General features: G+C 34.6%; 11 protein-coding genes and 2 long non-coding RNA genes across 25 annotated transcripts; 8 read left to right on the top strand and 5 right to left on the bottom strand.

Moving 5' to 3' along the window:
• The first annotated feature begins 1,259 nt into the window (after positions 1-1,259).
• LOC144558027 (uncharacterized) lies at positions 1,260-3,140 on the top strand. The gene is made up of 2 exons (XM_078306728.1): positions 1,260-1,650; positions 2,941-3,140. The coding sequence occupies exons 1-2, from the start codon at positions 1,344-1,346 to the stop codon at positions 2,946-2,948; spliced, it is 315 nt and encodes a 104-aa protein (XP_078162854.1). The 5' UTR covers positions 1,260-1,343; the 3' UTR covers positions 2,949-3,140.
• Positions 3,141-12,225: 9,085 nt separating this feature from the next.
• On the top strand, positions 12,226-19,879 carry LOC144557802 (Leucine-rich repeat protein kinase family protein). 5 transcript variants are annotated; one of them, XM_078306400.1, is made up of 10 exons: positions 12,226-12,603; positions 13,125-13,427; positions 13,852-14,964; positions 15,205-15,338; positions 15,688-15,928; positions 16,332-16,540; positions 17,010-17,059; positions 17,468-17,579; positions 18,256-18,544; positions 19,688-19,879. In XM_078306400.1, exons 2-9 carry the CDS (start codon positions 13,178-13,180, stop codon positions 18,526-18,528), a joined length of 2,382 nt encoding a protein of 793 aa, XP_078162526.1. In that variant the 5' UTR covers positions 12,226-12,603; positions 13,125-13,177; the 3' UTR covers positions 18,529-18,544; positions 19,688-19,879. The 5 variants fall into 5 exon arrangements, 4 of the variants coding, with proteins under 4 accessions (XP_078162526.1, XP_078162527.1, XP_078162524.1 ...); XM_078306401.1 differs by having other exon boundaries at positions 12,419-12,603; positions 13,161-13,427; XM_078306398.1 differs by lacking the exon at positions 12,226-12,603 and having other exon boundaries at positions 12,924-13,427.
• Positions 19,880-22,707: 2,828 nt separating this feature from the next.
• Positions 22,708-25,997, bottom strand: LOC144557781 (ubiquitin-conjugating enzyme E2 2). Its single transcript, XM_078306364.1, has 5 exons — positions 25,690-25,997; positions 25,537-25,562; positions 24,673-24,762; positions 24,225-24,313; positions 22,708-23,102 (listed from the first exon to the last, which is right to left on the bottom strand). Exons 1-5 carry the CDS (start codon positions 25,812-25,814, stop codon positions 22,974-22,976), a joined length of 459 nt encoding a protein of 152 aa, XP_078162490.1. The 5' UTR covers positions 25,815-25,997; the 3' UTR covers positions 22,708-22,973.
• A 4,613-nt stretch (positions 25,998-30,610) lies between these two features.
• On the top strand, positions 30,611-33,886 carry LOC144557803 (uncharacterized). Of its 4 annotated transcripts, none has more exons than XR_013512797.1 (6): positions 30,611-30,863; positions 30,945-31,093; positions 31,476-31,576; positions 31,866-32,280; positions 32,456-32,598; positions 32,935-33,886. It is a non-coding gene; the product is annotated as an uncharacterized LOC144557803 (long non-coding RNA). The 4 variants fall into 4 exon arrangements; XR_013512799.1 differs by having other exon boundaries at positions 31,866-32,013; positions 32,188-32,280; positions 32,456-33,886; XR_013512796.1 differs by having other exon boundaries at positions 32,456-33,886.
• Positions 33,887-37,232: 3,346 nt separating this feature from the next.
• On the top strand, positions 37,233-38,037 carry LOC144557780 (uncharacterized). The gene is made up of 2 exons (XM_078306362.1): positions 37,233-37,718; positions 37,790-38,037. The coding sequence occupies exons 1-2, from the start codon at positions 37,439-37,441 to the stop codon at positions 37,975-37,977; spliced, it is 468 nt and encodes a 155-aa protein (XP_078162488.1). The 5' UTR covers positions 37,233-37,438; the 3' UTR covers positions 37,978-38,037.
• Positions 38,038-39,003: 966 nt separating this feature from the next.
• On the top strand, positions 39,004-46,378 carry EGY1 (Peptidase M50 family protein). 3 transcript variants are annotated; one of them, XM_078306732.1, is made up of 10 exons: positions 39,004-39,394; positions 40,359-40,823; positions 41,321-41,461; positions 41,739-41,840; positions 43,364-43,575; positions 43,941-43,991; positions 44,090-44,159; positions 44,486-44,554; positions 44,804-44,854; positions 46,271-46,378. In XM_078306732.1, exons 1-10 carry the CDS (start codon positions 39,107-39,109, stop codon positions 46,307-46,309), a joined length of 1,488 nt encoding a protein of 495 aa, XP_078162858.1. In that variant the 5' UTR covers positions 39,004-39,106; the 3' UTR covers positions 46,310-46,378. The 3 variants fall into 3 exon arrangements, with proteins under 3 accessions (XP_078162858.1, XP_078162857.1, XP_078162856.1); XM_078306731.1 differs by lacking the exon at positions 46,271-46,378 and adding an exon at positions 45,863-46,249 and having other exon boundaries at positions 39,006-39,394; XM_078306730.1 differs by lacking the exons at positions 43,941-43,991; positions 46,271-46,378 and adding an exon at positions 45,863-46,249 and having other exon boundaries at positions 39,008-39,394.
• Positions 46,379-53,943: 7,565 nt separating this feature from the next.
• LOC144558030 (BTB/POZ and MATH domain-containing protein 4-like) lies at positions 53,944-59,440 on the top strand. 4 transcript variants are annotated; one of them, XM_078306735.1, is made up of 5 exons: positions 53,944-54,411; positions 55,125-55,430; positions 56,538-56,883; positions 58,327-58,600; positions 59,076-59,440. In XM_078306735.1, exons 1-5 carry the CDS (start codon positions 54,284-54,286, stop codon positions 59,258-59,260), a joined length of 1,239 nt encoding a protein of 412 aa, XP_078162861.1. In that variant the 5' UTR covers positions 53,944-54,283; the 3' UTR covers positions 59,261-59,440. The 4 variants fall into 4 exon arrangements, with proteins under 4 accessions (XP_078162861.1, XP_078162862.1, XP_078162860.1 ...); XM_078306736.1 differs by having other exon boundaries at positions 53,990-54,411; positions 58,300-58,600; positions 59,056-59,440; XM_078306734.1 differs by having other exon boundaries at positions 53,995-54,411; positions 58,300-58,600.
• A 320-nt stretch (positions 59,441-59,760) lies between these two features.
• Positions 59,761-63,829, bottom strand: LOC144558029 (uncharacterized). The gene is made up of 3 exons (XM_078306733.1): positions 63,291-63,829; positions 61,819-62,677; positions 59,761-60,167 (listed from the first exon to the last, which is right to left on the bottom strand). Exons 1-3 carry the CDS (start codon positions 63,622-63,624, stop codon positions 60,053-60,055), a joined length of 1,308 nt encoding a protein of 435 aa, XP_078162859.1. The 5' UTR covers positions 63,625-63,829; the 3' UTR covers positions 59,761-60,052.
• A 3,362-nt stretch (positions 63,830-67,191) lies between these two features.
• EMB2775 (ATPase family associated with various cellular activities (AAA)) lies at positions 67,192-74,532 on the bottom strand. The gene is made up of 12 exons (XM_078306274.1): positions 74,337-74,532; positions 74,121-74,231; positions 73,658-73,690; positions 72,917-73,085; positions 71,723-71,904; positions 70,760-70,896; positions 69,850-69,948; positions 69,179-69,248; positions 68,860-68,934; positions 68,302-68,347; positions 67,771-67,841; positions 67,192-67,509 (listed from the first exon to the last, which is right to left on the bottom strand). Exons 1-11 carry the CDS (start codon positions 74,418-74,420, stop codon positions 67,783-67,785), a joined length of 1,065 nt encoding a protein of 354 aa, XP_078162400.1. The 5' UTR covers positions 74,421-74,532; the 3' UTR covers positions 67,192-67,509; positions 67,771-67,782.
• Positions 74,533-75,748: 1,216 nt separating this feature from the next.
• On the bottom strand, positions 75,749-76,834 carry LOC144558530 (uncharacterized). The gene has a single exon (XM_078307372.1). The coding sequence runs from the start codon at positions 76,832-76,834 to the stop codon at positions 75,749-75,751; it is 1,086 nt and encodes a 361-aa protein (XP_078163498.1).
• Positions 76,835-89,711: 12,877 nt separating this feature from the next.
• Positions 89,712-98,804, top strand: LOC144557714 (DNA polymerase I A, chloroplastic-like). The gene is made up of 12 exons (XM_078306273.1): positions 89,712-89,990; positions 90,496-91,232; positions 92,127-92,320; positions 92,675-93,351; positions 93,723-94,155; positions 94,676-94,771; positions 94,868-94,960; positions 95,942-96,136; positions 97,091-97,183; positions 97,447-97,659; positions 98,107-98,196; positions 98,314-98,804. Exons 1-12 carry the CDS (start codon positions 89,842-89,844, stop codon positions 98,473-98,475), a joined length of 3,132 nt encoding a protein of 1,043 aa, XP_078162399.1. The 5' UTR covers positions 89,712-89,841; the 3' UTR covers positions 98,476-98,804.
• A 9,766-nt stretch (positions 98,805-108,570) lies between these two features.
• Positions 108,571-109,063, top strand: LOC144558673 (uncharacterized). Its single transcript, XR_013512962.1, has 2 exons — positions 108,571-108,654; positions 108,692-109,063. It is a non-coding gene; the product is annotated as an uncharacterized LOC144558673 (long non-coding RNA).
• On the bottom strand, positions 108,716-112,045 carry LOC144558672 (glucan endo-1,3-beta-glucosidase 8-like). The gene is made up of 3 exons (XM_078307517.1): positions 111,219-112,045; positions 110,166-110,491; positions 108,716-109,602 (listed from the first exon to the last, which is right to left on the bottom strand). Exons 1-3 carry the CDS (start codon positions 111,554-111,556, stop codon positions 108,821-108,823), a joined length of 1,446 nt encoding a protein of 481 aa, XP_078163643.1. The 5' UTR covers positions 111,557-112,045; the 3' UTR covers positions 108,716-108,820.
• Between the last annotated feature and the right edge of the window lie 9,967 nt (positions 112,046-122,012).

Below are 122,012 nucleotides of genomic sequence, written 5' to 3' on the forward strand. Positions count from 1 at the left end.
TTATGTATGTGGGCCTGATTCTAGGAGTATGCGGGGGGTGGCAGGGGGGCGGCAGCCCCCTGCGAGCGGTGTCTGAGGTTACAGAACACTGCTCTGTTGAGCCCGGAGAATTTTATTTTCAGAGAAGTCAAATGAATGAAAATCCTTTAACCGACGGCCCAGATTAATATAAGTTACCCATCAAGATGTGCACTAAAGCATTTGCATAAAAATATAATAAGAGACAGTTATCACAATTGATGCATAGTGGACCGCCCGGGCTGTGGGTGGTCAGGTCTCCTAGTGGACCGCCCCACCACCTGGCGGTTCCATTATAGATCTGGACCGCCAGCATGTCTGGGTAGATATAAAAAAAAATCAAAAGATTGGTTAGTTTGGTAAATTTTTTTTTATGTTGGGTATTAAAAAAAATGACCGAGAGTTATGACACCACTTATAAATATATCAAATATTTTATTTTTTGGCAAATACCCTAAAAAAAAAAAACTAAAACTTCACAAATGAAAATATTAAGAAAAAATCAGATCTCTAAAAAAAAAAAAAAAAAAAAAAAAAGCAAACCGCCCGTGTTCCTGGCGGTTAGCAGACCGCCCGTGTCCCGGGCGGTTAGGGTTTATTTGAAAAAACTCATATTTTGAGGGTATATTTATAAAAAAACTATTTTTTTGGGTTATTAATAAAAATGGCCGAAAATGTTGTCCTAAAAATTTTCGGACCAAACAATTTATTTCCAAAAAGGTGCTACTGCCATTTAATGAAGGTCAAAAGGACCTGAATAATTTGAAAAAAAAAAAATTGTTAAACCATATGTTAAGAACCCCAAAAAATGATTCCGGGGTCCACATGTCAGTGCATATTTCACGGAGTATCTAAGAATAATCGTCACAGAGATACCGGATTCCAGAGAATTCGCATCTCGAGGAGTCCGAATCCTCCCAGGTACTTGACTCAAGTAAATTGAAAAGGACGGACAAGATTAAGTCAAAACGGTATTTATTGGTGGATGTCGCGGGGCCACTATTATTTGTTTTTCAATTTGCTTGAGTCAGGTACCTAGGGTGATACGAATTTATCCTCGGAAATATCTCAAACTTTGTGTGTTTTTCTGAAATATCTTAACTGTTCAACAGCGTTCTACACGAATCTCAAAACACAAATAATACTGTCCCTACGCTATCTCCGAATAGGCACCGTACACGTCGGTCACGCAAAAGTTGAGATATCTCAGAGGATACGCACTCATTCCAGACTCATTTTAGCTGTTCTCTGCTCCCACCGCGGCGACCTTTTCCAGTTTTAAGTTCTAACGATCTCAACGCCGCCGGTTCAGTCGTCGAGCAGCCATGTGCAAGGGTCAGGACCCACCTCATTTCTCCAAGACTTCTTCGAGAGAGGCCCCGCTGAGGCGCGTCGCGGAGGCGGAGGAGGAGCTAGCTGCGACTAGGGCTAGGCTAGCGGCGTCGGTGGAGGCGCTGCGTCGGGAGCGGGAGCGCGCCTCCGAGCTGTTGCGACGACTGGAGGAGTCGCTTGCCGAGAGAGAACGGCTGAGGAAGGTGGTCGCTGTCATGGATGTGGTGAGAGCTCACCTTATTGAAGCGAGACTGCGAGAAATTAGGGATCTTCTTCAAAGAGTTGCAGCTAGGGATCCAGGTAATGATCATATTGAAAAATGAGCTATAGAAATGTCTAGGTTCAAATTATTAGTTAAGATTTTTTAAATTCTTTTTCAGTGCAAGGGAATTGGGGATACTGTTTTTTCTTAACCTACTACCTCGGATCTTGACAAAATTTCACTGCACCTTTGTTGGAGGGAACCTAAAGTATACTATCCGTTTTTGGAAATAGCACGACACAGTTATCTTTTATCAACTGAAATTTTAGTAGTTATCTATATCTATCAAGTTGAATAACATAAAACTAGAGTTTTGGAAATATGGAAAATGTGGCACATTTTGATGGATGATACAGTTGTAAGTTTTAGATATCATAGCTGACTAGCTGAGGGAGGGCCTAGCATGAGCCCTCTCTAAGGAATTATTGTTTTGTAGCCAAATCTATGTTTCGTTATGTTTAGTGAAACTGGGCCTAGACCTTTTTAACCAAAAAACAAAAAATACAGTTTCAAGTTTAATATTGCAAAATCTTGGAGTAACTATGGGTTTTAAACCGTTATTGAGATAAAATTTTGTTCATTATTATATATATCTTGCAGATGATCATACTTTTATGGAAGAATTTGTACTCGTACCATTTCTAAATTCAACAATCCTGTGACTTTAGTCAGCAGTTTTTTTTCCACCATAGACTTTTAATGTATCTGTAATATTGTTACTCTTATAACCTACCAAAAAAAATATTATTACTTATCTCTACTGGCCTCTATAAAAATAGAAGAGCAAAAGGTGAAACTTACAACTGAAAGTGTAAAATAAACAAGTACTTCTAGCGTACATTATGTTTTAGGACATCCCATTTTGTAAGATCCATCCTAAAAAAATGTCAAAATTAGAATGATACGAGTAATGGTTAATATGTTCTCCTTTTTATAGATAGTTTTGTACAAATTTTGGTTCAATTTGGATATATTTGGTAAGTCATCAGAAAGCTGTCAAAACTAAACTTTTAGAATTTTCATAATGTTTGATAAAATTGTCAAATTAACTGTGAAGTAGGCCAAATTAGATGCACAGACCTGAATAAAACACATGATTGATATTTTCAAAGATATCATATTGATGTATCCAAGAATTATCCAAAAAGAAGAAAAACTTAACTGCTTTGATTTACACAAGGGACTTGTGAACCCTCTCCATTGAATTATAAATCTGTGCTATTTGTAAGTGTGTTAATGAAAAAAAATGAGGTACTAGCTCGGTTATCATAGTTCTGACATTTCAGACGTAATAAAACATTCTGCTAACTCATTGATCTCTATTTCAGTTGTATAATGTGCCGCTTTGGATGAACAAACGCAGGAAAATCAAGGCCCATATTTTCTTCCTTTGTCCTTTTGTATTTTTTATCCTTTTTATTTGGAAAGGAAAGGTTGTTTTAGGCTGAATATTCAATGCTTCACACTTGTAAAATATAACTTCCCCGCATGGGTTTGAAGTTTCAATAAATTTGTGATGCTTAATCAATGTACTTCGATGAATTTAGTTCCCAAAGATTTTTGTTTTGATGTGATCACGAGCATCGATAAATAGCGTTAAACTGGCATGCAAATGGACAATAAACCTGCCCCAATCCCAGTCGTCTTGAGTCAATTCCAGGCACGTTAATTGCATGAAATTGAAACCGTTTATCGTACATTGGGTGTGTATTGGGCCTTAATAGTGAGGTTTGCGGGACGTATTTCAATCAACTGGGCTGCATATTCTGAACATTCAATTCGTAAAACAAAACAAAAGGCTATATATTCTTATCGTGATTTTAAGCCCGTTTCAACCTTGCTCTAGATTAGAAGGGATAATATGCCCCCTGGAGTCACGGACTAAGCATCTTCCCAAATTATAGTGTTGGCCAATTTGTCGTTATGGGAACTGCCTGTTGGTGGCTGAGTTTGATAACTCATTGGCTCTCGACTTGCGCAGTTTTAGTCAGTGTTTTAAAATGCGGCCATGGGCTGCATATGCATATGCTTATGCAGTAGTTTTCTGCATACAAAATCTCATGCAGTTGTTCATGTAATTTTAAATATACAAGTACATATACAGTTCATACGGACTTGTAAAAAGGTTAAAATTTATTTTGCGGTGGAGAAGATTAGAATCTATAACCTTTATAATGTGGTAAAGAGCACAAATTACTAGACTAAACAAGTCTTTAGATATAAATTAGTTCTATTTTATCTATATTTCTAAAACCATATATGTACTTCCGCATACAAATTTACATAAGCAATCGCATACTGAATATGCGGTATGCAGTCTTTTGCACAGATGAATAAAACCACATTTTAAAACACTCGTTTTAGTAGACTCCGAGGCAACTGCACAGGCTAAGCTGAAACTTTTATGCAATGGCGACACGAGTTCCAATCTGCTGTCGCAGAATTTATGACATCGGATGCTATCGAGTTCCCGAGATGTATTTCATTATTTCATGCAGCAACTGTTTTAGAGGGAGAAGAGGTTTACGGCCGATTTTTTTAAAAATACCTATTAAAAAAATTAATTTAATAAAAATAACTAGATCTGAACTGAAATTTTAAAACTATCCAGATCGCGGATTTTTTCTGCGACCCAGAATTTTTATTCCGGGCCGTGGAAAAAATTCACGCCCGAACCTTTTTTTTATTTTTATTTTTTATTCTGAGCGCGGATATTTTCCGCGGCCCGGATTTTAAAATATATATATTTTTTTTAAGAGTTTGGAGAAAAAAAATATTGTTTTTCTGGCCCAACTTTGCACCTTTGGTTAACATATCAAAACACCTTCAAAAATCATGAAATTTACCGACATGCATTCTTGACTTCATAGAATAAGACTGCAAAGTTTCATACAAAATCTCAAAACAGATCGTGAGATATCGGCTCTCAAAAATTGTCCGAACTGCTGAAGGAGTGCTTCTGAGCCCAACTTTGCACCTCTGATTAACATACCAAAACACCTTTAAAAATCATAAAAATTTACCGATATTCATTCTTGACTTCATAGAATAAGACTGAAAAGTTTCATACAAAATATCAAAACAGATCGTGAGATACCGGCTCTCAAAAATTGCCCGAACTGCTGAAGGAGTGCTTCTGAGCCCAACTTTGCACCTCTGATTAACATACCAAAATACCTTCAAAAATCATGAAAATTTACCGACATGCATTTCTGACTTCGTAAAATAAGTCTGTGAAGTTTCATACAAAAGCTCAAAACAGATCGTGAGATATCGGCTCTCAAAAATTGCCCGAACTGCTGAACGAGTGCTTCTGAGCCCAACTTTGCACCTCTGGTTAACATATCAAAAAACCTTCAAAAATCATGAAACTTTACTGACATGTATTCTTGACTTCATAGAATAATACTGTGAAGTTTCATACAAAATCTCAAAACAGATCGTGAGATATCGGCTCTCAAAAATTGTCCGAACTGCTGAACGAGTGCTTCTGAGCCCAAATTTGCACCTCTGGTTAACATATCAAAAAACCTTCAAAAATCATGAAAATTTACCGACATGCATTTTTGACTTCATAGAATAATACTGTGAAGTTTCATACAAAATCTCAAAACAAATCATGAGATATCGGCTCTCAAAAATTGCCCGAACTGCTGAACGAGTGCTTCTGAGCCCAAATTTGCACCTCTGGTTAACATATCAAAACACCTTCAAAAATCATGAAAATTTACCGACATGCATTTTTGACTTCATAGAATAATACTGTGAAGTTTCATACGAAATCTCAAAACAGATCGTGAGATATCGGCTCTCAAAAATTGCCCGAACTGCTGAAGGAGGGCTTATGAGCCCAAATTTGCACCTCTGGTTAACATATCAAAAAACCTTCAAAAATCATGAAAATTTACCGACATGCATTTTTGACTTCATAGAATAATACTGTGAAGTTTTATACAAAATCTCAAAACAGATCGTGAGATATCGGCTCTCAAAAATTGCCCGACCTGCTGCAGGAGTGCTTCTGAGCCCAATTTTGCACCTCTGGTTAACATATCAACACACCTTCAAAAATTATGAAAATATACCGACATGCATTCTTGACTTCATAGAACAAGACTGTGAAGTTTCATAACAAACTTTAATTCATGAATCAATTAACATACCAAAACACCTTCATTAATGGTTAAAGTCATTATTTGCATTATTTGAGATTCGAATCTAAAAAGTTCACGAATCAATTTCGAACAATCTACATATATCTAGTTTGAGTTTGAGTTTCAATAAGATTCAAAACGAATTGGTTTGATTTGTTTCATAATAAACTAATTTCAAATTGAATTAATTACGAACTTTTTTTGAATCAAACTCAAATCAAATCACGAACTACGAACTTTTTGTGCCGCCTTACATGAGAGCAAAGAGAACGGAACGCGAGAGATTTCTTTATTTAGAATGACTGAATGACGATAAAAAGGTAACTAAATTGTAGAGTTTCTATATTTTAGAAGGATAAATATGATACTTCAAATTTGGTGAGCAGTATGTAATATTAATAGTTTAGAAGGATAAATATTAGAGTTTTTTGAATTTTAGAAGGATAAATATATCATATGTAACATTAAACGGAATTTATAATTTTAAAAGTTAGAAGGATTAATGTGAGATATTTTTGTTTTAGAGAGGAAAAATGTAATTTAAATGTTTTATAAATATATGTATGAAATTTATAAAAATTAAAATTTATTGATCATTCATTTCATGTGAAAAGTCATGCCTTGCATTAGGCATCATAGTTTATGGATTATCATACATATTTTATTGATACTATAAAAGTTTGTTATGAAATATTTCTTAGATCAATAGCTTTTTTTCTCGTATATTAAATTAATTCATGATTTTTGAAAGTGTTTTGGTATGTTAATCAGAGGTGCAAAGTTGGGCTCAGAAGCACTCTTTCAGCAATTCGGGCAATTTTTGAGAGCCGATATCTCACGATCTGTTTTGAGATTTTGTATGAAACTTCATAGTCTTATTCTATGAAGTCAAGAATGTATGTCGGTAAATTGTCATGATTTTTGAAGGTTTTTTGATATGTTAACCAGAGGTGCAAAGTTGGGCTCAGAAGCACTCGTTCAGCAGTTCGGGCAATTTTTGAGAGCCGATATCTCACGATCTGTTTTGATATTTTGTATGAAACTTCACAGTCTTATTTTATGAAGTAAAGAATACATGTAGGTAAATTTTCATGATTTTTGAAGGTGTTTTGGTATGTTAATCAGAGGTGCAAATTTGGGCTCAGAAGCACTCCTTCAGCAATTCGGGCAATTTTTGAGAGCGGATATCTCACAATATGTTTTGAGATTTTGTATGAAAATTCACAATCTTGTTTTATGAAGTCAAGAATACATGTCGGTAAATTTTCATTTTTTTTGAAGGTGTTTTGGTATGTTAATCAGAGGTGAAAAGTTGGGCTCAAAAGCACTCCTTCAGCAGTTCGGGCAATTTTTGAGAGCTGATATCTCACGATCTGTTTTGAGATTTTGTATGAAAGTTCACAGTGTTATTCTATGAAGTCAAGAATGCATGTCGGTAAATTGTCATGATTTTTGAAGGTGTTTTGGTATGTTAATCAGAGGTGCAAAGTTGGGCTCAGAAGCACTCCTTCAGCAGTTCGGGCAATTTTTGAGAGCGGATATCTCACAATCTGTTTTGAGATTTTATATGAAACTTCACAGTCTTGTTTTATGAAGTCAGAAATGCATGTCGGTAAATTTTCATGATTTTTGAAGGTGTTTTGGTATGTTAATCAGAGGTGCAAATTTGGGCTCAGAACCACTCCTTCAGCAGTTCGGGCAATTTTTGAGAGCCGATATCTCACGATCTGTTTTGAGCTTTTGTATGAAACTTCACAGTCTTATTTTATAAAGTAAAGAATGCATTTAGGTAAATTTTTATGATTTTTGAAGGTGTTTCGGTATGTTAATCAGAGGTGCAAAGTTGGGCTCAGAAGCACTCCTTCAGCAGTTCGGGCAATTTTTGAGAGCTGATATCTCACAATCTGTTTTGAGATTTTGTATGAAACTTCACAGTCTTGTTTTAATGTATGTCGGTAAATTTTCATGATTTTTTAAGGTGTTTTGGTATGTTAATCAGAGGTGCAAAGTTGGGCTTAGAAGCACTCCTTCAGCAGTTCGGGCAATTTTTGAGAGTCGATATCTCATGATCTGTTTTGAGATTTTGTATGAAACTTCACAGTCTTGTTTTATGAAGTCAAGAATGGATGTAGGTAAATTTTCATGATTTTTGAAGGTGTTTTGGTATGTTAATCAGAGGTGCAAAGTTGGGCTCAGAAGCACTCCTTCAGCAGTTCGGGCAATTTTTGAGAGCCGATATCTCACGATCTGTTTTGAGATTTTGTATGAAAACTTTATAGTCTTATTCTATGAAGTCAAGAATGCATGTCGGTAAATTTTCATAATTTTTGAAGGTGTTTTGTTATGTTAACCAGAGGTGCAAATTTGGGCCAGAAAAACAATATATTTTTTCTCCAAACTCTTAAAAAAAAAAAATTATTTTAAAATCCGGGCCGCGAAAAATATCCGCGCTCAGAATAAAAAATATTTTTTTTTTTTTCGGGGCGCGAATTTGTTCCGCGGCCCGGAATAAAAATTCTGGGTCGCGGAAAAAATCCGCGATCTGGGTAGTTTTAAAATTTCAGTTCAAATCTGATTATTTTTATTAAATTAATTTTTTTAATGGGTATTTTTAAAAAAATCGGGGTTTACGGCCCACTTACAATGGAATTTGTTTTAGAAATCATAAATAAAAAAATAAATTTTATCAAACCAACTTAATTGCTTTGTTTTTTACAAAAATCATAAGAACGGAGATGTCATTTCGATTCCTTTTTTTTTGGGACCGAATTGTCACTTCGGTCTTATCCGTTTTCATAGATTTCGAGAAAAAATATGTTGAAAAATTGTGAAAATACCTGATACCGAATTGTCATTTCAATTCCAAAATAAAAAATTAAAAAATAAATTTGGAATCAAAATGGCTTTCGGTTCTTATAATTGTTGCTGAAAAAGAGAAGTAATCATGTTAGTTTCATAAAAATCTTTTTTTTTTTTAATTATGGCTTATAAAAATAATTCCTTGCAGTGGCCCAGTGATACCGAATGTCATAACCACATGAACAAATGCACCGGTGTAAAACTGTAAACCAAAGGAAGCATTTCGAACTTTCTTGTATGCACATGTAATGTAAGGCACCTCTGCTACGCCTGTAGCTACCATGTGACCTAGATCTGTCTCTTCTGTACTAATATATCTTCTCTTGTTCTCCTCCTTTACCTTCGAAATTGGCTCTTTTTGTCACACTCTCCTGTCCGATTCTATATCCAAAAACAAAATTTTGGTGGAGACCCTACAACTTTTTATTCTTGATCACAAGATCCTCCAACTTCTAAATTATGTCTCAAATGAAATTCTGAAATTTAGATCAGGTCAATACTCGAAGACCAATACAGATACATAATTTCTTTAATTAAATGTAAAGTATAATTTTCTGATTTTCATAAACAACCAGGACAAAATATTATAATAAAAAGTGAAAGATAACAATCTCGTTTGAAATTTGCAAAACTAAAATCTGGTTTTTGCGTTGAATAATTCAGTTATCATTTGAAAAGCCACACATAATTGTTTTTCTTTTCTAGATTTATAGAAACACACATCCAAGTGAGTGAAGTGACATATCTCATGCTTGATGCTGCGCGCTGATGGCTATTTGAGAATAAAGACATGGTTCGGATTGTGCTACGGAATTAATCATCAGAGCAGGGTTGTTTGATGGCTTTATGATCAGAGATGATGAAAAGTGTTGTCAGAAATGGCACTAGATACGTTGCTTGTTGAAAACTTGAGAGATGTTTGAAAGGACATCATAACTGTGCCATGCGGTATTACTAGATTAAGCACACATATAGAATTACACAAAGGTTAATTTCAACCGTATATTTAACATAGATCTCCGAGACAGGATTTGACTCTCGCAACAGACAAATAAAAGAGAAAATAATGTCGGAGGAGTACTTTATAAGAGTCATTATTAAAACAAGAGATTAAAATAGTGCTAAACCAGCAGTGTACATCCTGAGGCAATGTCAGACAATTACCCATCCTTAATTTTCATTAGAAATTGTTGTATATTAGTTATTTGAGATACAATAAAAAGTAATACATTAAATCTGTATAAATAGTTAAAATCAGGTACGAATATCAATTTTTTGGTAAAATAACAATTACTCAAATTCAACTTCAGAGTCAAAGAATTTCCAAGTAATTAAGAAATCAAACATTATGACAAATTAATATCAATATCCAATCTTTGAATCGGACTTAAGCAAGCTAGGTAAAGTTTGAACTCGGCTAATAATTAAATATGATGAGTCGAGCCGAGCTAACTTGTTCGTGCTTTGAGTCATATATAATTCAAAGATAAGTCATTGTTGAAGATATAGCTACGACAAAAAAAGGTGAGACGGATCGCTGAAAGTTTGAAAAAATGTTGTTATGGTGAACACAAAAAAGAGCAATGAAAGAGTTAAAAAAAAAACATTTTCTTCTTATAATAAGATGATTAACAAGTCATGCTAGTACGGGTTAAGTTAATTAGTCAAAACTTAAAATTCGACTCAGGTTGAAATGAGCATCAATTGAACGAACCATTTACGATCATTTTTTCGAACTAGATTTCAGATGAGTTACGAACTAGGATTTTTTTTTTTTTGCAACCGTGTAATCACATAAACAATATTATATATAAATATGGAGGTAAAAAGAACGAGTCTCATAATAAAGTTACCAAAATGATAATATATGATATGAAAAATAAGAACGAGGAACATTAATCTCATTTTGTACCTTTAGATCTACCCCTGAGTTAAAGTAAATCTGCAATTACAACCGATGAAAAGTACATCTAATGATCTAAACGAGCGACAACGATGTATGGGGAAAAAAAAGGTACCGTGATTAAAGACTAAATGTGACCAGATGTATCCTTGCGTTAGAACGGCCATGAAATTAATTATAACAAAAGTAAGCTTTTAATGCTCTATCAAAATCTTTTATAAATCGGACAGTTGATGACACGTCATAGCACTGTAGTGTAGATGCACACTGTAGACGCGCAGAGGATAAGCATCCGTTAAAATTGCTACACAGTAAAATGAATTTAATACAAGGATTATTTTCACGCAGCGTAATTATGGCGCGAAGCCAACGGTCAAATGGGCACGTTAGCAAGTACTGACACTCCAACAACCACTAATCGACGCACCAAGTGGGTGGGAGAGAGAATCACAGTCATTTTCTCATCTTATGTATGTCTCCCTCATGAATTCAGTTTGTCGCCTACGGGCTTCTCTTGAATTCAGTTTGTGGGAACATATATATACAATGTCTACTGCGTTGGTACTTTGTAGGAAGCCTGTGGTTCGCTATAATGATACACTTTCTATATCCGTCCCAGAGGATCTCGATTCCTCTCTCAACCTGGCAACCCCACAGTACGGCCACACTCCACAGCCCACTGTGGACTATGGTCTGTGGCACTACTAGAAGAATGTGTATCCTCTGCATTAACTCAAAAAGGAATCTCTTGAGTTAATGAATCTCAACCGTTTGATTTTAAATGGAGCAAATCCGGCTCTTGCCTATAATATAGGATTCCTTTAATATTAGTGTGGATTTAGTCTGCACGAATCTTAAAACGAATTGAATGGTCAAGATTCATTAACTCAAAAGATTCCCTTTTGAGTTAATGCAGAGGATACGAATTCCTACTAGAAGCAATGTACAATCTTCCAATTTCTTCCACATATAATAATGGAAAACGTTTGACAGAAACATAATATGTTTCAATATTTTGAGATGGGTTCCTGTCCTTTGCAAATTTGCCACTAAATTTTATATTTTTTAGATTTTTTTTTTACTATTTTTTCAGATAGGTAAAAAATTATTGTTATTTTTTATGCTTCAAAATTCTATGAAAACAGTGATTTACAAATTATTAGAAGTTCGTACATTTTAATATAAAGATTCATGTTAAACAGTTTATATCAATTGTTTGAATTTTGAATTGCAAATATAAACGCAAATTAAAATGGTCTCTTTAGTTTGCGATGCACCATATCCCAAAAATAATGTTTATGCACTGCGTTTCTAATTTAGTGTACCTTGATATTTTGATAAATAATGTTATATACTTCTTTTGCCAAAATATTAAGTAATGTACTTTCAAGTAAGTAGAGGTTCCCCAAAAAGATTATTATGAGGTGCAATCTTTATTTTCCCATACTATTGCTCTCTGTATTATTCTATCTTGAAAAATTACTGTGGGATTCCTCTTGAAACCGCTGTGCACCATAATTACTACCGAACAAACACATAAAAACGAGAATTAAAGAAGCAATTACTCCCTGAAGAAATCAACAGAAAATGTCTGCCTGTCTCCTGTCGTCTAACGGCCTTATAATCATCTTGCATTTCATTCAACAACAAATAAAATAAAATAAAAACCTATGCGCTAGCTTATATTTATTTTTAACAAAAGAAGAAAACTGTGCTTGCATTCCCCATCTATTGTCCTTTTTCCACCGGCCCAATTTCCAGCTACACTTTTGGTTTTGGAGAGATTTTTTGGCATTTTCTTCGAACTTTTGTTTTTTTATAATTTTTTTCTTCGAACTTCTGTTAACCCGTGAAAGAGAGAGAGAGGAGAGACGTCCTTCTCCGTCTTTTGTAATCCCATTAAGTGAGCAAACCAGCCTTTTTGGGTTTTGGCTTTTTTCGTTTGTTGCACTGATTAGATTATTTTTATTTTCTAGATTAAAACTGAAGCAATAAAGGATAGCCGTGAAATTTAGCATCTCTCTTGTCTTCCTCTCTTGATCTCTCTGTCTACATTGTCTACTACACCAGTTAAGGTCTGTACTCGTACTTAGATACACCTCACGACCTTCTTCTTCTTCTTCTTCTTCTTTTTTTTTTTGCTTGTATTGGTGCAGCATTATCAAAATTAATCTTTATTAGGCTTTCATTTCTATTATTTGCGGATGACATTAACGTTTTTATGACTGCATTTTCACGAGATATTGTTACATTTCCACTTAACACAATTCTCTTAAAGCAAAAAATACCTTAATTACTCTTGAGCTATTTTAATTTTCCTAGGATTAACTCTAGAATCCCGGGGTAGAAAGGAGCCCAAATTAAACTATTTTGGCCCCTTTTTTTTCTGAAATCTAGCACATTCTCGTAATTTAAAGCAAAATTTAAAACGAGACAAACGCTTACAACTTGAAGCTATCAACTTTTCTATCTTTTATAGAATGTTAAGAGTTGCTGTTCTTCAGAACAATAAAACACCTACATAAGAGGATACAAAAAAATTGAAAATATAAAGGATTGATGTAAGGATTTTCTGTTTTTATGATTTGTACAACAGATGTTGTGACGGATTGCTACAAATTCAATTTCACAGGAGAGAGCAAAAAGGAAATGGCTACTCAAAACTACCACCTTTATTACCAAATAACCTTCATCTCTACATTTCTTCTCTTGATTCCACATACAACTCAACTTCAATCCTCCCAATCATGGTCTCTGCTCAGAATCCAACACCTACTGAACTACCCCTCTGTTCTCAGCCAATGGCACGAGTACACTGACTTTTGCTATGGAGCTTCTGAAAATGGGTCAGCAAGTGTTGTATGCTATCAAGACAGTGTGACGCAACTCCACATAATAGGTATATGTTTTATCTTGTTGTCAGTTGCAACACAAATAAAGAAAAGAAGAAAAGAAAGGAAATGAGAGGAATGATGAAAGTCACTAAGAGATGTTATTGATCAATGTACAGTTAGATTTTTGTAACCTAATAACGTTTTTAACCTTGTTGTAGCTTAATTTGGTGATTTTGCAAATCAATCTTCTTTTTGCCAATTCCAATTTTTAAGTTCGATTTTGGCATATATTGTCAAGTAATTGTATGTTTACTTGTGACATTAACACTTGATTTAAAAAAATCAGCTATTAAATATCGAATTTTGAAGCCAAATGAACTAGGGTTTAAGAAAACCAATTTCAACTTCATAGCAATTATTTATTTGCCAATTTCAAATTTGATAATCATTCAATGATATTTCACCCCAACATTTTTTTTTCAAAAATAGGCAATGAAGGCACACCTCCCCTTCCTAAAACCTTCTCCATGGATTCCTTTTTCACTACTCTGACGAGACTGCCGGACCTTAAGGTTCTAACTCTGACCTCCCTAGGCTTGTGGGGCCCACTGCCAGCAAAGATATCACGGCTCTCAAACCTAGAGATCATTAACATTTCCTCGAATTACTTCTTTGGTGCAATTCCTCAGGAAATCTCCAGATTAAGCAATCTACAAACCATGATTTTGGATTATAACATGTTTAGTGGGCAAGTACCTGATTGGTTGACTAATTTACCTCTTCTTGCTGTTTTAAGTCTAAGAAATAACACATTGGATGGGAACTTACCTGATTCAATTGGTAGTATTACATCTCTTCGGTCCTTAACACTTTCTTTCAACAATCTATCGGGAGATGTGCCAGATCTAACGAGGTTGAAGAACTTACAGATCTTAGATTTTGAGAATAATTTACTTGGTCCAACTTTTCCAAAATTGGGAAGGAGAATAATCACAGTCGTGCTGAAAGGGAATAAATTTTCAGGAGGTTTGCCACCCGAAGTGGGTACTTTTTACCTTCTAGAACATCTTGACATATCTTCTAACAGGTTCGTGGGTCCGTTTGCTCCATCATTGCTATCTTTACCAGCAATCAAGTACCTCAGCATAAGAGGAAATAGGTTTACTGGTACACTTGGGAGAAACATGTCATGCAATGAGGGGTTGGAATTTGTTGATTTGTCAGAAAATCTTTTGAGTGGGAATGTACCAGCATGTTTGGATCCAAATAACCAACACTCGAAGGCTGTTCTTTATTCGGAAAATTGTTTGGGTGGCACACAAAACAGTGCCGGAAAGCAAAACCCGTTGGTGTTTTGTCAGAACCAGGCACTGGCAGTCGGCATTGTAACACCTCGAAAGGAAGAAAACACAGAGAAGAAGAAGAAGACCGGTGTTGCAGTTGGCATAGTGGGTGCTGTTGCTTTGGGTGTGTTGCTTGGGGCCATTTTGGTCTTTTTTGCACTTAGGAGAAAGAACGTGAGAAAGGCGTCAAAGAGAGCTCCAAGACGATTAGTTGAGCATGCTTCTAGTGCTTTTCCTTCAAAGATGCTAACTGATGCAAGTATGGTATTTTCTTTCTACTCTCATATTTGAAATCTGTGCAAATGTTTACATTTAATAATTAGAGTAAGTCCAGAAAATACTGGTAACATGGTTGTGTTGATCATACATATTGCAACTTATCTTACTCTACCAGAAGTTTTCCAGTAAAAACCTAATTTTAATATCATTTTTTTACCTTCGCTCATTTCCATCAATTGCTTTCATCATTTTTTTTGACATTTTTCTCCCTTATTCAAAGGATATATTTCTCAAACTGCAAAGCTTGGAGCACTAGGTATTCCCTCATACAGATCTTTTTCTTTGGTGGATCTTGAAGCCGCTACAAGCAATTTTGAAAAATCTAGTTTATTGGGAGAAGATTCCTATGGCCAGGTTCAAATTTTTCTTCTATTTTAGATGGATACTTTATATGCATTTTTGTTGACATTATTTTAGTTGGCATCATTTAGATAACATAACCTCGGTAAGCCAGAAATGATGAGAAGAAACAGAAATCATTTGACAATTGTAGTTTGGTACTCAAAAATACCTAAAATATCCTATATGTTTGTAGAATTGTAGAGATTTGTTTTGAGTGTCCACAAACTGGGCTATGACCTAGGGTCTTTTGCAATAGCGCATAAAGGACTGTTTGTTGGATGTTTAAAGTCTTACAGCACCAACACCTATTTTATGCAAAGCTCATGTTGCTTATAACAAAATAGTGTTATTCTTTTGACAGATGTACCGAGGAAGGCTTAGCAGTGGTACCTTGGTTACAATAAGGTGTATAAAGGTTAAAAAGGGTCAAACAACACAAAATTTCAACCACCACATAGAGACAATTTCTAAGCTACGGCACCGTCATTTAGTGAGTGCTTTAGGGCACTGCATTGAGTACAATCTAGAAGACTCTACCGTCACGCAATTATTTCTTGTATTTGAATATGTGCCAAATGGAGACTTAAGAAGCAAAATTTCTCGTAAGTTCATTCATCTTTCTTCTTAAAGAAATTTGTGAAAAGCTCTTCAGTTGGGAACAATTACAGAAAGGAAAAACAGTTGATTGTTCTAGAAGCTACAAAAGCTACTGTTTGTTAGTATTTAAGCCCACTAGGAATAAAATACAACCAAACATTTAACCCTGAACATAACCTAGTTTTATGTGTACAGTACCGGCATAGATAAAAAAAGTGATGGCAGAATACTATTTTACCTCGAGACACCCTCCGACAGAAAAAATGACCCCAAAAGAGCCAAGAAAGAAAAGGCAACTGTAAAAAGTGGTCGATGTGGTACTGGCACAATACCGGCCAGTATATATTATCTCATATTGAGTAGCACATTACCAAATTCAGATTTTTTTTCTCAATGACACTTCTGTAGATGGGGTGGATGGTCAAAAGCTTAGCTGGACACAAAGGATTAGTGCAGCAATTGGTGTGGCAAAGGGAATCCAATTTCTGCATGGAGGCATCATACCTGGCTTATTTGCAAATAACTTGAAAATCACAAATGTTCTATTAGATCAGAATCTAGGATCAAAGATACGCAGCTATAATTTGCCTATGTTGTCTGAGAACACAAAAGCTGAGGTAAAGATAAAGAATAAACGATTTCCGGCACATCACTGAATTTTTTTGAAATATATGTACAATTTCCTGTGCACCACTGGAAAATGAGAAATCTCTAACATAGTGCTCTAAATTTTAGTAAATGTCAATAAACTGATTACCAAGAACCATCAAGTACACAAAATGCCGATTTTTCGTTTTCCTCATTTTAGAATTAAAAGTGAGGAAGGAGGGAGAGTTTGTAAAAAATATTGCAGCAAATTATGGGATAAAATTTAGAAGATATTTGAATATGCTGTAGGAGCAGGATTCATATTTCTTGTTCTGCAGGAATGTATGTGATATTGTGATAATATGCAGGAGCACCCATGAAGTAGCCCCTTCCCTCTAGCCAAAAAAGAGGATAAAAAGAAGAGAGAGAGAGAGAGAAAAAAAAATTACTATAAATAAGTGGATTCAACAATTATTTCTCATGAGTATTGTCATGCAGGTTGGAGCTGAAGGGCTGTCCTTTGGGTTATTAAAGGAATTTTCTGATAGGTATATCTTGTTCTGACTGTATTTTTGATTGTCAATTCAAAATATGCCTAACAATCCTTAAGCACAGGTCAGTACTTGATATGGGAGGTTTAAGCCACCAAGATTATACAATGAAATGATAGTTTACATTGCCTTCCATATGGGAGGTTGCAGGTTCAAAATCTCGCTAAAAGATCCCTTGTAAATATTTAAAATTGAGAGGCTTCACCCCCATCTTCATCTCAAAAAAAGAAAGAAAGAAAAGAGAAATTAGTTTACATTTTAATTCCATGACAATTGAAATCATCATGGAATTCAGTTGTCAAGTTGCTGATCTCATATACAAGTTTGAACAAAACTTATAAATATCTACAAAAAATGCATGGACATTTGACAAAAGAATTAAATTACTAATGGAGTTCTTAACAGGGAGATGCATGGGGATAAGATTGACATATATGATTTTGGCGTAATTTTACTTGAGATTGTCAGTGGAAGACCAATTACATCATATTATGAAGTTCAGATAATGAGAAGCCAGGTAAGTTCTCAAGTTGATTTTAAAACTTTGAATGCAGTATCTATCTCTCGGTTCTTACACAATGTATATGTTTCCCCTAAAACAAGGGTAGAAGTACATAGAGGGAAAGGGGTGCTAAGCACCTCATAAATTGAAACTTTTCAGTTTTTTTCTTTAAAATTTTTTATTTTTACAAAAAATATACTATTAGCGCCCCTCATAAAATGAAATTACATAACACTTATTTATCCAATCTCCATCTCAATTTTCTGGTTCCGCCCATGCCCTAAAAGTAAATTAATTTGAGGTGTGTTTACTTTACTGGTGATTAATTTGGGTTGATTTTAGAAATGTGTTGCACATTCGGAAATGCTTGGAGAACACAGATTGTCATGCATATCAAGCACCACTAACCTTGGACCTCTACATCATGTTAGTTATATCAATCATAGCACACATAAAAAAAAGGATACAATTGTGCCATAGCACAAATGAAAGAAAAGCTAACCTCAAATGAGTCTACATTGATGCAGTGTTGCACATGTGGAATTTGTCCAAGGAAACTAGCAAACACAAGTTTTTGGCATAGCATAGTCCACATAAAAAGTAGTGTGTTTTGGGGATGTGCTGATATTTTTTCTTTTCATACTGTTACTGAATACAGATAAAGTAACATTACTGTCTTCTTGTGTCGCAGCTACAATCAGCCATAGCATCAGACGGGGCTGCTTGCAGGAGGGCTATAGCAGATCCAGAGGCATGCAATATCTGCTCTGACGAATCTCTGAGGACAGTGATGGAGATATGTCTGAGGTGCTTATCAAAGGACCTGACTCAAAGGCCTTCAATCGAAGATGTGCTTTGGAATTTGCAATTTGCAGCCCAAGTGCAAGAAGGGTGGCATGCTGATTCGGGTAGCAGTGAAGATTCCCCTCTTTCGCCTTCTCAGCCCTGCAGAGCCACAAATTAGATGATGTCCTTCCAGAGTAAGAACCACTACGGAGAACATAATGTTGAGCATTTATTTATTTTGAAGTACAAGTAACTCCACCCCAACATTTTGGGATAGTGAAAATAACACCGGTAATATCGAGCATGTACTGTTGTTATTTCATATGTCTTCCCTAATTATACCTTACTCAAATTGGACCTGATTGTTCCCAATGCTCGGTAATACCAGGAGTATCGAAGATACGAGGTTGATACCAAACTGACAAGGTATCATGCATCTTAAGTACGAATCGACGAGTTTAAGAAATATTTAAGACAAAATTATTGTAGTCATATAGGGATTAGAGAAGAAATGAGAGCAGGGGTATCTATTTATAGCAGCAGAGATGGGTAATCTCAGTAAATTTTGTCCATAGTTATCTTATGTCCGAATTTGGAAGTAGAATGCATATAAAGTGGTCAGTGCCAAGGGGCGGAGTTGGTGTTAAACTAAGCTTTAGGGCTGAGCTAATAGTGAGATGAGATCGAACCGAGCTTTGTACCCCAGGTGTTATAGAATTAGGGCTGGACCCTGTCAGGACCAAGATTCAACCAAAGAAATTTGGATGTTCAATTCCAAATTTTACGGGGTACTACATAAAAAACTTTCATTTACTCAGGATGTAATCATAAAAAGACTAGGCCTGTTTGGTCAAGTTGTATATCATGTATTTTCCTTTTCTTTGCAAGTTTTCGCTTCTAGAAGGAAGCAATGTGAAAGAAAAAAATTGGTGGGTGAGTCCGGAACTGAATTTTATCAAACAATAGTTTGCAGGCCTAAAACAAATTCATTAAATTATATAATAGGAACAAATGTCTGTACATTCCACAAATGGCAATGTAACAAACTGCTGATTAGCTTTCTCACAAAACCTTGGGTCTTTGTCCATCCAATCCTCATTATCTTTTTTAAATTTTATATAATGAAACTTGTGTGCTGCTTCTAAAAAGTTGTGTGTGTGTGTGTGTGTGTGAAGGTTGGTGGCTAATAGCCAGCCAACAATTTGTATTAATAGAAAAGTTATTTACAGAAAGAAAATAATGTTCGAGTTAATGAACAATGCTCCTTTTATCAGTAATAGTAATAGAAGAGAAAAATTACTATGATTTTTAATAAAAAATTGTTGTTTCATTGGCAGGTAGCAAGAGCGATCAAGGTCTTCTAGCCTATCAATCATCAACTATATATAGGCCGCCTTTACCTCCAGTATATGAGTCTGTGTAAAATTTTGAGACCCGTTCAATCAAATAATGTAAAGCCTTCAATTGCAGACTTGCAGTATCTTTCGATCGTTAATACTTAATAGGAACAGCTAGTTGCTATGTACAAACCGCGTGGTTTCTTCTGTTGAAAAACATGCGTATATTTTCAGTGTAATTAATGCATCATCATCATTCCATTGGTCCCCCTTTTCCCGTAAGGTTTACATGGTATTGTATAGGGGTGTCAGTGATACCCTTTTATCCGTTTTAACCGATCCGTATCGTATTTGATAGGACGGGTATGGATAAGTGTAATGATTTTTTTTGTTATTTTATCCGTTATTCTATAAGATAATTTTTAAAAATAAAATTATATATATATAAATATATATTTGTATGAAGATAATACATGATACAATATTTTCTTGTTTTGAGAAATATTTTATCGAAAACATAAATTGAGATGTCAATGAAATTTTTTTATCCGTATATCCGATCGTATCGTATTCAAAAAAATTAAAGATTTTTTTTTTATTATCATAATTATGGATATGAAAATGCCTTCAATCGACCGGTATCATACACATTGACACCCCCTAGTATTGTATAGCCAAAAGGTCGGGATTTTGGATTATTTCTCGGCATATCCATCACCCTCTTTGACCTAATTTCAGTTGTAATTTTCCCATACTCTGTATGTTCTTTTGCGCCAAGTAAATTAACGATCATCTAAAAATATTTACACTTTATTTGGATGGGTAGAGGAAGGGAGGAAAGGAAGAGAAATTTTTTTTTTTTTAAATTTCTTATTTTAATTAGTTGACATTTTAATTGGACAGTAATGTTAATGGAGGTGCCTTTTTAACCTTTCATGACTTTCAAAAGTATTCAACGAAAATGAGAAGTATCAGAGAGCGATTGCTTAGAACTTTCCGAAACCAGCCCGAAATTGATGTGCACTATAGAATTCGAGCGCACAATTTTGATACGTCGTTTAAGGATTAATTATGGACATATTCAAGTTTTATATGGTTCAAAAATTACCAATGTGTTTTTTGATAACACATAAACATCAATTTGTGCAAATTTTTAAGGGAACGACTAACGATACCCCCATATCAGTCCCCTAAACGTCCCCCGCACTAAAAGACAAACAACTTTCGACAGGAGACCACTAACTGACTCCAACATCTGATATGAGGGCATTTATACTCTGAGTTAATAGTCAAAACGTATAGTATTCATACCTACGAATGTATAGTATTCATACTTATTATCAAAACCATTCGTCATATGTAAACACAAGCTGGAGGAGACCAGTAACGACCAGGGAGACCGCTGACGTCTTGTGACAGCCTGGATTGGGGACCGCAACCGTCTGAAAACGACATTTGTCAAGATTGGGGACCACTACAGCGAATCTATATATTATTCATATCTAACTAAAGAAGTATTCATATCTAAACAAATGAAGTATTCATACTGACGATTACGAAATATTCATACATGTTTGAAATAATTTATCAAATTCAAAATTCAAAGTTAGACCCTTCTTCTTGAACACCTCTTCTAAGAAATATTCATATCTAACTAATGAAGTATTCATACGTGTTTGAAATAATTTATACAATTCAAAGTCAGACCCTTCTTCTTGAACACCTTCTAAGAAATATTCATATCTAATAACATGAATGCATATCTAACAAACGAAGTATTCATATCTAACAAATGAAATATTCAAACATGTTCGAACTAATTTATACAATTCAAAATTCAAAAGTCAGATCCATCTCTCTCACCTCACATCTTCTAAGAAGTATTCATATCTAACATGAAGTATTCATATCTAACAAATGAAGTATTCATATGTTCCACTGTGACAACCTTCGCTAGGCTTGCATGAACCCCCTCCAATGGTGCACCACGCTCTCCCCGCTGAATCTTTACGGTGCACCACTCTCTCCTCGTCGGATCTCGACGGTGCACCACACTCTTCTCGTCGGATCTCGACGATGCACCACGCTCTCCTCACCGGATCTCGACGGTGCACCACGCCAAGAAAGAAAAGAGGCGGAGGCCGTGAAGGACGTGAAGAGGCGGAGGCCGTGAAGAGCGTGAATATGATTTTGCTTTTTTGTTGATCGGAAGAGAGAGGAGTCAAACACAGTTGACTTTGCATATTAATGACAATAGGTTGTTAGGGGGACTAATAGAGGACTAAAATCTTTACTCAATTTTTAATGCGTCCGAAAAAATATATTACGTATAAATGTACATTAGTACATAGTTAATCCCCTTTCTACCTACTTAAAAAATAGGAAAAAAAATTACAAAAAATGTAAAATTTGATCTATTTTCATATGGAGATCATGTTAAACTGTGCATTTGTAAAAGTATTAAAGTTATGAAACTTCTGAAAACCTGGACATTCGTGCTATTTATTTAAAAAACTGGAAAAACTTCGAATAAAGATAACACATGGGACAGGAAGTTGCATGAATCCGTATCCTCTCAGGTTACCTGAGGTACAATAAAAAAAACAGATAATTCTTTTAACTCCGACACGATCTTAAAGCAGACTCCTATATCTAAATAGGCACCAATTCTTTTGGCCTGTCAGGAATTTAAATCAGAGCCGTTCTTTCTCTACTGCACCCTCAGCTACCAGAGGGGATAAGGACCCAAGTTGCATGCCCTATCAAAGTTCATTTCTCTTTTGGTTGGGGGGTGGGGGTTAAAAAGCACCTGTTCGACTTTCAGAACAATTTATGGCCTCCCTTTCCATCTAAAACTGGACAAGAATCATTTACTGATACATTGAATCAGCAATATAAGTTCAAAACTCCCGACTTATCTGAGAGTAGTCTTAAAGATGGATACAATAAATGTAACAAACCCACAGAAAGAGCTCAGGACCCATATAACTAAAATAGAGCCGCAGTCCAATACAGAAGGGTTATGCAACAGTTCCACTCAACATATTTCTCAAATGAGTTTTTACCCTGATCATGTACATTTACATTCATAATAGTTTTCATGCTCCATGTACCTAAAAGTGAAAGATAAGACACAATAGAACAGCAACAGTAATACTCATGGTCATACAAGAAAACGAGATAAGTCTTACAGAGACATATTCTTGCTTAATTAGGGAACAACAAGTACAACCCAGGAATTGGGTGAAGAGTTCCATTTTTTATGGAATTTATCATTTCTGTTTAATTAATCAGCTGTCCAGCTCTGCTCAACAATCTCACGAACTTTGCGGTTGTACTCACGCTTGTTCTCACTAAAGAGCCTAGCAGCCTCTGAGTTGGCTGGTGAGTTAGGGTTTGGATCACAAAGCAGAGACTACAAAAGAAAAAATAAAAGAAAAAATATAATCAAGCAGGTAAGATTTAAAATTTTGGAAGAAATATCAAGTGAACAGCAAGTAATAGGAGCAGCGAATACAAACTATTTTATTGCATTTGCAAATAACACCCAATATTAAATTTGGTTATTTGCAAATATATCCCACTGTTAAAATCAAACTATAACTTATATTGGCTCGCTACCAAAATTCCTAACCCAAAATAAATTCAGTTAAACATGGCATGATTCTGCATACTGGACAGGCCAAGCATGACATGTAAAGGTAATCCGTCCTAGTTCAACCTACATATCTAGCTGGCCCACCCGCAAGGAATTTTGGAATGTATTCAAAATAAACCCTTGTCTAATTTTCAGTTTTAAGAAGCAAATAGGAAATATTGGCACCCAAAGTGCATGTGTTAAGACAAATAATCATTCTTAGGGATAACAGGCACATTAAATTACTTGAGTGAAAAGCAAAATTGAACGACTGCTATAAACAACCCAAAAGTAAATTCACTAACATTTTGACACGATATAACTTTAGAGATGACAAGGTACAAGAGTTTAGGAGGAAAAACAACTCAACCTTATATTCTATAGTATTTTAATCGAGGGCTGTAGTTTTTCAATTCAAAATCCAACTCCAACTTCACAATTCAACATTAAGGGTTTTCTTATTAACAGGAATTTCTACTCACTTGATTCCTTCATATTTTCATTCCAAGTCAACTAATTGCTGATTCTTATTAACAGACTATAATACAGCAGTGAAAATCATCAAAAGGCAGTCCAGATACAAAATCAAGATAACCTAAAGAATAATAGGTCCAAGGAAAGACAACACCAATTAACTTCTATGTGCCATTACCAAATAGCTTCTTTTATCTTCTATTTACAGGAGATTCACATGCTTGGTTGTGTCATTTCCAAAAAAATTGCTTCTTTTATCTTTTATTTACAGGTGATTCTAACATTTCTCAAAAAGGCTTGTTCTCTGCTTTTTCAAAATTGTCATAACAATAGATGCTTATCATTGACAATTAGAAAAAAGAAACGTATATCTGCAACTCAAGATCTTCCCCAAGTTGGATACCAAAAATATAAAAAATGAGTTACCTGAATAGAAGTGAGTATAGCCGCAACATCGTAAATTGGACTCCATTGATTTTGCAATATATCCAAACATATGCTTCCATCAGCATAGACTACAAATTGAAAACAGATAATTTAATACACAAATAAGTCAATTAGTAAAATGTCAAGAATAAAGCTAAACAAGTACTCTCAAAAGCAAGCTTTCAGAATAGAATACCATTGAGGAAAGTCATATAACTGTACAATAAAATAGTCATATAACTCCACTTAAAATATTGTTAAAAGTGCCAATAAAATAGTCAAAGAAGATTCATTCAATTTATCTGGTGTAACTGTACAGAGAATTTTAATTCATATTTAGTTGGGAAATTCACTTCAAATAACATTTTTTTGTGTTTTTCAAATCTAAACTTGCAACTCTTCTCAAAGAATGAAAACTGAAATGAAAATTGGAATTCATGAACTCAACTGTTTGGGTGAAACATGCGTGAGACAAACCTCACAGTCGGTGGCTTGTTGGGATAATCTTCTGTGAACTGCAGTGTTAATTTAAACGTACCTATACAATAAGGAATACAAAATGAAAAAATGTCTCACTAAATGTCAAATTATGGGTTAATATCATGTGTATCCTGCAAATCTCATTTTAACATTCAAACCCCGTGCAAAATTTTAAAAAAATGCATACCCCTCAACATTATAAAGTAGAAATCATCAACAATATAGATAAAACAATATTATCTATAACTATTCCATCCTAAGTAATTTGGAAACATGCTGAAGCTATTGCCCCATCATTATCATTGTTTCTCTCTAGATAAAAAGAGGAAATCGAGCAACTTTTTAAGAAACCAGATAACATGAAGTACATTTGACATGTCAATTTCTCATTAGGGCATTTCTAGGGGCACGCATGATGTTATTTTCCTCTTTAGAGAGATTTAAAAAGTAAATTTACAGTCATGTCGAAAAAGACCATCTTAATTCATCAGATCATTAGGTTTACTTGGACATTGAAGAACATCTCTTTCATTATTATAATAAAACCTACTTGGAATTCCCAAAAGGTTAAGGAAACCAAATCGAGTTCTAATTTAGAAACTAAGCAAGGGCGCTAGAATGGGACAAAACAAAAACTCAAAAGAATCTCTACTGAAAACAAATGATAAACATTTCAAAGCAGTAAAAAGGGATCTAGTTTAGCTCAGCGTTGAAAATCACAGCACCGAGAAAACGCATCCTGATTTACAGATAAACCTAAAATTCAAGATCTAATCAACAAACAGCTGCGCTGTTATCTTGCTACAAGGAAGGACAGAGAAGATCCACTCACCTCCGTCCCAGGGTGTATCATCAGGACTGTAAACAAATTAAAATTTCACATCAGCACAGAAAAATCAAACGTCAACAAAAAGGAACAATAGAAAAATTACAGCAGAAAACGAAAAGCAAAAACCAGAGAAGGGTCGATTAATTATGATCTTACCCGAATATTACAGCGTTCCATAGCATAATGTTGTTATCGTGCGGCGCGCCGCTGATGCCAGCTGGCGGGTCCTGCTGGAGCCGCTTGAAATCGCGCATGAGACGCTTCCTCGCCGGCGTCGACATAATCGCGTTTGCTCAAAGCAGCTTCTGCTTTTCCCGAATTTTCGTCTGAGATCCTCTCTCTCTGGGTTTGCTATTTTGTGCGACCAATCGCAGAGGAGAGAGAAAAAGGGAGAAATGGGGGCAGTGGACAGTGGTACACAGAAAGAGAGAGCAACAGGCACGACTATGTCGACATGCTCTGTTATTCAACATCACAAAATTTTACAATTTCATGTCGGTCCAGGACTCATCGATTTAGAAATTTAGGTTGTTAACTTGTAAAAATCTGATTGTTATTGAATAACACCTATTGTTATTTACGGATCTGATAATCATCTTCCAATTCGCCCGCTAAATATTCTCCACTCGATTTTTCCTACATGAAATACACATAGTTCGTACTTGTCTATTACCGCCATTTTCTTTAATATCCAACATTAAATAAAAACTAGTAGAAAATGCCCACGTTTTTTCAAAAATAATAAATATGCTCAAGCTGTCTAGAAACTCGACGACTCAATTCTTTTTTGAGCCATTAAAAGACTTGACTGTTGAGAAAAAAATTGGGCTGCCAAGTTTCTTGGCAGCTCAGGCATTATTATGCATATATTTTAAATTTAAACAGAAAGTGACACGTGGTATCGTCTCGATGTTGGCGAGAAGGGAGAAGTCGCAAAAAAAGGAAGTGGTGGTGGCACCATCGGCAAAATTAAGATTCGGGAAAAGAGGGAGCGATATTTTGAACATTATTTATTGAAATTGAGTAGTTGTTATATAAAGTATTGAGAAAAAAAAAGTTTGAGTTATGTTTAAATGTTGAAATTGAGTAGTTTAAATGTGTGATTATATTTTTCTAATTGATATATAAATAAAACATAGTGACTAGTGTAAGTTATGTTTTGTGACGATATTGTGAGGATATTTTATGTTTTTTATGTTTTAGTTTTAATAAATATGATTTATTTTTAATTTTTATCAACTCATTGCATGTAACATAGTCTCACTCTAGAAACTATGCCATCTTAATTTAAAAGGTTAGAGAGTGAGACATGAGAAATTAATATATTGCAAAATATTGCAATTGGTTCGACTACAGAGGCTGTAATTGCAGAGGGAGGGGGGAGGAATCTGGGAGATGGAACGCAGCACCATGGGTCGGAGATCTTTTCTGTAGATTTGGCTTCGAATCTAATCCTTGGACAAGCAGTCTAGCACGGACTGCACGGTGCATCTGTGTACTGTAACTATGAATTTCGGTACATGTATGTGTGTCGGTGTGTATATATTATGAAATCGGTCCTGATTTATTTGCGGTCCCCTCAGTATTGGAAGGGTACAAAACAGAACGGACGGCCCAGAAAATTCCAGTCAGATCAAATTTAATTGGTATCTATAAAATAGATAGTGGGTCCGTTTAATCAGGTTAGAAAAACGATCCGGATTTTCTTATTGCAACTTACGCTGTGCGAAGAGAAATATGGTTCATTAAAGAGAAATAATGGGAGAAAAGGAGAAAGATCAGCAGATCGGATTTGTCCGAGTTCGTTATCTTGCTCCAGAAAAATAAAATCAGAGAGCGAAGGGAGAAAAGATGCTACTGTAACGAGAATAATGCTCTATACAAATCTTTCAACTTTGTACATCCCAAATCGGAGTGTAGATCACTGTAGCGAGGGGAATGGCTATTGCCTCCTTTCTTTCTCTTCCTTTCTGTTCCTTTTTTTTTTTTTTTTTTTGAAAAAGTGGGTTTTTTCCACCGATTTCATTAGAAATCAAATTGTCTTACTATAACCAGTTCCAAAAAACTGGAACTAGCACAGCTACAAAAACGAAAACAAACCAGGACACAAACTGAAAGCAGTATCACAAAGCCTCAGTTGAACCAAATCATAACGTACTGGTACACATAACAAACCAGCCAAAAATCAATCACTAAAAGACCAAACAGATACTAAGCATGCAAAACCAAAACTCCAACAGATAATAAGCAAGCTAAACAACCATCAGCTACCATTAGCTCAATCGCCTAATTGGGATCTCTGACCCAAGCATAGGGGTTATATCTTCTATCAAATCCATCTCGATGGTATCCACCTCGATGGTATCCTCCTCTAATGAAACCACCTCGTCCACTAATGGGAATATGTCCTGACAGGGAATGTCATTAGTATTTAATGACAAAATTAAAGATAGAAGTAATAAAGAATCATCATACAATGTTTTACACCAAAAGGTAGCTAAAGATATAATTTTAGAACCCACCACATGCAAAGATGGAATAGAACCATTTTGAAAACAGATTTTATTTCGCTCAATCCATATACACCATAGTACGGCCCCTCTAACAAGCTCTACTAAAGGCTTGTTCTTGAGAGGGATAACTGCATTAATAAACCAAACATCGTCCATTGTAGAACCATTAAAAATAAAGTTATTATGTGCTGAAATCCATTTTCTCCCTGTGTGAATTTTGTGGCATTAGGTTAAAAGAACATTTTCTCCCTAATGGTTATGTTGCCTTGTAAGATTGTTACCTTACACCGTATTATTCATTAAAAAAATATCGACAACGGAGAATTAACCCATTTTCACAGCTTGCTTAGAATTTTTGTTTCTAAGTATCCGTTCAAATGAAAATATAATTAATACTGGTCGAACTACAGTAATATAATTTTGATAACTATTTTAATTTCAACGACAAAAAAAATTCAACATGGAAACAGAATAAAAGTTTGGGATCAACTAACAGTCCCCTATCTGTCCTCCGTACTAAAAGACAAAAAAATAGTTAAAACGTGCTAACAGAATAAAAGTTTGAGATAGAATTAAAAAAAATTATTTGCGACCCACACTTCCATTTAAAAAACTAACATCTTTTTCTTTAACAAACTACATTAAAAAAAAAAATTATAAGTTACATGACATAATAATGGGTACATTAATACATGGCTATTTGGAAAATAATTAAAAAAAAATACAATACGGGGCGCCCGTCCCTAGGGCACTTCACATAGCATATGGGGCACCCGTCCCTGGGGTGCCTCACTTGGCATGTGGGCCGCCTATAGTGGGGGCGCTCCACTGGGAATTTTGGGCCCCCCGAGCTCAGGCGGTCAGGACAGTTAAAAAAAAAATTATACACAGGGACATTATTAAAATTTCTTTTTTTTTAGGGATATTAATAAAAATGGCCGATCAGACAGACTAATTGAATTATTTAGAATGCTGGTACACTCCCATGTAAAACTCTGATTTTATGCAATTATACAAATTATATAATACAATGTAACGAATCATGTAATCATAAAATCACGAGTTTTCAAGTGATGAGAAAATTGCTAACAATTTTGTTTGTCAACTTAACAACATTACAGCTAACTGAAGCAATATCACTATTCGCTTTAAAACAAGACACCAATTTCAAAAAGAAATATGTTGACAATTATCAATGTTCCAATATTTATCAGTCACAGGTGCATATTTTACCGATCGCACACATACTTTTATGCGTCAGGAGTACAAATTTCACGTAAATTTTAACTTATAAGAGTTCCCACTGCAAAGAAAAAAAAATGTACACAACTCATCTTGATAGAAGTCAATCGTGTTGAAGTATTTAAATACAAGCGTTAACTTTGCACAGGTTTTTTTCTACGCGAGTCCACTTAATTCGGATTCAAAACTCCTCATTTTCTTAAGAAAATGAGCACTCTCTTAGGACCTGTTCGGCAGCCCAATAGAAAATAGGAATGGGTGTGGGAATCAAAAATTTTGAACTGGATTTTACTGTTCACCGTGGGAATAAAAACTTAACTCTGAGCAAAAAAAATTTCCCCACGGTGAACAGTTGTTCACCTAACGGGCCCTTATTCTTCCGTCCAAGCCGTTTAAAATCGATCGCACGGCTTCAATTACATCTGATTCATTTTAGTAGATTATATTGATATAAAAGAAAAAAGTGATTGAAGCTGTGTGATCGATTTTGAACAATTTGGATGGAAGAATAAAATGATGCTCCTTTTCTTAAGAAAATTAGCAGATTTGAAATCACCTAATTGGTTACTTTAATTTTTACAAAAGGCTCACATTAATCCACATTGATACATCTAACTCCTATGTGTGTCAAAATTTGTGTTTATAACGGATATGCAAAATAATGTCAGTGATACAAAATATTTTCATTTTTTTTTCAGCTTCGTCAGTCAAAGGAATTTGTCTCCGAAATATTCCAAAATTTAGTTTAATTTTTTAACAAAATTTTGTATGTATCCTTCTTACAAGAAATGAGTTTAGATAACTTCGGAAAACTATTTCTCAAGATATTAGACTATTAAATTAAACTTTATATAATATATATTTGACTTATAGTCCTTTGAATTTCTCTCAAGTCCCCCTCGTTTATTAAAAAAAAAAAATTAGATGGATTTAAATTCAATAAAAATTTGTCGTATTTTATGTCTACAGAAAATAAAAACAAATATAATAACATTTATAGTTAAACTTTCACTTCACAGCAAATGAGCAAAATATCATAATCTCTCCTCTCCTCTATATTATGCACCTTAAATTTAATTGGATGACAGAAAGTCGTGTGGCTGGAATTTATTGATCTAAATTCGGATTGAATCTGAATCCTACAGTCAAATAATATATCTTACTTTGATTAAATACATTATTTATATGCGTAGAAATCTAAATTTAGTTCAAATTAGACCCGCCACATATATAGCCACACATCTTGTCACAAATATTTTTGTTCTGCAAAGTTGAATCTAAATAAAAAATCGCGCAGATTGAATCAATTTTTCGCCGGAGAGGTCGTTAGAGACGCATCTCTCATCCCCTCCCCCGATCGATCCCTTCTTCTAAAAAAAACTAAACCCTAATCGCCTCGCCAAACCATCTCTCTCTCCCAGTCCTAAACGCTCTCCGTCATCTCTCTCTCGCCCTCTCGCCTAAGACCTGCGCCCAACCATCTCTCGCTCTCTCCACATTTCCTTCATCTCTTTCGTAAAAGCACCAACGTTCATGCTCACCGGCCTCCTTCTTTGCCTCCTTCTAAACAATAAGGTCAGATCTTTGCTCATCCGAAGCCTTTTATTTGCAATTTTGTCGCCCGTTTTCTGATTTTTGTTTTTTTTAATTGATTAGGCGGACCCCTCCACAACGGATCAAGTTATGTCCCGTTACAATAAATGCAGCGTTCATGAACAGTTTTGGCCGAGTGTTTATGTAGAATTAGCAAATTAAGGTGATTGAACTTGATGGTGTTGAAAAAAGGATTAAAAAATATCTAGCCGGTAAATTTCTTGACCATACTCAAGATTTAAGTTAGAATGATTTTATTTTTCCTATTATTCAATTGTTTAGTGTTGAATGTGTTCTTTTTAAGGCTATTACGAATAGGTAAACAAAAATGTTGCTTTGCTGCATTTATTGTAGTCCGTAAGTTTGTTTATTTTATTTTGTGCGCAAAAGCTGTTTGATGTAATGTCTATGCGATCAAATAAAAATTACTAAATAAATTAAGGATATCATTATAAAGTAAACCAACAAAGAAATTTTGTAACAAATCATGTAGACTTATACAAGCTTCATTTGTGAGTTTGCATCACCAGCAATATAGCCTGATGTTAATTTTTTTTTTAACTTGAGCCAATTTTTCTGATTACATTGGTTTAGGTTGCATAACCCGTAGTATAGCCTTTCTTGGACAATCCATCTATTAGAATGCTCGAACTGTTATGACAACTCGATTTAATTTAAGAAGGGGAAGCTTGCAGGTAAGCTTGAGATTTAATTTATTTTTGTTGGATTTAAAAGAGGCGAAGGGGATTAGAGCACTGAATTGACTTGTATGGTTCAATTCTTATGTTTGTTCCACGTTGAATTGAGTATAATTACAAGGTTTAGCATAAAAGTAACCGAAACTTTTATGATATGACTTTTAATTTGTCAGAATGGACTGAGCCCTTGCGTACACTTAAATAGAACCATTGTTGGTTATTTAGTTTAGTTTAATAGTATATATTTATCTTTCAGTTTTTACTTAAAAAAATGTATGAAATATAGGTGTTGTAAGATGTACATAACACATATTCTGGGATACACATGGTGCTGGTACCTGATAATCAATTATTGGACTTTACATGCCACTGGTGCCAGCTTATGGAGTTATTAGGATCTTGGTATAAGATAGTTTAATTTGTTCTCATTAGAGGTTTTTTCCCCCTTTTTCTTTTTCTTTTTCTTTTCACTCATTTTGCAAATATCAGAGTTCGTAATATAGTTGGTTTCTTCTTTTTACTCTTGAACCTAAGAGGCGATCTATTTCTATTTTCATAAAAAGAGAAACAGTACAAAGATTTTACCATCCTACTCTTGTTGGACTTAGATTGCCAGCTTTATTGGAGGAGTACCACAATAATTCAGGGAAGAAGCTCTGGGATGCGATGTTTGGGCTATATTTTCACTAATTACAAAATTGGTATGGCTTGGTTAATTTCTGTCCAATTAAGAATTCAAATATGACCATGGCTTGAATTGTCAATGAATAATGCATACAAATATGAGATACATCAAGTAGTCATTTCAACTGATCTAAGACTAAAACAGAAACACTCTTATTGTTAGTTTCTGACTTTAATTTTTATTGGTACTAGGTTTTGCTACATAACAATGAGACTTTATCTTTTGAGATGAACCGGGACCATCACCAGAAGGAGGATGAGAAAGGTCAAGGTGGCATGGGTCGAATTCGACCCGCTAGCGGGTCCACTCACTATGAGGTGTGCACAATTAACAGGTTAGATTTTTCTAATTGGGTAAAATAGTCATTTTCGGAGAAAGACTATCTGGTTATGAAAATGGATGTGGAGGGGACATAGTTTAACCTGATAGTGCGGTTGTTTGAGACTTGTGCATTTTTTTTAATTGATGAGTTGTTTTTGGAGTGTCATTACAACAGGTGGCATAGGTGTTGCCCTGGTGTTAGGTCACCTAAATATAAAAATACTTATTGCCAATGTTTGCATTTGTTTCAATTGCTTAGGCAGAGGGGTGTTCTTGTTCATCAGTGGTAGTGATATGATGCTGGTAAATGAGGTTCTAATATATTTTACTCTTTTTTTTATTATTATAGGTGTTAGAGACATTTTTTTAGATTTTGTTAGAGTTGAGGTGAAATGTGTAGCATGAACATAGTTATCAGAATGCTTTCACGGATTCAATACTAGACAAACATATCTTTTCAATTGCCGGATCAGGGGGGCTACCTTCTTCCTCACTAAGCATGATAAACTACTCCTCTATGGTTTGCAAGATTGTCAAGCAACATTAGCATTTCAAACAGAAATGATTGCTCTTCTCTTAACGGTTGAGGTCACTGAATCCCTTCAAATCTGTGCTCTTAATAATCTAATTGTTGCTCTCAAAATGGATCTCTCTATTTAATATGTTATTGGCAAACTGGGCTAGGAAGAAGCACGAAACCAGAGCAACTTACCAGATTCTTGATGAACAACGGCAAGCACATATCACACAGGAGCTGGATGCCAGCTGGTTTGTGCACTTTGTAGAATCCGAATAGGGTAGAAATCATGTTTCAGGACACTACTCCTTTGTTTTGGCAAGGCTTTCAATTATAGTGTCTGAGTAGAATTTAGAAGTAATATTTGTAATAAGCAAGAATATAAGACTATTGTGTTTTAATTAAATGTTAGCGCCTATGGGCTTTACCCTGAAAAAAAAAGGATTGGAAAGAGGGGGAGGTCAAGTATGGTGTACCAAATAGGGTAGAAATCATGTTATAGTGTCTGAGTAGAAGGTAGAAGTAATATTTGTAATAAGCAAGAATGTAAGACTATTGTGTTTTAATTAAATGTTAGCGCCTGTGGGCTTTACCCTAAAAAAAAGGATTGGAAAGAGGAGGAGGTCAAGTATGGTGTACCAAATAGGGTAGAAATCATGTTATAGTGTCTGAGTAAAAGGTAGAAGTAATATTTGTAACAAACAAGAATGTAAGACTATTATGTTTTAATTAAATGTTAGCGCCTACGGGCTTTACCCTAAAAAAAAGATTGGAAAGAGAAGGAGGTCAACAAACGCACCTAGAATGGTAACAATTTTGTGTTTTTGGGCTGTACAATTACATGTCTGCACTGGATTACTTGATGAAATTTTGTTTTTCTGTTAAACCCAATTGCACCAGAATTGATTTGAAAATCAGTGAAGGAAGAAAAGAAAATATTTTTTTTATTTTCACTTAAATATATATTTTTTAATTATGTGTGAATGTCAAACAAAAATGTCTCTTTATATTCTATTCAATCTTATAATATGTTTCTGTTGCAACGCACGGGCACGATACTAGTTAAATATTAATAATGTACATACAATAATCCATCGCATATAACAAAAGTTTGTGAACCGGCCATTTTTATTAATATCCCTAAAAAAATGAAAATTTTAAAAATAACCCTGTGTACCATTTTTTTTATTCCTGCCCTGACCGCCTGGGCTTCGGGCGGCCCAAAAAACTCTGTGAGGCGCCATACCCACAGGCGGCCCATATGCATAGTGAGGCGCCATCCCCTGGGGCGCCCCATTAGGCATGTGAGGCGCCCCATATGTCAACTGATTTAAGTTCTGCCTCTGCCAATTCAATTCACGATTTGAGAACTCTCCAATTCAATTCGCGATTTGAGAACTCTCCAGGCGAGAAGCCGAGTGAGATATTTTTTTTAATTATAATAATTAGTCATTAATTTTTAAATATAATAATTAGTCATTACTGTAGCTAATTTAATGTGTCTGTTGCAAGTACTGTAGCGTACTGTACATTTACTGTTGCACGTACTGTAGCGTACCGTACATTTACTGTAGCAATTCCTGTACACCTACTGTAGCAAATTGTAATTTTTTTAAACTTTTTTTTAATTATTTTTCAATTAGTCATTTATTATTGTACCCATTATAATGTCATGTAATACTTGTAATTTTTTTTTTTTTAAATGTAGTTTGTTAAAGAAGAGATGTTAGTTGCACTGTATGCCGGCAGCAAGCTAGAAAAGGGTGAAGATGGCGTGCATTACACGAAAGAAGTCGCATTTGGCTTCGAGATTAATGAAAATACCACATTTGAGGAACTGAAGCAGCTAATATACGAAAAGACAGCTGTAAACCCCAACAGGTATGAAATATAATTGGCTACACGGATTGACAACTCACGTGGGGGGGGGGGTAGACCTTACTTTGTTAAGTTTCCAATAACAAATGTCAATTTGTGAAGAGTTGTGTATACTCAATTTGTGGCTTGTGAGGTCCCGGTAATGGACATATATTCGAAGAAGGTTCCCCGAACGAGAGCTGGACCTTCAAGTTCGGTTGGGGCTAGACCTTCAGGTTATGACAATTCGGGTTATGACAACCAGGTGTACCACCAGCACTCCCCTTATGACAACCAGGGGTACCATCAGCACTCCCCTTATGACAACCAAGGGTACCAGCAGCGCTCCCCTTATGACCACCAGGAGTACCACCAGCAATCCCCTTATGACAACCAGGGATATCACCAGCAATCCCCTTATGACAACCAGGGGTACCACAACACCCCAGAAAATACTGAAGAGTTACCACCACCACCCAGACAGACACCCATAATCCCTAGATTTCTAACTATGCCAGAGTCAGGACCGGTGCCCGTTAATCGAAATGATATTGATATTAATGTTGATGCTATTGATGCCATACCAGAAAGGGAAATGGAAACGGGTATGAATACCAAGGGGTTTGGGAAGCTGATGACTTATCAAATGGTGATGCAAATGTACCAGGTTTATCCAGGGCAGAAAAATTGCCGATTACAGGTCGGAGAAGTAAGCATCCAGTCGCCACATTCAACGACACCATAGCTTTCGAAGAGGCAGACATTAGTTTCTTTGGTCCTCGTGTTGTATACAATCACAAACTTGCCGCAGAGCAACTTTATACCAACATAGATGAACTTGTAAAGAAAATCAATGAGACTCATGTTCACAGAAACTGAGAATGTATAATACACAAAAGGGATCGAACAAGGTTAGTTGTGCTGTGTAAAACTCACCCGCGCTGCGAGTTCCGCCTTTTTGCAACCCCTGTGGGTTCAGGGGAAGCATGGATGATTAAGAAGTGTGAACCACCTCATACATGCAAGTCTGCGTCCATAAGGAGAGACCATGCACAGCTGACGGCATCATTAATTGCCGATGCAATTGAGGAGGACATTAAGTTGGATCCAACGATGAGCATCAAGGCAGTGGCTATGACCGTCAGACACAAATACAAATATGTAATCCCAAAATACAACAGGCTGTGGAGAGGTCGTGAACTTGCCATCTGCAGGATATTCGGTAGTTGGAAGGATTCATATGGCTATCTGGCACCATTGCTCCAGGCCATGGCAAGTACAAATGTCGGCACCGTATATGAGCGATAGCATGACCCTTTTTTTGATAAAGACGGAGTACTAATAGAGGGAGCTAAACAATTCAAGGGCATAGCATGGGCTTTTGGTGCTTGTATCCAAGCTGTGCCATACATCAGACCCGTTATCAGCATTAATGCATGCTTCATGTCTGGCCGTTACGAGGGGAGGCTACTCATAGCATGTGCATATGATGCTGAGAACCAGCTATTGCCTTTGGCGTTTGCAATTATTCATAAAGAGGACGGCGAGAACTGGGGATTCTTTATGCAGTTTTTAAGAAGACGGGTGATTGGGGAAGGGAAGTTTTTTTGTGTGATATCAGACCAGCACAAAGGAATAAAATATGTTTTTGATTGTGAAGATTACGGTTGGTCAACCCGTACTGGCCAGTGTGTGCACAGGTTGTGTATGCAACACGTTGCGGAGAACCTTTCCAAGGCAACCGGGGGCGACAAGTGGGTTACTGATACATTTAGATGGAATTGCAGAAAGAAAAAGCCGAGAAGGGTGGTAGAGATGACTAGCAGTTTTGCAAAGGTACATGTATTTCAATTGTTTACATATATTATTGTACTTTAAGAAAACCAATTTTTTTAGTACAATTGTTTACTCACATTATTCTATTTCCTTATTTTTTATGTAGTACATGCCAAAGGAAAATCTCTACTTAATGAAGGTGGGCAAAAATAATCCCCGAGATGTCAACGAAGATCCAGCATACGAGAAAATATATCAATCCCGTGATGGAGGTTGGCGTTGGGGAATTATGACCACCAACGGGTCCAAGTCGCTGAATGCAGTATTCAAGCAGAGTCGGATGTTGCATGTGGCTGCAGTTGTAGAGGACACATTCTACAAGTTAAATGTCTGGTTTCAGGAACGGCGTGCTAAGGCCGCAGAATTAATAAGGATAAACCAGTCATTTTCAACAAGGGTGGAGGAGAAACTAAGACGACACAGGGACAAAGGTGCAACTATGACCGTGATCCCGATGGGTAATGATGAAACAGAATTCGAAGTGCAAAATCCAAATGAGTACGTTCCTACCAGCCGTAAACCAGACGGCACTATGGCGTTTGTCAAGAGGGCTTGCAAGTACGTGGTTAAATTCGGAGATGCCAGGGCGGTAACCTGTACATGCCAAGGACCCTAGCTAAGTCACATACCCTGCAGTCACGTGATGGCGATATGCCGAGTGAGGAACTACTGTGAGGATCACTATGTTGCTGACATGTACCGTACCGATTACCTTGCTTCCACTTGGGGTGGATCTTTCCATTCTTATCCCGATCAGCATGAGTGGCCTGCATATGTCGGTGATAGAATACTCCCTTCAGAAGGATGGATAAGAAAGGGCAGGAGGAGACACAAGCGTATTGTAATGACCATGGACGAGATGGGTGGTAGGCGACCGTCGGGAAATCGGGCTCGCCGTTCTGTTTCCGACAGGCGCAGGGCAGGTACGTAGAATTGTACAAAATTTATTTATGCTTTAATTATATTACTAACTGAATTGCATTGTTATATTCAGATGCAATAAACGAACACAACGAAAGAGAAAATGCCAGAGTTGTTGCTGAAGCAACCGGTAGAACACAACCCCCTCCTCCTGTAAGCCAATCATCTAGTAGCCAAGCCTCTACAAGTAATGCCGCACCTTCCACTGGTACCAGAAGAACTAGTCGTTTGTTAGGTTTATTCAGACGTGGTGGCAGATAAACTTGCTATTTTGCTTATGCGAATTGATTTATTTGGTTTGAACTATGTTATGAACTTTAATTGCGCTTTTGATTGTACTGTTGAACTTTTTATTGTTGAACTATGTTAAACTATTTTTAGAACTATATATGTATATGTGTATATGTATATGTATGTGTATGTATATGTATATGTGTATGTATATGTGTATATGTGTATGTGTATGTAGATGTAGATGTATATGTATATGTGTATGTATATGTGTATATGTGTATGTGTATGTGTATATGGCATACACATATACATAATATTTTATTTTTTGACATACACACATATACATAAATCCTAAATCCTAAACTTTTTTTTCACAAAATTATTCGAATCAAAATACTAAGATTTCTAAAAAAAAAAAACAAAAAAAACAAAATCCACATGGGGCGCCCGGGGGGCTGGCGCCTCACTGGCCTTATGGGGCGCCCCAGGGACTGGCGCCTCACAGGGTATTTTGGGCCGCCCGAAGCCCAGGCGGTCAGGGCAGAAATAAAAAAAATGGTACACAGAGTTATTTTTAAAATTTTCATTTTTAGGGATATTAATAAAAATGGCCGTTTGTGAACCGTATGATTTTTATTCCTCGCGCATCTAATGCATGTGAACGGCTCTGATCACATTTCCCCGGCGACGTCTTCCCGGTTTTGTCTGTTCTCTAGCCCCTTCAGATTTTGGGAAAACGGGAAGGACTATTATAGTACTTCACGAGGTACAAGAATTAAATGCAACAACAGATGCAAGCACCAGAAATAGCAGAACTCCCGTCCGAACCGAGTGCGTATCCTCTGAGATATCTCATATTTTGCGTGACCGACGTGTCCGGTGCCTATTCGGGGATGACGTAGGGGGCCAGTATTATTTGAGCTTTGAGATTCGCCTAGAACACATTGCAACTGTTAAGCTTTTCTAAAAAGTCACGCAAAATATGAGATATCTCAGAGGATGCGAATTCGTCCGACCCTATCCTTTCTCCGGGGTTTAGTAAACAAAAATGTCTCCGCTAATCTCTTGTACTTCTCCCCTAGTCCCCTGGCAACTCCTTCCCAGTGAACTTGCGTACTGATATAAGAGTTAATTGGTCCTCCTCAGCTGTAGTTCAATGACAACTCTGCCGAGCTCATCGTTTCTGAACCTCCGATTTCGATCCCCCCTCGTTTCATCCAATTTGGAATTGAAAATGAGAAGCGCGGCGATGTCGAGAAGGAACTGGAGGGGTATTTGTCTCTGCAAGCTCAGAACGGGTCGAGTTGGCCGCTTTCGATGCCGATCAATTGGAAACAACGACAATGAAGAGGAGAGTGGAATCAAGGATCAGGGCAAGTCCGGTGAAGATGGCGAGAAATCGAGTTCGGAGAGAAATAGCATCCCCACATCGGTTTCATCCAGGGTATGTAAAGCATTTATTGTTCTTTGATACCAAGTAGTGTGCAATTATCGCAAGCTTCATTCTGAATTTTGATTTCACGTACTTTTGGTCTGTGGAAACTGTAACAGAGTTCAAGTTACCAGCATGTACCAGCTGGAATGTAAGCAATGGCAATTGGATAGTGCTTTAATCGATATTTCATGGTGTTGTGCCTTTTATGTTCAATTGCAAATTTAAAATTTAATTGATTCTGAAACAGTAAGGTCACGAAAGATAATACTTGGATCATTTGACATTATGCCAGGTCTTGCCAATATGGATTTTGATCCTTGACCTGTAAATCTTATGCAGTTGTTACATTGTCCTATGTATAGGTTGGAAACAGAGTAGGTCTGATGGGCATCGGACCTACTTTGGTTCCAACGGGTTCACTCACCGTCGGATTGGCTTTAGGATTTGCGCCAGAACTTTCGCATCTGCTTTAATATTCGTGCGCACAAATCCTGAAGCAAATTAGACGGTATATCTGCCCATCGGAACCAAACTAGGTCCGATGGGCATCGGACCTACACCTTTCTCTGGGTTTTATTAATGGATTACGATCACAGGGCAGTTATCAGTCCATACCAGAATAGTACAGTATCAACATATACCAGGGTACATGCCAGAATAGAACCCATTTGTTTTCTGCACCATATCACCTACTTCTGTTCCTTTTTCTATCCTTTTGTTTTCAAGTTTTCTTAACTTGTTTAGTTTAGTTTAGATGTGTAGTTCAGCCTACAAAAACCTGTTAATTGTTGAAACTATCAGCTCCCCCGTCTTTCTACCCAGTACCCTACAAATTGAAAATTAAGAAAAACAAGAAGACAAGAAAAGAACATAAAATACCTTAAACAGCACACATTGTTCTTATTTAAATCACGTCCACTAGAAATTTGTTTCCTGTTAAATTACATCACTTATTTCTTATTCTATTTGACAGCCACCAGGCATTTCTCCTGATGGCCCTCTCTTCAGCAGCTTTCAAGTTGATTCTGTCAAACTAATGGACCTTTTGGGTCCTGAAAAGGTTGACCAGTCAGATGTCAAGCTCATAAAAGAGAAATTGTTTGGATACTCGACCTTTTGGGTTACTAAGGAAGAACCATTTGGCGACCTCAGCGAAGGCATCCTTTTCCTGGGAAACCTCAGAGGAAAGAGAGAGGATGTTTTTGCAAAACTACAGAAACTATTAAGAGAAGTTACTGGTGATAAATACAATTTGTTCATGGTAGAAGAGCCAAACTCTGAGGGGCCAGATCCTCGTGGGGGCCCGCGGGTTAGTTTTGGTCTGTTGAGGAAGGAGGTTTCTGAGCCTGGCCCAACTACTCTATGGCAATATGTTATTTCGGTTCTCCTCTTTGTGCTTACCATTGGGTCCTGTGTGGAGTTGGGGATTGCTTCACAGGCATGTACAATTGTCTTTGCCACATTTTTAAATTTCTTGATTTTAATGTACTTGGCAGGACAAGTATTCTTCTTGCTGTGAAAAGCCTTCAAGGATAATATATTACATATACATACCCCAACTCACTGAAAATATCATGGATCAACCAGACTCATAAAAGGGTCATCATAAATAGAGTACTACATGGGGGCAAATGAGAGGCACCTTTCAGCTTTCTATATTTTCGTTTTGTTTTGATCCTGAAGGATATACAAGGTATATCTAAATGTGCTGGGCAGCACTTGATACTAGTTATAATGACCAAACTCTGAAATAAAGAGTGAAATGTACAATTTATCAAACATAATAAATCAAAGAAGAAGGAAATGGTGGTCTCGTCTGTTATATTACCTAGAGTGCAAATTGCAAACCTTAGGTTTTCGTTTTGGCAGGGTAGCTTAGCAATGCACTTGAGTTGATTTTTTTTTGGTTTAACCTCTTTTTTTTATTCATTACAGATAACCATCCTCCCACCAGAAGTTGTAAAGTACTTCACAGATCCAAATGCAATTGAGCCACCTGACACACAGCTTTTATTACCCTTTGTCGAATCTGCTCTGCCACTAGCTTATGGAGTTCTTGGTGTTCAGCTATTTCATGTATAGCACTAAACCCTGTATGAGTTACAGAGTTAGTATTATTAGTATCTCTGTTTTCTGGTTCGCAAGCCCTTGTGTTGTTTACTTTTGCAAACAACACGGTGACATTTTATTTTTCTTAAAAATTGCTCCATGATATGATATCTTATAATTTCAAACTTACAACCTACATTTTTTGGCATTTTGTCAACAACACCAACCAACAGTTCAGTTTTATTAAAAAAAACTTGTTTAGCTTAAACACATGTAGTTAACTTTAGCTTGCTTTTATATCCAGGAGGTAGGGCATTTCCTAGCTGCATTCCCAAAAAAAGTGAAGTTGAGCATTCCGTATTTCATTCCCAACATTACTCTTGGCAGTTTCGGTGCAATCACTCAGGTACAGTTTTTATGTTATTCTATAGATATTGTGCATTCTTTTATATTGTGATCTATGCATTTCTTCTTGAAAAGATAACCATGCCTGACTTGCTGCGACACTATTTTAGAAAAACATTACTTTAGTTCGAGTTATGTTGGGCTCTAGGCCTGCTAATGAGCCGAGCTCAGCTCAATACCCGGCCCAGCTCGGTCATATAACAAAACAGGCCCAACTCGGTCTTAAAGAAAAAAAACCGACTCAGTTTAATGAATTTGAGCCTTCGGCTCAGCTCGAACTCGGTTTGGCTCATAACTCGGCTCGAACTCACAAAAAGAAAAATGATCCTCGCTGTCATAATTAGAATAACACGTTGCTACCTGTTATAGTGACACGTCTACCTGGCTTTTGTTTCTCTAAATTCACGGCCCGTTATAGCTCTCTTCAGCTCTTCTAATGAGATATCAATATATATTTATTATATCAACAATAAATACTATCTATTTTATATTATTTTATTGCTTGCTTGTTTAAAAATTATATTCAACAATAATGAGATATTTATTATATCACGTTTCAAGTTCAAATTATAACACTAAAACTAAACATTCATGTGCTTTGTAAAATCCACTAAAATCCAAAATTCACTAAAATTTAAAAAATTACTTTCTCAACATATCATTTAATTTTAGAAGAAAAAAATAAAAACAACATATCAATCTGACACAAGATAATTTGATAGCCATCTCTAATCTCATGCTAAAAAAATAATAGAAGGCTTTCATTTTGCATAACTCCAACATGGAATATTACCACAGCTCTATAAAATTCATAAACCTCATATGCATATCCTCCAAATATAGAAATGGCACTCTTTCTGCAATGAATAAAGTAATATGACTCAAATGTTAACGATTTATGGAAATTTGTGAAAAATAAGAATAGAATTAACCTTGGATCTAACTGGTACGCATGATATCAGATCCAACCAGTATGGTACTGGCACTTTTGTACCAACAGTAAAAGATGGATAAATCAACAAATAGGACTTTCATACCAGTATTCACTGATAACAAGTGTACTTTGTTAGCAAAGTAACTCAAGTAACAATTACAATTACCCTCATATCAAGCATTACCATAACAACAGTAACAATTACATAGTTGCACTCAACTTTACCATAACAACAGTAACAATTACAAAGTTACCCTCATATCAGTCATTGATTTTTAAGTAACAAAATACTAACTCATAACTACATAAGTGCTGATGATTAGTTGCTTATAAAATGATAACGAATTTGACTTTGTTTTGTCCCTTCAATATTTTGTTTTGTCCTTCTGTTTCTGCTATGAGAAAACAAGAAGGATATAGTCCAAGTGTAACCAGAGCACTACTGTTTTTACTGTGTATTCTTTTAATACTTTTCCAAGCATGGTACAGGTATCTTGAACTGAAGAAAAAGTTAGCTCTGCTTTGGTTGAAGAACCTCCTTGCCCAAATAATGCTTTATATTAGTTTATTTGATGTTGTTTGATTTTCAGTTCAAATCAATCCTACCTGACCGGAAGACCTTATTTGACATATCAATGGCGGGACCTGTAGCTGGTGCTGCTCTCTCATTTTCCATGTTCTGTGTTGGCCTCCTGCTCTCCTCCAATCCAGCTGGTTCTGGAGACCTAGTGCAAGTTCCCAGTATTCTTTTTCAAGGCTCCTTGCTTCTTGGGCTCATTAGCCGAGCAACACTTGGTTATACGTACGTTTTCATTTAAAAAACTTTGTGATAATTTTTTTTTGGCTCTTGCGAGCAGGTTTGGTGAAGTTAAATACTTATTTTTGTAAAATTAACCCCAACTTGTTTGGGACTAAAGGCTTGGTTGTTGTTGTTGCAAATAACACTGTCGATTCTCATATTCAGACAAACACCCAACATCTTTTGGTTTATTTGCAAGTAATCCAAAAATTATTGGCTCTTAGCTGCAATGGCAAGGATGGTTGAGTGTTATTTGCAAATGCAGTAATGCATTGACCATAAATGATTCAAACTAATGTTTAATAGAAAAGCTCAATTTAGAATTTGCAGCTCTAGCTAAAGCTCACCCCCCAAAAATTGCTTTCCAGAGCTATGCATGCGGCTACTGTCTCAGTCCATCCTCTCGTAATCGCAGGCTGGTGAAGTATCCCCAAACTTCCTCTTTGTATGTTTCTCCTCTCTGTCTCTCTCTCTCTCAATACGAATTTAATACGGTAACTTTACATTCTTAAACTAGGTGTGGATTGACGACGACAGCTTTTAATATGCTCCCCGTAGGATGCCTTGATGGTGGCAGAGCTATGCAGGTAAATGGTCAATTTTGAGAATATAGAAATATCGGTGCCCTTATTTAGATTTGCAGTCAATTATGACCACCTAAATGGTACAGTAACCCACAAGGTGGTTACATGGCAACTGTCAGTGAGTTTGGGAAATAAGAGATCATGGTGTGCAAGTAAGACTCTTTCAGAGTAACTAATGATGCACCTGGAGTTTACAATATCTGCACAAGTAAAAATCTGAACAATAAAACTGCATTACTTGACATATAAGAACTCTGGTTAATTTTTTTTTTTTTTGTCTTAAAGCACCTCTTGAACATGAGCATATATATCTTTTCAATTTTTAACAGGGTGCTTTTGGAAAAAGTGCATTGGTTGGATCTGGGTTGACTGCATATTCTTTGCTTGGCCTTGGAGTGGTAGGCTCATTTCTCTCTCTCTCTGTTATTATTAACTTGCATCTGTGTGCTGGTTGTGAGATACAACTGCAGTCACACCTAACAAAATGTAACATGTGAATACAGGGTTAAAAATAAATAGCTATAGCCTATATGTAATACATGGTTGCTGCCAACTCAAAAGTGTAACCTAAAACCTCTCTAATTCCAAGCCAAACTTCTTTATTTCTCTCATCGTCTACATCTGATCGTACTGTGCCTTTGTTTTAGCTTGGTGGCCCATTATCTCTGCCTTGGGGATTATATGTGCTAATATGCCAGGTAAAGTACAAGAAAACTTTGAGTTAAAGTATTGCATAATTTGCAAATAGCACACAACATTTCTCTTATTGAACTACAGCACACATTTTGGATTATTTGCCAAACATGTTTCATCATTAAGGTAAACAAATGCAGTTAAGCAAGAAATTTAGCAAGTTGCTCCTAGGTGAAAAATTCACTTGATGACTTATTCATCAAAACATTGAATAATTTACTCAACTAGAGTAAATTATACAGATGGTCCTTTAAAGTATCAACCATTTATCATTTTGGTCCTCAATGTTTTAAAAGTATCATTTAGTCTTCAAAGTTTTCAATTCGTACCAAATTGATCCACTATTTACATTCAATGAGAACAAAATATTGTCATCTATCATAATATGATTTCTTAGCATTGCAACTAATGTTTTGGTCAAACAAATAATACAAAGCACGTGGAAAGTAATATATCAATACTTGCATCAATGTTCATCTAATCATAAATTAATTGAAACTAATATTTACATACATTTGATCATAAATATTATTGTAAAATTGAAGCTAACATGGATCTTCATTGGGATCTTTGGCCAATGAAAATGATAGGACTGATTTGTTATAAATTGAAAACTTTTAAGGACCAAAATAATACTTTTGAAACATTAAGGACCAAAATGATAAATGGGTGATAGTTTAGGGACCATTTCTGTGATTTTCTCTTGAAACTAGCAATCAACCTTACTATTTGTTTGGTTCTAGTTACCTCGGTCCAACAAAACAGAATTATAATTGCAAATTCTTAGCCATGCCTTTTCCATTGCACCAGAAACTGTGAGGGTGTTGTTTACTAGCAACAAAAAAAAAAAAAGTGCTGTTGGTAAAATATGAATTCTTGGGATCAAGTTGCAAACAATGCAAAAGTTAGGATTTAACCTGCAATAAGATTCTACTTTAGTTGACCATTAAAATAAGTTAGATCATAGGTTCATATATCATGGTATTATAAATTTGATACATTCTTGAATTCAGAGGGCACCGGAAAAACCATGCTTGAATGATGTAACTGACGTGGGTACATGGAGACAAACAGCCTTAATAGTCACCTTAGTTCTTGTAGTGTTAACCCTCCTTCCTTTGTGGGATGAACTAGCTGAGGAGCTTGGTGTAGGATTAGTGCCAACTTTTTGAGATGTCAAAAGAAGCTTTTTTTTTTCATTTTTCTCTTTTTTATTTCCAATTTCTGAGTAAATTTTTCACAAATCAAATTATATTGTAGAGGGTAATTTTTTTTAGCACAACTGTATAGTAGGATTTTTTTTTTTTCTGTTGGTTTTCTTATGCATTGGGGCTGAATCAAATCATTTTATAGCTTAGCTGCATATTTGAGATAACTTAAGAAAATATTGGTTTTTCAGATTTTTTTTTTTTTTTCAAAAGATCATGCCCGGAGGCTTTTATTACCAGAATCATCAGTGATTACAAATTCTAATCAGAATACATCAGATTTCGTAGCTGCGCCATGTAATCTAAATTCTACCACAGTGTAGACAAAAACCCCTCTAGCAGTAAACTCCCAAACTTTGCTAAATGGTCAGCCATAAAATTTTGGTTTCTACAAATGTGTCTACACTCATAATTAGTTTCCTTGAGCAGTCTCCGTATTTCATTTATCTCCTTGTAAGCCCTCCCAGTCAGATATTTGATTGCGGGCTCACATAAGGATAGATTAATTATGCAATTGAACAACTCGCTCCTTGTGCTCTATGAAACTTTTATCTCAAATTTTGTGTGTTCAATTCAATCTAACATAAACATGTTTCATATATTATTACTCTTTAAATGTGATCCGTCTAATTTAAATAGACGGACGTAATTTATATCCCGGTCCACACTAAAAAGGGTCCTTAATTAATATGTGCGTCGAAAGTGAAAAGCAGAAGACATGAATCTGTGCAAACTTGAATTTTCTATTTCTACATTTCAAAAACCGTACATCGAAAAAAGAAAATTCCACTCTAGCTAACCAAGGACTTTGTGAACTAGGGTATGAATTATTGAGAAGTAGATTAGCCTGTGTATGAATTATTGAGAAGAACTAGGGTATTTTTAAGCTAACCAAGGACTTTGTGAACTCACTCCAATAGCTATCGGATTGGTTTCAAGAGACAAATCCAAACTATTAAATCTAATCTACTTCACAAGCGATGTATTTACTTACACAAATTATAAATTTTCAAAATAATTTAGTATAAAAACTAGGGGTGTACAAAAATACTGTCGACCCACCCGACCCGTCTAACCTGTCCGACCCGACCCATATTTTACCGGGTTGAGATGTTACTGGGTCGGGTACGGGTTGGATTTTGACAAACCTGTTACTCTGGATCGGGTCATGGATTTGCTCTTAATAATCCGTTTATACCCGGACCCAGCCTCAAATCTACGTTTCTACATTTTTTTTTTTTTTTTGTCTTTCTTGCATTGAGGTTACCATTCTCTTCATTTATAAAACAATGTGTAAGGTTTGATAGTATGATATTCAATTTTTTATGCTGTCATGTACATTGGAATTTATTTATTCTATGTGTTGCACATGAGCTGTTTGCAAAAATGCTTAACAAACTTATGTTATCTTAATTTTCTTTATCAATATTTGAATAAACTTGCAAAAGTTGCTATTTACTAAAATATTTAAATAATTGTGTTCATTGGCACATATGATTTTAACATTTTAATATATAGTGCTTCATTATATGTCGCTGCCTTTTTTTTAGGATGTTACATTCTGAATATGTTTTTTTTGTTATGGATGTTATATGCTAAATTATTTCTATTTTATTTATGTTTGTCATTTTTATTTGTACCTAGTTTTAATAAAAATAGTAAAAAGATATATAATAGATTTTCGATCAAAATTATAACCCGTTTAACCCGTCTAACCCGTCTAACCCGTAATAACCCGTATATAAAAAAATAGATGGGTTGGGTTGGATTATGGGTGGGTCAAGTAAATAATTTTTTTAACCCGGTGTAATCGGATTGGATTCAAATTTTAATAAAATATCATCGACCCGCCCGTTGTACACCCCTAATAAAAGCAAGTAGAAAGTTTATAAGTAAAAAGTAAATTTCAATATGCTTATTTTTTTATTATTTTTTACCGCTTGACTTTATACTAAATTAATTTAATTTTTATAAATTTTGTATGTAATACAGATTGATTTTGACGGTTTGAATTCATCATTTGAAAAAAATCTCATAAGTTTTGAAATTAAGCTCTCCAAGAAACCTAGTGAATTTAAAACACCTTAGATCTATATCAAACATAATAATTAATTGAATTATCAATTAATTATTACGTGTTGATAACACAGCACAGAACGTATGTAAAAAATACGGAAGCATGCCTTTTAATTACATTAATTACAGTAATGGCACGGGGGGTCACACATATTTTTTTTATTAATCCTTTTTTTAGGTAGTGATTACTGTGACAACACAGTGTTGTTCATATTGGCCTTGTAGCTCCGCACAGTGCCCCTTTTTTTATTATTAGGAAAAACAAAACAAAAATATCGATAATCAAACAAACAAACACAAACATTACAACTGAACGTTATAGATTATAACTTCAGCTACAGTGTTTCTTTTTAGTTCTAATTGTTATTGTTGTGAAAAACCTATAACAAATCCAAGTATATTACAATTGTTAACAAAAAAAATAAAAATGTTAACGAAAGAAAAGGACCTTTATCAACCGTAAAAAAAAATTCAAATGTTAACACTTAGCAAAAATGAAAGAACCCTTCAAGCATGCAGTAAATGAACAGCACATTATAAACCATACGAACAAGATCTAGCTACAATTAGAATCGGAAAAATTAATATTGTAGCTTGACGTTTTAAATCATAACTTCTAATTATATTTTTTTTGTTAATTAACAATTATTAACGGATGTTATGATTTATAATTACAATATCCTATGTTATAAACCATAATGTTATTCTTATATTTTGAAATCTCACAAGCTGTACTCTATTATTGATATTTTTTTCATTTTTTCTACTAATAGAAAAATCGGCCGTATGGGAATTCGTATAGCGTGTAATAACTCAATTTTTGAATTATCGCGCAAATAATTCAGACGGTTCGTTTTGAACTAATATAAACATTTCGTAAATTGAATCTGATTGATATGAATTTTGATCGGATGGTCTGAATTTGAATATAATTAACGTGCGTATGCATTGACAAAACGAAGAGGTGGGGTATAATTAATTAATTACACAAGAACGTTACTTTTTAAAATTACATGAATTGTAGATCAATACAATAGAAAAGAGAACAGATGAATCAAACGATTTTTTTTTTACTGAGAAGCATGTACAAGCTCAGATTTTGTACCAATACACCTATCAGCTCTTACAAGTACAAATATATTACAAGTTGATCCCTATGAGTAGGGGTCTTCAAACGGTTCGGTTTGTTTAATTTTCAACCGAGTCGAAAAATTTTGGTTTAAATGATTTGATTTTTCGGTTTAAATGGTTCGGTTCGGTTTAGACTTTTCAAAACTGACTAAATCGAACTGACCAAATTATATTGATTCAAGTATAGTTTATATTTTGTTTGGTTCAATCATTGCTTCAATTCTTTCATTTTATTTTAAATATTTTAGAACATCTACATATAATGTATGGAATTGAACAACTTATGTATAAACTTGTTTAATTTTCATTAATAATGGCACCAATATGTTTACTTCGGTTTGTTCGGTTCGATTCGATTCGGTTCTTAATTGGTTTATAAGTTTAATCGGTTCGTCTATTTTTGAAAACCAAAAAAAAGTTTGGTTTGATTTTTTTTAGTTCGGTTTCAACTAAACTAACCATTTGAACACCCCTAGACTATGACATAAGCAAGAAAAAAAACAGAAAAAACAAAATAGAACTTCCTGATATTGAGCTATCAATTCTTCATGCTCATATGGAAATATATCAAGCCATCAAGCATTCTTGCCCTCAGCACAAAACGCGCTGGATGAAAATCGAAGGGAGATTGAGACATCCAGAAAAAAAAACAACTCCTTTTCATGCTTTATAAGCAAAAAAACAAAAGAAAAGAAGGAGAAGAGAAGGCAGAAGAGGGAAAAGTAGACCACAATAACAACCACAAACATTTATCAACAATAATAGAAAAAAAAAATGTCTACTAAAGAGGCAGAATGAAAGATCGTTGAGACAAAATGAAAGAGCGACGGTCAAATCCGACCTAAGCGGAAGTACCTGCTCACAAGCAGCGGAGGTGGAGAAGAAGAGGACTCCCAAAATAACAGTTAGAATCAAACAATTATGAATTAATATGGTGTGATATAACTGAAATAACGTGAAATCCAACTCTTCTTATCAAGTATAAACTAGTTAAATGTTAATTACAATTTGCTAATTATTAAACGGACTAACAAAATCATTCATAATATATATTAAACTTTATAGCTTTAGAATCATAGTATATAAGAAAATTGTGTTGTTAATAGCAAATTGTTATTTGTTCATTGATAAATAAAATACGAGTGAGGTTACGGTACTAAGCATATATTGGTCCATATTATAAATAAATATTTTTATTTTTAAATTTTAAACTGTTGATCTATATTACTTAATATGATTTTCATATGAAAATATAATTTTAGATCATATTTTAGATTTTTTAGATTTTTTTACATAAAATAATTTTCTACTTATCTAATAATATTTTTTATAAAAAATAATATTAAATCTTCAAATATATTTTTATACAAAAATCATATTAAGCAGTTCAGACTAATTATTTAAACTTTAAAAATAAAAATACTAAGTTTATAGTACGGATCACTCTGTACTATACATTGGGGGTGTAAATGGATACGGATAATCCGCTCCGTATTCAGAGATTATCCGAATTCGAATTAAATGGATACGGATAATTTTTGCATATGGTGAAAAGATGGTGGATACAGATACAGATAATTTCGTGAAGGTGAATATCCATATTCATATTCATATCCGTATCTGCAATTATCCGGATCCGAAATTACTCCAACCAGCTTTGACTTTACTGCTCTGGATAGAAGTTGTTATATATTATTCTATATTCATTTAAGTCTTAGTTGTGGTATAAATGATAATACAATATGATTTTCAATTTAATATCTTTTTTGCTAGTAATGATGCTACAATAATGCAATTTCCTTTCCTTTTAACTCTATTTTTTCACTCTTCATTCTTTTTCATTCAAGATTTTAGCCCGTAAATGTAGTATGCTTTTAGTATCTACTAAATTGGTTTTAGTCATTGTTTTAAGACAATAACAAGTCACTCTTTTGTATTTTTAAGTGCATAACTCAATTATCCGATAATTATTCGTTTGATATCCGTATTCAAATCTCTATCCGTAGATTATTCTCTCCGTATCCGTATCCATTTAAGGCAAAGATAGTTTTAAATTTTGATATCCATGTACTATCCGTATCCGTATCCGTATCCGTTCATTGAAAGACGAATATGAATATGGTATTAGCATTATCCGCTCCGTTTACAATGAAAAGGCAAGTTTTGAACAAATGTCTCAGTGACTAGATGTCTCTTTACCGACACGCAAACTTGTTAGGTTTGTTCAGCAGCAGCAGTTAAAGATCACTAAATTTCCATCATTTATTGATTGATTAGATGAGTCATTGATTCATGGGACGATCTAAATTTCAGCGAAAAGGCAAAATAAAGAGAATGAAAAGTACGGCTCTTACGTAATGCAATTGCAGAAAACATTTTCTCTTGATAACTTATCAAAAATAGGTTTTGACTGTGATTATTGGCGTGGAACTTTTATGGGCCGATCATTTGTTAGAAATTTCAAAGAAAAATAATGTATACAGTTCAGTCTGCTCGCCGATTTTTTTATTAATGCCCAAAAAACAAATAAAATTTAAAAAAATATACAAATCCCGAATAAATTTCAAAAAATACTCAAACCGGTTATCCAATAACCGGATTTGGGACAAATGTCCGGTTAACGGATTCCCGGACTCAAAAAATAAATCCGGTTAACCATTAACCGGAAAGTTATATATATATATATATATTTTTTTTTTTAAATAAAAAAATCCGGTTAATGGTTAACCAGACTTATGTTTTTGTTTTTTTTTTTGTTTTTTTTTAAGTTGTGTTTTTTTTTTCAAATAGAATTTTTTTTTTGTATTGAAATATTAGAAATGTTGAATATATTTCTTTAAAAATAGATGAAATACAATATAATTTGATATATTAGAAAGACTACAACAAATAACCCGGATTAATATTTTTCAGGCCGGATTTTTCGAGGCTGTAAGAAAAATTAATATATTTCTTTATGTGTTATTGGAAAAAAATAAAAATGCTTAGATTCTGAGTTATTGATCCCGGTTCAAAAGTCACTTCTATGTAATCCAGAAAATATTGTGATCCTTCTAGGACATTTAATTTATAAAAAGTTGTATCTATTTTAATAATTCTTTTTAATAACAATAATTAAATAACTTAAAGTTTTTGTTTTATTTCAAAAATAGATACAACTTTTCATAAATTAAATGTCCTAGAAGGATCACAATATTTTCTGAATTACATAGAAGTGACTTTTGAACCGGGATCAATAACTCAGAATCTAAGCATTTTTATTTTTTTCCAATAACACATAAAGAAATATATTAATTTTTCTTACAGCCGCGAAAAATCCGGCCTGAAAAATATTGATCCGGGTTATTTCTTGCAGTCTTTCTAATAAATCAAATTATATTGTATTCCATCTATTTTTAAAGAAATATATTCAACATTTCTAATATTTCAATACAAAAAAAAAATTCTGTTTTAAAAAAAACACAACTTAAAAAAAAAAAAAACATAAGTCTGATTAACCATTAACTGGATTTTTTATTTTTTATTTTTTTTAAAAAAATATAACTTTCCGGTTAACGGTTAACCGGATTTATTTTTTGAGTCCGGGAATCCGTTAACCGGACATTTGTCCCAAATCCGGTTATTGGATAACCGGTTTGGGTATTTTTTGAAATTTATTCGGGATTTGTATATTTTTTTAAATTTTATTTGTTTTTTGGATATTAATAAAAAAATCGGGTCTGCTCGTGACTTCAGTTCTCCTAATAACCATCTGATTTGAACCAAATCAAATAAGAGTTCGATTCAATTTTATAGAATAAAACAGAGTTAAATTTAAGAATGAAATTCTTTGATCGGAAAACAAAGATTATATAATAGAGTTCATTTTTATCAGATTGCAAATTATAATTTTTTTTTTAATTTACAACCTATGTTGATCAAATTATAGTTTAAGATTTGAGTACAATCGGTGTATAAGAGGCATAAGAGAACGATTTCACGAGAGAAAAGGAGAGCGAAAAAAGGTTAATGAAAACAAGTAAGAAAAAAGGTTCATATCATTAACGAAATTAGTTGTGACCATATAAGCTCGTTCATGCAACTCGTTTCGTAGTTATAAAAAGAAAAGAAAATGGTGGAATCAGATATTATAGTGGGTTTGAATTAACAAAAAAAAATTAGTAAGATATATTTTAGAACGAAACATATTTATTGTTTTAATTAAACAAATATTTCATTAACACATGGACAAATTATAGAATTTTATTAAATAAAAAAATCTTACATAAATTTATAAAAAAAAATTAATATCATGGAGTTTAGTCATCCTGATCACTTTAAATCCGTCCCACAGTAAGGTAAAAAATCCTGTCAAACAGAAACAAGACTCGGTCAATATGCCATCTCCAATTTTGTGTCCTGTGACTTTGATCGCTCATTCCAATAGGAATATAGGATGTAAGAAATAGATCATTGTAAGGCTAAGATGGATCTATGAGTCAATTAATAGACGTATCTAGTCTCCAATCTGGTGTGAAATATCCACAAACCACAATAGTCAGTCAGTAACAATAAGCAAACGTTCCATTTCCAAAATGGAAGTTCCAGAGGCAGAGTTGCGTGTGAACTGTGAACTGTGAACTGTGAACTAATGAACGGCATTTGATAAATTTTATGGACCTCTCTGCAAACCGCCGACTGGTCTTCAGTTTTCAGCATAAGGCTGCCAATTGCCAAATCAAAAGTCCCAAACCACCATTTTTAACTCACTTCCATTGAAGCATTAAGTTGAAAAAGTTAAGTGCTTCTCTTTAACAAAATAATATATATAACATGCAGGGATTGAAACGACAAAAAGCATCAATATCTCCATAGAATCAAAATAACCGTGAGCGTTCGAGACGCAAACAGATAAAAGGAAAAGGAAAAGGAAGAGAAATCTTCGGAAACCCTAGTTCGGGAAAATTTCCCCAATTGTGAAATCCCCTTCAGATCTCAGCTTATCCGGATCGGATCCGGTTTGGATACATTATCTGAACCATGATTCCATCGGACGACGAGCAGGCTGTTATCGCCTCTCCTCCACGTGGCCGCTCGAGGGACCGCCACGGGCCTTCTTCTCCGACGAGGTCACGGTCGGTCACTGAGACGGTGAATGGCTCCCACAAGTTAGTAATCTCAATAGTTTCTCCAACATCTTTCCTTTTTTGTGTCCATTTCCAGATTCGTAGATTCTTTCTGCTTAATTTAAATTATGTTATTTGGCCTGGAATAACTCGAATTGTCAAATTCTCGCTGGAGTCTGAGATTTTGTTGTGGTTCTTAGCATTAACAATTGCTGGTGAATCGCTGAATCTTTGTTTAATTCAACCTCCAAAAGTTTTGATTTTATTGAAATTGCTTTCTGTGTAAAGCATCAGGAGTGTTTACTACTGTTGAAATTAAGCAATTGTGGTAATTTCCATCTTATGTTTAGGTGCTGCAGCACTAGGTATTTAGTTTCAGATATAAGACCTCAGCAGTATGATATTGCACAGGTTGAGGTTATGTGGCATTATTTATTCTTAATTCTCAAGTTACCTTAATTATGAAACCAACTAACAAAAAGATGACAATAAAAAGACCAAAGGGTGTTCTGGTACCAGACTAGACTAAGATGGTACTGAATTATTAAATTTGAAAGAATGCTTGTAATGACTGATAAGAAAGTTGGCATTGCACATAAAATTCAAATGAAAAGGTATGCTATCAAATTTGCACACATCTAAGTCAATATTAGAAGGATATCCAGGTGAAAAATGGTAAGCTGGTGGGAATTCCATAAATATTCTCTGTGTCTGAATTTTTTTGCCAATTTAGAAGTGAAATTTGTTCTTGATAGGTTTGTGATAGAAGGTTATTCTTTGGCAAAAGGCATGGGAGTTGGCAAGCACATAGCAAGTGACAGTTTTACTGTGGGAGGTTACCAGTGGGCGATTTACTTCTATCCTGACGGTAAAAATCCTGAAGATAATTCAGCCTATGTGTCTGTTTTTATTGCACTGGCCAGTGAAGGAACTGATGTGAGGGCCCTGTTTGAGCTCACACTGGTGGATCAGAGTGGGAAGGGGAAGCACAAGGTACACAGTCACTTTGACAGGTCACTGGAGAGCGGGCCCTACACACTCAAGTATCGCGGCAGCATGTGGTATGAATAAAGTTCTCTTTAAATTGCTTTTTTTGTTGTCTTCCTGTTATCTAGTCTATTATGCTCTTGTTTGAGAATAGAGTTCACCACATTGCACTGTCTTAGATAAATTAAGATAAAACTTGTACAAAACAGTGTTGCAAGAGAGCGGGAAGGACATACGGTCAGAGGAATGGGAAATAAAATGTGCTACACACTTGACAACATACCAATTCAACAGAGAAATTGTTCTCCTAGACAAAATCATTACGAGCACAATAAGAGTTCTCATCTGGATATTATATGGTCACAGTTCTTCATGAACCAATACAGATTTCAAAATTTCTTAATGCAAATCTATAGATGATGCCTTTCTCAAGTAATTATTGAAGATTCTTTTCCATATTCCAACCCAGCCAGATGCCTCCTGTATTTCCTTTCGACCTCTGTTACTTTTTCATAACAAACAAAATTTCAACCGATAAAACCTCAAATCAAGAAATAATAATAATTCCTTTGCTCTCAACCTCAAGATACACACTATAACTAGGGTTGCGAGTCCAAAATCTTTGTTCTTCACCGGATTGCTGGTTCCAATTTACCAGGTTGTTGGCAACCTGCGATTGGGAACATTTGTACTAAATTGTGGTCCGCATTCTTTTGGGCACTTTCAGGTAACCCTGGAACAAATTACCAACCTGCAATTGTATTGTCCGAGTTCTTTCGCAAAGAGCAATGTTTCCATAAGAATCAATTTATAAAAAACAAATCTGTTTAGATATTTGCAACCTCTACCTTAAATTGATCCCCACCCTCACCCTTCTTTTGAAATCTTAAATAAGAAAGTCATGCGCAATTTTATATCATGTGAGTCCGCATGAATCGGTTATAAATTCTTTGATTGAGGAAAAATTATAACCTACAGGTTAATTTTTGTTTTCTTTCTCGACTTTAACCTGGATTTTTTTTTTAATTGCAATTAGCCCCAGCACAGTGACCATTTAGTTTGAGAATACAGCTAATGTAAGGACATATTTGCAATATGGTAAACTATTGGGTACAAATTGGAAGGAAACAGAAGAACTTAGTTGTCTGTGAATCAATTTATAATCCAATTTCTTTATCTAGGGGCTACAAGCGTTTTTTCCGGCGAACTGTACTTGAGGTGTCAGACTTTCTAAAAGACGATTGCCTGAAGATTAATTGTACAGTTGGTGTGGTGGTAAATACCATGGATACATACAGACCCCACTCAATACAGGTTCCAGAACCTGATATCGGATCCCATTTTGGGACCCTTTTGGACAACCAAGACGGTGCCGATGTTGTTTTTAATGTAGGTGGTGAGAGATTTCATGCACATAAGTTGGTCATGGCAGCCCGCTCAATAGTGTTTAGAAATAAGTTTTTTGAGGAGGCAAGTGGAAGTGAAGAAGAGATTGTTATTGATGAAATGGATCCTAAAGTTTTCAAGGTTTGGTCTTTACTATTCAACTTCGTTTTCTTTATTGATTTGCTATTAACCATTTACAATTACACCCATCATTTCAAATATTTGGTAAGGCACCCAACATCTGTCGAGTTATTTACGGACTTTTTTTTTTTGAATAAACACCAGAAAAGCCTACATCTTTGATGTTTTACCTTTTAAAGCTTTTAGTTAACCTTTTGTTTTAGTCAGTATTTTGTACCTGCAAAATTGTATTAGCAAGAGTTCACTCCAGAAATCCGTTGTTGGTTGCTTGCTTCCATGCTAAGATTTAACTCAAGCAAAACTGGCCAAAAAGCACCAGAGGTTACTTATACGTCAGTCGAGGCATCAATAATAAGTTAAATCAAAACTTATACCAGCAGTAGTAATTCTTTAAGTTGTTCTATTTCAATTGGATCATGATGACATCCTCTCAATGTTTTGTTCTCTTTCTCCATCTCACAGGCCTATAATGTATACTCACTTACATGTTGAATTATTTCGTTGACATGGAAATTTTAAACATGTGCAGTTTTTTTTTTTTTTTTCTAATTACCAAAATGGACTGGATAATTGGATATTTGACAACCAATAAATTTGGCAAACATGAATGGAAAAATTATTTATTTTTTAAAAAACAAAAAACTAAAATTATCTGTTCTGTCATTTTGAGAGGCCGCGTATTAAATTATGATACATCTTATATATTAATAATAGAGAATATTTTTGAAGTTTTAACGTTTTGACTTTTTGAGTTGTCAAATTACTTTTATTCCTTAACTGACATGTTATTTATACTCAAAAGCAGAATATCTCTAATGATTTTTTTTCATGAAAAGAAAATACAGCTATATGTTAGCGATCTTGTTGTGTCAGAAAATCTGGCTAATATGTTCATGCATTAATTGACTAGTAAACGGTACAATGATTTAACTCGGGACAGATTGATAAATAATAAAGTTAGTCCAGGTGCTAGGCATAGCACCAATGGACCATTGCTATGACTCAAAAATCTCGATTTTTGGGATTCAAATGGTCAGTCCGAGCCGCTCAATTCAATCTACATATGTCGAAATCATTAATTTTTTATTATTCTTTTGGATATGGAGAGAACCATTGAATTTAAAAATTGTAGACCATCCATCAGGAATGATTTTTTCCATATTGAAAAAACTGTAAAAGATCCTAAGAAATGTACAATTCGGTTCCCTACAAGATTTCAAATATGTAATCAAATTGAGTGGGGTTTGCATCGACCATTTGAATCTCAAAAATCAAGATTTGGAGCCATAGCACCAACCAATCAGTGATATGCATTAGGAGACTAAATAAATATCAATTGTATATTGATAAGTGTATTTTTATTAGAGGTTATAGTAATAAGTAATAACAGTAGATGTAGAATAGTTACTGAATGAGGATTTTTATTATGCATGGCTTTCTCAGGCAATGTTGCATTTCATCTATAAAGATGAACTGGTGGATGAGGATGTATTGGCTGCATCGAGCTCCGAGTCATCTATTTTTGACACCTTAGCTGCAAAGTTACTAGCTGCTTCAGACAAGTACCGGCTGGACCGCCTGAGGCTACTCTGTGAAGCATACCTATGCAAGGGCATCAACATAAATTCAGTTTCAACTACTCTTGCTTTAGCTGATCAGTATAATGCCATGGAGCTCAAGGCTGTTTGTCTCAGATTCGCCGCTGAAAATCTCTCAGGTATTATTTGCATTTTAGATTAAATATGAAATCGGAATACTTAGTGTGCCCTGGAAAGATTGAATTTTCATCTTGTGAATCTGGATAGGATACCTCTTGTTTTGGAGGGAGTGCAGTCAAATTAGTTGTTTTATTAGGAGGAACATGACATCATGACTTTATGTGCAGTTAAAATTTTCTGGTTTTTTTTTTTTTTTTTTTTTTGCAGTTATGCAGAACTTTAAAAATATAAGCAAGTAAATTGATGCAAATGTGCAATATCAGAAACATTTACATGCAATGCATTAACCCTAAAGTTGCTTATAGAATATTCCTTCTTGAAATTCTACCTAGTACAACTCGGGTCCTTGCAGCTTTTGCTATGCATTTATGGTTCCAGATATCTGGTCAGAAATTCCATTTTGTTGTTGGGTTTATTATCTAAATTAAGTAGATCAAGTTTCATAACATGCCAGATGCCCTTGTATATCTGCAGCTGTAATAAGGTCAGATGGATTTGAGTATCTCAAAGAACACTGCCCTTCTCTCCAGTCGGAGCTCCTTAAAACTGTGGCGGGTTGTGAAGAGGAGTGTAGCAGTGGAGGTAAGAGCCAGAGTGTGTGGGCCCAGATGTCGGATGGAGGCGATACTAGTGGACGCAGAGTTAGGCCTCGAATATGAGGGCGCAATCTTTTGATTTTTCTGTTTTAGCCTTCTTGTATAAATAGGTTGATCAGGTCTGTTTGTGTTCAGTAGTGATCCTGTTATCGCTGTTGTATGTCATGGCTCTAGTAACATGATAAAAATGCTGATTTTGGTGATGTGCCATTGATAATGTAATTTCGAAATATTTGAAGATTCTGATCGAACTTTTAAAATTTGACTAAGATAAAGGGCAACATTTTTTACCGGTTGGGTAGAGTAGTTTCTTACATTTAGAAGTCTGGAGAGAGGGGTGTGCAAGTGAAGAAGCTTAATGATGAAAGATACAGAAAACTAAATTTTGATAGCTTCTTGACTGTGTCAAGTCAAGCTGACTCGAACTGACAAAAGATGCCCGCTGATCACATCATACGAAATATGAGTTTATGTTGCAGTTCATGAGTCGTGGTAAAAACCAAACAGCATGGCATCGCACTCTCGGTTCGATTAATCTACAGTTTCATTTGATCTCCCTACAGTTTGATTAATCATAATTAGTGTATTATATCATTGATAATGTATTGAAGAATCCCAAACACGACCTCCATGTAGCAAGGTTTGCTATCCAAACTGATAAATGATCACAAAAAAGATTATATAGAAAATTGAGCACTAGCATGCTCTTGTGAGAATAATGCTGGATGAATAACTTCCTAAATCAGTTTAACTAATAAGAATCCATGTCAAACATCATAGGCCATGCTAAAAACACTCCGTGAGCAATATTGGAGCAATATTCTCCACACTGCCAACTGTGTACAATAATCTATGTTACTTGTTCTCCCAATCCTTCAGCTTCTTGCTTCCTTTTGGTTTAGCAATAGGCGCATTCATGCCACCCATTTTCTCATTGTATTTTGCTCGAAGTGGTCCAGTTGAAGTCCACCTAATGTGCAACGAAAAAAAAAAAAAATCAATTCACCAAATATAATAATATAGCATCGGAGATTCAAATCGTGAATGTACTGTCCATAACATCGTGATGAAACGATAAATATAAAATTAAATACTATACCAGCAAAAGTTAAGGTAGGCATATGAACTAAATGCATATTGCTGCATAGATTCTAAAGAGAGAGAGAGACACTCTATTGCATCTTCTGTAATTCCTTCGAATTAATGGATGTTACTATGTTACTGTCTTGTATATTTTGAAACTTTTCTGTAATATTTTGATTTTTGCATTCCCACGGTTATAATGAATGCAGGTCCTATTTTCATTTTTGTTCAGTATAACCGTGGGAATGCAAAAATCAAAATATTACAGAAAAGTTTCAACTATGCCTAACAAAATAAAAAAAGCCAACTAAATCCACCCACAAAACAAATGCACACACACAGCAAAAAAAAAATATATACGCGTGCACGCTTTCTTTCTTTTTTTCTCTCAAGTTTCCCCTCTTTAGAAGAGCAGCAAGGGAGGGGATAAATTTGGAATCCATATCCTCTGCATTAACGTAACTTTTGAGTTTAAAGCTTTCGACCGTTGGATTACATTCACGATTCAGATTTCGATTCTTTACTTTTCTCCAGTCGCTTGCTTTTTCTCCAGTGCCCTTCTTATTCCTCTTCGCATTTTTCCTCTTCCTTCGTACTCTTTGATGAATTATCAGAACAAAATTTAGATTCCTCTCTTACTCAAAAGGAAATTTATTTGAAAAGAAAAAAAAAGTACGGTTCAAGTGAACACAATGCTGTCTTAAAGGAGTTGTGATTTGATTAATTAATTATTAATTGTCTCCCTTTCTCCTTTGCTTCTCTCTTAATTTTTCTCTCCTCTTATGGTGTCGATTGTCTCTCGTCTCTCATTAATCAGTCCATCTTTGCGTAAGGAGCTTCCAAGGAAAGTCACAAGAGGCTTAAGGTCCTCGTCGCCTTTTTTGTCGTTCTCTCCGACTCCGTTGCCTTCGTGGGTGAAGCACGAGAGGAGAAGCAAGCTCCCACTAGAATAATCGGATCCGGGTTTCAAAGTCCAACTCAACCAGCTCCGATCAAGATCCTTTCCTTCTTTCTCGCTTCTTTCTGTTTTTATATGGTACACTTTGATTTTTCAATCAGAGCAACGGGGTTCACTTGATTCTTATAAAACACAAAAATAACTAATTATATTCCAAATTGAAGGAAAATGAAGAAGAAAAGAGTCAGGGTTCACTTCAATTATGATTTATCGGAGAGGACAAATGAAGAAGAAAGGAGCTAGGATTCTGAAGATTTGTAGAGAAAGCAAATGAAAAAGACGAGCGAAGAGCGAGAAGAAGGATACACCACTGGAGAAAAGAGACTGGAGAAGATTAAAGGGTTGAAATTTGACTGGCAAAGTCTAATTAAATCTGAACCGTAGATGGAATCCAACGATGGAAAGCTTTAAACTCAAAAGTTACGTTAATGCAGAGGATTTGGATTCATAAATTTGGTATAGCCCATTTGGTACTTGTGACATTTCAGCATGGCCAAACAAACTAAATAACAGACACAAATTTTATTTTAAATAAATAAAACAGAGAGAGAAGGGAAAGGGATTTGGATAGGTCACATACGGATTACTCCAATCAGTCGTATCCTCATTAAGCAGATGTGTCCATTTTGTTCTACCGCTCCTTCCAAAGTGCTTGACCTGCATGACCTTTGGCAAAATGGACTTGTCCATTTTATCCTCTCCTGTGGCAGATGAGAAGTCCCTTGTGTAGATCTCATCAGTCCCTGCTGTGGCGGCCCGGTCGTCAGAATCTGACTGGAAGAATGCACCTTTGTGATAATACTTCTGCATAAACTTCCATTTCTGTTTATTCCCCCCTTGGCTAGGCTTCGGATTCCGCCGCTCCCACTCCCGCCTCTCCTCTTCAGTCATATTCCTCAACTTCTCTATCTCCTCTCTCTCCTTCAGCCTCGCTTCTCTGTCTTCCCTATCTCTCTTAATTCTGGCTATCTCTCTCACCTTCCATGCCTCGTACTCTTCAGCCTCATTTATTTCATCATCTGTATCAACATCCTCTTTATTTGCGTCCAATTCCAAATTCTTCTGGATCTCTTCATCCTTCCGGATTTCTTCAACCACCAATTGTTTTGTCTCCACTTTTCTCTCTTGGGCTCTTTTCTTGACCATTTCCTCAAGCCGCCTGTCTTCCTCCTCAAGCCTCTCTCGCTCGGCTATGGTGTCCCTCTGGTTTTTCGGGGTGAACACTGGCTTGAGCATCGCAGGACCCATCAGGTCATCCTCTGAGTCGGTTTCATACTCTGACTCCTCCTCTTCTTCCTCCTCTTCTTCCTCTGCCTCTTCCTCCTCTGGCAGAAGTGCCGCCTCCTCTTGTTCTCTCTGGAGACGTTTTTCCTTGATGCGCCGACGCCTCTCTTCCACTGCTTCCTCGTCCTCTTCCTCTTGCTCAGCATCTAGCTTAGCTGTGTGAAAAAAGAGGAGTCAAGCCTTATTTTAAATGTTTCTTTGCAAATAGCACCTGATATTTTTTTATTACTTACAATGCATGCCATCTTTCATATATGCATAGTGAATAAATATCTGAACTTCGCTACCTATTTTTAAAAATTGATGATTTGTCCCAGCCTCGGAAGTAATTGTCCTAGAGAACCAACATAATAAAGAAATCCAGAAAACTGTATTTAGATGATGATGATGATGCACACTCTAAAGTTGTATTAGGCTATTAGCTAGCCATGAAAATATTGGGTTGGGTTAAAATGAAAAGGTAGGGCTTACTCAGTGTTTGCTCCTTAATTTGTTTACCTTTAGTTGTAAGCAAATATATTATATAATGTCAGGTGCTTACCGAAATATTTTGCAACTAAGCTAACTATCTTGTTAAATTTGAAAAAAAAAATGTAAATAAATAAAATTTATGCAAGAGAATATAATAAGCTCAGTAGCCAATAAAACAACCTCACATGAACATAATTAAGATACAAAGCCCAATTAATCTATTGTCAAATTATAGTATAATACTCATATTTAGCTAAATTTATGAAGCAAAAAAAAAAAAAACAGAGAGAAAAACACCTTCTTCTTCAGCAGTAGAAATAATCTCAGCTTGTCGAATCCGCCTGTGGTCGGCTCTGAGCTCTTCTTTATTCTCCACCCGACTCTCAGCAAGGCGCCTCAGCCGCCTATCGTCCTTGGACAGTGCCGCGTCAGAATCGTCACGGCTTGGAAACGCCCTCTCTAAATTGGCGTCACGCGCCGTACGGAAGTCTGTAAGGTCTTCATCGGCAATACCAGCCCAATCCGGCGCCTTACCAGGCCAATATCGCTTCACCTTGGTCTGACCGATCCTTCCCTTGAGCTTCTCTCGGATTGCTATGGCAGCATCGCTCACGCCGGCGGCGACCGACATGGCTGATTTGCCTTGCTGCCTGGGGGCTTTTTGCTGTTTATCTTAGGGCTAGGGTTTTGATTGGGAAGGAAGGCAAGACGGAGAGAGATTAACGAGCTGTACCGGAGGTAAACTGATCGACGAATCGGATAGGGATAGGGACGGGGGTGTATGAGACGATCGGATTCCGACAGTAGTTTCACAGAGGAAGAGTTGAGAAGGAGAGAGCAGGATTTGGCATAAATCGAAGTTTGTGTTCAATCCGGTAAAATGTAAAACCGCTCTGCCGGTCCAACTGGACCAACCGAAGAGGAACTGAGGAAGGGGAAAAAAACCGATTGTTTTTTATCTGTAACATTTTAGGAAAATAAAATGAAAGGTAGTATTTTTCTCGAAAATCTCAGAAATAATAAGGACGCTGTGATTCATTGGTCCGGCTCATTTTAGAGAAAATTTCATGATCTTACATTTTTTTAAAATAGTTAATTTTTTATTAAAATATCATAATAATCAATATTCTCATAAAAATTAACATTCTTTCTTTTTATTATCTTTACTTATTTAATTTTTTATCTGATTATTTCAAAAAAAAATAGTTTAGGCAGAGATCAAGCCATCCAATTATTTAATATTCTCTTGCTCTTGTGATTTCTTTATTTAAGTTTCAAACTCACGATCTTACATATAGAGAACTTTGTCTTTATCAATATTTTAAAAACTAATTTTAGTTATTTTTAAATTGAATGGGCAAAAATACCCATTATTATATACAGGTGTCCCTTGTTTTTTTAATTAAAGAACAAAAACTTAACCGTAAAATGTTTTCCCGAATTTTTTATTAATAGAAATAAAATAAAAGAAATATCGAAAAACGGGGTTACTTTTGAATATTTGCGAAAAGTAGGTAGATCGGGTTGTCACAACCCATCCCACCGGACGGGTCTAATTAACCCGTCTCGATTACTCCCTCCTTAATCAAATTCGCTTAATCAAATTTGCGAAAAAAAAAAAAAAAAACCCGGACGAGTTTACAGGAGACATCCTGAATTAAAAAAAAAAAAAAAAAAAAAAACCGGACAGGTTTACAGGACCCGTCCAGAACTTAAAAAAAAACAAAAGAAATATGCAAAGTAAATATCTTGAGTTAGAGAAAATACTTTTCTATTTATGAAAATCAATAATTTATGTTTATGCAGATGGTAAAGGGGCTGGAAGAGACCCTTGTAGGAGCTTGTCTAAGTCGTGCCTTGAGCTTTGTTTGTAAGAAAAGTGACCTTAACTCACCTAAGGTAACCATAAACTTTTATTTTACCATCTACATCATGCCAAATACTTATCAATGTACTCGCCTCTTTTTCATTATTAAATTCTGAACTTCAAAAACAGGTATTGGGATACCCAAGTAAGTCCATTGGCCTCTTCATCAAGAGATCAATAATATTCAGATCGGACTCTAATGGAGAAGATTTAGAAGGTAATGCTGGTGCTGGGCTCTACGACAGGTAAATCAGCGGATTTTTTTTATACAGTAAAAAAGTGAGGAATTCAAACAAGAGGTTCCAGTTCAAATTAGTCTCTATGGTAACTTCTGCTGGGCTCTACGACAGGTAAATCTGCGGTTTTTTTTTTTTTTTGGGACGGATCCTGTAAACACGTCCGTTTTTTTTTTTTTTTTTTTTTTTTAATTCGGGATGGGTCCTGTAAACCCGTCCGGATTTTTTTTTTCACGAATTTGATTAAGGAGGAAGTAACCGGGACGGGTTAATTAGACCCGTCCGGTGGGACGGGTTAACACAACCCATCCTACCTATTTTTCGAAAAGACTCAACAGTACTCTCGAATTTCGATATTTTATTTATTTTATTTCTATTAATAAAAAATTCGGCGTGTAGTTGTGTCCCTTGTCGACTACTTTCTCCCCGCATCCTCACTCGAGTTTATTTTATTCAACCCAATTCAGAAGGTCGCTGGATAGATTAGTATTTAGTAGTTTCAAACTTTCAATCATGCATGCGTCATTTAGTATGCAAAATAAAAGAAATAATGTGATCAGATCAACAGAGCAAGAACATTATTATATGAAATTCGTCTTAACTGCTGGTTCACAACGAATTATATATATATACATCAGTAATTAGCTGTGCTAGCTGAGACCTCTCGCGGTATACATTTTTAATCAAGGAAATAAAAAAGTGTTATAAATAGGAATGGACTTAATTTCTGGTTTGATACCACATGTCGCTCGATAAATTGGTACAGTTGTGCCTTTCTTTGGAGTTTGGAATGATCTGTTCCGCCGATGGTAGCAACTTTCAATGTATTTTCATACAGGGTATAACAATTTACTTTCTTGGCCGAAGAGAGCGGGTGCAGGGAGAAACAAGGGACAAGGGACACAAGGGGAAGTATTTGCGGTTCAACATTTGCTCTGTAATAGGAAACAAGGATCCATTTAAAACGGAGGGTTTTTTTTATCCGTTCAATCGGAAAAATAACTAAATAAAAGAGAATAAAAAAGTAATTTTTTGTAGGTATATTGAATATATATAGTGTTTAAATGTTAAATTTTCTTAGCCACAGAGAGTGGGGGTGAGGGAGTAACAAGGGATAAAGGACACAAGGGACACTTCCATTTAAAATAAAGGATATTTTTGTCCAGTCAATTGTAAAAATAACTAATAAAAATGTTAAATAAATAAAAGGGGTTAGAAAAAAAATATATTAACTTTTTGTGAGGATTTTAGATACTAAGACGTTTTAATGAGGAAGTTAGCTATTTTAAAATTTTGTATGGGCATGCTAGAAATTTTTTCTTTTTTGTAACCTCAGATATTAATGTTCATAGCATCCCTCTCAAGTCTCAACGCTATTGTTCACAACGTCCAGCTCAAGTTTCTTTTTGTTGTAAACATGTCAGCCGGTAGAAAATTAAAAGAATAAAGCTAAAAAAAAAAAAATTAAATTAGAAAATTATATTATTGACCCATTATTGCCGTTGGAGTAGCGTACAAACAGTTTTTTGAGTACCTATCAGCTATAAAATCTAAATAGATTATACGAACAATGTCTATTGTATTTGAGGAAATGCAAAGTGCAATACGATAGGATCAAATGCCCTTGCTTCTTTGATCTACTATACAACTCTATTTTTTAACACAAACAAATATAAAGAATCAACTTATTACAACTCTAATTTTTAGCACATCACGACATCACATTTATCATTACTTTAATATTTAAATTTTTAGAAAACAAATTTGAACCGCTCATTTTGTCTTATGTTGCTAGTATCTATCCAACCAAAATTAATTGCAATTGTAGGTCCAGCCAGTCTGGTTCAAGCTACACTAGGTTCAGATCCCCTAGGATTCAAATAGACTGGTAACCACTGTTTAGAAATGAACTTAAAACGGATCCTACAACGGCAATTATGTGTAACGAGAACTATTTGCAACTGTATTGTCATTTACTTCTATTGGAACTCCGTAAATTATTCGACCGTGCCCGGCAAATGGAACAAAAAACCCCAACCTGTACATTCCCCTGTATGAAATATGAATATGTAACAATAAATAAATATAGACACGGTAGAAAAATTATCCGATTTTAAGTTATCTGTCTGCACGTAGCAAGTATAACCTAATAATCCTACCATAGTACCAGGAAAGCCACTTTAGCCAAAGAAAAAAAAACAAATGAAAGAACAAGCAGAACAAAGAAAAACAAACATGGAGAAACAAAACCAGAAAAATGGTCTAAGAAAGCATAAAGCCAATTGGAGAATAAGCCACCTAAACATTCATCTAGCCCATTTAAATTAAGTAAGATTCAATATGACATGCACAGAGACCGAATGAAAGCTTGCACCAACAGCACAGAATCCAAATATATCTCAAGTTGATATCACTGCAACAAAGAAAAAGGAAAAAAAAATAGCAAAAAAAATATTAAAATGGTGTTCAGGTTCTTTTTTACCTTATTCTGGTATTTCCCAGCAATAATGATTGTAATACATGGGTGAAGTTTTTTTTTCAGATTTAGGCTCCAAAAGGTGGAAAATGTCACTATATGAGTTTTCTAACAGCCAACACAGCAACCATTATGATATATCAAGGGGCCTCATGTTTTGTTTTCCAGAAGAAGCCAAGTCTGTATGTTTAAAATAACCTGTAATGTCATTCAACCGAATGTAGCGACGAGGAATTCTTTGTAGATGCTCATGAACTTTGCCACAAATGCTGCCAAGTAGTTTTTCAATAGAGCATTAGAAATTAAAATATGGTTCATAAAATATTCTTTTTTGCAAAGAAAATAAGTAGTTAAAGAAACATTGTGGACTTGCCCAGTTATCATAGAACACATGGCATCATTATGCAATTATTTGCAAAAGTTCCCAAAGAAATGGGCATAAAATTTACTAATCTTGATGCCAATAAACAGAGTTGTCGAATCGAACACCAAAGTAGCTTTGTCAAGTACACCAAGTTGCTGGCCTATTCTATGGTATAAGTTCGCCACAAATCCACATTTAAACAGGGAAGCATGGAAATGCTTGACATGCTTTATGAAAACTAAACTACCAGTGGATTTTGCCAAGCTTGCATCCATTACCCAAAAATAATTTCACATTGTGACCGAAGTAAACAAAAATAGCATCACAAAGTCTTTCTTCTTGGAGTTAGCATAAATATATAGTACCTTCCAAGTGAAATATGGCTTTGGAACCAAGTCGCATCTTATGTTCCTGATATTTAAATAAAAACAGCAAAAACAATTTACAAGATAAGTTAAATCAAAAGAAAAGAAGACTGATATTATGAATTAAAAATTTAACAAAAATGGATTCAATTATAAATATCAGCATAATCACATCTGAATTTTTTTTTTATCAGGGTGCAAGCAAAGTGAACACAAAGCCCTTATTTTTTAACATTTGACTGTATGACCTGAGAACACTTCTTTGGTTTTGGAGGTGAGTTTTCAAGGGGTAATTAATGGTCCGCAAAGTGGAAAAAATGCACTTGGAACAAAACACTTCGGGCTTTGGGGACTGGTCTCTCAGTTTAGCAAAGCTAAGCAATTTGAAGGAAAACTGCATTACTCCAGAAAGACGTAGAGACAAATTATGGATGCCCTTTATCCTCAAAATTAACTTGGTCATAAGCCAGAAGAACGGAAAATTATGTTAATCTTAAACTTCAGGCAGACTAATATGCAGGGAGCGGGACAATAGACTGAAAATTCAAATTCACTCACGTAATGAGCAGCCCAGTGACAAACTTCATGCTTCAACTCGGAGTCCAACTTCTTCAACAGCTCACACAACAATTTCTGCAAATAATGAAATGAAGCCTCACTGCAAAATGTTATAAAGCAAGAAATTTCATAGTAGAACACTTACCATTCTGGTCAGATCATGTACTAGCACAGACCATGTAGTATTTGATTCACAAAAGCTGATACCTATTAGAACCTATTAGTTTCATTTTCATTGATTCTTTTATTGTCTGTATGATTGAATATAGTTTGAAGCTTTATGAAAAATTGCAAATTAAACCAAGTAGGAATTACATACCTTCAATATTACAACAGGAGGAATACAGTTTACAAGCAAGTCATACAGCTTTTGACGGACCTCATATAGCCTGACATGGCATGGGCAACATGTTAACAAAAAGAACCTCGATCTAGTCTAAAGGAATCTAGAATCAAACTACTATGCTATATGGGAAATAAAAAATCAGTTCAGTAGATCAGAAGAGTTCGACTTCAGCTGTATATTTGGATTACAAATCACACCATAGTGCTTTTTTGCATTTGCAAGAAACATCTAACATCTCTCATTTTGCAAAACCTAACATCTTTCAAGTTATTTGCAAATAACACCAGACAGCTAGACAAGGTTATACCAAGAAAGAATTGAGTAAATTAACCCTGAGTTTTTCATATTAGCTCTAGTATCCACAATAACTAACCCATCTGAACTCAGAGCTTAAACCACAAGATCTCAGAATATGCAAGGGTGAATTTATCAACATATGGAGGAATAAGTTCTCTTACGCCCACTAAATGGTCAAGTGTTAAATGCATAATCACAAAAGAAATTGATCTTAATGCTGGATACTATAATTTTTGGATCTAAAGAAAAGTCAGAAGTCATCTGCAACAAAATTTGGGCTCAATTTACAATTGAGGACAAAATGGTTACTGTAGTAAAATAAGTAAAAATTAAAGGTTAACATGTACTTTTTGGGACTTTGCTCCTTCAGAATATCTGACACAATATTTGACACGTGTTGCTCCCAATCAAGGGGTGGAATCACTTGATTTTCTGCAAATGGATACCTACAACCAAGATAAGTAATATGCTTAATTAATCCATATTATTGACCCGATAAACTCTTTAAACCTCAATTATGCAATCAGGTCTGAATAGTTACCCTTGATGTGATATTAAACTCCACACCAAGAAAATAATGAAGGCAAATTAGAACAGCCCCAGAAAGTTGTCAAACTGGCGATTTCTACTTGATCTAATGTGTCAGATAATGGACATTTTTAGGGAAAAAGTTTGTGCATGGAAAACAACATATGAATTAGACAACTCAAATTGAAAATTTATAGGTAGGACAAAGTTTGAAGCTCCATCCACTTGTTAATAAATGCCCCAGTCTAAATTTGAAACTCTGACAGTAATTCTAAAACTCAGATCCGAGTCTCTAACAATTGCCAGTGGCCAGGGTTTGTAAGTGTGGCAGTGAATTAAGAATCACGGACGGAATTTCAAGGTCCAGTCCTTTGAGTTTTTCTAAATTTTCAAAATTGAATACAGCATCTGTTAATTTGGTGTTGTGTTTTCAAACACAATTATATTCCATTACTAGTATGGTGTAATATGAAAGTATACTAGCACTTTGATTTTCACCCTCTCATGTGCAATTAACCCTCCAACTTAGCATTCATTAACCTCAATCCTGAAAGAAGATTCCATTATTTTCCTCTTAACTGTGGCATTAAACACCAAAGTCAAAACGAAAAAAATACAGAAATAACAGAAAAGGCAAGTGCTTTATCTCAAAAAGCTAATGTTGCCAAAAAAAAAAGTGGAACATTGAAGACAGGTGAGTTAACACTTGAACGTTAATGAAGATCTTACTCTTTCACACGGCAGGTCTCAAAAAATAAAATTGCTCTCCTCAAATTCCTGTTTGATTGTGCTGCTATACGATTTGCAAATACTGGTGGAAGGGTAAGGCTCTCCTTCTTTGCAATAAGCTCTAGAACTTTAACAATCTGTGCAACCAAAAAGGAAAAAAAAATAGAGGTAGCTACTAGAGCAGATGCATTTGAATGTATCAGGTGAACAGCAATGCTATAAACAAGAATATTTGCAATATGTGAAAATATTACATCATATTTACAAAAAGAACCAACTATTTTCTCATTTTTGCAACAAAAAATTAACATATTTCAAAATTATTTGCAACTAAAAACATTGACAATATTGTTTCCACTTCTTTATTCTTCTTTCTCCTAAGATCAAGTTGGCTAAGACAAGCCAACCAGATTTATTTTTTAGCACATTCTGTTCAGCAATCCCAATTAGCAAAATCTCCGAGGACAGTGTGTCACTTGAAATTAAAATAATATCCCGGCATTATAATTTAAATATCCATTGTAATTCTGTTTGCAACCCAAAAGAACAATAGAATGAGATAATCAACGAGGCCGTTTGAGAATAACACAAAACATATTAGTAAACTACCAAATAACACTTAAAAAGTTTCATCATACCCAAACTCGGTTTGGACAGCGGACAAAAAAAATTCTGTCAACATTGACAATTTACACCTTCAACTAATAGGCAACTATATTTTCTAAATTATTGCATGAACTGAATTCAATAAAAATATACATATAAAATTTAGTATCAAAAGAGATAATGAACTTACAGTTTTGATTTTAAGGTAGAGAGAACCAATATTTACTAAATTCCATGAGACTTTGATTTAGAAAAATTTACATGCAATTCGATCATTTTTCAGTTGAGTTGAGCCTTTAGAAGCTGCATATTTTCAACACTTAACCACAGAAATATGATCAGAATGAAAAGAGATACCTCTTCTTGTGTGGGCGCATTAACACGGATATTAAGGCAGCGAGACCTGACAGCCTCAGTAACCTTAGAAGAACTGTTACAGCACAAAATGAGCCTACAAGATGAGCTGTACTTCTCCATGGTTCTTCTGAGGGAGTGTTGCGCCTCTCTTGACAACTTGTCTACTTCATTCAGCACTAAAACTGTATTTGTGCAGAACAATGAGCTTCTTCTTTTTTGTCTTTTTACTCCGAAGTACCTCATTTACATGATTGATTACGTGGCATATTTCCTCCCTCTCAAAACTTGTCTAAATTGTATTTGTGCAAAACAATGAGCTTATTTTTTGGTGTCTTTTTACTCCAAAGTACCTCATTTACATGATTGATTCAATGGCTTTTTATCTCCCTCTCTGGTTTTGTATTGCAATTGTCATCACAGTGCTGCAGGATTTATACTGCCTTAAATAGGCCCGGTACCAGGAGCAAGGCACCACCACGGGCTGCACAATTGGTCTTAGCCATTAATGGGACACATACCAGAGAATTATAAAGGGCATTGCCACAAAATAATAAATAAATAAGAATCAATATTTTAACTTGTTTCGAAAACGCAAGGTTTCACATTTTTGCAATTGTCTCAATATTTCAAGATATCAACAAATACTAGGTTGTGTTCAGAAAAGCATAGAACTAAATTCTGATGTTTTGCTTACAAATCTAAGGTTAAAAATAAACAAAAATAAAGTCCAAGTAGTTCAAATGTTGTAATTTTCAGTATATGCAAAACTAAGATAATCTAATCTCTTTGTGCTTCACTTACAACAGTTGATGTCATTTGCAAAAACACTAAAAGAATCTGGTGTCAATTGCAAATACAAAAGACGCATGATATCTCAAAATATTGGGAGATGGTTGTGATTGAGAAGTATGACGGAAGCTGCAAATAAAATAAAATATTGGATCTCTCCTTTCGAGGAAAAGCCCTTCACAGCATACCATTATGTGTCCCAGTATCTGATAAGACCAAGTGCAACCCGCCAAAAGCCCTTTATAATGCATTCATATATGCAAGTTGCAAGTACAGTAAACTAATGGGTGAAATATGTTACGGCCCTTTGATCAACTGCAACTGAATCCCATATTTCATACCCGCTTGAATTCTCTCACAGTACATAAGTTCTATAAGTAAAAGAGAAAGTAATAGCATAGGTACCTTTAAACCCCCTTTTTCCTTTAGTGTCTATGGACCTGTTCTTTGCCATTTCTTTAATTATTTCTTGAACAACATATCTATCTTGAAATCCGGCATCACTTGGGTTCATTTCCACATGATGGGCACTTGAGAGCATAGTTAGCTCAAGCTCAATTGTTCTTGAACCAGCCTGCAAACCAGATGCAATTTATTGCAGGCTTGCAAATGTCAAGATAGCAATAGGCATGTGTAATTGTTCTTCTTCTTCAAAGCCTTTATTCCCAAACAAGTTGGGGTAGGCTAGAAATGAAACCCAACCGGAATCAGCAACACAGGGACTTCCCAGGAGGTCACCCATCCTAGTACTACTCCTGCTCAATTTGTCGGGGTTTCCCCTCAAGAGTATAGAAAGGTACCAGAGGTGGATTGGCATGGAAATCATGCAGTCAATCCCCCCCCCCCCTCTTTTTTCAAAATTTACTGAATTGTATAGATGTTTTTATTGTAATTTCAGAAAATTATGCTATTTACATCTAATTTGACTCCCAATGGTTTATGCTAAAGTTCTCCATTTTGACCCCGTACTTGTAAAATGATAGGTAGTTATAATCAGTAGCCATACAATCCTCGGAAAATACAATGTTTTCTGGAATGAATTTTCTGCATTGTCCAAATGCTCAGATAGAACATAGCAGTTTTCGAAATGCTACTTGTGATAAGAAAAAAAACAGCAGGAAGAACGAAGGAAACACGAGTACTTACATCAACCTTCCACATCTTGTTTTCCAACTTCACCTGCAATAGTATTAATAATTAAATAAAAAAAGGGCTCCGGATTAACATAAAAGATAATAATGCCGTAAGAAGCAACCAAACTTCAGTCATCCTCCTATTGTAAATGCAGAGAGGGAAGAAAGGACTTCGAACACTGCAACAAGATGAGCATGGTATGCATAAAGCTTATTTTCACGGGTCTACGTTATAATTGCCTAAGCAGTTATTCAAGTCCCCAATTGGAATATTCTAAAGCTATGTTCATAGAAAAAGCTACTAGGTGGTCATATTCACACAAAAAAAAAACTATTTAAGTAGGGTTACTAATCCTAACCCTCAAGCTAGATATTTAACCCAAACAGTTACTAGCTAGGCAAACTCCGTTAAATCACTGAAACTACAGCCGCATTTCGTAAAATTCCTTACAAATAAACAAAATAAGGACAAAGACCTTCTCAGCAGCTGAGCCGAACATTTCTTTGATTAGAGCCATGATTAGGGTTTTCTTGCCAGAGCCAGACGGTCCATAGAAGAGAAGATGCGGGCAATCCTGCTCCGTCACCTGAAAATTCACAGGAAATGTAAATATAAGCCGGGACAGGATCGCAAAAACCCTAGGTCAGGGTTTTAAGAAAAACGGCAAAAGAAGCTGAGCCAGAGTGAGAACCAGCTTTTTGAGGTTATTGGCAATTTCTTCGTGCACTGTTATCTTCTCTAGGGTTTTTGGCCTGTACTTGTCTACCCACAACATCTTGACGAGAGGCGGGAGACTGTGGCGGGAGTGCCGCCCAAAGAAAGAGAATTTTGTAAAGAGGAGCAGAGGAGGGACGAATTTGCGAAATAGCCCTCTTAAAAATCATAATACCAAAGAAATTTCCGGAGTCATATCATACGCTACTACCCGTCTTTTGGAGTGCGTATCGTCTGAGATATCTCATATTTTATGTGACCGACGTGTCCGGTGCCTATTCGGGCATACCACAGGGGCCAGTATTATTTGAGCTTTGAGATTCGTCAGAACGTATTTGAACGGTTTAGATTTTCCGAAAAGTCACGCAAAATATGAGATATCTCAGAGGATGTGAATTCAGTCTTTTGACGGACCTCTCTTCTAAATTCCAATATTTTCAGGATTGCTATTTCAAGCCCATGAATTCTACTCAGTTGAGTGATGAGGGAATTCTATTATTTTCAATCCAATTTTGTCTCTTATTAAGTACCATCTTATTTTACTTCTAATTAATTCTTGTTATCAGTTATGAAAGGAAAATTCATGCATACAAAAGTTTTTTGTATAAATAATCCCTGCCACTATTTCCTGCCTAACAAAGTTGCTTGTTATGTATAATATAACAATCAATTATGAAATGAAAATTCATGCCTACAAGAGTTTTTTATTTAAATAATTCCTGCTATTAATTCCTACCTAATAAAGTTGCTTGTTACATATAGTATTGTTATCAAAAACAGACCGAACTGAACGGTTCGACCAGAATAAACTGGAACTGGAGGGCAGTCCGATTTGGTTCACTTCACTGGGAAGACTGTATATGTCCTAAAACCGTTTAAAATTGAGTTAATTGACCGGTTTTTGTGAAAACCGACACCGCTTAGTTAAAAAAATATATTATTTTGTCAATATTATTTTGAATTTGTTCCCTTCTTCTCTTCATCATCTCTCTTCGCTTATCATATTCTTTCAAATTGGTTCTCTTCTTTTCTCTCATGAAATTCGAAATTAACCACGACATACTAACAATCAAAGACATTAATGAAATAATAATCCAAAAAAAAAAAGGACATTAATGAAATTGTGACAAAGTTTGATGTTTAGAATCTCGAAGAGCATTTCCACATGCACGTGCAATAACTCGACGCATCCAAGCAAAACAACTATTTTTTTTGAATTCAGGCAGTGGCTGCCAGAGTTAATATTAAGCAAATGAAAACAGGGTACATCAGGAAGTATACAACTTGGCATCGCAATGCCTCTCACCAAAAAAAACCAAAATACCCTGCTCCTACGCCAAGCACATAAACAGACAGACCAGAGATGCGTGCTGCACCTCTCTTTAATTTTCAAATGCCACCCCGACCACAGTGCTTCTCCCACAGGGTGGCCTCATGCACTATCCAGCTTGCTACTAAGTCGACCTCACTTCTTTTGTTCTCAAAAATGCACAAGTTTCGCTGTTTCCAAATGAACCAACATACACAAGAGAAAAGGACTGGCCACTTCCTAGAAGCCCGGGACGATCGTGTTAGGTTCTCAGAAGCCCTCCAAGTCTCTTGTACCGAATCCCTCACTTGCACCAGGTTAATGCCAGTCAAGGAAGAGACCTTGTGCCAAATTCTTCTAGCATAACAGCATGTGAAAATTAAATGAACCGCCGTCTCCAGGTTGTTTGCATCACACATTACACAAAGGGAGTCGCAGTGGAAGTGTCTTCTGAGCATTACATCCCTTGTTAGAATCTTACTCTTCAAAAGTAGATGACAGAAAATTCTAACAGTGGGAGGAATGTTGTAGCTCCAAGTCTGTTGGAATTGCCAACTAATCTTTCCTGCGGCCATCATGACAGTGTATACCGACTTCGCACTGTAGGATCTTGAGGAGGACCATCTCCATTGGATTGCATCACCGGCTTCACTGAAATCTATTTCTAGCTCCAGATTGAACCTATCTGCAGCCTCCCTTAGTGACATAGCAGCTTGTGGCAATCGGGTACCCTGCTGAGCCAAGGTTTCTCCGTTCCAGTTGTCAAACCAGAATGAGATGCATGTCCCATCCCCGATTACCCATGCAGACGACCAGTTGAACCAGTGCTTTACTCCCAGTAGCTGGGACCAGAAAAAAGAACCCGTTTTTGCCCAGATTCTAGGCCCCTCATGATATGCCCCCTGCCATCTAATTCTAATGATGGAAGATGTCCAGAGAGACCCCTCATGCCCGTAGGCCTTCCACCACCATCTCAAGATAAGGGAGACATTTCTAATGTACAGATCCGGGACACCCATTCCACCCCACTCCTTTGTCAAACAGACTTGCTGCCAATTGCACAGGGAGATGCCATTGACCGGCCTAGTGGAGCTTCCCCATAGGAATGCTCTTCTCGCCTTGTCAATTCTTCTAATCACCCATTTAGGTAAGAGGAAGCAATGCATATGATAAATGGGAAGAGAAGAGAGAACTAATAAGTGGTGAGTTTGCCTTCGTAAATACATATAATTTATACTTATTGATAAAAATGCTTTCAAGGTGTTTGATTAATTGTTCGAGTCAAACAAAATTCTTCTTTTGTATGGGATTATACAAGTACACAAGCATGTTTTATGGAATAATGGGGGTTTGAAGTGGTTGTCGTGCTTGTATTTTGATAATCTGATAATGGATAGTGGTGACCTGAGTTTAATGGTTCTTATTGAAATGAGTCAGAAAGAATTTTTAAAGTCAGTATTGATGAATTTCTTGATGTACATGTCTATTTCTCCTTGATTCTTAATGAGTTTAAACCCAACTGTAGTTGTCCTTATCTTCTTCTCTCTTTTTTTTCTCCTTTGCTTACTTTTCCGGTTCGAGTTGTGTAACCATGTAAAGAGAATTTGCAGATCAAATACAATTAAAAATTCACTCTATCAATACTATTTTGTCTCTGTTTAAGAACTGATGCTTTCAGTTAAGACTTTCAGATTATAAATTATGATTGTTTTAAAAAAACTAGCAGTTGAACAACCATGTGCCATTAATCCGAAGCTTTACTGGGTCGATGACCCGATCCGATTCAGATGGCATTGATATATAGAGTAGAATAAGAAACAAAATTATACGTGTACAACTCCAAGTTGATTAAAATCTAGAACAGTTAGAAATAAACTTTCTAAATAATTAACTGAGATAATTAATTCATTGAGAATAGTAAAAAAAAAAAAGAAGTAGAACAAATTTCTTCCCTCTTTGATCCAATGAAAATTATTTGGATTAAAAAAGATGGTCAAATTGTTAGAGCATCTACATCCCTGAAACTCTTGGAGTTTCTAATCTAATGTGGCAGTTTCTAAACCAGTTTCAGGGATGCAGATGAGTTTCTTATTTAGCAACTTTGCTTCAAAGTTTTTTAATAAGAAACCGTTTATAAACTCTGACGTGGCCAAATAATTCGCTGAAATTATTCTCTCTTGTAATTTATTTGCTGATGTAGCAATTAAGAAACTCTAATTTTAGTTTCAGGAATGTGGGGGTTTAGAAACTTTCAGAGACAAAATTTTTAAAAATTAGTTAACAGTTATTTAGAAACTCCAAAAATTTCACAGATGTAGATGCTCTTAGTTCCAATATGTGCAATTAAAATTTGAAAAAAAAAAAAACAACTTTCGTTGTTAAGTATTTGAGAATTTCTGTAAGACCTTGGCATAAGCACTCTCACTGGTGCCTATTTGGTGAATATATGTGACGACATATAGTCAGACTTGGGCTTATCTCGATTTTCAGGTTGCAATTCAAAGAAATTCTAATTTCTTTGTTGGATTTAACTTTAAAATATATCAAAATGACTTTAAATAAATAAAAAAATCGAAACCGATCCAATTATGTATTTTTATCCAGACTTGTAAATTTTCAATATAACTTGGTATAAAATATAGCCATTAAAAAACTATAAAAAATAAATGCATTAAATGTCAGTGAATTTGCATACTAAATTTGGATAATTTTTCTGTACTACGAGAAGGCATTGCATAGCTGGGTTGATAAGGATTCAGTGAAATGTTCAATAAATTAGTGTTGTAGATAATGGTTCGTGCTTGGTGGAGGAAGGAACACCGTTAATATCGTTGTGCAACTAATTAATTAGATTTTACGATAATTTGATGTCCATATTAATGCATAGGTGAATACTCGTAGTTTGATCGAAAATAAATTTACGTACTAGATAGTTAAGAATATAATACATATCTTCTGTACAAGGACAAAACAAAATTAGATGTATAATTTACAAGCTTTCAGGCGCGTTAAGGAAACAGGAGTGTATATACGTAATTTTTAGTTCTCTGACCAAACAGGAGCGTCTCTTCTGGATTTTGAAATTAAGTAGAAAAATAGAGATCTAGTTCTCTTCAGTGCCTTTCTGAAACCAAAAAGTTAAAAATCCTATTCAATGCAGTAAAAAAGGAATTAACGGACCCTTGTTCTCTGTCTCCCAAGAATAAAAAAAAAAGTATTTTTTATCATATGGTGGGTCTTAGCACAGTTAAGTTTAGTTTTTTTTTTTTATCCAAAGTAGGTCTGTTAGGGTTCAAGTTTCTACACAATAAGAAAAATTCAAAGCTGATGGCACCAAAAAAAAAAAAACCAAACAAACATAGCACCTTTTTTTTTTATTGATCCAGGTGACCAGGCATCCAGCAATTGACTCGTATATTTAATTTATTAATTTGTGCAAATTGGCCCAGCTCATATTAATTCGGTCATTATTTTTTATTAAACTTTTGTATTTTAGTTTTTGCTTTTGTCTCAAAAAAATTAGTATATGCATAAGAATTATGTTATTTTTTATTATGTTGATTGTTTTTTTATATAGTATATAATCAATTAATGAGTTTGAATTCGATAAACTATTTGACTTTGAATTTTGCTCTTTCCTGACAGAAATATTGCATCTGTCATTGCAAACAGTGGATTTGTAAAAACCATCAATTAATAACAAATTATTGCTCTTTATATTATACTTTTTCGAGCATTTACATTGCACGATAATCAATCAATCTTAAAATATAAAAATAATCATCTAGATATCTGAGAAAGAAACTACACTTTACAAAAAAAAAAACTTTAAATATTCATAAAATTGAAAGTTGGAACTCTTAAAGCCTATTATCCAATTAGAGAGATTCAAATATAATAAAATAGCCTTTCACAGTCAACATTTACGGGAGCGTTTATAGTGCAAAAAAATCACTCGACTTAAAATAAAAAGCACAGGATGATAGGAGCTTCAAAAACACTGATACTAAATGAAAGTTCGTGGAGTGTACTTTTTATATAGACTAGGATTATCGGATCAAGTTAATTTGAATGAAAAAATTGATTCAGAAAACTATACCATGCAATTGGTCGGAATAACGGTTTGACATCTAACTAGTTAATATTGACGTCAGATTAATTGATCAGTTTGCATCTATATTTATAAACACATTACTAGTATCGTGCTCTTACAATGTACATAAATACATTATAAAATAACAAAAAAAAATTCATAGAAAATGATATAATTTCATAAAATAATAAAACAATAAAAATAATAATAATAATTCAACAATACCTATGAATGATATTAAAATAAATTAGAACATGGATATATTATAAGAGAACAAATATGTCAAAAATTAGTATTCCATAGGGCATGTTCGGCAGGCCTTAAGCATGGCCGGCCCTGGTGCTGGGCAGCCAGGGTGACTGCTCCGGGCCCCAAGATTCAAGGCGCCCCAAAAAAATGTTTGTATATATATAAAAAAATAATTTGTATATATTAAAAATAAATAAAATATTAAGATCCAAATTTTGTATATGTAAAAGGCTCAAATTTTTTTATAAATAAGTATGATCGGCATATCAATAAAAAATTAGACCGACTAATCGCTTTCATAAGTACTTCAATACCATATGCTTATAAGTCGTTTTAGCGTTTTAAAAGTCTACATAGTCAATCCAAACTGTTCAACATGATATCCATATTAAAACGTGATTGAAGATCAAATTTTACATTTTCTTTACTATTTTTTAAGGTAGGTAGAAAATCATTTGTTTATGGTTCAAAATCTTCTGAATTAATTGATTTTCTACCTATCTTAAAAAATAGTAAAAAAATTCTAAAAAATGTAAAATTTGGTCTCCAAGTACGTTTTAATATGGATATCATATTGAATGGTTTGGATCGACTATTTAGACTTTGAAAATGCAAAAATGATTTAATAGGCATATGGTGTTGAAGCACTTATGGAAATTTATTAACCGGTCTCATAAAAAAAATTGTATATATAAATGATCCAAAATTTTCTCCCGCACCGGACCCCAAAATCTTCAAGACCGGCCCTGACCTTAAGGAGGAATGATGGATTAAGAATTTAACTATTCTAAGGAGAACTTGTTCGGTTAGATAGAAAGATTAAGAATGAAAATTTAATATGGGTAAAATATGTGTTGAAGTATGTAATTAATGATCTAAATACCCCTTGTACTTTTTTGTGATTTAATGTTATTATCCTCTCCAACAGAGTTATTACAGCTAACTATAAAAATTAAACTTACCAAAAGTTATTGATTAACTAAATTAGGGAAAACAATTAGTATTTTATTTTGAAGATCAGGACGATAGTGGTCAACAAATGTATTTTATTATAGTTAAAAATGAATTTTAACAAGAGACTTTGATATTCTTCAGAGATTTTTGACAAAATTCATTATGACAAGCGAAAATCAAATCACGCCAGTTGCGAAATTTTTCTTTTCATCAAGTCATCTTCATTCCTCTCTCCCCTGTTCATGGCCGACATTCATTCCTATGCAAAGAAAAATATAGAGAAAAGGAAAAGCCAGTGCTAGATGCGACAAAAGTTCTTTCTTACGGAAGATTCTCAAACTAACTGAAAAGCAATTAAAAGCAATTATTATTAGTTTATTTACAGAGGGTGCAAAGTTATTTTTATGAGAAAAAAATATTTTTATTGTTATATAGAAAGAGTTTCGAGAGATTTTACGAAAGAGTTCAAAATACCCATCAAGTTGGGTGTCCATGAAAAGAGCTTCGCAAGACGAAGCTATCGATAGTGCTAGATTTACGAGATTGTTACTTGAGAACCAATAATTTTGAGTAGAGATAGAAAAATGTTTAGGGCGTGTTCGGTTGTCACGGGATTATGCGGGATGGGATTTGACAGGGTCGGGAACCCACTTTATAATTTGCGGGATCCCATATTCATTGATGTACACGGGAATAGATATAGGAATGTGTTGATGAGTGTTCGGTTGTACCATGGGTTTAGTTGTAGGAAATATTGAGATAGAATCTACTTGTATATGACATTTTTTTTTTAAAATATGACTTTTATTGCTACAATATAAAAAATTATTATTATTTTAAAGATGTCACATATTTTAAGAGCTTTTGACCCATCTATTCATTTCATATAAAAAAATTAATAATGTATGAGTAATTTTACCATGCTCTTCTAATTTTATTTATTTAATTAGTGCCAAATAATCAAATAAATTTTTATTTAGACTTTAGAGAAGTAGAGACTCTTGATGTATCATGTATCATGTATCATGTATCATGTATCCTTTCTATCCATTATAATTTTTTTTTCCACTGCCGAAACATGTAACTTAAATAAGAACCATAAAAAGATAAATTCATATTCATAATTAAAATAAATAAATTCATATTCATAATTGATATATTTGGAATTTTTCTTCCCTATAACAATAAATTTATATTCATAATTAAAAGAACCATGAAAAGATAAGATATATGGATGTACTCCATTTCATGAATTACTTAAATAATTTTACAAAGCACTCCTGGTTCCCTAATTGACATAAAGATATACTTCACAACAAAATCAACTATTTATAGCTTGCGTGGTCCAAAAGAAATGTTCATTGATGGAAAGGGACAAATAAGAAACAATTCCGTGACCTCTTGAGTTAAATTATTATTCTGTACCAGTCGGTACCAGAGGAGAAACCTTATACAGTACCCAAAACAGTCCTGTACCATGGAAAATACCAAAACAGTCATGTACCATGAAACCTTATACAGTACCCAAAACAGTCTTGTACCCAAAACAGTCCTGTACCCAAATTATTATCCTGTACCAGTTGGTACTAGAGGAGAAACCTTATACAGTACCCAAAACAGAATCTTTTGTCAATGCCCCACTTTTGTTAACGCCAATACTTACAATAACAAAATTGAGAGATTCTGTGAAGGACTGAAGATTTCAAAGTGGGGCATTGACAAAATGTAAAACCATGGTATTTTGTTAAGTTCCAACAAATACATAAATCTGATGGAAGATGCAAAGTCCAAATTAAACTTTTAATTCAAATTTACAAAAAGAGAGGTCTGTTTTAACCCTCTCTCTTCTAAACAAAAATATGTTATGAATGTAAATTAAATATATGTAAATTAATACATTTATACTTTTTTCACAGAGACACGTATTGAAAGATAATTCTAAGCATAATCTTGAACATATATAGTTCAATGATAGTTGTGAGCATAGCAATATAAGTAGGTTCAAATTAATTACTTTCAGTAATAAAAATTTAAATTTAAATGTGCATCACTGTATAAGCATAAGAACAAAGAGGTATATAACTTCTCTGCACGCATAACAACATTCACCAAATTGTACCTTCTCTGGTATGCATTCTTTTCACAAGGAAATTATTAAATGAAATAAAAACCAATGATAAATATTATCCAAAAAATATTCGTAAGAATTCCTCAAAAATTCTTCAGACACATTTTGTCAAACACCTTATGTGCACACCTTGTAATGCCTAGCTAAGATTAAAAATAGTAAGACCAACTTGTACCTTCTCCAGCCATGGCCAAAGTGAGATGCCAGGAGCTATTTGGATCCGTAAAGTAAATTATGTGTTATTTCTCTCCTTCTCCTTTGCAAAACAAGCTAGTTGAGTCTATGGCAACTTATTTATATCGAGGGCTTGTATTTTTTGCTCAAATTTCCCGCGCAATCAATTTTCGTTGGTGTTTCCCGCTGAATCTGCTGAGAAAGAAAGAGAGAAGATTGGAGCGACTCAGCTCTTTCCTCGTGGGAAAAAAAAATGAAGTCTGACTTCATTTTTTTTTTCCCAAAAAATTACGTTAGATGGGATTAAAAATGGGAAAACAGACACGATCCCATCTCAAGCGAATTTGTCATCCGAACGGGTTATTGGAAATTCAGCCCCGTCAGCCCAAATTCCCTTTCGTTCCCGTAGGAAATTGGTCATCCGAACAGGCCCTATATTGTAGTGTCCAAAACACTGTGTCATCGTTTGGGGAAGAAAGAGTAGGAAATAATAAAAAAAGAAGTTGCTCCTTAAGGAATTGTACGAACTAGGGATATGATGGTCCAAAAAGAGCCCAAAATTGCTCTAAGGAGACTCTTAAGGAGGGAGAGGATTGGATTAAGACTGTAGTCTAAGGAGGTCTGCTTAATCCCTTGTAAGGAGCTGTTGTTCAGTCAATTTTAGACGAATTAAGTTCTTAAGGAAGCTCAAGGATCCTTAAGGAAGGGTTGCCGAACATATACAGAGAATAAGTTGGAGGACTTTCAATTTATAAGTACATTGATTTTGTGTGGTATTTTTTATTACAATAAAATATTATAATTTTATAATTTTGTTATTTTATCAATTTATTATGGTCTTGTTGTATGAAAATTTCTATAGTTTTTGCTATTAATGTGGACATGTAACCCTTATTGCTACTATGTGTGGATATATATCCTTATTACTATTAATGTGGATACGTAGTACTTATTGATATTACATGTGGATATGTATCCATATTATTAGTAATGTGGATATGTAATCCCTATTACTACTACTTGTGAATTTGTATCATTAAATAACATATAACAAAATAAAAAATTGTAACGACTACAGTGAATCTGTATCTTTAAATGATATTTTAAAAATAAAAAGAAACCATAACCAATAAAAAAATTTAATATCTAACAATCAAATAAGAGGAGTTTATAAAAGTTAAAAAAAAAACCCGGAAAAATAAAAAAATCTATTATCTACATATGGCGAGTATGTGTCTAAATAAATTTAAACTTCTACGCGTAGAAAAAAAATGCATTTAATAAAATAAAAAACTGTCTGCTTGATTGAAGGGCTGATATTAAATATGAAAATTTATCTTTTAATCGTAGCCGTTGGAGGACTGATATTCAATATGAAAAAACAACAAATTTATTTGCAACGAGAGCATACTATAAGAGAACAGAAAAAAATATCTCCATTATATTATTAAGCACATTGGGTGTCTGATCCGCCAACGGCTACGATTGAGAGATGAAACTTTGGATTTGATCTCAGCTCTCCAATTATATAATTTGTCTTCTTTTGATTAAATGCATATCTTTTATGTATAGAAGTCTAAATTTAGTTAAAAACATACCCACCACATGTGCTGTCACACGATACGTTATAATTAAAATTAAATAAATTCTGAAATTTAGCGATATATTTATCTGTTTTCTTATTCCTTTATTTCCATATTTCCCGCTTCAATTGAGAAGACTTCACCTTCCATTTTCTTATTTCTTCGTTTCTATACGAATCACAATGAAAATCATTTTTTTTAATTTCCTTATTTCTCTTTCTTTGTTTCTATACATATTGGTGTGGGCAATTTAGAATATATTTCCAATATAGAATATATCAGTGTGTGTGTGTATGTGTGTGTATTTTAAATTGGAAACAGAGAAGAATATAAATTGGAACGTGTGTGTGAATATATATTTTTCTTATAATATGTGTGTGTGTGTGTGTGTATCCTATACATACACAAGATAACACTTTTTATTTATGTTTTTTTATATCATATTACATGTTGATATTGAATTGTTGTATGATATTTGATATTAGATTCGAATCGAGCTATTATTTGATATCATTGGTACTTACAAACAAAGAATCATCACATCATCAAATTGTTATCAGAGATCGCGATTAAAGTTAATTAAAAATACATAATCATATAAATTTTCTATTAACATGTGTTTTAATTTTTAGATAATTATTATTTTCATTGATATATTTGTTTCTTATAATATGTCTCCGTTGAATATATATATATATATATATATAGACACACACTCTTATTTTCATTGATATATTTGTTTCTTGTGATATGTCTCCGTTGAATATATATGTATATATACACACACTCTTTTCATAGAACACTTAAAAAGTGTAGTGCAATTCTGTAGCAAGTTAACTAGATTTAAAAAAAAAAATGCTACATTGTAATTGTACTTGACAAAGAATGAGATAAGTCCACATGAATTCATATCACCTGTAACTAAGATCAACATAATTATAGCAGTAGATATGCGCCTTAGCTAGATTCTTCTTTAAAATAATATAATATTGTAGTCGTATATATTTTTATGATCAAATTCACGGAAGAAATCAACATCAAATTCTACCAAATCACCATACTTCTCAATTTTGCATATAAATTGAAAGACGTCTCGAATTGATTTAGCCAAAAAAAAAAGCACAATACAAGCGGTAAATGCATTCGAATGTAATTATGTTCACGAAACTGCAATGTCGTATACAACGAGCACATATACACTTATGCACAAATATATATATATATATATATATATATATATTTAGTTAAAAATCGGTAGATAATTTTATTGAATTAAAAGAATTACATACTAGACAAGTGTCTGAGAAAACATATAGCTATAAATAAACTAAAAACGTACAAGGAGTATGTGCATCATGTTGAAACCAAATTAGTTATCCTTGTTTGATGAAAATTATAGTAGTCTAATAATTATTTTCTCGGTGTGCACCAGACTACATTGGAGAAGGTACAACCAGATCAGGACCAAATATTTGACGATCATTTTGAAGATATCCGTCATTTGACGATCTTTTCAAGGTATCCGTCATTCGGCGGCCATTTTTATTTATACCCTAAAAAAGATAATTTTAAAACTACCCCCGCATTAGGTTTTTTTCTTAAATTGCCCCGACCGCCAGGCCCACGGACGACCCAATTCCCATAGCAGATCGTCCAAGCCAGGGGCGGTCCACTGGGAACCAGACCGCCCCTGGCCCCGGCAGTCCTCTTTCTTTCTTTCTTTTTAGAGAAGAGAGATCTTAATATTTTGATTTAAAAAAAAATAATTTGGTGAAGAAAAAGTTTTCTTGTTTAGAGTGTATGTCAAAAAATAAGACATTTGATATATTTATGAAGTGATGTCGTAACTCTTTATAACTTTGATATGGTTTGTCAGTTGAATATCACAAGTTTAAATATAACAATAATTAAGGACTTGGCCTTGATTCAAAAATTTCTAACATCTGACAGTTTGTTGATTTTCTTCTCTTTATTTCTGGTACTAAAACAGTAGTTTATAGCTACTAAAACATGTACAAACTTCAAATTAGATCTCTGTCTATGCACAAAGCACCATAGACTGATCTCTGGTATGGTACCAAGTCCAAACTCAGCAGCCAAGCACTAAGCAAAGGCCACTGGTATAGTGCAATGCACTAAAATACATTAAATTTGATCTCTGCTGGTAAATTAGCAAGTCTAGACTGATACATGAACCAAACTGCAAAAGTGATTACACCAGCATGTAGAGCATTCAAAAATACATAGAATTGATATAAATTTCAATTTATTTGGATTTTTCTACAGTTAGTTATGAATTTTCAAAGTTCAGCTTTTGAAAAAACTTTAAACAACCATAACTTTGGTTAGGAAAGTAGGATTTGCGCGTATGACCACTTTTTGGAAAGGGGAAAATGAGACGGATCCGATTTTGCCTTGGGAGAATCCCAGGCATCGTCACATCCGAAGCATCATAATTTCAAAAAAAACGTCGTTTAGTGCCTCAAAAATTCAATTTAAGTTTTTGTGCAACAGTAGACATACAACGATCGGTATTTTGACAAAAGCCTAAGAGATTATTCAAGAATTATCCATATAATTATTTTAAAATGGATTTACTATTTATTATGTTCGTTTTCCTATCTCCGAGCAAATGGTATATGTTGACAATAATCAAATAATCCAATTATTATCTAAAAAAATAAAAAAGAAGTTGACATCACTGATAGAATCTAACTACTTATGTATATTTGAATAAAATAAATTATTAAGAATCAAGGCCAAGTCCTTAATTAATGTTATCTTTAGACTTGTGATATCCAACTAACAAATCAAATAAAAGTTATAAAGAGTCACGGCATCACTTCATAAATATATCAAATGCCTTATTTTTTGGCATACATTATAAACAAAAAAACTTTTTCTTCACCAAATTGTTTTTTTAAATCAAAATATTAAGATCCATGTTCTCTACAAAAAAAAAAAAAGAGGACCGCTCGAGCCAGGGGCGGTCTGATCCCCAGTGGACTGCCTTTGGCCCAGATGGTCTGCTATGGGGATTGGGCCGCTCGTGGGCCTGGTGGTTGGGATAATTTAAAAAAAAACCCTAATGCGGAGACAGTTTTAAAATTATCTTTTTTTTAGAGTATTAATAAAAATGGCCGGTCATTCGGCGATATGAAATAATTATAAATACGTTTCACATAGTTGATTATATATTAGTCGGTGTAAATTTTGTTTTTCCAGAAACAACAAAATATATTATTGCGAAAGGATTTAAAAAAAGGATCCTGATAACAATCCCGCAGGTCTATCCCCGCAAAAAACCCCGCACAAACTGCCAAAAATATTATGGGGGGACCGCTCAATAATTAATACTCCGCAGAAACTGTTAGTATTTAACTTGAAGCATCAAAGTATTTATCGTGAATTTGCAAAGTGTTAATCCATATGCAATGATCTCTACTTAGGAAAGAATAAATCAATCCATTAGTTGTCCCCGCACAAAATTTCCTTTTTTTTTGAATCATCTCCGCACAACTGGGGACCATTAAATAAACAATCCCCTCATAAATACTTGCCATTTATCACCGCACAAATTTTCCTTTTTTCTGAATTGTCCCCGCACAATTGGGGACCATTAAATAAACTATCCCCTCACCCAATGATAAATACTTCTCAGACATAAGGATAAATACTTTATAATACATTGATAAATACTTTATGTTACATGGATAAAAACTTATCAGACATAATTGCAACTTTCAGTACAATATGAATGATAAATACTTCTCAGACATAAGGATAAATACTATATGTTACATGGATAAATACTTATCAGACATAATTGCAACTTTAAATAAAATATCAATTATAAATATTTCTCAGACATAATGATAAATACTTTATGTTACATGAATAAATACTTTATGTTAAATGGATAAATACTTCTCAGACATAATTGCAACTTACAGTAAAACATCTGTGACAATGATAAATACTTCCCATATATAATCGTAAATACTTGTCAAAACAACGATAAATACTTTCTTGAACTTGTCAATAAGTAATGTTTAATCAAATCAAAGTATTATCATGTCAGGGACAATGATAAATACTTCTCAAACATAAGGATAAATACTTGTCAGAACAATGATAAGTACTTTTTTGAACATCAATAAACATATAAAATGTTTATTAGCGGGAATTGTTATTAAATGATAATATAATTAATGCGGGAATTGTTATTAGAGGATAGTATAATTAATGTGGGGATTGTTAATTAATGCGGGAATTGTTATTAAAGGGCAGTAATTAATGCGGGGATAAATGAAAATTCTTAGAGGAATTAATGCGGGGATAAAATGCAGTTTAGGGAGTTAATTTGAAGAGAGAGAGTGCGAGGTTAAATGGAGGGACAGAGGTGAGGGGATCAATATAATTATTCTTAAAAAAATTATGATTCCAAATGCATTATAAATTGATTAAAAGAACGCACATACGCACGCTGCGCGACCTTAATCAATTTTAATGAAATTTAGTAGATTTAATCGTACAAAAAAGTAATGTATATTTTAAATAAGTATAAATTAACTTATACAGAAGTACCTAATAATACTTCAGATTATCAATTTAGATGATTTCAATGAGAAAAGAGCAGTCCACTTATCCACTGCGAATGTTACAAGCGTATATTTTTCTCTCCCTTTATTAACCTCGGACCAGAAATAAGATCTCCCTTCTTTTTCTCTAATCACACGAATACGATTAAACAAAGGTGTAACTTTCTTCATCAATCGCCCTCTCCCCATTTGTTTTTTTCTGGTGGTGCAAAATTTTCTTTTTTATTATATCTTTCCACAAAAAGCCGTTCTTTCCAGTTCACCCCAAAACCCTCTTCACAGCAGTCTATGCCGCCTTGTTGGCTTCCCCCTCTCCCTCTAAACCCTCCTCCCCACCGACTAGCGGCAAGGGGATAACAAAGTCGGAGATTTCTCTGGAAAGCGCTCCGCTATGCGAAGCGGTTCCATGGCACATCCGTCGGCCTCCGCTCGGGGAGGTGCCTCCTCCTGCTCTTCTTCCTCTCTTTGGTTTGCTTCCTCTCTTCACCGCTCTTGCTCTGGCTCCTCCTTTCTGTTGAAGCCTCTCACCAACCGCTCGAGGTAAATGTGCAAATTTACTACTTCACTTGTACTACCCGCCCCCGCCCCCGCCTACACACACACACACACTCACTCACTCCATACGGTAATGCGTGGTAGCGGCCCATAGTCTGTCCTTTCCTCTTATGAGTGGTATTTGACCGGTTAGGTTAGTAGTGGTGTGGTCAAGAGTCAAAATGGCCTATGTTTTAGCGACCACCTGTATACCTTTTGTTTAGGTCCATCACATGCTTTTGTATACTGGACGTTTTGGCACTCAGCATACATTGATACCCTCTTAACACTTTTTTTTAAAAGATTAGACAGTGTTTTCGGGATTTTAAAGCTGTCTGTTGTATGTGCGAGTATTCTTTTGGTCATGTGTTTAAGTACATCCCATTTGTTTTCTGGTTTTTTTGGGCCCAATGAACAAATGTAATATATAGCTTATTTGGAGCTCGATCCATTATCTTTAGTAACAGGCGGCAGTTGTTATTCTGAACTGTTGCTACTTCTCCACTAACAGGTGTGAACCATATAAGCAGCTTCGAGTGCAGAGCAACAATTCTGAATTTGGAATTCAGGACAGTTCAAGGAATCCTAAATTATCTGCTAATCATGACAACGCTGCAACTATGAAGCAACTCTGGGTTGAAGAGACAAACAAACTCAATTGGCTAAAACTTCAACATCAATTAAGTAAAAGCACTGTCGAAGAACTTCCGGTGAATATGCAGGGTCTTGAGAACATTAATGGGTCTAATGGATCACTAAGAACCCATGTCATGGATAAAGATACCGAAGAGAGCAATATTCACCAGGGTCTTAAGAACATTAATGGGTCTAATGGATCACTAAGAACCCATGTCACGGATAAAGAGACTGAAGAGAGCAATATTCCCCACGGTCTTAAGAACATTAATGGGTCTAATGGATCACTAAGAACCCATGTCACGGATAAAGAGACTGAAGAGAGCAATATTCACCAGGGTCTTAAGAACATTAACGTGTCTAATGGATCACTAAGAACCCATGTCATGGATAAAGAGACTGAAGAGAGCAAAGATGCACCTGTAAGGCAGCTTAATTCTAGTAAGGCCAGTCAAGAAAGTTTTGGAAAGAAGCCAAAGGATGCAAGTGAGAGGCTTAGGCAGGTATATAATGAGGTGTTAGTGGTCGATAATATAGAAGAGGCAAAGAGGGTTGTTCGATTGCTTACAACAAAGTACAGAAATTTCATACATGGCTGCGATACAGAGGCAAGTCAATTTTAAACTTTTCAATTAAGCCAATCTTGCAACTAGATTTGAGTTGAGTACAATTGACCATAAAGCAAACCCTTGTTAGTTCGAGACTTCCACTCATTTCTCTTTGCAATGTTTCTCAATGTTTACTCGTTAAATTATCGGTATCCCGGCTCACTACTATTATTTCATCAAATAGCTTTTATCTTTGACCAAGTTTCTAGGTCTGTTCAGTTTGAAACGTGTTGGTAATATTGGTGAGGATATACAACTGCAGGTTTACATCCGCAACTTTTAAAGCAATAACTATCAACATGCAATTAAGATGCAATTCATCCTTTATTCAGCAATCAGGTTTAAATGGGGCATATTTAAGCAATGGTTAAGTTCCTTTTGTTCAGTGTGAGCTCAATCAGCTGTCAATTATGCAACAAAAACCAAACCAAGCTTGATATGCAATGTTGTTTAAATTTAGCCTAATCAACCATCAGTTGTTTTATTAACCCCAAGATAAGTGCAATTAAGTTGTATCCGAGTCTGAGTGTATCGGTTCTAGTTGAACCCTACTAATAACAAATTTATGCTCCTCAAGCTTGGCAAAGAAACAGAACAAAAAGATATAAATTAATTAGCTGATAGTCAAACTTAAGCTGACATATTACCAGCTAGCACGTAATAGTTCAACATCACTGGACACAACCTCAACAGAATCAAATTTCAACACTGTAGATCTGCATGAGCCAAAATTGTTCAGACAACTGATAGAAGTGCCAAAATTATAACAAGTAAAAAGTAGCCAATATACTTCAATCGAGAAAGGTACTATACAAAATCGGTGTATGTAATATATAGAGGTGCGCTGAATCTGTGCCTAATTATTGGCAGTTATTAACATAAATCTCAATGTAGGTAGCCAAGATCGATGTGAAGCAAGAGACACCTGTAAATCATGGAGAGCTAATATGCTTTAGTATATATTCACACAATTCTGACATGCAAGCTGATTTTGGAAATGGAAAACCTTGCATTTGGGTTGATGTGCTTGATGGGGAAAGAGATGTTTTGAAGGAATTTGTGCCTTTCTTTGAAGACCCTCTGATTAAAAAGGTCATTCTATTAGTTCATCTTTGGTCTTAGCTAGTTTGTCATGGTTTCTAACAGTGCCTTACATTTTTTAAGTTACAACTAGTAAATATGTCCAAGTAGCTCCATTTGTTGGATAATGTGATAAAAAAGGATCACACACACACACACACACACATGTATATATATAATTCTGGGTACTTTTTTCCTAAGCACTGCAAATTGACCCTAAAAGTTCTGGATCTTGCCTTATTTATATAAGCTAGTTATACATATATTTGCTTGATCTACAAATAAATAAGAAGCAATTTGATTGTTTTCTTCTTGGCTTGATTATGAGAATCTTATTTCTATATGTTCCCACTACTTTTTTTGTAGGTTTGGCATAATTACAGTTTTGACAGTCATATAATAGAGAACTACGGCATAAATCTCTCTGGATTTCATGCTGATACAATGCACATGGCGCGGCTTTGGGATTCTTCTAGAAGGCTTGATGGTGGCTATTCTCTTGAGGCACTCAGTGGTGACTCAAGAGTCATGTCAGGCACTCATTCCTTCCCCAAATCTGCATTGAACATAGGCAAAATCTCAATGAAATCCATTTTTGGCAAGAAGAAAATTAAAAAAGATGGCTCTGAGGGAAAGCTAGTCACAATGGACTCGGTTGAAACCTTACAAAGGGAAGAAAGAGAACTCTGGGTTAGTTATTCCGCACTTGATTCGATAAGTACTCTGAGGCTTTATGAAAGCTTGAAAGGGAAGTTGGAGAAGATGAAGTGGGTTCTTGAAGGGTCTTGTAAAGGGACAATGTACGACTTTTACAGGGAGTACTGGTCTCCATTTGGTGCACTTTTAGTAAAAATGGAGACTGAAGGAATGCTGGTTGACCGGACCTACCTGTCAGAGATAGAGAAGGTTGCCATTGCTGAGCAGAAAATGGCAGCTGATAAGTTTAGGGACTGGGCTTCCAGTTATTGTGCTGATGCTAGGCATATGAATGTGGGAAGTGATGCACAAATTCGTCAACTCCTCTTTGGTGGAGTCCAAAATAAGTACGTGACAAATTAATTTATGATGAATAGAGTTAAAAGGTTCCTTTAGTTCGAAACAGCTCTTCATTTGGCCCTGAAGTTTGAAATGCATCATTTGGATTTTAAGAGTGGTTAAATATCATTTGGACTCTTCCTTTCCTTTAGCTTAGTTTGCAACAGATAGAAATGAAGTAGTTGTGCTAGACATTACTTGCTTAGATTGCTTCATTGAAAATGTTACATTTTTCATTATCATACTAATGAGGAAATTCGGAAATAACACCTAATTATAAGGATGATATATAAACTTTGAAGACTATTTAGTTTGTTCATTATTTTTTGTTCCCTATTTTTTCGTTTTCTAAAAAGTTTCTGATCTAAACTTTTGGCAGCAAAAATCCTGATGAGACATTGCCACGATGCCGGACATTTAAAATCCCAAACACTGAAAATATAATTGAAAACGGTAAAAAGGCCCCTCTTAAAAACCGAAACATAACTCTCTGCAGTCTTGTAGAGAACATGCAAACAGAATCTTTTACTGCCAGTGGCTGGCCTTCAGTGAGTGGTAGTGCCTTGAAATCACTGGCTGGGAAAATCCCTACTGAGCTCATCTATACACTTGATGAAGAAGAAAGTGGAGAGGATGGTGAGGTTGAGGTGGGTGGTGTAAATGATGAGGATTCTGAAAGGTCTATGTATGGCGCAGCATATGATGCTTTTGGTAGGGGGAAGAAGGGGAAGGAAGCATGCCATGCCATTGCGGCCCTTTGTGAAATGTGTTCAATTGATTCGTTGATTTCCAATTTTATCCTTCCTTTACAGGTATGCTGGATTCTGAGCTGAGATTACTATTTTTTTTCTTTTTACAATAACCTAGTGGAGCTAAGTCTTCGAAAATCAGAATTACCTGCTTCCTGCTTATGGAAAAATTGTATAACTGTGCAGTTGATTTTTTTAGGACAAACAATATTTTTTCAACTTTTTACTGTTTCTTTTAACTATCCCTCTCACTTCCCCTCTTTAACTTCAATTTTTGTTATCTTGCATTCTGATCATTCAAAAATGCTTGAAAGATTGAAAATAAGTGAGACAACCAAAGGGAGTTGAGTATGCCAGACAGATTGCATCATACCCATTTTGATTTTTTGTGACACTATAATTACTATGTAGCTTTTAATTTTTGGATGCTAGATATGGTTGAGCCTGTAACTATTCGTGTTGGGTATGTGAAACACGCCTGATGGTTTTTTCCCATATTATTGTGGGAGCTCCTTTTTACTTTTGTTCCACCATTCTAAAAGTATTATAATATCTGATCAATATAACTTGTTCTGTTAAATAGGGAGATCATATATCATGTCAGAATGGGAGGATACATTGTTCACTAAATATCAACACCGAGACAGGGCGGTTATCAGCAAGGGCCCCAAATCTACAGGTTTCCTACTACTTATTACTAATACAGTAAATTTTCAATATCTCCTGATGCCTTCTGCTGGGTTAATGATTTTTTTATTTTTTTGTTATTACTCAGAATCAGCCAGCATTAGAGAAGGATAGGTATAAGATTCGTCAGGCTTTTATTGCAGCACCTGGAAAGTCTCTTATTGTGGCTGATTATGGGCAGGTATGTACACTTTTAGAGAGCATTTCTGCCTCTGGTTTTTTGTGCCATGAGTTGCCCAAACACATAATCTTAACGATATTTACCTACACTAAGAGTGACTGTGAACTTCCAAAGTTTTCTAAATTCTAGTGATTGTTCTGTAACAAATTAATAGAGCTGGCATGCAATCACTAACGTGATTATGGTCAAGAAATATTAGTGTATAGACTTGTAAGCTTCTTGATCTTACAAAATGACACTTTACAAATTTATGAATATCGGCACACATGCATTGCCTGTACTTGTAATGATGGTGCATATCCATTGTTTGCGCTTGAGTTTTGAAACTAAAACTAATATGGAGAAAGGTTGAGGAAGTTTGCGACCTTGATTGTTTTTTTAGTTTATGCAGTAATTCAGATGTATAACCAGACTAAACCAGCCAATGCAGTATCAATACCATCTTGGGCTTCAGACTGTATTTCCCTTTTCTAGTTTTTCCTTGTTGTGCCTTTGGTCGTTGTTAACTGTGCGCTGAATGCTCACCCAAAGGAAAAATGACCATTAAATCCTGTGCCAAGCTAGGACAAGTTAAAATGCTGGTTCATCTTGTGTGATGGTGATCCTCGATATCTGTTTGGCTTGATGAAGTGCCTGATTTTCTCTCATTTTCTCATACTTTGACCTTGTGCTTCCTGACATATTTGTGCATGTTTGTACAACTAGAGAGACGAAATCCGAAACTGTTATTTTTTTTTTATGTATTTTCACAAATAAAAGGTAGCTCATTGAAGATAGCATTACAGTTTCAAGATTTGACCGAACATTACTTTGTAATTGTCCTAATCTAACAGTGGTATTATTTGCCAAAACTCATATTCACTGCCTTTGCAAATATAATAAGTAGATTGTTTTTGCTAAGTGCAGCATAATATTGTGTGTTTCACAATATTCCATTTTGAATTAGTTCTGTTGACTAGTAATGGGTAATTTACATGACAGCTGGAGCTTAGGATCTTGGCACACCTGGCAGGTTGTCAAAGTATGTTAGATGCTTTTGAAGCGGGGGGCGATTTTCATTCTAGAACAGCTATGAATATGTATGATCATATTCGCAAGGCAGTTGAAGAGGAACGGGTGATCCTTGAGTGGCATCCTCAGCCTGGTCAGGAGAAGCCTCCAGTTCCTCTATTGAAGGTAGAATTCATTTATTGATGTTGACTTTGTACACAACAAAATACATATGGGTTTTGCTCATTTCATCCATCTGTCCGGTATTATGTATATAATTTAAAAAAAACAAAAGTTTATTTAACCATATTTTGTTTAATATTTCGTTATTTTCAAAAAAAATAAGTTTGTATATTTTATGTCAGAGCATATTTATTTCACAAGTAAAATAAAAATAATAAAAACTATAATATGTATATGCATATCCTATCCTAGATTCTGAACATGTTGTATTGCCGTATCCATACCGCATCAGCTTATATGTCTTGTCGTCCCTGAGATTTTAATCCGGGACATCACCCTTACAAGAATTGAATTACTGATCTACAAATGGTTGATTATTATCTTTTTTTTAGTGGTATATAAAGTCTTTATTTTATTAAAGTGAATCTTTTGGAAAATGCACCCATCATTATATTCTTATTTGTAAATGCTCTCCATATTTCTCATCTTTTCAACTAGTACACATATTTTGAGAAAAATTAAATCCTTAGATTTGTGTGGTGAAAAAGGATCTTCCCTGAAATTTTGAGTAATCTGCCCCTTCATATGGTAATCAGAGTTAGTTATAGCTGTTTGGCCTGGCCTTAGCTTGTACCAGTGAAGAGTATTCGGTTGTAAATAAGAGGAAGTGGATTTTTCTCTGGAAGTAGGAAAAAAAGAAGAGAAAAATTAGTAGTGGGTGCAATTTGGAAGAAAAATAATGCTCAAATTACACAGGCAGTTTTAGCATTTAACTTACTTTGTTGACCACAGTTCTTTTCACCCTTTAATTTTTTTTGTTGAAAAACTTGACTGCAGCTGTCAACTTTAACCCTTCTTAGAAAAACTATTTGACCTCCATTTTTTTTTTAAAATAAGGGGTAATATTACAATCTCAAGCATAGCAAATTCAACTTTTTTTTCTTTGATTAATTCAAGGATGCTTTTGGTTCCGAGAGAAGGAAGGCAAAGATGCTCAATTTCTCCATTGCTTATGGGAAGACACCCATGGGGCTTGCTCGTGATTGGAAGGTACCTCCCTCTTGCATAATTATTAATTCTTTAATACATTTGTACCAATATGCAGATAGCATTTCATTTCATTTTAGTACCAATTCATTCAGGTGCCATAGTAGGTTTGTACCTTAAATGAGCACGTACCAACAGTACTACTGAGCCAGAATGTTATTGGTGCAGGTTCATAATAATTTTTGTCTTCTGTTTCTTTTTTCCACTCTGGTTTGTTTGGTGTCTAATCAGCCTTATAATATTTCCCATTTATTTGCTTACTGCAGGTTTCCCTGAAGGAAGCAAAGGAAACAGTTAAATTGTGGTACAGAGAAAGGCAGGAAGTGCTGATGTGGCAGCAAAAGAGAAAGAGGCAAGCAGCAGAAGAACGATGTGTGTACACTCTGCTGGGCCGGGCCCGCCGCTTTCCTTCCATGTACCAAGTCAGTGCAGCTCAGCGGGGTCACATTGAGCGTGCTTCCATCAATACTCCTGTACAGGTATGGCCGGAGTCATATGCAACAATATTTATGATTGTTAAATCATATTATATTATTCTTTGTTTTGGGCTAGCTCTTAATTAACCAGTTTGATTCCTAAAGTTGGTTCTTTTATTTGTGTTACCTTGGTCCAATAGAAGCATTAATTTATACTTGACGAGGTATTTGGTTTTGAATTCTTTACATCTCAGTCCTATATTAGCACTGACTTGTTTCTAATGGTTGCTGGATTCAAAGGAAGGTAAAAGCATTCTTTAAAATAGTTATGCTACATCAAAAAAGGTATGTTTAGCCAAAATGGTACAAAGGGTTGTTTTGATGTTCAGTTTGGTATTTGCTTACCTTAATGTTCATGTAAAGACCATGACTTGAGAAAATAATGGTTCATGACTGCATTCTGAAAAACAAGGAATTTGTGATGTGATTTTCTTTAATTGGTATTAACAGGGTAGTGCAGCAGATGTTGCCATGTGTGCAATGCTTGAAATAGATAGGAATGTTCGTTTGAAGGAGCTAGGGTGGAAACTCCTGTTGCAGGTTTTCTCTCAGTTTTTGTTTATTAATCATCATTTATTGTTGGTTCCATAATTATGCCGTTGGTCCTTGATAAGTGGAATCATGTGAAACAAAAGCTAAAATTTGTTTTTGGGCCAGGTGCACGATGAGGTTATATTGGAGGGACCTACAGAATCTGCTGATCTGGCCAAATCCATAGTTGTAGATTGCATGTCCAAGCCGTTCTATGGTACAAATTTCCTAAAGGTTGACCTATCTGTAGATGCTAAGTGTGCACAGAATTGGTACGCAGCTAAGTAAAACTAGATACCTTCACGGCACATTTTTTCTTCTTCCTTTTGTTTTCTAACTTGCATGGATCAAAGACATGCTTTGTCATCCTTCCTTTAGTGTAGTTAGGTTCTTTTAGCAAGGTTTTTCTTACAAATGTATTCTTTTCCGAGTTAGTATGGCATATGAGGCTAGGTTTTTGAGGGATATTTGTTGCGCGCTGATGTAAATGCATGACCCAATCCTGTAATCATATGTAGCTCTATATGAGAATTGGTAAATGTATGACCCAATCCTGTAATCATATGTAGCTCTATATGAGAATCTACATTTGTCAATGTATGTATTCCTTGTGGTTATTTTTCTGTTGAATTTGAATTTTGCTTATATTATGTACATTGACTGTAGTATTTCAACAATGCCGCCCAATTGTGCAATGTACTGTTGGGTCTGATGTTCCTATGTTGCAAAAATGTAAGACTAAGATTGCGTCTGGAAGAGTTTGGCTTTTCATAAAATATCACTTGACAATTTTTGATAACAAAATCTTAGTCGTCAGATTATTTTCATTAATAAACAGTTGACATATGTATGGAAAAGAATGGTCGATAACCAAAGAAAAAGGATAAATCGATAATCATATCTTGTGGAAGGTCTTTCTTGATAAATTATTTCTCTTTCATAATTGGTTATAACAAGGATATTTTTTTTTTATCATAATTATAATTGCATATTTATTATGACTGGACGAATTTTAATCGTATATATTGATGTGTAATCTAAAAGCTGAGTTTTAATAACATGGGTAATCTAAAAGTACTATAAAATGCAAAATTTCTTTGCTAATGTTTCATTATATGAGAACTAAAGAATTATGGTTTATTCATGTAAATAATAAACATCTGCGTCGGAATGCCCTGTTTATTTTAGGTTAATTTATAAATGGAGAATCACATTAATGATATTCAGTAATCACATAAAAAAATAAGAATTATGTGATTTTCTCTAATATCTAACATGAAAAAAAAATCAATGTCGTACTTAATTTCTGAAATTTATAATATTGTATTCTATTTTTTTTTAATCTAAAATGAATATTTCTGGCATAACAATAATAATAGAAATAACTCATTTTTATAAATGCAAATAAGTCATGCAAAAAGCAACGGAAAGCATCTTTACAAAGAAGAAGTATTAAATATTAAAATATAGAACCTACACATGTGTCCAGTGATCATATAAAAAAAACGAAATAAATCTATAGAAATAAGAAACTTGTGAATTTAAGAAGAATATTGAAATAAATAAATAAAAAATAGAGCAAACAACGTGCCTTTACATGAAATTCATTAAAAAAGTTTAGTACATGACGAGCTTGCAAATTTTAGGCTCTGCAACTAATTACTATTTTCTTAAGAAATTACAAGTTTTAAAGTTGACACTAATTTATTAGTCAGGGCCATTGCTAAGAATAAGCAAAAGTCCAGTGTGGATAAAAATTGGAAACTGAATAGTGTAAAGTTAAATTGTGGGATAGGCAAAAGAGAAAAGGTCTTGGTCCACAGTCCATTGTCCATTAACTGTCTACAACCTTATCTAATTCTGAGTTCAATTGTTTAAACTTTCAATGATCTCCACCTTCTAACGAATCCCATCTCCTCCTATATAATGTGACACTGTACCTTTCTTTTTTTTGAATTTCATTTCCGAATCTTTCATTTCCGATCAGATCTGCTCTGCGATTTCCTTCCTCTTGCGTTGCGATAGGAGATTCAGGCGTGAATCTCATTCAAACTATTCGCGATTTGTTTCTTCTTTTGAATTTCTCTTTCCTAGTTCATCGCGAGTTGATTCAAGTTAGTCGCCATTTCATTGATACTGACTTTCATTCAAATGAAATCGTGATTTTTGTTTTTTTTGTATTTTTCTTCTCTCATTCATTTTTCCTTTGCAATGATGATTTTTTTTTATATTACTGACTCGATCTCGTTGTTTAAACATTATTGCGACAGAACCTTCAGGAGTAATTTTTAATCGGATAGAAGACGGCGAAATTCAAATCTAGCAAGTTTTTTCTGTTGAATTTGTTGTTTTCATTGTATGCAGTAACGGATCTAGCATTTCTACCATGTTAATTTTACAGTATTCATCTTGTAATTTTACAGTATTAATCTTGTGAACAGTTACTAATGTAACAACGTGGTTGTGAATATTTGATGTATTGATGATTTATAGTTTGCATCTGTTAATTTTATTTTTTTACATCTTTTAAATTTATAGTATTGAATTTTGCAGCGTGTATATCTCAGTTTTATAGTGTTTTAGGTTTCAGATTTACAGTTTTATAGTTTGCATCTGTTAGTTTTATAGTTTACATTTAAAAATTTTACCGTATTGAAGTTCTATAGTTTGCATCTTTATGTTTTACAGTATGTATAGTTTATAGGATATAAATGAATATATAAATATTAATAATTGAAGAAAAAAATTATGAATTTTTTTTCAAAAAAATTAAAATTAATTTTAATTTTGAAAAAGAAGATTTGATTAAAAAAAATTAATTTTGTATAATTTTCGAGATTATTTTGAAAAAACTGCAAGTTTGAGAAGTGGTTCAATTTTAAAATGTTCTAGAAAGTTTTAAAACTGTCATTAACTGCAAGTTAGATAAGTACATCAAGTGGTACCGCATCAAGTACAGTTAGTTTGGCAAGTTGTGCAAGTTGCAAGTACATAAAGTGGTCCCACTGAATGTTAGAAATTTAAAGTGTGTTTTTATAAGATTTGTTATACAAGTTACAGCATTGAATTAGTAATTTTACAGAATTAGTGCGTCAAATGACAATTTTTCTGTGGACAATTAGACGCTTCCTAGGCAAAAACCCACAAACATATGGATCTAGACTTAATTTTTAATATCAGACGCCAATGTGGCTCCGCCCTTGTTATCAACATAGGTACAAACAGTCCAGCACTTTGTGGGGGGGGGGGGGGGGGGGGCCAAAATCATATTCATACCACTATCCGCACATATATTTGAATATAGAATTTTTGTACCTAATTTTTGAATGAGGAGGGTTCCAATGCCTCATTTTTTTCATACCTCATATTTTATATTTTCGTTTTCAAAGTCCAAATTGTCAATCCAAACCGTTCAACAAAATATTTATACTAAAATATGCACGGAGAGTCGGAGATGAAATTTTATATTTTTTGAAATTTTTTTTGTTATTTTTTAAGATAGATACAAAATTACTGTTTTTGAACTGTTAAAAAAACAGTGATTTTCTACCCTTCTTAAAAAATAGCAAAAATATTTCAAAAAATATAAAATTTCATCCCTAATCATATTTTAGTATGGATATCATGTTGAACGGTTCGGATTGATAATTTAGACTTTGAATATAAAAAAAATGAAGATATAAAATATGAAGTATGACGAGGTATAAAAAAAATGAGGCATTGGAACCCCACTCTTTTTTAATATGGATCTGGATTTAGTCGGATAATATCTTTTCATCCTTATCCAACACCCAAGCTATTTTTTATGTCAATTTGTCAATGAATAATACTTAGACTGTTAAGGTACTCTTGATGATTCTTTTAAAAAAAATATTAAAATTCTTTCAAATGACTTTTAACATACTCCAACTAATTTTTTTTGTTTCCATAATTTAGTCTGAAATGCGTAAAAAATCGTTTTAAAAAAAATATTGCATTTAATCTATTTAGTCCTTAAAATAGTTTGAATTTGATTGAACTTATAAAAGTTATTCAATTTCTTTGCACTCAACCTACATTTTAGGTCGTGGATTTAAAACTCGAATGAAAATTCCTCATAAATATTTAAATTCCTTCTCTTATACTATCCTCATGCTAGATCCATTTGGTTTGACTCTTCTCTAAACATTAAATCGTATGAGTTCTGCCACACTGAGGTCCATACTGTATGCTTATGGTGTTAAATCAAAATGCTAAACACATCTATTGATAAATAAGGAAGGATTTACGGTTGGGAAATAAATGGCTTCGTATCACTTAGTTTTCATATTGAAGAGCTGTTGTAATTGACCCAGGGGCTGTGTAAGCACCTAACAAATAATGTATAGAAGACGTTTTTTGTTTCTATGAAAATTCATACACGCTTCAAATTCTTAGTTCTTTTCCTTTTCAATATTATTATTTTTATTAAATTTTTTTTGTTAGTTCTTTCAGTAATTGACTAATTGAGTTATAAAAGAAAAGTGAAAAGACAAAATCGACCCCACTTGTTTTTTAACCGTCTCTTCATTTCCTAATTAAGTTGGTGAGAGAGCAAGGGTAAAACGGTAATTTAAGAAACGCTAAAGTTCAGAATTTTGTGCGCTAAAAATAGCAACTTCCATTTCAATTTATAGTCGACCGACCCTTCGTGGCTTCTTTCTTTGCTCTGAAGTGCTCTCCATCACTTGTACTATCTATTTGCATTCTCCCTCCTTCCCTTCTCCATCGCCTGTCGTTTCACTTTCTCTTTGCACTCCCGCTCTCAACATAAGTCCTATTCTCCCATCTGCGATAGAAAGCATAATCTCGACTAGGGTTTCTTGACTTTCTTCTCCTCCTCCATCTCTCGTGCGAGCTCTCAAGAGTTATCTTAGGTACTTCTCTCTCTATCTCTTTATTTTGTCCCAGCCACTGCATGTTGTGCTTATTGCTCGGTGGTCTATCCTGGCAAAGCCGTCTATGACATGCTTCACATCAAATCTTTAATTCTTGATCATCTAATTCCATCTTTCAATAATTATTTCAGGTAATAGAAGTCATGAAGAGGTGGAACCCTAACTCCGGCAACCCCAATTTCAGTGCAGCAAAGAGGAAAAAGCCCAATGAAGAGACAGAGGAAGAAGCGCCTATTGAAACCCTCTTCAGGATCCTATGCCGAATAAGAAAAATTGGTAGCATTTTGGGCCATGGGGGGGAGATCATACAGTCTCTCCGAGCTGAGACTAATGCAAAGATCCTTGTGGCTGATGCTGTGCCTGGGTCTGATGACAGGTAATTAGAGTTTATTTGCTTAAATTATCAGGGTAAAAATTGATGAAAATCAAGTTGATTTGGTTGGCGTCAAGAACATCACTCTTAGGTCTGGCATTCTTTAGGACATGAAATTGAAAAAAAAAATACACTAAATATTAACAAAAGATGTCATCTTTTTTGTCTTTCTTGCTTACTTTGTCGTTTATTTCCTTGCTGTCCCTTGAATATCAACAAAAGATGTCATTTATTTCCTTTTTGTCCCTTGAAAAAAAAAACACTGAATAGTAAAGATGTCACCTTTTGCCCTAGTTTGTGTTTTATTTACTTCTCTTTCCTTAAATTTTACAATCTGGTTTTGTAGAAATATATGTTGCTGTAGCATTGGTCAATCTTGAGAGATCTATTAAAATCTAAGCAGTTATTCAAAATTGATCTTTTGTTTATCATTTTTGCTTCTTTAATAATCATGTGTTTCTTTTCCATCCCTTAATAGGGTCATAATTGTCTACAGCCATGCGAGTGACTGGCCTGGGGAAACTGGGAACTCCACTAGCACTGAGGAGTTAAATGGGGACGGTTTGAAACCCCTCTGCCCAGCCCAAGATGCCCTCTTGAAAGTGAACGACATAATTGTGGGAGATGAAATATTGCATGGTGGTGGTAAAGAGCTGGAGGTATCTGCCCGCATTCTGATACCGCACAACCAAGCCGGTTGTGTGATTGGCAAGGGAGGCACGATTATTCAACAGCTGAGAACGGAGAACGGACCTTGGATCTATGTTCTGCCTCGTGATTATCTCCCTCCATGTGCAATGTGTTCTGACAAGCTGGTCCAGGTAAATTATGGTTTCTGGGAAATTCTGTTTGTACATAGCACGCCTCAAATTGGAGGAAATGCCAGATGTAGCCTAACAAATAATAAAATATCTTCTGTAGTGTCTCTTATCGTAGAGAAAAAATGACTTAGGTAATTTGGAGTTTGCATCGGTGAAGTTGTTTGTTTAAAATATGTTTTTGATGCTCGATGGCGCACGTTAGTTATTGTCATTTTTCATCAAAACTTGGTTTCTGATAAAATAAAATATTTTTTCCGTAAGGGTGACTTGTACACTGCAGCAAGCATTCTTGTGCCCAATTTTCTTTGTTATTTTAAATAATGAAAAAATCAGTACTTGAACTCACACATTATGGACTTATATCCCTAATTCTGTTTATGTTCAGATTTTTGGGACCCCTTCTGGTGTAAAAAGGGCCCTGTATCAGATCTCAACCTATCTGCATGCAAACCCGCAAAAAGAGAACCTGCCCCTTGAAGAAATTATGTATGCGAGTACATACGGAGGCTTTCAATCTGGTGGATACCCATCACCAAGCAGCGGTTGCTCTCAGCCGCCTCCTGGATCTGAATGCCCTCCAACTGCGAGTGGATATGCTCCCCCAGCAGCCGATGGAGTGTACCCACAGGTTGCCCATTGTTACCATCCTCCGGACGATAGTGGCTACTCACTAGCAGATGGCGGATACCTGCATCCAGCAAATCAAGAACCTGGTAAAAGACCTGTTACTGGTAGCACCGTACCTCTCCCAAGCAGCTACCATGGGTATCCTCAACCAGCTGCAGGCTATGACAGCACTCAGGTACTATCTAGATTTTGGCACTTGCTATTCATGAGTGGTTCTCGTATAAATATGCCAGTTAGATGTGTTTTAGTTGTTCTATATTGATACTTATCCTTGCTGGGCCCCCGGCCATTAAGGATTTTCATGGTTGGATGGACCCTCTTTTTAGCTTTTCTGCAGGAACTAATAAACTTGGCGGAATTGCCGTCGATATTATTCTCTTTTTCCATCGCACTATAAAATGTCACTGACCCAACCGAGCTCAACCCATTGGTTGACCTAGACATGACAATTCGAAGGTTTAAGAAACCCATGACTTAGAATTATCAGACTCTGCTAGGAGTTCGGTTTGACTTGAGACCCCAATCCCTTTTTATGTTGTTGACCATGCTGATAATTCTTAACTTGCTACTATTTTAGGCTATCTGGTAATATGTTTGATCAAATAATTTTACATATATGTAAATTAAAAATCAATGTTCATGGTTTGAAGCTTAGATATAAATGTTATATTATATCTTCAAGGAGCATTCTGTGCTTCTATTTGTGTTTTGTTTTTGGAAATTTCTACTCTGGGCCAACAACTCGTTGGCCCGCGTTCTTCTTTCTGTCTTTCTCTTTCTCTACACACAGAGTAGGTAGAACAACCTACAAGAGCTCTATTTATGCCATTGATTAAACAATTTGAAAGCATGTTGGAGGGTTGGAAAGGGAAGCTCCTGTCAAGAGGGGGTAGGTTGCAACTTGTTAATTCGGTTCTTTCTTCAATTCCTATTTATTTCATGGCTTGTTTTCTATTACCAAAGTGGTTAACTCAGAGGCTGCACGAATTAGGAGATCATTTTTATGGGGAAAAAAAATGAAGAAAACAGAGTTGGAATTTCTTTAATTAATTGGGATACGGTCTGTTTACCGAAAGAATGGGGGGGGGGGGGGGGGGGGGGAATGGGAGTTTCTAACTTGAGGTTACGAAACATCTCACTTCTCTTACGATGGTGGTGGAGATTGTACACTAATTTAAACTGTTTGTGGGCTGAAAAGATTGTTATTTTAAACAAAAAACCTGATGATAAAGATGGTATGAGAAGGTGGGTTTGCTCAGGTTCTTTCTTTTGGGGCACTTTACTTTCAATCCATCATTTGTTTACCATGTCTGACAACTGAAGATTGACCTGGCCCGACCAAGCCAAGAAGCTGATCCCCTACCTGATCAGACAGAAACCCAAAGCCACTACAAATGCATGACAGAAGCGCCCCTACCTGATCAGACTGAAACCCAAAAGCCAATTTGAATTTCCAAGTAGTGACCCTAAAACCCAAAACCAGCAACCCCTATTGGTGTAGGTTGATCAAGATCATGTGTTGGTGGTTCATCGCGACCCCTACTGGCATGATCACCTATGACAGCAAGAAGAGCGACATCCTTCCAGCAAGTGTTTTGAGAACTAGAATGAATGCAGGTTCTGAGTGTTTGTAAGGTTTTTGATAGAAGTAAAGCACTGGGAGTAACTACTTGTTACCGCCCTTTGCTTTAAGTGTATGATCAATTGCATGAAGTATTATTATGAATTTTATTGATTATAATAGAGTTGTTTATTACAGATAATAAAGTTAATTTATTGGTTAATTTATTCTATGTATCTTTTGCCGTGCAGGTTGCCGGCCATGCATATTATCATGCTGAGCCACCCCCTACAGGGTATATGGTCTTTCACTTATCTCATAATTATTATATTGTTAACATGTGACATTCTTATAATTAGTACTTGAAGACATCTAATAATTGTTGTTTATCAGTTGTAGAAAGAAGTGGAGTTCCCGCACAGGCCAGGGCACCGTTGCCGAAAAAATCCAGAAGTGGAGGAAACAAAACCTGCAGCTGGATTTAGCGGCAGACAGTGCCAGACCAGCCCAAAAAGCGCCCACTAAGGGATCCAAGAAGGGCTGCATGCGTGGCAAAGGCGGACCTGAGAATTCGAAATGTACCTACAGGGGTGTCAGGCAACGTGCCTGGGGGAAATGGGTCGCTGAAATCCGTGAACCCAATGGACGGCGGCTATGGCTTGGTTCTTTTACCACTGCCATAGAAGCTGCAAAAGCTTATGATGAAGCCGCAAGAGCCTTTTTTGGCACAGTAGCCCGTGTGAACTTTCCAGATCAGCTTGATGGTCCTACCACATCATGCAAATGCTCCACAACTCTTGGCCAACAGCTTGAACCTCCTATAGAGAAAGAGAACGTATGTATGGATTTCGACAGGTTTGACATGGAGGATATCCTCAACATGATAGAAGTAGATGTTTCTGAGCAGCTGGATATTGATGCCTCACCTAGAGAGCAGCTGAATCCTACTTCACGTTCCGATCAGCAGCTTGAACCTCCTATAGAGAACATATGGATGGACTTCGACAGGTTTGACATGGAGGATATCCTCAACATGATTGAAGTCGATGTGCCATTAACTCAAGTCAATTTTGAGCAGCTGGATGTTGATGCTTCACCTAGAGAGCAGCTGAATTCCACTTTCCATTCTGATCAGCAGCTTGAACCTCAATATGATTGAAGTCGATGTGCCATTGTTTGTCAATTCTTCACAGCTGGCATTGCCGGAAGGTTACATACTCCAACCAGACTAAGGAATGGAAGAGAAATTTTACTGTGCCACGAGTAGGATTTTGGAATATTTTTGCATTTGTGTTTGGTTACGGTTGACATTGTCTTCACTTATTTCATTAGTTACTAATTTTCATAAACAACATTGTGTGAGAATGAGATGCAATTTTCTAAATATCTTAGTTTACAAAGTTTGGTGGCAGACGTTGCCTTTTTCTAAATATCTGATCAGAAATTTTGGATTTTTGCAATCAGACTTCTGTTCCAAAATTATATGGGATACCTTTAGAAGAGAAAATATAGTTCAACTTTTTTTATATTTTAAAATATTTAATACATAAGAGTTGGATCCCTTCTCTTATAGATTTTTAAAAGAGGATATAAATTTTATTCATCCAGGTTATGCAAAGAGTTGACTTGAAATGAAGAATCCAGATGCATACTTTTATTATTTGGACTTTAGTATTTTATGCTTGACATGAACTAATAAAATAAGCAAACCATTTATGCGCTGTAACAAAAGGTGGAACCTAATCACTAGCTAGGTTGAAGTCCATTTCTTCCCAACCTACCCAGCATACAAAAACATAAAAATTGAAAGCCTTACCTGAACTTCTTATTAGGTACCTGCCATAAAAAAAAGGGAAACTCTACTATCAGATTACTAGATTAGATAACCAAACAGCAATTTCTTAATTGCTTTCAGTAGAGTATAAATATGCCGAGTAATAAAATAGCATCCCTGTAGCATCTAACCAAGTGGGAAAAATATAATTGAGTTACTAACCTGCTAACAGCATTAAGAAAATGCAAATTAAATCTGTTCTGGTAAGTGAACAGAATAATTAAGAAAAAGAAAAAGACTCATCAACACCCATTTATCTTATTCACATCACCATAAAAAGGATTATAGTTCGAACTAGGCAGCTCCAAGACATGGGATATAAGGTTCTACTCTTTGTCCTATATAACAAATATGAAGAACAATGTACACAAGCATGCCAAGTTGCCAGCCAACCCAGATACAAAATGTCATTTTTACTTGCTCAAAATTTCAATCCAATTAAAACATACAACCTTCCATACAAATTGAATAAAACAAAAAGGCCTTTTACATACAATGTAACTAAACAAAGAAAAGCACCAAAAATAATGCCACCAGAATCATCATGATCCTGTGCGGCGCTCTTTCACTTGCTGAACCGAAGGGTGCAGCCACAATCTGTATGGTGAAATTGCACGCAGCTGTTGACGGATCTTGTGTGGTGGTCATAGCCTTCCCTCCAAAATCACAACTCTCATCAATCTGATTCTGCACTTGAAAATACATATTAAATGCATATGATGCATTGCCATTCGCATCCATCCCGTTGCAAGTGGATCCGTAACCCAAAGCAGTGCAGTCAGAATAAGTACATGCCCAGTTAATGTCATCTCCAATTTTGTCCATGTCCTTCCCATTGGGGTCCATGACGCACCAGGTCTTTGAGAGATACTCAACTCCTTGGGCCGGTATTAGAGTCACAGGCTTGTTTTGACCTGTTAAATCCATCTGAAATTTGGGCTGGCCGTCATACTTTAAAATGCCCCAGTGACGTTCAAAAGCACCAGGAGCAATACTCTTGGCGTCTTCATCAATTAGGCCAAAGAGGTATATCTCTATATATTGGTTGGGACGAAGAGGTGTGCCGGTATTTGAAGAAAGACGGGGAAGGAGACCCTTGTAGAAGCGCTGTGCATATGCTGATGTGGCATGCTTGTCACCATCTGTGGGCCATCCAACCTCGCCAACAATTATCGGTAAATTGCCAGCACCAACTGTTTTTAAGGCCGAGACCAGTGTGTCAAAGTTGGCGTCAAACACATTACTGTAACTGATCGGGCCATCAACTACGGGGTTGCTGGTACCTATGTATTCAGAGGAAAAAGGGAAGTTATTTTAGTTAGGTATGAACTAATATAATAGGACTAGAAAGGGAAAATGAACCAAGGTTTATTGAACTGCCAGGTAAGATGCTGTAGGCTGTAGCAGTCAGATTCAAGACTGGTGATAGTATTGTAATGTACCATAGGTAATATACACGAGCCAGCTGATCTATGCACTGCATACCTCAATCCTTTTTGCTTGGTTCCTTGTTGAAAATTTTCACTAGGGGCAATATTGTCAACTTTCCATGAAATAGAACCACGGTTTATCACATCACAGATCTAATTGTTGGTGGTAGTTGTGTCTGAATATTTGTGGGTTGTGGTTGCATTGTTGCATGAGAAACTGTTAGGTGTAATTTGCAAAGTAGCGTAAATTGTTGGAAAAATTATCAGAGCAGCATTGGCTTTCAGACAGTAAACACCGCGATTTACTTTAGCATTATTTTTCTTATTTATTTCAAGTTTTGGCGTGGCTTGATTAACAATCAAGGCTTAAACCCTGGTATTTGTATTTGTAAGATAAAGAAAGAGCTCTGACATACCATCAAAGAATGCATAATCAATTGGGAAGCCCTCGTTCAAATACAGACTCAGAAACGGGTATATATTGACAGTAAAAGGTGCATTGTTCTGGCTCAAAAACTGTGCTATCTGAGTCATTTGGATGGAGGTGTCATTGCGAAAGTGGCCAGCTGACGGCAGAGTGCCATCATACACGTCAGCATTCATCGGAACCGTTGCCTTGATCTTGTCTCCCAACCCTGCATCGTTCAATGCACTCTGGATGTTCTTTAAGGCGGGAAATGTGATGTTCACAAATGAGCCATTGTATGATGAGAGGAATGGCTCGTTTCCCACTGCCACATACCTACCAAGAAGTGGAACAAAAAAGGGAAATCATAAGATGTAATTTTTAGAGGTGTAATATTCCTTTTTCCATTGTAAGGTGCCACCTTTCCATGACTGAAACCTTTTTTTCATTTGTACTACTAATTTTTACATCATTATTTTTTTCCAGTAAATCACTGTGTCCTGTTTAGGGTATTTAGGCATGTATTTAGTAGAAAAATCAATGCCCCTTTTTAGTCCCTAGTCACAAGTACATAAAGCTGGAAGAAGAAAAAAAAAATAATGCCAGATAAACATGTCTCAACAGAGATCAAAAAATGTTTTTGGTTTAGTATACCCTTATTTTTATCCTTTTCCTTAAGGCATTGCGAGTATATAAAAATAGAGTTACCACAGTGGATAATTTAAATGTTGGTTAAATGAGGTAAAGTGATATATATTGCACAACAGTTCTCCTAGCACCACACCATCGGAGAACGGATACTGTTACATAAGCTAATTAGTGTTAAACAAGATCTGTTTCGGATTCTAAATGCTATTCCCCCCAAGAGCAATAACCCATTAGCCAGTTTTTTTTTTTCCGAGAAATGATTGCAACAGTACTGCTTATTCCCTATGATTTATTCCCGTCTTTGTTTCTTAAAATAGTACGCGTCTACATACCCAAATACCCAATCGTCATAAAACCAAACGCATCAATAAATACATATAAAGAGAAGAAATCGTGAGAAATGGTTGATACTTACTTGATATTGACTCCTCCGTCAAAATTGTACCTGGTCACGTTCCGATCAACCCATTTCTTTGCAGCCGAGTAATCGTTCATTGTGGCAAGCATGTTGTTTGGTATAGCCACCATTACCTCGATCCCACTCCCTGCAAGAGCACTCATTGTTGCGAAATCAGCATCGAAAAGCTTCACCTTTTGAATCCCATTGTCTTTGAGCAGTTGCACCACGATTTTTGGAGGCAACGGGTGTGTTGCCATTGTGCCCCAATTCATCCCAAGCGATTCCACAAAGGAGAAGTTTTGATTTGATATGCCAATAAGAAAAAACCACAACAGGAATCTGAAATTGGTCATCTCCAATTAAGAAATACTTTAACTTGTCTGGTGATATTGGTTAAAGTGTTGGTAGTATGTATCAGTAGTGCGAAATCGAAAGACAGAGCCGATAGTTCTCAGAATCTGATAGAAAACTATCTGATTCTGAACCTATCGATGAATAGGCCCGAGATGAAATCACAAAGTTTGAAAAATGTACTTATTTTTTTAAAAAAAAAATCAGAATCTAGTGAAATCCGCACTTAGCGTGCTCCGGGAAAAGGTTCTGAATATACAAACACGAGATCCAATGGGAGCAAAAAAAAGTAAGGAGGAGGATTACAAATCGAGAAAGGTCGAGATTTTGTGCACTTGAGCTCAGAGTGAGAGGCGAATCGAGAGGCTAAAAGAACTCTTTTTAGGTTCGAAAAGTTGAAAAGGTAAGAGAAATCTTTTTATCTTTCTATGGAACCCCCGTTTTGCCTCTACTAGGATTGGAGGCATAGAAATATAAGAAAACCGAAGCGCGGAGAGGAGACGCTTTAACGTCACGGATCAGAGAGTGGTCCAAGTTCGAACCGATCCGTTATAATTTTTGTTCGGATACGGATACGAATCAGATACTAAACATATATTAAATGTTTAGGATAAGGATCAGATAATTCAGATAATTAAAAATAAATTACTAATATATATTTTATAGTAAAAATAATATCTAAATATTTTTTTTTCATTTCTTTTAATAAATATTTTTTATTCATAAATTAGATCTAATATTTTTCATAATAAGTTTATTAGTTACAAAAAAATATATCATATTATTAAAATATTAATAAATAATTATATCATAGTGTTATATTATTTTTCAAATTATATATGTATATACAGTTTAATAAATTATTTATCCATTAGTATAAATATGTAATTTAATAAATTAATTTATGAACAAAGAGTATATTTGTTGTAGTTTAAGAGTGTAAGATATGGATAGTTAAAAAATCTTACCGTATTTTTATCTGTTATAATTTTTTTAATACAAATACGAATACAGATCGAATCAGATAATTTATGTAATTTTTCGAATTCGGATCCGGACGAAATCAGATATTATCCGATCCGTTTACATCCGTCACTCTTAACGCGCAACTACGCAAGTTCCCTTTTCTTTTGAAACAATAATATTCAGAAATAAATGTACAACCTTGAGGGCATTTTCGTCATGCGATTTTCAACCGAAAGAAAACCGGAAGTCGTCTGTTTCCATTTTGCAAATTGCAAATATAATAATATATAAAAGGTCATTTGAGATTTTCACCGGAGCCGGCCGGTACAGCCACTACGTTTTTTTTTTTTTCCTTTTAAAAAAAAAATAATTATCTTTGAAATCTTTTGGTTTGCACTGGCACTAAACGGCTTTATCTAAAATATTCAATTATGTATTATGAAAAGGCTGACATTTACTTGTTAAAAGTTTGATTATTAGATATTGATCCAGTGAATAATAAATACATAGCAAAACTGAGTTTCATCTCTTGAATATTAGATATGACAAATTTGGAAGCCAATCTGCTCCTTTTCTTGAGAAAAGGAGGACCCTTCTATTCTCCAATCTGAGCTATTCAACATTGATCAAACGGCTTCAATTTCTTTTTAACATGGCACAAATCTCAAAGCACAAATAAATCAGATGTAATTGAAGCCGTTTGATCGATTTTAAACGGTTTGAATTGGAAAATAGGAGGGTCCTCCTTTTCTCAAGAAAAGGAGTAGATTTCATTCCACAAATTTGCTATTTCATTTATTTTCCATTGCAAATTTCAAATTTCAACTTTACAACTTATCTTATAATTTTCTGAACTACTCTTGACGTGCCTAAACTGAAAAAATTGTCTTTGTCTAAACCAAAAGGTTAGTTTAATTTAATTTAATTAAGGTTAATAATTTTATGGGAAAAATCAAGGAAATAGAGATTTTGAAGAATAAATATCTAACCTGAAATTTTGAACTTGTAAACTCTCACACAAAAAATATTATCCGATTATAAAATTTTATTCTTTACATTAATTGTTTCTTCTTATGCAGTAATCTAGAATTTTAGGTCGATCATAATTTATGTTTATATATCCATCCAAATCCAATTATCATTTCAGCGTTTCCTCGTAAATTCCATTTAGGTGTGGGCGTGTGGCATTACAGTTTATAAACAAAAGCTAAATCTACTCGAGGCATATATGCCAGCGACATCTTTTATATTCTATACATAAAAATAAAGTAAATTTCGCTAGAGGTCACTAATTTTTTTTTTTGGTTATAAATTGATCATTAAAGTGTGATTTGTTACACTTAAGTTATTGAACTCTATATTTGTTCCAATCAAATCACTTTGTATTATTTTCGTCTAAAATACTAACATAATATATATGACGAGGAGGGATCCACTTATACCCTTTTTTTATAATACCGAATTACACTTTACATTTTCAATGTTGTTCAAGTCCAAACAGTCGATTCAAACCGTTCAACATGGTGAATATATTAAAATGTGCTTGCATACCAAATTTTACATTGTTTTTATTTATTTTTTTACTATTTTTTAAGTATTTTACAAAATCATTGTTTTCAGACTATTGAATTTTTATACCCATCTTAATAAATAGTAAAAAAAATAAAAAAAACTGTAAAATTTGATATGCAATCACATTTTAATATATCCATCATGTTGAACGGTTTGGATCGACTGTTTTAACTTTGAAAATACAGGGTGTAATCCGGTGTCACTAAAAAAGAATGTAAGTGGATTCCTCCTCATATATGACATAGATTCCAACTAAATTCAAACTTTTGTATATGAATTAGATATATAAAGTGATGAGTTGTATGTAAATTAGTTTTTACGACACATTTCGTTAGTATTTTAGATGAAAATAATAAAAAAGTTACTTGATTAGAATAAATATAAAGTTCAATGACTCTAGAGAAACAAATTAATCTTAACAAAGAGCGAAATTTAGTTACTTCCAATGAAATTTATCCATACAATAAGTAAATTTTTTCAGATAAAAGACGAGGAATAAAAAATTTATCCATAAAGTAAGCATTTTTTTTTTCAGATAAAAGACATGGAATAACTACAAAGTTTAAAGTAAATATAACAACATTTATTAATGCCCGCACTTATTGAAAAAAAAAACGTAACTCATGTGTTAGCATGCTGGTTTTTTTAGGTAGTTTTTATTTAAAAATAAAATAATATGATATGATGTACAAATGTTAGTGTTTGATTTCAGAAAAGAGGAAGAATCGATAAAAAAGTTCAATGCAGAGTGTCTCCATCGGATTTTTTTTTTAAGCTGCAGCTCTTTTTCTTACTCTATTTCGAATAGAAAATGAGAAAAACAAAATAAAATTTAGGTACCGAAAAAATACTGTACCGAAAATATATTTCAGTACAAACTCTCTGCACCAAAAAAATATTTTTTGATTATTCCTCTTTTCTGAAGACTCAATCCAACTATTATTTCCTTTTCCAGAATATTGTATTATTTTATTATTAAATAAAAAAATCCATTTTATGTCACAGTTAGCTCTTGCCCATGTATAACAAAAAACAACAATTAATAAATAATTAAATATAGATAAATTAGAAGGACCAATGACATTCTGAAAAATTATTTTATTTCTACAATTTCAAATAACCCAACAAGCTGCACGAACAAAAGATTGAATACACTCTCTGAGATTGAGAATTAGATCTATAAAACTTATCCCAAAAATCAAACATTATCACTTATCAGACAATAGATGAAAAATGTCCGATTTTTTTATTAATAGAAAATAAATAAATAAAATATCGAAATACAACATAACTTTTAAATTTTGTCGAAAACTGAGTAGAACGGGTTGTGTAAACCCGTCCCACCGGACGGGTCTAATTATCCCGTCCAGTTAATTAATGGTTAGTGTTAAACTCAGCGAAGGAAAGAAAAAAAAAACAAAAAAATAAAATCCGGACGGTATGCTTCAACCCGTTCCGGATCAAAAAAAAAAAAAAAAAAAAAGAAATCCGGACAGGTTATGTAAGCCCGTCCAGAATTTCAAATCTTTTTCCATATATTATATTATATTATGATTTTATATATATTATATTTTTTGTTTTTTATATTATATTATTATATTAATATACTTATATATATATATAGAGAGAGAGAGAGAGTGGCTAATATCAAAACGTTTGCACCAACCCTCCCGTGCAACCGAGTGAGTTTCCGATTTATCATTTGGACTTTAAAAATCGGAAACTCATTCGGTTGCACGGGAGGGTTGGTGCAAACATTTTGATATTAGCCACTATATATATATATATATATATATATATATAGGGTCCGGCTAATTTGCTGCCGGCAGCATTTTAGCCGGAGGTGCTGCCACTGTTTTTTCTATTTTTTGATGTTCAAACAACAAATCTAAACCGTTAGATGTTTAATCTATATTATAATCTACTTGGAGACCAAATTTTACATTTTTTAGAATTTTTTTACTATTTATTAAGTTGGTTTGAAAACCGCTGATTTCAGTAATTTTCTGCAGCATTGAAATCAGCAGTTTTCAAACCAGCTTAATAAATAGTAAAAAAATTCCAAAAAATGTAAAATTTGGTCTCCAAGTAGATTATAATATAGATTAAACATCTAACGGTTTGGATTTGTTGTTTGGACATCACACAGCTAAATATAGCCCCGGCAGCACTTGGGCAGAACTGCTGCCAGCAGCAATTTAGCCACAGCCTATATATATATATATATATATATATATATATTATGAATAGAACTAGTTTAGTTGTGCTTAAGCTCACCAAAGTGTTTGGTGAGCTTAACTCCAAAACTTATTAAATCGGTTTCAAATGACGAATCCAAACCGTTAGAACCTGCCTATCTTGCGAGTGATGCGTCTACATGTGAAAATTTTAAATATTTGAATTAATTTAGTATAAAGTCAATATGTCAAAATTAAAAGGTTAATAAATTAATTTTAGTGCATTTATTTTTTGAACGTTTTTTTACCGCTTGACTTTATACTAAATTAATTAGAATGTTTAAAATTTTCACATGTAGTGCATCGCTCGTAAGATAGGCGGATTTCAACGGTTCGAATTCGTCATTTGAAACGATTTGATGGATTTTGAAGTTAAGCTCACAAAACTAGGGTGTTCTTAAGCTCACCAACACTTTGGTGAGCTTAACTTCAAAATCGATCAAATCGGTTTCAAATGACGAATTCGAACCGTTGAAATCCGCCTATCTTACGAGCGATGCACTACATGTGAAAATTTTAAACATTCTAATTAATTTAGTATAAAGTCAAGCGGTAAAAAAACGTTCAAAAAATAAATGCACTAAAATTAATTTATTAACATTTTAATTTTGACATATTGACTTTATACTAAATTAATTCAAATATTTAAAATTTTCACATGTAGACGCATCACTCGCAAGATAGGCAGGTTCTAACGGTTTGGATTCGTCATTTGAAACCGATTTAATAAGTTTTTGAAACCGATTTAATAAGTTTTGGAGTTAAGCTCACCAAACACTTTGGTGAGCTTAAGCACAACTAAGCTAGTTCTATTCATAATATAATATATATATATATATATATAAGTATATTAATATAATAATATAATATATATAAAATCATAATATAATATAATATAATATAATATATATAAAATCATAATATAATATAATAATATAATATATGGAAAAAGATTTAAAATCCTGGACGGGGTTACATAACCCGTCCGGATTTCTTTTTTTCTTTTTTTTTTGATCCGGGACGGGTTGAAGCATACCGTCCGAATTTTGTTTTTTTTTTCTTTCCTTTGCTGAGTTTAACGCTAACCATTAATTAACTGTACGAGATAATTAGACCCGTCCGGTGGGATGGGTTTACACAACCTGTTCTACTCAGTTTTCGACAAAATTCAAAAGTTATGTTGTATTTCGATATTTTATTTATTTATTTTCTATTAATAAAAAAATCGGGAGAGTGGTCAATTTTCCAACTGTCCACAAAAAAACACAAGTAATAGAACTTCTCCATCCTCTTCTCCATAATACATCTTTGTGCAATTTTCCATATGTACCAATAGTTACTATTCCATTAATGCATTTAATGCTCGTCAGTTTCTATATTTGCTAAAAGGAGAAATAACCATAGCAAAATACGTAGGGTACGTTTGGATGAAACAAAAAATACTTCATAATAGCTCGTTAACCTCAAATTCAGAATAGCCGCTAATCCAACATTTCATAGAAATAGCAGAATAACAGCTAACCCGAATTATTCTTTGTGTTGAGAATAACATTTTTTTCACCCAAACATGAAATAGTGAGATTAGTTCGCTAAAAATAGCAGTTATTCCTGAGTTAGTGCTATTCATGTGTTATCCAAATATAACCTTAGCAAATAAATGTGAACATTGAATGGTACTTTAGTTGATTTGAATGTTTTATTCATTGAAGTAATTGAAGAAAGCCCGAATTAATTTTTTGTGCCAAATTAATTGGCGATGACGTAATTGAAGTGGATGGGAAGTGGACCGCTGGAAGGTACAGGGTATTATGGTAATTTTGAACTTATGATGGCAGCCCGTTAAAATATACGAAATTCAAGGGCAATAATATCGAATCATATCGTTTGAAATCACCGAATCTGAGAATTCCTCAACTCGAGGTCGAGGCAGAGAGAGAGCCGCACAGGTCGAATATAAAGCCGTTGGAAATGTAATGTGACGAAAATGTCCTCATAGTTTTTTAGGCTGAATATACGATATATATATATATATATATATTTTTTTTTTTTTTTTTTGTAGACATTTGGATATTGGACACACTGTTCCCATGTGGGCAACTTGTGGGATCTCCTCTCAGATCCACCGAGTAATGAGTATTAATTATTCTTTTGTGGATATAAACAGGGATTTTTTTTATTTGAGGAAAAATAAACAGGGATTTTGGAAGATCCTTCCAGGGATTCGTATTCTCCCAAGTACTGTAGAAGATCTTCCTCACTTTACGGTTTGAGATTAAATCTCAGTTGATTTGAGATTCGGGCTAGCTCGTCCGGGACAGTATTATTGGGCTTTGAGATTTGTGCTAATTTAAAAAATACGGTCCGTATCTACTAATTGTAAAAGATTTATTTTTCAGGTAATGAAGAGGATGGATGTGAATTCGATCCTTCAGCTCGAGTAGGCGCGGAGCTAAAAATCAGTGAATGGGAAGGCCAAGTCATATGCAAAATATAATGATTTATTATTATTTTATATAGAGAAAAGGTAACGTTCTCTGGGCTACAGTCTCTCGAAAATCTCCATGTATAAAAGTCTTCCCTTTTTAGCTTAGTTCTGACGCTCTTTCAACTGTCACAACTGCCATAATTTCAAGTACAATATGTATGTGTTACAGGATAATATGTGTATGTTCACAGGATACTATGTGTATGTTCACAGAAGGTGGTCCCCAACAGCTGTCATGCATTTTCAACAGTTGTCACGCGTTTTTAACAGCTTTCACCCGTTTTTAACAGCTTTCACTCGTTTTTATGTTGACAGAATTTGTTGAATTAGTTTACATGATTTAGTATTGATGTTTACATAATTAGTTGAAAATATCCGGGAATTTTTGAGGAACTGGAGTTGGGGGACTGTTAGCTGCTTCCTTTTATATATGTGCCAAGTTCCCGAATTTTTATTTATATCCAAAAAAATAATTAAATTTTAAAAAATAATCAAAGTTGGGTAAGATTTCGAAATCTATCCAAACCGGAAAAAAAAAATCGGTTTTAGAATTCCAAAACCAGCGCCTAAAAAAAAGAGAGAGAGAAACCGTAAAAAAATTTCCGGTTTCACTATTTTTTTTTCTTTTTTCAGATTTTGTTTCCCAACTTTGGTTATTTTTTGAAATTTAATTATTTTTTTGGATATAAATAAAAAAATCGGGCCAAGTTCTGTGCACTGAATACTGATGGATGCGTTGGGCAACTTTGAATTTCATTTTTTTTCAAAACTGTTCGATTTAATTTACGTAAATACAATCTCTAAGGATTAAATTTTATAGTTTAATTTTTAAAATAGGGAGAAAATTCATGCTTATTGTATTGTGTGAATTTTTAAATTTCAATGTTTTTTTTAATCTAAAAGTAGAAAAATATTAAAAGGAACATAAACTTTGATTTTGTTTTTCTTTTCTAAGATTTTATTATGTAGATCAAACTGACTAGACCGATCGTCGGAGTTTCAAAATTTGTGATTTGAAATCTAGACTTTAGTGCAAAACATGCCGCTCGTTAAAAACATACCATCATAGATTTATTAAAACATATTAATTTGGAATTTTGGATCACCAAAAATATTAGCTATTTTAAAAGAGGAGGGATCGGATGACACCGTTCATTTTCAAAGTCCAAACAGTCGATCCAAACCGTTCAACTTGATGGATATGTTAAAATGTGCTTGCATATCAAATTTTACATTTTTCTGAATTTTTTTTGGGTTTATTCAGATGGGTACAAAAATTCAACGGTCCGAATATAGAGATTTTGTTAAATACTTAATAAATAGTAAAAAAATTCAAAAAAATGTAAAATTTGATTTGCAAGTAGATTTTAATATATCCATCATATTGAATGGTTTGGATCGACTATTTGGACTTTGAAACTTCGAAAATGGACATTGTCATCCAATGTCACCAAAAAACGTTGTCATCCGATCCCTCCTCATTTTAAAAATAGTGTTATTATTCTGAATAACATTCAATTAGGGCTACGGAAAATGTCCATGACTTGTAACTCGTTCGTAATTAGCTCTGATTCAACTCGCTATCAACTTAAGCTGAAACTGATTCGAGTTAAAATTGACTCGAGTTGACTGACTTGATTAATGCATGAGTTGAGTCTGAATTGCTCCCAAATTGCTCATGAGAGACTCAAGTTGGTATAGTTTAGTAATTTGTAGATTTTTTTTGGTAATTTTTAGGCAATATTGTAAATTGTGTAATGTTTTGGTAATTTGATAATTAGTAAACTTTTTATTATGTACCGTGGATCGTTATTATAATTTGTAGACTGTTTATTTGAAGAGGAGGGTTCAAATGCCTCCATTTTTTGTGCCTTCATCATGCGTCCATTTTTACAAACTTAAACATCAAAATAAAACCATTAGATGTGATCTATGCTATTTTCTCTGTGTTCATAAAAAAATTATCACATTTTGATTTTGCTTCTATATGAATTAATAAGTTGAAAAATCAATGTCTAGAAATTATCCACATTAGTCTATATTTTTACAGGCTCAAGATGACAACTAAAACAAAGTTAAAATACAATAATGTTTTACGCGTGCATAGATAAAATGATGTAGTTCATATCTAATGGTTTTATTTTGAATTTTAAGATTTAAATTTTTTTAGTTATAAAAGTTTTTAAAAATAAAGACATGACGGAGGCACAAAAAATGGAGGCATTTGAACCCTCCTCTTATTTGAAATATTAATTTTACTTTGGAGTGTTATTTGTCACACTAAAATAGTCTCAATTGCTCTATTTTTAGTTATGAATTTCAACTTAGTTATGAATTGAGCAACTTGAGTTGACTCGGCTCATGACTCATGAGTTCACGAGTTGAGTTCGAGTTGATGGTTGGAATAGCAAAACGGAAGAGAGAGTTTGTACTCTAAGAATTGAAATATTTTTACTAGTCTCAATGTACAATTCAAACAATATTTTTACTTGTCCGAATAGCACCACGTTAACACTATTTTCACATTAATTGAGTCTTATTTGAAATGTTATTTTCACACTAAACAAATTTAACAAAAGCACCGCCAAATACAGCGAAAAAATCGTATAATTTAAACATATAAAGGAAAGCGTTTAATCTACTGCGTTCAAGTGTTTAACTTTCATTGTAAATGAGTTAAATTTTCATTTTTAAAAACAAAAAACGAATCCCCGAATTCGTCCCCGAGCAAAAATTTACAGATCTAAACTGGAACCAATCCCCAAGCGCGTCCCCGAGTATGAAATTTACACCTCTAAATTTGTACTAATCCCTGAGGGCGTCCCCCAGCACAAATTTTCTTCATTTGTGCAGAATGTGTCAGGAACAGTACATGTGAACAAGTAAAGCGTGTAAACCAATATGTATTGGCAAACAAACAACATAAACAAAATATTGAAAATTTGTGCATATAAACCTGTATTTACAAACACATTTTAAAGCATATAAACCTGTGTTTACAAACATATAAACATGTGTTTACAAACACATTTTAAAGCTTATTCTTCAAACACATTTTAAAGCATATAAACATGTGTGTAAAGCAAGTAAATCAATATATACTAGCAAGAAAACAACATAAACAAAGCAATGAAAATTTGTGCATATAAACATGTGTTTACAAACACATTTTAAAGCATATAAACCTGTGTTTACAAA

The sequence above is a fragment of the Carex rostrata genome, chromosome 8 (genome assembly GCF_964058835.1).
Source record: "Carex rostrata chromosome 8, lpCarRost1.2, whole genome shotgun sequence".
Taxonomy (NCBI): Eukaryota; Viridiplantae; Streptophyta; class Magnoliopsida; order Poales; family Cyperaceae; genus Carex; species Carex rostrata.

Excerpts from the sequence above, each read along its gene's own strand:
- LOC144558027 (XM_078306728.1), top strand. The coding sequence starts at position 1,344 with ATGTGCAAGGGTCAGGACCCACCTCATTTCTCCAAGACTTCTTCGAGA.
- LOC144557802 (XM_078306398.1), top strand. The coding sequence starts at position 13,109 with ATGATTTGTACAACAGATGTTGTGACGGATTGCTACAAATTCAATTTC. Across the intron at positions 14,965-15,204 it reads AAAGATGCTAACTGATGCAA|GATATATTTCTCAAACTGCA; the intron begins GTATGGTATTTT and ends CCTTATTCAAAG. Across the intron at positions 15,929-16,331 it reads CTTAAGAAGCAAAATTTCTC|ATGGGGTGGATGGTCAAAAG; the intron begins GTAAGTTCATTC and ends ACACTTCTGTAG.
- LOC144557781 (XM_078306364.1), bottom strand. The coding sequence starts at position 25,814 with ATGTCGACGCCGGCGAGGAAGCGTCTCATGCGCGATTTCAAGCGGCTC. Across the intron at positions 25,563-25,689 it reads TGGAACGCTGTAATATTCGG|TCCTGATGATACACCCTGGG; the intron begins GTAAGATCATAA and ends ATTTGTTTACAG. Across the intron at positions 24,763-25,536 it reads TGATACACCCTGGGACGGAG|GTACGTTTAAATTAACACTG; the intron begins GTGAGTGGATCT and ends CTTATTGTATAG.
- LOC144557780 (XM_078306362.1), top strand. The coding sequence starts at position 37,439 with ATGGCGATATGCCGAGTGAGGAACTACTGTGAGGATCACTATGTTGCT. Across the intron at positions 37,719-37,789 it reads TTCCGACAGGCGCAGGGCAG|ATGCAATAAACGAACACAAC; the intron begins GTACGTAGAATT and ends TGTTATATTCAG.
- EGY1 (XM_078306731.1), top strand. The coding sequence starts at position 39,107 with ATGACAACTCTGCCGAGCTCATCGTTTCTGAACCTCCGATTTCGATCC. Across the intron at positions 43,576-43,940 it reads CGAGCAACACTTGGTTATAC|AGCTATGCATGCGGCTACTG; the intron begins GTACGTTTTCAT and ends ATTGCTTTCCAG. Across the intron at positions 44,160-44,485 it reads ATGGTGGCAGAGCTATGCAG|GGTGCTTTTGGAAAAAGTGC; the intron begins GTAAATGGTCAA and ends AATTTTTAACAG.
- LOC144558030 (XM_078306734.1), top strand. The coding sequence starts at position 54,284 with ATGATTCCATCGGACGACGAGCAGGCTGTTATCGCCTCTCCTCCACGT. Across the intron at positions 54,412-55,124 it reads ACGGTGAATGGCTCCCACAA|GTTTGTGATAGAAGGTTATT; the intron begins GTTAGTAATCTC and ends TGTTCTTGATAG. Across the intron at positions 55,431-56,537 it reads AAGTATCGCGGCAGCATGTG|GGGCTACAAGCGTTTTTTCC; the intron begins GTATGAATAAAG and ends TTCTTTATCTAG.
- LOC144558029 (XM_078306733.1), bottom strand. The coding sequence starts at position 63,624 with ATGTCGGTCGCCGCCGGCGTGAGCGATGCTGCCATAGCAATCCGAGAG. Across the intron at positions 62,678-63,290 it reads TTCTACTGCTGAAGAAGAAG|CTAAGCTAGATGCTGAGCAA; the intron begins GTGTTTTTCTCT and ends TTTTTCACACAG. Across the intron at positions 60,168-61,818 it reads ACGACTGATTGGAGTAATCC|GTGGACTTCAACTGGACCAC; the intron begins GTATGTGACCTA and ends GTTGCACATTAG.
- EMB2775 (XM_078306274.1), bottom strand. The coding sequence starts at position 74,420 with ATGTTGTGGGTAGACAAGTACAGGCCAAAAACCCTAGAGAAGATAACA. Across the intron at positions 71,905-72,916 it reads AGGAAAAAGGGGGTTTAAAG|TTTTAGTGCTGAATGAAGTA; the intron begins GTACCTATGCTA and ends GCACAAATACAG. Across the intron at positions 69,949-70,759 it reads GAGACCTGCCGTGTGAAAGA|GTATCCATTTGCAGAAAATC; the intron begins GTAAGATCTTCA and ends TCTTGGTTGTAG.
- LOC144558530 (XM_078307372.1), bottom strand. The coding sequence starts at position 76,834 with ATGCATTGCTTCCTCTTACCTAAATGGGTGATTAGAAGAATTGACAAG.
- LOC144557714 (XM_078306273.1), top strand. The coding sequence starts at position 89,842 with ATGCGAAGCGGTTCCATGGCACATCCGTCGGCCTCCGCTCGGGGAGGT. Across the intron at positions 92,321-92,674 it reads AAGACCCTCTGATTAAAAAG|GTTTGGCATAATTACAGTTT; the intron begins GTCATTCTATTA and ends CTTTTTTTGTAG. Across the intron at positions 94,156-94,675 it reads ATTTTATCCTTCCTTTACAG|GGAGATCATATATCATGTCA; the intron begins GTATGCTGGATT and ends TCTGTTAAATAG.
- LOC144558672 (XM_078307517.1), bottom strand. The coding sequence starts at position 111,556 with ATGACCAATTTCAGATTCCTGTTGTGGTTTTTTCTTATTGGCATATCA. Across the intron at positions 110,492-111,218 it reads GACGGAGGAGTCAATATCAA|GTATGTGGCAGTGGGAAACG; the intron begins GTAAGTATCAAC and ends ACTTCTTGGTAG. Across the intron at positions 109,603-110,165 it reads TGATTATGCATTCTTTGATG|GTACCAGCAACCCCGTAGTT; the intron begins GTATGTCAGAGC and ends CTGAATACATAG.